Genomic DNA, 144,173 nt, shown 5'->3' with positions numbered 1-144,173 from the left:
CTAACAAAACTTTTTGGAACACTTTGAGGCCTTCCTCTTTTGAGTGCTTTTGATAAGAAATATCTTATTGAATTTTCCATTTATCAACAAAAGCGATATAGAGTCAGTGCCCCCAAGCAAACAACACAGAGACATTAAAGGAAAAACCGAAGAAAAGAACTCATTCCTTCCCCTTCCTAGATAACTGGTGCCAACATTTTGAAGTATACTTTTTTTTTTTGATGCTCAAACATATCAAAACATGTTTATTCACATATAGTTTTGCTTTCTGTTTTGTTTTTGTTTCCTTTTTTTATCATTTAATGGTTAATTTATTTTTTCCTCTTTTTTAATTAATTATTTTTTATATTACTATATATAATACAGACCTTGTTGGTTATCTATTTTAAATATAGCAGTGTGTACATGTCAATCCCAAACTCCCAGTCTATCCCCCCCGCCCTTCCCCCCAGGTAACCATAAGTTCATTCTCTAAGCTAAAACTTTTTTTAAAAAAATTGAAGTACAGTTGATTTACAATGTTGTGTTAGTGTCTGGTGTACAGCAAAGTGATTTCAGTTATATATATTCTTTTTCATATTCTTTTCCATTATGGTTTATCACAAGATATTGAATATAGTTCCCTGTGCTGTACTGTAGGACCTTGTTGCTTATCTATTCTATATATAATAGCTTGCATCTGCTAGTCCCAAACTCTCAGTCCATGCCTCCGTGGACTTCCCTCCCACTTGTCAAGCATAAGTCTGTTCTCTATGTCTGTGAGTCTGTTTCTGTTGCATAGATAAAGTAGATAGGTTCATTTGTACCATATTTTAGATTCCACATATAAGTGATATCATATGGTATTTGTCTTTCTCTTTCTGACTTACTTCACTTAGTATGGTAATCTCTAGGTCCATCCATGTAGCTGCCAATGGCATTATTTCATTCTTTTATATGGCTGAGTAATATTCCTTCGTATATATATACCACATCTTTCTCCATTCATCTCTCAATGGACATTTAGGTTGTTTTCACGTTAAGACTTTTTTATTAACCTAACAAGGACTAGAAAAACTGTGGGGTTTTAGGAGGAAGCAAAGAAAGAACTTTCCATTGAACAAGTTTTAAAGATCAGTGGGAGAAAAAAAGTAAAATATATTACTCATTATATTTATTTAATTTCTCAGTTATGATCATAAAATTAAACAGAAAATAATATAGCACTGAAATACATAAAGCAAAATACAGGAAACTTTTGATAGAAAAAATTCATAAAGGGAAAATATTTAATCCAAAATGTTTTTAAAAATTTCTTTTATAATGAAAATTTTCAATCACTTAAAAAAGTAAACAGAAGGAGCTTCCCTGGTGGCGCAGTGGTTGAGTCTGCTTGCCGATGCAAGGGACACGGGTTCGTGCCCCGGTCCAGGAAGATCCCACATGCCGCAGAGCAGCTGGGCCTGTGAGCCATGGCCGCTGAGCCTGCGCGTCCGGAGCCTGTGCTCCACAATGGGAGAGGCCACAACAGTGAGAGGCCCACGTAAAAAAAAAAAAAAAAAAAAAAAAGTAAACAAAATTATAATGAATTCCAACATGCCTTTCACTATGCTTAAACAATTATCAGCTCAGAGCCAGTATTTTTTCACCTATACCCCAACCCACTTCTTCCCTTCCCACATTGTTTTGAAATCAAGCTCAAAGATCATATAATTTCATTCATAAACATTTCAACATGCATTTCTAAAAGATAAGAATGCTTAAAAAATATACACAATGATGGATGTTAACTAGACATTGTGGTGATCATTTTGTAATAAAAACATATAATGGGGCCTCCCTGGTGGCGCAGTGGTTGAGAGTCCGCCTGCCGATGCAGGGGATACGGGTTCGTGCCCCGGTCTGGGAGGATCCCATATGCCGCGGAGCGGCTGGGCCCGTGAGCCATGGCCGCTGGGCCTGCGCATCCGGAGCCTGTGCTCCGCAACGGGAGAGGCCACAACAGTGAGAGGCCTGCATACCGCAAAAAGAAAAAAAATATATATATATATAATGAATCATTATGTTGTACATGAAACTAATAGAATGATATATATCAATTGTATCTCAATAAAAAATTTTTAAAAATACAATACCATTAGCACATCTAAAAAAATTAACAAAAATTTCTTAAAAGTAGTTGAACATTTTAATACACCTCTGTTTAATAGATCTAGTGGTCAAAAATAAGTAAAATAAAGGAAATAGTCCTGCACTCGCCAGTACAGCAAGTAGCAGCCACAAGTACTGGGCACTTGTGCTTACTGTAACTGGGAAACTAATTTTTTTAATTTTATTTAATTTTAATTAATTTATATATAATTTTTTAAATGATACTTGATTCAGTATTAATGATTTTTAAAGAATGTTTAGATCAATTTGAATGTATGAATCTACTTTTTCAACTGTAAATTTTATGGAATCTAAATATAGAGCAATTACTGACGACAGTTTAGCATCCAAATTGAGACATGCTGTAAAACACACCTTGGATTTTAAAGACCTGGTATGAAAAAAAAAATGTAAAATATCTCAATATATTTTATACTGACTACATGTTAAAATATTTTAGATTTAGTAAGCTAAATAAAATATGCTAATTAATATTAATTTATCCTATTTTTCTTAACTTTTTTATCATAGCTACTAGAAAATTTAAATCACATATGTTGCTCACAGTATATTTCTATTAGACAGTGCTGATATAAAAAGTCTGAATGGTATGATCAATAAGATCAATTTAATAGATAAATATTGGACTTCCTTTTTCTACAAACATTAGCTCTCTATTACTCACAGATTATTTTGAAATTAATTATATATGTTCAACAAAATAAATTTTAATAAATTCCCCAAAGCACAAATTATTCAGAGCACTCTCTAACCAATATTAGTAGCACAACTAGAATCTACAGAAAGACCCAACCATAAAAAAATTTACGAATTCTCTCCTAAGTAATTCTTTTGTCAAATATGAAACCAAAATGCAACTGTAAGATATTTAGAAACCAGCAGGAATGAGCATAGTATCCAGCAACCCTATAGGACCTGACAAAGCTGTAATTAGAAGCAAATTCAAAGTAGCAAATGCTTTCATTATTAAACAGGCAAGAATGAAGCAGTAAATTCAAAAAGTTAGAAAGCAAAGTAGCTTGAAGGAAACCCAGAGAAAGGAAATACAAAGATAAAACAGAAAGAAATTGAATTAGAAAAAAGAAAGGATAAGTAAATAGTCTTAGATTTTAAAAAACAACAATAAAATAGATAACATTTCATATAAGGCTTATTAAAAAGGCCTTATAGTAAAGAAAAGAGTGAAAACTCAAATACCCAATATTAGATGCATAAAATAGCTCACATTTACCAACTATTTCCCATGTACCAGGCACTAGCTAAGCACTTTACCTTCTCCAGCTCACCTCCCAGCATCCTTATGAAAGACAGAATACTAATAGCTCTATTTTTCATTTTCTACATTTCAAGAGCCAGGATCAAAGAAGTCAAAGTAACTTATCTAACTAAGCTCATCATAGGAATAAGAAATAGAATGGGCACTTAAAACCAGGACCTCTAAACCTTAGGTCCTGCCATTTAAATCTCTACACGGTACTGAGTAGTGGATAAAATTTCAGATACAGAAAATTTTATATTCTGCATGCAACTCAGTGCTAATACATTTGAAAATCCTTATGAAGGGTATGATTCCTGAGTAAAATGTAAATTACCAAACTTGACTCAAGAAATAGATAACCTAAACAAAGCAATAACCATGAAAGAAAAGTTGATTGTCTCCACAAAAAAATACTGGGCTAAATAATTATAAAAGAACTTTCTTTTAAAAAAAGACATTTGAGGAATAAATAATTCCCACGATAAAGAAATTTTTCTAGGACAAGGAACAGAGGAAACTATGGGTTGTGTCATAATTCAGTTTTAAAGAAATTCAGACAAAAAGTTTTTAAAAAATAGATGTTTTCTTATATAGAGACAAAAATTTTAAACAAAACTCCAGTAAATAAGCCAAGCAGTATAAAAAATGCCAAATGATGTTATGTCAGAAAGGTAAGGAAGGTTTAATATAAAACTTCTCATAAAATTCACATCAATATCTGTCCTCTCGACAGACAGTTTTGAAAAAATTTAATAAACTCCAATATCCATTTCTGATTTCTTAAAAATAAAGTTTGATTTAGAAAACATACTTTCTTTTCATGATATAGAACATCTGTCTCAACATCCAACATCTAACAGGTATAAATAAGAATTAATATCATGCTTAAAAGTTAAACACCAAAAGCATTCCCATTAAAATCAGAAACAAGACAAAGATTCAGGTTACCACCACAATTATTTACCATGATTCCAAAAGTTTTAGCCATTTCTAAATAAAGTGCAAAGAAATATCATTCACAATAGCAACAATGACATTAGCTATGCAGAAATAAGCCTAGAAAGATATGTGGAAAAATGGGGAATCAAAATTATATGCAATGTAACCTTTATTAAAGAAAAAAGTGCATAGGTAACAGGCAACTTTTTTATTATAGCTTCCTAAACTTTCCATTTAGCATAAGCATAAACTGTATGGTCATAAAAAGATAAACCACAACAAGAAAATTTAAAAATCCCTAGAATTGGAGTTGAAAATATGATGAGTTTGCAATGTCAGGAGAGAGAGGCAAGTTGGGAAAGGAATAGAGTGGGAACCAAGGTGCATACCCTCCTCTCCCCAAGACTCTTTAGGAAATACTACTTCCTGGAATATGTCTCTGTTCATCCAGACCTGAGTGTGACATTCAGAGCTGCATGATTGGGGTTCAAATTCCTGTGAGTCAAGCTGAAACTTGATGGCAATTAGATGGCCGTAAAAGACACCAGAGGGCAAGCAGGCTGTGTGATAAAATTTTTCCACCTGGTTAAAGTCCTCTAATCCCAGATAGTGTGCAGACTGGGCTTCTGGGGCCCTAGGGCTTCTAATGGCCCAACTATTCTCAGTGAGTGCCTGGCCCCAGCCTAGGGCAGGAATGAGTCTTTGCTGGCCAACTTTACTTTTCACCTCTTTCCTAGGGCCCACCTGGAGAGAGGGAGAAGTAAGGGGTGTGTGTGTGTCTGTGTGTGTGTGTGTGTGTGTTTTGGGGATGTGTGTGTTGATACACAGGTGTCACTATATTCTCCAGACATTTCCTTTAAAATTCACCCTCAGGGCCTCCCTGGTGGCGCAGTGGTTGAGAGTCCGCCTGCCGATGCAGGGGATACGGGTTCGTGCCCCAGTCCGGGAAGATCCCATATGCCGCAGAGCGGCTGGGCCCGTGAGCCATGGCCGCTGAGCCTGCGCATCCGGAGCCTGTGCTCCACAACGGGAGAGGCCACAACAGTGAGAGGCCCGCGTACCGCAAAAAAAATAATAAAATAAAATAAAAATAAAATAAAATTCACCCTCAGTCCAGGATAACAGGAATTCTGGTTCATTCCTGTTAAGTTCTATGGATCGCCAGCAATGCTTATACCTTTGGTTGTGACTGGTCACCTTTCCTTCCAAATTGCACCTTCTGTCTCCTGCCCATAGCCCCAGGTCATGCTACTACTTCCTTACTTGGTGTCAACTTTACCCTTTCCTTCCTGCTCCCAAAGCACCAAGACTGTGTTAAAGTCACAGGCTTTCCTAAAACCTTGAAAATGTCACAGTGCACACAACGCAAAAAGGAAAACTTTCATCTCAACTCAGTCTGTGAGCCTCATTTGGTCACCTGTCTGGCTTGTTCCCTGGCCTAGCTCCCTGGTGCTCTTCAAGCTCTTTGCTCAGATCGCAGCCTCCTTTCAATTTCCCCTCCTCTGTCCAGGCCCAGGGACCTCCAAACTCCCTGCATCTCAGGTGTCCACAGAGGAAGCCCCAAATCAATGAGCATCCAGGCAAGCCAAGGCAGGCACAGTGACCCTGGGCTCTGCAGGACGGTGGGGCTCTTCCTTCAAAAATGCAGATGTCCAGGCCAGGCCCTGGCGTGAGCACTGGAGAGGTTCTCCTCCACTAAAGCAGCCCCTCCATCATTCCGTCTCCAGGATGACTTCTGTGGACCACTTGTTCCTGGAGTGCTCGCAACTTCACAGAACCTGTTAAAATGAAGAACCCCAGGCCCCATCCAAGACACTGCAGCTCAGGAGATGGGGGGCCAGGAGTCTGCATTTCGAGAAAATATCCCAAGTGATTCTGATGCTGGTAATTCTCAAATCATACTTGGAGGGACTCTGCCCTCAGCAAAGGGCAAAAATGAAGATGTTTTTTCCTTTTTGGGTACGTGGCATGCGTTATTTTACTTCCCAGACGAGGGATCAAACCCTTGCCCCCTGCAGTGGAAGCATGGATTCTTAACCACTGGGCCGCCAGGGAAGTCCCAAGATGCTTTTTTTTTTTTTTTTTTTTTGCGGTACGCGGGCCTCTCGCTGTTGTGACCTCTCCCCTTGCGGAGCACAGGCTCCGGACGCGCAGGCCCAACAGCCATGGCCCACGGACCCAGCCACTCTGTGGCATGTGGGATCCTCCCGGACCGGGGCACGAACCTGTGTCCCCCGCATCGGCAGGCGGACTCCCAACCACTGTGCCACCAGGGAAGCCCCCAAGACGCTTTTTCATATAGTTTGTCAAGCCTTCTCTTTTTCTCTCCCTCCCTCCCTCCCTTCTTCCTTCCTTCCTTTCTCCTACACTCACAGAAATGCTAACAGTCATTTCTGGGTTGTAAGAAACATTTATAAAGAAAATTATATATATTATATATTTATTTATAGTTATATATATTCATTATATATGAATATATAAGAAAACAGAAATGCCTGTATTTATATTTTTTGGCCTTCTCCCAATTTTTTGAACTTATTTTGTGACTAGGAAAAATATATAATAAAGAAAAGAAAAACTTGAATGACTCTTAGGAAGTGTGTCAACTAGGAAACTGGATATGACCCTGGTGTCTCTCCTTGCTCAAGAACAAGTCTTCATCTCCTAATACCTAAGTAACCAGGGGGCTGTTCCTGGGACTCCAAAGAAACCTCCCAAGTGACTGTGTACCGCCAGGGCAGGAAGTTCCTGTGGCTTGGGCCTGCTGACCTCCGAGCCTGGAAAGGAAAAATGTGCTGGGGGTTAAATGTCACCTGCCTTAGGTCTGCAGGGTACCACCCCTCTCCACCTCCCACCTCCCGCCTCACGAGACTGTCCCCTGCGGCTCTGCGGCAGCTTGGTGAGTTTGATCCCACTCTGCCCCTCTCTTAGCTTGAAGGCAAGACTCTGATCATCAGCACTCTCGCCTGTGAAGCCGGCAAAGGGAGCAATCACCTTTTCTTTGCGAGAGGGTTGGGAGAATTAAATGCAAATGCTTGTGAAAATGCTTTGTGCATGGTGCCCAGCAGTCACTCCTGCAGCCTTCGGTGCTTTCCACAGAACCTTAGTAACTTCTGCTGTGCATCGGGATGCCCTGGGCGTGGTCCATATACACAGTGAAGGCACATTCCTGCTTTCAAGGCACTTCAGCTGCCCAGGGAGAGAAACTGACACTTAGACAAAGCCAGCATGTGAGTTTTGCTAGGACAGGAGGAATCAAGCCAATCTCAGAGCAAATTCTAACCTTCCTTAAGACCTGTGACCTGAGGCAAGTTATTTGGCCTCTGTGGGCTGCTATCTCAGAAATTTGAAGACATCTGTTTCACAGGGTGGTTCTAAGGATTAAAATGCGATCGCTGCAAGCCTCAGGAATTAGCATCTCTCCTTTAGAACGCTTGCTCCATCTCCCTGCAACTTCTACATTGATTTCATTAACGTTGCCACCCACTTTTTCTTCCTAAGCATCAGTATTTGTGAAATCATGGTTTTGATGTGTGAGTCTTATTTTTTCTTCTAATGAACATTAAAACAAATGCATAGCTGTAAAAATTCAAGTCCACCTAGCAAATTTCCATGTGCCTGCTGGGGCATAAATACCACATTTAGGTAGGGAAATACAGATATTCTTAATTATATTGCTTCTCGAGAGGCTTAAATACACGCAATTTTGTTGATTCTGAGAAGCATAGAGTAGATGAGAGGACCCGATGCCTTAGGGCTGGGGCAGGGGGAGGCGGAAGGCTCCCCAGAGGGGTGACATCTGAACACTACAAGGAAGCTGGAGCTACCTGTCATCAGACAGGTGAAAGGACTTGAGGAAGGGAGAAGGGGCTAAAGGAGGTGCTTTCTAAGAAAAGGGAGACAAAGGCTAGGAGCAGAACAGGACATTAGAACGTTTTCGAGGAATTGCCTGCAGGGTAGCAGGTTGGGCTATAAGTGGAAGCGTGTGAGAGATGAGCTTGGAAGCATAGATAAGCTGGCTCAGATACAGATAAAGAAGGGCATGCATGCTCTCTGAGGAATTTGGACTTGATCCTGGTGGATAGGGTGAAACCCTGAGGAGTCACATGTTTCCATTTACAGCCTAAGGAGATCTCAGAATTATTTAGAGTAGCTCAAGATGGAAGGTCCACAAGGCTGCCTGATAAATCTGTAGAAACACCTCTCACACCTCCCGGTTCTCATCCCTTCATTCGCTAACTGAGGCTTCCACCTAAATCATATGGAACTATTTATTTCAGCAGAAATGAGCACTTTGTTTCTGATGTCAGGTTCTACTGTCCCCAAAAGCCATAGCTGTTAGAACTGTCGTGCACTCACCTAGTAGTGAAAGCCACAAACCTGGGAGCTGTCTTCAGTTCCCTCCTCTGCTTCACCTTCCACAGCAAGGCTCAGCAGCCTGTCAATTTCCCTTTTGCGATACTGATCAAATCCTGTGCCCCCTCTGCCTCCCACTGCCCCTGAAGTTCATACCTTCTTCATCTCTCACTTCAATGCTTTGTAATGGTCTCCAAACCATTTCACTGCTGGTTACATCTGGATTCCTCCATGTAGGTAGCGACGAGATCTTAAGCAAATTCCTTAATCTTATAGGTCTCTGTTTCTTCATCTGTCACATGGGGATGATGTATTCATATACCTATCTGTCTCACAGGGTTGCTGTGAGGATTATGTAAGCTACTGAGTGTCAAGCATTTCCTATACTGCATGGTACACAGAAGTTCAATACGGATTTAGAATTATTCTTATATCCCTCTCCCATTCTGTAATCTATAGCTGCCTTAAAAACCCAAACGCTATACATGAATAAATTGGCCTTCTGGTGTTAGTCACCAGCCTCCTGGACAGGGTCCATGGAGTCCCTGAGACTCATAGCTGCTCTCTGTGTGCAGATGACCAAGCCCTGCAAAGATCAACTGGGACGAGGCTGGGGTGAGGCGAGAGAAGCACCTGGGGTGCAAAATTGAAGGAGACGCTAACTCTCAGGGTCGTGCAAATGCTCCCTTAAATTCTGTGCCCGGGCTTCCCTGGTGACACAGTTGTTGAGAGTCCGCCTGCCGATGCAGGGGACACGGGTTCGTGCCCCGGTCCGGGAAGATCCTACATGCCGCGGAGCGGCTGGGCCCGTGAGCCATGGCCGCTGAGCCTGCGCGTCCGGAGCCTGTGTTCCGCAACGGGAGAGGCCACAGCAGTGAGAGGCCCGCGTACCGCAAAAACAAAACAAAACAAAACAAACATGTATGGAGTATTTCCCATGCTCACGGCTCTGTTCTCAGCACTTTACAAGGACTAACTCATTAATTCCCCCACCAGCTCTGTGAAGCAGGAGCTACTGTCATCCTTATTTTATAGACCAAGAGAAATACCCTCATCCCCTAGAGAGTGAGCTCACCTATCTACTCCGGCTGGATTGTTTGTTTGATGAAGAATGGCTTTGGACTTCTCATGATTTTAAAAAAATAATAATTTATTGAGGCAAAATTCCTATAACACAAAATTAACCATTTTAAAATGAACAAATCAGTGGCATTTAGTACATTCAGAATGTTGTGCACCCACTACCTCTGTCTAGTTCCAAAACATTTCCATCACTCCAAAGTAAAACGCCTTATCCCTCGCCCAGTCCCTGGCTACCATCTATCTGTGTTCTGTCTCTGTAGATTTATCTATTCTGGATTATTTCATATAAATGGATCATATAATATGGGACTTTGTTGTTTCTGACTTCTTTTCACAAAGTATAATGCTTGCATAGTTCATCCTCATTGTAGCAGGTATCAGTACCTTTTTATGGCTGAATAATTCTCCATTTTATATACCACAATTTATATGCCACATTTTATATACCACAATTTGGTTATCCACTCATTTCTTTTTTTTTTTTAATAAATGTATTTATTTATTTTTGTCTGTGTTGGGTCTTCGTTTCTGTGCAAGGGCTTTCTCTAGTTGGGGACCACTCCTCATCGCGGTGCGCGGGCCTCTCACTGCTGCGGCCTCTCCCGTTGCGGAGCACAGGCTCCAGACGCGCAGTCTCAGTAGTTGTGGCTCACGGGTCCAGCCGCTCCGCGGCATGTGGGATCCTCCTGGACCGGGGCACGAACCCGTGTCCGCTGCGTTGGCAGGCGGACTCCCAACCACTGCGCCACCAGGGAAGACCCCTCCACTCATTTCTTGATGAACATTTGGACTGGTTCCACCTATTGATTATTGTAAGTCCTGCTGCTACGAACATGCTTGTACAATTAATCATTTGAGTCCCTGCTTTCAATTTTTCAGGATATATACTAATGGGTGGAATTGTGGGATCATACGCTGATTCTATGTTTAAATTTTGAGGAACTATCAAACTGTTCTCTACAGCAGCTGAACTATTTTACATTCCCACCAACAATGTGTGAGGGTTCCACTTCTTCCACATCCTCGTCTACATGTGTTATTTTCCATTTTTTTAAAATTCTAGTGAGTGTAAAGTGGTAACTCATTGTGCCTTCAATTTGCATTTCCGTAATGACTAAGCACATCTTTTCATGTGCTTTGTGCACTCTTTGTATATCTTCTTTGGAAAAATGTCTGTTCAAGTCCTTTGCCCATTTTTTAAATTGAGCTGTTTGTCTTTTTTCTGAGTTGTAAGTGTTCTTTATATAATCTGGATACAAAAACTTATCAGATGTATGATTTGCAAATATTTTTTCCCATTCATATACTGTCTTTTCACTTTCTGATGATGGCCTTGGATGCACAAAAGTTTTTAATTTTGATATAGTCCAATTTATCTATTTTTGTTGTTGTTTTTGCTCTTGGCTTGGCATCACATCTAAAAATCTATTGCCAAATCTATATTTATGAAGATTTACTCCAGTTTTCTACTCAGAGTTTTACAGTTTTAGCTGTTACATTTAGGTCATGTACCCATTTTGAGTTAGATTTTCCATATAATGTGAGGTAAGAGTTGAGCTTAATTCCTTTGTGTGTAGAAATTCAGTTGCTCCAGTACCAACTGTTGAAGAGACTATTCTTTCCCCATTGAATGGTTTTCCCCTTGTGATTTTAATCTCTGTGGAACAGGCATGAAGACAGTTAAAGAAGAGCAGGCATCTCAAGCCCTGGTCTGGGAACAAGGGGAGCTATTGGGACAGGTTGCTTAGCATGTCAAACAAAGGATTGGGAAGAACCTTTCTAGAACTATAGCCTTGCATGTAAGTAGGGGGACTTCTCACTGTTTATGATTTCATCAAACATGAGTTGACTGACTTTTCAAATTGATTTGATTTATCCAATGCAATGGAAAGAAAAAATGATGCAAACCATTGAGGTTACATCCAAACCCCCAATTCAGAACTCAGTGCAGCTGACATACCAACACACCAGGCTAACCTTTGTATGGGGAGGCCATGTGATTTCCATCACTTGAGTAATTTACTCCCTCCGCTCGCTTTTCTAATACTCCTGAATGTGAAGGACATTATCCAAGCTGGTAATTACAGTACAGTATTTTACAGTTTTCAAAATGTATTCATATTCTATTTCAGTGAATTATTAACTGAAATAAGATCTCACTGTAATCTGAGAGAGTCAGTGAACTTGAAATTGTAAATAAAACACTTAGGACGGACTCCACATTTATAATACAGAAACCACAACAGACTTGCTGTTGAACTAAGAGAACGGGAAAAGAGGATTAATGTCTTCTAAGTTTTTACTATATGTTAGACACTCAGACAGATGCACAGTCTTTTTTTTCTCATTTAATCCTTGCCACAGCCTGAGAAGCAGATATTCTGATTCTCATTTTACAGATGTGAAAACTGAGGCACAAAGAAGTTAAGTCTCTTGCCCCAGGCAGATCTCTAAGAAGCGTAAAAGTTAGATTTTAGCTCAGATCACATGGTCTCAACATCCACCCACTCTCTTTTAAAGACTGAAAAATCATTGGGAACAAAGTTTAGTTCAATTGTAATAAAAAAAATAAAAAATAAAAAGCCAAAAAAGACCCAAGTAATCCAACTGAAGCTTCTCTTGTTTATGTACATTTAAGATGATCGAACTGGGATATCACATTGGCCTCCCATACACTTGACCAGAAGTTTCTAGGAAGCCAGCACCTGTTGGAGAATCATTTGACTCCTTTATTTAAAATCGACAATTTCAAGGAGCAGTTTCGTCTTTCTCTTTCCCTCAAACAGTTCCCCAAGAGATCTTCTGAGCTGGTTCTAACCTGGACTTGTCAGTTCTTCCTGAAGGTTCTAGCAGTTCTAGATTTTAGATAGTTCTGGGTTCTGAACCTCTAGAGGTCACAGGGCAAGAGAAACATGTACAGGAGTGTCTGGTTACCTAGAGTTACAGAACCGCAGGCCAGCAGGGCAAGCCAGCTGCTGAGCCCTCAAATGTAGCTTTGCTCCTGGAGGCCACAGTTGCTGAGAATCCTGCTGGAAACCCAAGCACCTTAAGCTGAATGGTCAAGCCAGCCCCAACCTGAGGTGCCGAAAACAGCCAGCCACATACAAGTCTTAAACTGTAATTCTTTATTTATTTATTTATTTTGGCTGTATGCGGACCTCTCACCGTTGTGGCCTCTCCCGTTGAGGAGCACAGGCTCCGGACGCGCAGGCTCAGCGGCCATGGCTTACGGGCCCAGCCGCTCCATGGTATGTGGGATCTTCCCAGACCGGGGCACAAACCCATGTCCCCTGCATTGGCAGGCGGACTCTCAACTACTGCGCCACCAGGGAAGCCCTGTAATTCTTTTTGATCCCACAACTCCACTTCTGTTGATTTATCCCAAGGGAATTAATATGAAAACTACAGATTTGGCTACAAGGTATTTTTCTCCCCTCAGCATTTATTGTAATAAATCAAATATAATATAAATATCTTGCATGTGGGGATTTGATAAACCAAACAAATATATCCATTTAATGAAATACAGTTCAGCTATTTAAAGTATGACAAAGAAAAACTAATTTTTTGACATAGAAAGTTGTTAAGTGAAAACAAGAGCTAAGTCAAAAAGATTACAAAGCAGTATCGTCTGTCGATCTATTAGCTCTAGCTCCAAAACCTGAAAATATAAACCCTACTAGCAACAGGAGAACTCAGCTATAGGAATTATGGACATTTTTGTGCTTTTCCATATTCTCCAGATTTTTCTGTGATTTACTTGTTACTTTTGTAATTGGTAAAAAATATTATTTAGGCAAAAATTAAAACAGAGCCTGAATCTTGTAGCTCTGTTTGGAGAAGAACATAAAATTTCAGCACTTCAATAGAATTTGCTTTCCAAAGGATGAGATTTGCAATTTTAAACACATATTTAGTCCATCTCACTGACCAACCTGGATAGCTGAGAGCAGATTATGTCATGGTTGTCATAGTCTGGGGATTGTCTTTCCCTTTTACCTAGGACCACTGAATCCCATGGGATCAGACCCTTGTGATTGGCACATCCCTGAGTAGCTACAGAGCAGGTACTAACCAGCCTAAAAAGTATGGGAAGGACCTAATGCCTTGCACACTATTTCTATTCGTTATGTGTTTGTTAGTTGATTGACAGAGCTCCTTGACTCCCTTCAGAGGTCCCTGCAAGAGCCAGGAGGGAATTCTAACTATAATCTCCACACTCTTTATTAACTTCCTCAAATAATGCATTTCAATAGGTGCAAGAAAAGCATTTGACAAAATTCGACATCCATTTGTGATAAAAAAAAAATCTCAACAAAGTTGGTATGGTGGGAACATACCTCAACATAATAAAGACAATATATGACAAGCCCAGAGCTAGCATTCATACTGAATGGTGAAAAGCTAAAAACTTTTCCTCTAAGGTCAGAAACAAGACAAGGATGCCCACTCTTGCCATTTTTATTCAACCTAGTATTGAAAAGCCTAGCCACAGCAGTCAGACAAGAAAAAAGAAATAAAAGGCATGCAAATTGGAAAGGAAGAAGTAAAACTGTCACTATTTGCAAGTGACATGATATTATATATAGAAAACCCTAATGACTTCATAAAAAAACTCTTAGAACTAATAAACATTCAGTAAAGTTTAAGAATACAAAATCAATATACAAAAATCTGTTTTGTTTCTATACACTAATAATAAACTATTAGAAAGAACAATTAAGAAAAACCATTTACAATTGCTTCAAAAATAATAAAATACCTAGGAGTACATTTAACCAAGGAGGTGAAAGATCTGTACTCTGAAAACTATAAAACATTGCTAAAAGAAATTGAAGACAACACAAATAACTGGAAAGATATTCCATACTCATGTTAAAATGTTTATACTACCCAAAGCAATCTACAGATTCAGTGCAATCCCTATCAAAATACCCATGGCATTTCCACAGAAATAAAGTCTCTTCAATAAATGGTGCTGGAAAAACTGGACAGCCATATGTAAAAGAATACCATATACAAAAATAATTCTTATACCATAAACAAAAATAAACTCAAAATAGACTAAAGACTTAATGTAAGACCTGAAACCAAGAAATGTTTAGTAGGAAACATAGGCAGTAAGCTCTTTGACATTGGTCTCAGCAATATGTTTTTGGAGCTGTCTCCTCAGGCAAATACTTTTTCTTGTGAAAACTGTAACACATTGATAAAAGAAATTGAAGACGACACAAACATAAATGGAAAGATATTCCATGCTCAGCGATTGGAAGAATTAATATTGTTAAAATGTCTATACTACCCAAAGCAATCTACAGAGTCAATGCAATTCCATCAAAATTCCAATGGCATTTTTCACAGAAATAGAATAGTCCTAAAATGCATATGGAACTACAGTAGACCCTCAATAGCCAAAGCAATCTTGAGAACAAAGAACAAAGGTGGAGACATCAAACTCCCTGATTTCAATTGATGCAGAGAAGAAATTGTGGTATATATTGATATATACAATGGAATGCTATTCATCCATAAAAAAGAATGAAATCTGGTCACTTACAACAACATGGATCGACCTTGAGGGCATTGTGCTGAAATAAGTGAAATAAGTCAGGTGGAGAAAGACAAATACCATGTGATCTCACTTACATGTGGAACCTAAGAAACAAACAAAAACCAAGGTCATAGATAAAGAGAACAGATTGATGGTTTCCAGAATCAGGAAATAGGAGTTATGTGAAATGGGTTAAGGAGGTCAAAAAGTACAAAATTACAATTGTAAAATAAGTAAGTCAAAGGGATGTAATGTGCAGCATGGTGACAATAGTTAATAAGACTGTACTGTATTTTTGAAAGTTGCTGAGAGAGTAGATCTTAAAAGTGCTTGTCACAAGAAAAAACATTTTAATTTAGTTTTAATTATGCATGGAGATGATTGTTAATTAGACTCATTGCGGTGATCATTTTGCAATATACACCAATATCAAATCATGAAAAAAATTTAGAAGAGAATTAAGTACAAATGCAGTTTAAAAAAAATAAAGATGAGGCATTTCCTTTTTGATGCTATTTGTATTCATACTTGGCATTCTAGGGCTGGTGGTGTTGGTTTGGGGTTACTAAGCCTCATACTCCTGAAAAGTCATGCAAGAGAGTGACTCTACTAGCTCTGGAGTATGTGAGAACAGCAACCACACAACACGGGGTTTGGAGGTGGGCGGGCACACACTCACATCACACTCCACATCCAGCCTGCAAAGTAATCTTGGGCAAATTACTCATCTATCCGAGTCTTGGTTTTCTGCATTTTAAAAACAGGAATAATAATCCTCACTTGGCAGGATTGCTGTGAGCCCTAAATCAGATTGAAAATACATGACCCAATCTGTGTCACAAAGCATGTGTTCTGTAAGTGTCTCCTTCCCTCCTGGCCTTTATTTGAGTTTTCAGCATAAATAAGTGTGTGGTATTTTAAGATTTTTAAAATTCATTCTCCAAAGCTAGACTGAAGGGGTGTGAATCCCAGCTCTGCCGTCTACCAACTGGATGACGTTGGGCAAGTTAATTTCTCAGTGCCTCTGTTTCTTTGTCTATAAAATGGGAATAGGGACTTCCCTGGCGGTCCAGTGGTTAAGACTTCGCCTTCCAATGCAAGGGCTGCAGGTTTGATCCCTGGTCAGGGAACTAAGATCCCACATGCCTCGCAGCCAAAAAACCAAAATACAAAACAGAAACAATATTGTAACAAATTCAATAAAGACTTTAAAAATAGTCCACATCGGGCTTCGCTGGTGGCGCAGTGGTTGAGAGTCCGCCTGCCGATGCAGGGGACACAGCTTCGTGCCCCTGTCCGGGAAGATCCCACATTCTGCGGAGCGGCTGGGCCCGTGGACCATGGCCTCTGAGCCCGCGCGTCCGGAGCCTGTGTTCCGCAACGGGAGAGGCCACAGCAGTGAGAGGCCTGCGTACCACAAAAAAAAAAAAAAAAAAAAATCTTTAGGAAAAAAATGGGAATAAACCAACCTAATAGGGCTTTTCTGACAAGCAAATGAGTTGAAATATGTAACATCCTTAGAATAGAGCTTAGCTATTTAACTGGTAACTATAAGCTTGGCCAAAAAGTTCATTTGGGATTTTCTGTAAGATGGTACAGAAAAACTGGAATGAACTTTTTGGCCAACCCAATATTATTACATTATCATTACTGTTATTATTATTTTTATCATTTATGTTCTCCTCACTCTTTATGCAAGAGAAAAAAGGCACAGTTTACACACAATATCCACAAAACAATAATATGTCAAAGAAAAGATGTAACAAAAGATTTGTTAAACCTTTAGGATAAAAATGATAAAACTTCATTGAGAGCCTTAAAAGAAGATGATGATGAATAAATGATGTATACCACGTTCGTGGATTGGAAGACTCAATATCATAAATACCTCAAGTCTCCAATAATTAATCTGTACATAAACCTGACTTTAAAATTCTTTTGGAAGAGCAAAGGGACAAAAAGGAGTTAAGGCAATTTTGAAGAAAAACAAAGAGGAGTGACTTGCCTTACCAGTTAAACACCAAGATTTATTATTGAGTATAGAAATAAAGCAGTTTGGTATTAAGGCAAATAGACGTGATTCTCTTCCATTGTGTTAAAAAAAAATGCACTGAGATATTTATCCTGTCAGTTCTTGGGGTGGTTAGGTGAGGCCTGGGGCAGCCTTTTCCAACTACTCCAATGTGCTGTATGAAGATCATCATTTTCTTTGTGTTCATGATGTGAAAAGGTTACAAAGCACTGGAATAGACCAGTGGACTAGAAAAGAGAACTCAAAGAGATTCTCATATACATGGAAATTTTATCATGTCCAAAAGTAGTGTCATTACTAATCTCTTAGGACTGAAAGGATTATTCAAGAAATGGTACAGCTAGTTTTATATATATATTTCATATATATGTATATATATGAAAAATTTTTTAATTGTTTTTCTACCTTCACACCATAAGCAATAACCAATTTCACATGAACTGAAGATTAAAATATAAAAAAGAAAAATACTACAAAGTTTTGGAAGAAAATTTAGGGGAATATTTTGATACCATGAGATCAGAGAAGAACTTAGCAAAAGCAGAGAGAGCTCAAACTATAAAATAAAGTACTAATAAATTTGACTATAGACATGACCAGAACCACCAGGAGTATAATCAGATGACCAATGAACCATCTGGAAAAAAATTTACAACTTACATCACAAAGAGCTAACGTCACTAATAAATAAAAAACCCTCTTGCAAATTAATAAAGTAACAATAATTTCATATGAACAGACAGATCACAGAAAAGTATACGTAAGTGGTCTTTTAAAAACCTAAAAATACTTTATTTCTGTGCCAGAAGTTCAACTTCACTAATAGTAGCAGAAATGCAAATTAAATCCACATTGAGATACTACTTTTTACCTGTTAGGATGGTAAAAGTCCAGAAGTCTGATTTATGGTAACATCCATGGTGTAGGAAACACACCCTCTTACAACACTGTGGGGTATAAATTTTTACAACTCCTAAGGAGGGAATTTGGCACTATCTATTAATTACAGTCTCATTTATCCTTTGATCATGCATTTCCATATCTAGGAATTTGTCCCTTAGACATTTGCACATATGTGTGTAATGATAAAAGAACAAGGTTACTCAGGGCAACATTGTTTGGAAGAGCAAAAGATGGGAAACAACCCAATATTAATCAGTAACTGGTTAAGTGTAAATTACAGTACATTCATACTACTGAATATTATGGAGCTGTAGAATGAGAAAAATCTATAGTATAGTACTAATACGGAATAATCTCCAAGATATACAGTAAAGGAGAAAAACCCCTCAAGATGTGTAATAGTATATACAGTATGTTAATATTTGGGTTGGGGACTTCCCTGGTGATCCAGTGGTTAAGACTCCAGGCTTCCACTACAGGGAGCGTGGGTTCGATCCCTGGTTGGAGAACCAAGATCCCCACTTGCCACATGGTGCAGCCAAAAAAACCCCAGAAAAACAATATTTGGGTTAAAAGGTAAAAGAGACAATTTATCTTTTGCTTTTTTACGTACATAAAATAATTTTGTAAGTATATTGAAGAAAATTGGGTGACTAAGAAAGGAAGAGCCAGAGAAGAGAGACATCACTATATGTTCTTCTGTACCTCTTAAATTTTGAGCAATGTGCATGAAATGAAAGGTTTGTTTATTTATTTGTTTGCTTGTTTATTTATTTACTTACTTATTTAGGCCATACTGAACGACTTGCAGGATCTTAGTTCCCTGACCAGGGCTTGAACCCAGGCTATCGCAGTGAAAGCACTGTCCTAACCACTGGACCACCAGGGAATTCCCATATTTAAATTTAGCAAATTAACTATTAATACATTGAAATTTAAAATTTTTATACAATTAAAGACATCATAAATATATGAAGAGGTAAATCACATACTAGGAGGCTGTATTTTCAACAGATGTTACTAACAAAAGATTAGTACCCAGAGTTCCAGTTCAATAAGAAAAAGACAAACAAGTCAATATTAAAATGGACAGAAAATAAGATGACAACATTCACAGAAAAAGAAACATGACTGGTCAATTAACATCTTTAAAAGACATGTATTCTAACAATTAGAAAACTGTAAATTAAAATAAATTGCCATTTACTGCCATGAGATTGGAAAATATTAAAAATTCCGACCATCCCAAATGTTGGTGAGGATACAGGATATGTATAACTCTCAGGCCTGCTGGTGGGAGTGTAAATGGGTGTTAACACATTAGACAGCTACACAGCTATAAAGTAGAAAATATGCATACCGTTTGACACAGTAATTGCACTTTTTGGTACGTATCATAGAAAACTTCTAGCACTTGTGCATGAAGAGACACATGCAGAAAATAGTCATTGACATACTGTTGGTACTAAAAAAACAACAGGACAATGGATAACTAATGGTATAGTTACAAAATGAAATATTACATACCAATATTCCAGTTCTAATATTCCTATATATATATGTATATATGTACATATTTAGATATACATACATATATATCAACATGGATAAATCTCAAACACATGAGGTGGAATGAAAAGCCAATTTTAGAAGGATACTATTTAAATAAAATTTTAAAACATTCCAAATGATTCTATATGTTTGTCCTTATTTACATATACAGCAAGTCTTAAAAGTACACTGGAATTAGAAACTCTAAATTCAAATAGTGGTTGCCCCTGGGCATAGGGGGAGGGCAGAGGGGGAGGGAGGGGGGTACCTGTGGGACGGTTTCCATGTCTGCCATATTTTGGTTTTTGTTTAAAGTCTATCACTGAAAGAAAAAAAAGAAAAAGGTAACACTTTATAAAACTGGTTGGTTGTACCTGACTATTATTTTCTGTACATTTTAATGTCTGAAATAGTTCATTAAAATAAAAAAGAACACAGACTTAGCATAGAGCACTAAAGAGCACAGATTTTTCTGGTTAGGGTTGATGTCCCATCTCTATCATTTGTAAGCACTGTGACCCTGGAAAGTTTCATAATCTCTTTAAATCTCATTTTCTCCAGCTGCAAAATGGGGATAATTATAACAGTTATAAGATGGGGTAAGATAAAGATTGAACAAGGTTATGAATGAATAATCCTGGTACATAGTAGGTGCTTAGTAAATATTAACCAGTATTACCATCGTCTCTGTTTGACCAGGGGAAGGGCATTCTTGAATCACTCTGACTCTTCATTTCTTAACTCTAGAAAGTGAGATTTTGTGCATTAGATCCCCAGAACTTATTCCTCTTCTAACTGCCAGTTTGTACCCTTTGACCCGCATCCCCCCAATTCCCATACCTGCAGCCCCTGGTAACCACACCTCTACTCTCTGTTTCTATGAGTTTGGCTTTTTTAGATTCCACATGTAAGTGAGATCATACAGTATTTGTTTTTCTCTGTCCGACTTATTTAGCATAATGCCCTCAAGTTCCATCCAATAAAAATGGCCAGATTTCCTTCTTTCTCATGGCTGAATAATATTCCATTATATATTTATACCATGTCTTCTTTAATTCATCCATTGATGGAAACTTAGGTTGTTTCCATATCTTGGCTATTGTAAATAAAGTGACAATAAACATGAGAGTGCAGACATCTTTTCGAGATCTTGCTTTCATTTCCTTTGGATGAATATCCAGAAATGGGATTTCTGGATCACATGGTAGTTCTATTTTAAATTTTTAACAGTACTGTATTATACACTTGAAAGTGACTTAAATGTTCACACACAAAAAAGAAATGATAATTATGTGATGTGATGGAAGTGTTAGCTAACTCTGTGGTAGTAATCATATAGCAACATATAACTGTATCAAATCAACATGCTGTACACCTTAAACTTCACAATGTTATATATGTCAATTATAGCTCAACTTAAAAGAAAAAAAGAAGTGAGATTTTGGTCTCTTGTCTGGATGAAACATAACTGAAAATAAGGAGATAAGCTTGGAACAATTTTTTTTTTAATTCTGCTTTTAACAGAAAGCTTAAGTTTTGACAAAAGCTGCTAATTAAGTCTGCAAGGAGGATACAGTACTGATTAAATCAGCTATACCTGCTAGTGGAAGATCCTCTAAAATAAATGAAGAGATATCAAATTCTTCCAGCACTGTGGGGCTGCAGTTATATGATCAGCTCTTTTGGGCTCATTCTCATGTAATCTGCCAGGATACCCATAGTGGCACTTACTGCAGACTTCTTGGTAGGAAAATAGGGAAAAAATACCTGAGCAGTCCTTCTATGATTATTCACTGCTCCTTCTCAGTACCATCATTGTACAGGGGCTAGGAGTGACCCTGAAGTGCCCCTGCTTTAATAACTGAATCATCTCACTGGGGAAACAAAGCAAATACCAAAGCACAAACACCTGAACAATGTGACAAAAGTATGTGATTAATTGCTTCATTGAGTGGTAAACACAACAAGCCTGGGGAATTCACAGAAGGGGGCAGTGGATGAAAGCTGCAAGAAACAGCTCCAGCTTTGGAGTCAGACAAATGGAAGTTGAAAGCAAGCCCCGTCCCACCTCCGCAGGAGGCGTACTCTTCCTTACCTTCATGGTTACCCATATGACTTGCATTAGCTAATGGGATGTTAGCAGAGGTGATGTGAATGAAGGCTTCAAAATGCTTGCCCAGTTGGGTTTTGAGCCTCTTGTCATGAGACTGTTGGGGAGGATAAACTTCTCCTCTACCCTCTTCAGTTCAGTGTATGGGGACCTGCAGGTTAAAGCAATAAAAGACAAAAAGAGAAAAGGCACACACTTTTTTATTAATATTTTACGCATTCGAGAATTTACAGAAAAAGAGAAACACAAAGAAGTGGTTAGACTCAGAAGCTCATATACCATTTTAACAAGGGAAAGGGGGTTTGAGATTTGAGGGATGATGTTTTATGGGAAGTAACTAAGAAATATATGGGGAAACTAATGGAACATAAGGGTTATTTTAGAAAGATTTTTTAATGCAGACTCATCTCAGTGCTGACTCTCCATCTCCAGTGAAAAGAGTTGCTCTCCTCTTCCTGGTATGAGAGAGGAGAGGACACCTTCACAAAGGGAAATTTATGCCCTAATTTTGGGCAGAAAACAAAAGGGCAGAGAACTCTTCCTGCATCTTCTGATTCTCAATAACACTTATGCCAAAGTGGTATATTTTGGGGTTGCATATCCTGATCTCATTCAACATGCCCAGTTACCTACTTACCCCAGATGAATAAGAGACACATGGAGCATGGTTGGACCCACCCTACAGCCTGGAACCAAGCCCAGACTAGATCAGCTGAACCACAGCCAACCTACAGGTGCCTGAACGAGAAATAAATGCTTATGGCTATGTGCCACTGAGATTTTACAGTTACTCATTCCTCAGTATGATTGCAACAGTAGTTTATTCATCTGTAAAATGGGGGAAATGTGTATCTTATTTGCAGTGGTATCATGAGAATTAAGTGAAATACGAACCTAGTATCTCACCCTGAGGATACAAATGAGGTCATGTTAATATTGATACCTGACCTGCTCATGAGGACATTCCCTTCCTGGAAGTGGGTCCATAAGTAGACCTTATGTTTCTCAATGTTGGGGTGTGCCCCTTCACTCATCAGCCCCTGGTCCCCAAAATTCTACCAGGGTACCACTCTAAGCTCGGGTTCTTCATTATTTATTGGTTTGGGCTGGTCATTTGGTGGAAATGCTGTGGAGACTCACCAACAGAGGATTTGAACTTCATGATGCAGGATGGCTTGGTTCATTTACTTACTTAACAAACGTCTATAGAATACTGAGCAACATATTTCAGCAGCATGCTAAGCCGGATTCATGACTTAGGGTAATGGTGCTGATGAGAAGAATGAGGATAGAAAATACTCTCTCCCTCATACTGGGATTGACATATATACACTATTGATACTATGCATAAAATAGAGAACTCATGAGAACCTACAGTATAGCTCAGGGAAATCTACTGAATGCTCTGTGGTGACCTAAATGGGAAGGAAATCTAAAAAAGAGGGGATATATGTATATGTATAGCTGATCCATCTTGCTGTACAGTAGAAACTAACACAACATTGTAAATCAACTATATTCCAAAAAAAATTAATTAAAAAAAAAAAGAAAAGAAAATACTCTCTCCCTCACTTAGTATAAGTCCATTAGTGGACTCCACAGCCTGCTAGGGCCCCAGAGAGTCAGAACTGAAACAGCTCTTTCAAATGTGAAATATTTCCATAATGGCAGAGTTGAGAAGAGATTATTTGTAAACCCAATCTAGTTCTCCCCAGTAGCCCTGAGGGTCTGTTACCCAGTCTGGGTCCCTAGGGTCAATTTCCTCCCTGGCTTCTATAAGGACTTTCCAAGCCATGGCCCTCAATTCTGTTAGGCATGTCTGAGCCCCAGACATGAACCGCAAATCAAAACATATTCCTAGAAGACATTCCAGGCTCCATGCAAATCTGAGTTTGCAAATGGTTTCTTGAGAGAGTGGATATCCTTTGACTACTCCCAGTGGATAGATGGGATCCTACTTGGACCTCTGCTTATAGAAATAATGTCTGGAAAATACTAGGTGAATGGTAGGTAGACAAGAAGTGTTGGTTCTCTTCTACTTCCTGGAAGAGAGGAAATTCGAGCTGGATTATGGAGCAGCTGGAATGAAAAAGAGAGGGGCCAGAAGTCTCCAGGCCCACTGTGAGGAAAAAAGTCCAATCATTGTATATCAGACCCTGAAGATAGCTCAGAGATGACAGCTAGACCAGTAAAGTGGGCCCAAATGGCCTGCTGTTTGCTCAGGGCTACATAGCAAGTAGTTCAAGCCAGTTGTCCCTGCTCTGGGCGATTGCAGACCTGTGGACCCAGAAGACATCCTTTTGGGGATGAAACTATTTTAAGGTCTCCCAGAATCCCCAAATTTCCTAAAGTCCTAATGAGTACTACTTTTCTTACATTTGTGACTCTTCTTCAAATGTTAACATTATTCATTTAAAACTATTACTGATCTCTGTTAGCTTTAAAAAAAATTATTGAGACTATTGTTTTAGATCAGTTTCAGGTTCATGGCAAAATTGCAGGGAAGATACAGAGATTTCCCATAACTCCCAGCACCCCACACATGCACAGCTTTTCCTATCATCAACATCCCACACCAGAGTGGTATATTTGTTATAATTGATGAACCTACATTGACACATCATAATCACCCAAAGTCCAGAGTTTACATTACAGATTTTTTTTTTTTTTTTGAGGTATGCGGGCCTCTCACTGCTGTGGCCTCTCCCGTTGCGGAGCACAGGCTCCGGACGCACAGCCTCAGTGGCCATGGCTCACGGGCCCAGCCGCTCTGCGGCATGTGGGATCTTCCCGGACCGGGGCACAAACCCGTGTCCCCTGCATCGGCAGGCGGACTCTCAAACACTGTGCCACTAGGGAAGCCCTACATTACAGTTTAATCCTAGTGTTGTACATTTGACGAGTTTGGGCAAATGTATAATGATATGTGTCCATCATTATGGTATCATACAGAGGATTTTCACTACCCTAAAAGCCTCTGTGCTCCTCTTATTCATCCCTCCCCACCCCTCTCTGATCTTTTTTACTGTCTCCATAGTTTTGCCTTCTCCAGAATGCCATATAGTTGGAATCATACAATACGTAGCCTTTTCAGATTGGCTTCTTTCACTTAGTAATATGCATTTAAGTTTCTTCCACATCTGTTTATGGCTTTCTAGCTTGTTTATTTTTAGCTCTGAATAATATTCTATTATCTGGATGGACCACAGTTTATTTATACATTCACCTGCTGAGGGGCATCTTGGTTGTTTCCCAGTTTGGGCAGTTATGAAAAAAGTTGCTATAAATATCTGTATGCAAGTTTTTGTATGGACCAAAGTTTTCAGTTCATTTGGGTGGATACCAAGGAGTGTCATTGCTGTATTATAAGTTAAGAGTATGTTCCATTTTGTAAGAAACCACCACACTGTCTTCCAAAGTGGTGAACCCTTTTGCATTCCCACCAGCAATGAATGAGAGTGACTGCTTCTCCCATAGAACCAGCACCCTTTCCTGTTCCGTGACCTCTCGGCAAGGAGTTCTGCCTGGCTGAATGACTTGGCCACAGGAGGTGGCAAGAAAGGTGAGCCAGGCCATTTTGAACAGACTGACCCAGTACATTTTCTTCCTGGAGTGAATAGAAACTAGAAAATAAGAGCTCTCCTTGCAGTGTACCAGCTAGCCTTTGTTCCGAGTCCCCGGTTTCTTTAAGATGACCTACTAGGAGAACGACCCTTGGTGTTTCTAGTGCCTTAGACATACCCTCTAAAGAATCATCTCAATCTGTCTCAGTGACATGTCGAAGATGTCTGCTACCCTGCAGCTTCTTGGTCTATTGAGGGGCCAGCTAACATTCTCTGGCTTTCTTTTTGAAAAGTCTCTAGAAAGCATGTCCAGGTCTGTTCAGAGCCTACCTTTTCTGAGCTTATTCACTGCTGAATTCCCAGGTTGCGTTCACCAACAGGGGCACCACAGCCCAGCAGGAGCTCTCTGTTCCATGTGCCCACCCTCACTTCCAGGCCCTTGCTCACGACGTTCTCCTCACCTGACATGTCCCCTTCCATCTGCTTGGCCCCAATTCTGCCCATCCCGCAAGAGTCAACCCTACCTCTGAGACTACCTGGCATTTACTGGCTACCACTATTGCCCTTGAGCATCGAATGCCTTGAAACATCCCTTGTCTTGTCTTGGTAATGGTTTACAAATTTATTACGCTCATGTGTGTTTTGAAATATATTTTTTTATTTTGTCTATAATCTAGCCTTCCTTCTGAGTGTGTGTCCTCTGGGTATTGGTGGGTGGCGGGGTAGAGGAGTAGAATCAGGAAACTATTTATTCCAATGTAATAAACTAATGCTGTGCCATTGGGTAGTTTAGTTTCTTTAGGTAAAATGCCTGCTCTCTCAGAATCCCCCTCCCCCTACACATAGACACTCTATTCCTCTGTAAGATGGTATCAATGTTGGAATTTGTGGTGTCAAAAAAATAACTCAGGAGGCTGCAAATAGGAAGAGTTTATTTAGGGTCTTAAGAATTACAATTCAGGAGGCACAGATTTGGGTAACCTGAAACAGTGTTTTGAGGAAGAGAAAGAAGCACTTATAAAAACAAAAAGCCACGAAGTTTTTAGAAGTTGCCTGGTAAGAATTGTGACTGACTCTGACCCTGAGTCAGAAAATATTTGTCCTTAAGGAATCACAAAATTGATTTAGGGTAGGGGTATGAAACATATATAAACTGTCACGAGTTCTTTTAGGGTAAAGATTCAATAAGCATCTTGAGTTTCTGGCAGTTTTTCTGGGTCACTTCCTCAGGTCAAAAGTTCAGATTCCATCCAGGCTGATGTGCCTAAGTCACACTTCCTTAATGACCTCCCAGTTCCATTTTAGAGAGCTCCTTAGCAATACCGACTCCGTTTTGATTTTCCTTTCACAGTGAGATGCTTGTGGTGATGTGTACAATGTCTTCATACTGTCTAGTCATAGGGCCAGCCTCTGAAGCTAATACCTGCTTCAGGAAACTTGTGGTCGTTTCCCTCATCTTGGACATTGCTTCCAGACATCCCCTCCAGCTTCCTCTTACTGATGGGCTCCACTTCCAGCTCTCATTGGTATTTAAAGATTCCCCCCCCGCCCCAAAAAAGTTTGTAGGGCTTCCCTGGTGGCACAGTGGTTGAGAGTCCGCCTGCCGATGCAGGGGACACGGGTTCGTGCCCCGGTCCGGGAAGATCCCACATGCTGCGGAGCGGCTGGACTCGTGAGCCATGGCCGCTGAGCCTGCGCGTCCGGAGCCTGTGCTCCTCAACGGGAGAGGCCACAACAGTGAGAGGCCCGCGTACCGCAAAAAAATAAAAAATTCCCATAGCTGCAGTCCCTGCTAGAGTCCTGACAGCCAGCACCCTCAGTGACTTTCCACATCTTCCCCCTGGGGCACATAAAACTTTCTGGACACCTTTTTTTTTTTTTAATGTTACCTTTTATTTGAAAATGCTTCCTGTGTAATATAATATACCAAATATGCATCATTAAGTATCTCTCTTTGAGATGCTTCAGGACAATATCACTTCATTTTCCCTTAATAAAATCCATTTCCTTTCTTCATAACTTTGTTTACTAGAAACACGCATCTTAGTTTTCTTCTATACTGAGATGTTTCCCTTATTATTTCTAGTAGTTTAATTACATCCACATAATAATTTTTAACCCTTAGAAACCTTAATCTCTAGCAAAAACCAGGAAGGAAGTAACGGTGAACTGTTTGTCATATTAGCATTTCCTGATTGGCAAGCTTATAAACATATTCCACAACCTCTACAAATACACATTTTCTCATTGCATAATTTCTTTTCTCAATGTGGTATAAGGTGTTTGTCTGGACACTTTCTAACCACACAGAAAGCTGGCAAGACTCAGGGAAGCCAAACTCAGGCTCTTCCCCTTGGCTACAGCAAACAGAGGCACTGGTTGAGCCCCAGGTATGGTCAGGGGTCATGGCGCCTTCCAATGGAAGCAGGACAGATCTCTCTATGCCCCAGGATTCCCCTGGGTTTAAGTTTGAGGGTCAGTCCTCCTGGGGGCTTGAGAGGATATAAAAAAGGAGGACTATGGCATCTGTCTTCCTCCTCTAGACTCTGTTTTTCTCTTCTTTCTTTTCCCCACCACCCTTCAGGCTGGAAGGAGTGGATCTTTCTCTTACTTCCTTTATTATATTCTTTTAACCACAGTATCTAGTTGTCACAAATGGAAGGGATACTGTCTCTACACTATTGATAGAAAAATCTATGAACTAGTCCTCCAAACCTATCCCTTGATATACTAAAGATTGTAGGAAACTGACCTCTAGCAGGCTTAGTTTGCTAGTCGATTATCCTGTTAATCTGAAATCAAACATCTGCTTTATTCTACCCTCTAGTTGTAAGCTTCAGGGCTCTCTCTGAGGGAGAAGGCTGCAAAGGAACATGAGTTGTAGGGGAAATTAAAATATACTGGTTCAATATTTGCAAATATTAACTCAAATTTCATCTTGTTTAACACTTGTGCTTTTATTTAACTTTTTATATTTGTTGGTCTTGTCTCTACAAGTAAGTTAAATGCTTGTTTTATCCACCAGAGTTTCACACACTGTTATATATAGAGTAAAAGAAAATTAGAAATAAAATTTTACAGCTTCATTGAGATATAGTTGACATATAATATACTGCACACACTTAAAGAATACAACTTGATGAGTTTTGAAATATATATACACAAGTGAAACCATCATCACAATCAAGATAAAGAATATATCTATCACTCTGAGAAGTTCAAAAAGCATCCTTCCCCCTACTTTCATTCCAATCCTTACATGCCCTAGGCAATCAATGCTCAGCTTTCCGTCACTATAGATTAGTTGGCATTGTCTAGAATTTTATTTAAATGGATAATTTTTAAATAATTTGATATGTACTCTTTTTTTTTTTTTGGTCTGGCTTCTTTCACTAAGCATAATTACTTTGATATTCATCCATGTTTTTTTGTACCAATAGTTCATTCCTTTCTATCACTGGGCAGTAATCCATTTTATAGATATACCATAATTTGTTTATCTATTCTTTTGCTCATGGACATTTGGGTTGTTTCCAGTTTAGGGCTATTACAAAGAAAGCTATTATGAATGTTTGTGTACAAGTGGACATATATTTTCATTTTATCTTGGCTAAATACCTAGGAATGGAATGGCTGGGTTGTATGGGAAGTGGAGCTGCCAGATTTAGTAAACAAAAATACACAACACCCAATTAAAATTGAATTTTAGATAAACAACAAGTGGGCTTCCCTCGTGACGCAGTGATTAAGAATCCACCTTCCAATTCAGGGGACATGGGTTAGAGCCCTGCTCCAGGAAGATCCCACATGCTGCGGAGCAACTAAGTCCGTGTGTCACAACTACTGAGGCTGCGCAGCACAACTACTGAAGTCCGAGTGCGTAGAGCCCATTTTCTGCAACAAGAGAAGACACCGCAATGAGAAGCCCGCACACCGCAAGGAAGAGTAGCCCCCGCTCGCCGCAACTAGAGAAAGCCTGTGCGCAGCAACAAAGACCTAATACTGTCAAAAATAAAATAAATAAGTAAAAAATTTTGTAAAAGCCATATAAGTATATAACTTAAAACAGAGATGAACAACAAGTAATTTTTTTAGTATACATATGTCCCATGTGATATTTAGGACATACCTATATTAAAATTTTTTCACCATTTACGTGAAATTCAAATTTAACTTGGTGTCTTTTATTTTATCTGGCAACACTAAATTAGGAAGTGTACTACTAACTTTTTAAGGAGCTCCCAAACTTTGTTTCTGAAGTGATTGTATCATTTTACATTCCCATGAGCAGTAAATGAGAGTTTCATTTGCTTCATGTCCTTGTCAACACTTAGGATAATCAGCCTTTTGAATTTTAGCCATTCTAGTGAATATGCAGTCATATTACAATGTGGTTTTAATTTGCCTTTCTATAATGACTAATGATGTTGAGTATATCTTCAGTGTGCTTATTTGGCATCCCTATTGCCAGCTTGATGAGGAGGTTTTTTTTTTTTTTTTTGGTGGTATGCGGGCCTCTCACTGTTGTGGTCTCTCCCATTGTGGAGCACAGGCTCCGGATGCGCAAGCTCAGCGGCCATGGCTCACGGGCCCAGCTGCTCCGTGGCATGTGGGATCTTCCCAGACCGGGCACGAACCCACGTCCCCTGCCTCGGCAGGCGGACTCTCAACCACTGCGCCACCAGGGAAACCCAGGAGGTTATTTTGTTCAGTTTGTTTCCCCTTTTTTTGTATTGTGTTTCTGGTCTTCTATTATTGAGTCACAAGAGTTCATTACATATGCTATATTCAAGTCCTCTGTCATTACATTTTTTGCAGATATAGTCTCCCAGTTTGTGGCTTGCCTTTTCATTTTTGTAACAGTATCTTTTGAAGAGCAAGAATGTCTCATTTTGATCAAGTCCAATTTACTGATATTTTTAGTTTATAATTCATGATTTTGTGTCCTACATAAAAAAATCTTTGCCAAATTCAAGGATATTGGTATTTTCTTCTACAAGTCTTATAATTTTAGTCTGTACATTTGGATCTAGGACCCGTTTTGAGCTAATTTTTATATATGGTGTGAGGGAAGGATTAGGTTAATTTTTTTATTTTTTATTTTTTTGCTTTTGTCTATCAAGTTGTTTTATGAAAAGATCTTTTTTTTCTCTAAGGCAGATACAGTTTTTGGCAAATTTGTTGAAAATCAATTGACTGTATATATGTGAGAATTTCTGGAATCTCTATTCTTTCCCATTTATTTGTCTATTTTTATGGCAATACCACACTCACTGTCTTAATAACTGTAGCTTTAAAATAAGCCTTAAGGGCCTCCCTGGTGGCGCAGTGGTTGAGAGTCCGCCTGCCGATGCAGGGGATACGGGTTCGTGCCCCGGTCTGGGAGGATCCCATATGCCGCGGAGCGGCTGGGCCCGTGAGCCATGGCCACTGGGCCTGCGCATCCGGAGCCTGTGCTCCGCAACGGGAGAGGCCACAAGAGTGAGAGGCCCGCATACCGCAAAAAGAAAAAAAAAAAAAAAAAAAAAAAAAAAAAAAAATAAGCCTTAAAATCAAGTAGTGTAATTCCTCCAGTTTTGTTCCTTTTTTTTAAAACCCTGCTTTAGCTATTTTAGGTCCTTTGCATTTCCATATAAATTTTAGAATCAGCTTGGCAATTTCTACCAAAATATCCTGCTGAGATTTTGATTGTTATTGCATTAAATCTGTAAGTCAATTTGAAGAGGATCAACATTTTGAAAATATTGTCTTTTGATCCATGAACATGGTATATATCTCCATTTTATTTAGGCTTTGCTTAATTTTTCTCAGTAATGCTCTTAGCTTTCAGAATACAGATCTCATGAATTTTTTGTTAAATTCACCCCTGGGTATTTTATATTATCTGAGACTGTGTGTTGTTTTTCACTCCATCCATCCACCATATCCATTCTCCAACTGATGGACATCCAGGCTGCTCCATCTCCTTGCTCTCTCAAATAATGCTGTGAGAAATATCCTCCCTCATATTGGACCTGTGCAGTTTGTGGAACCCATACTCAGGATGGCTTGCTGAGTCATAGATACTTAATTTCACCATTACTGTCATATTACTCACCAGTTCGCCCTGCCAGTGGCTAGGCATGGGAGTAACTATTTCCCCATATCCTCAGGGTATTATGTGTCTTTCTCATTTTTGCAAAAATGATGGATATGGAGTTATAACTTTTGATTTTAATTCATATTTCTTTGACTTCAAGCCAGGTTGAGCAGCTCTTTATCTATTTGTAAGTCATTAAATTTTCTCCATTCATGAATTACCTGATCATAGGTCTCTAATATTTTTTCTACTGGGTATTCTGTTTGCTGTCATGGTTGATTAGCATGCATTCCTAGTACATTTTGGATATTGACCCTTTGTGGTGTTGGATGTTGCAAATGCCTTCTTCCAGTCTGTCACCAATCCACCAAATTTGACTGTGGTAGACATTTTTTGAATAAAAATCCTTCATTTTTGAAGAGAGAAAATCTATATATTGTTTTAAAAAATCGTTTCTCATTCAAAATGTGTAAAATATTCTCCTACTATTTCCCCTACCAGCCTTGCAAGTCTACTTTTCACAGTTAAATCTTTAATTTCTTTGGGATTTTAAAAATAAAGGACATGAGGTACAGTTTCAGTCTTATTTTTCTGCATATGATTGGCCAATTTCCTAACTCTACTTATTTTTTAATTTACTTATTTATTTTTGGCTGCATTGGGTCTTTGTTGCTGCACACAGGCTTTCTCTAGTTGAGGAGAATGGGGGCTAGTCTTCATTGCAGTGCATGGGCTTCTCATTGTGGTGGCTTCTCTGGCTGTGGAGAGTGGGCTCTAAGTGCGAGGGCTTCAGTAGTTGTGGCACACAGGCTCAGTAGTTGTGGCACACGGGCTTAGTTGCTCCATGACATGTGGAATCTTCCCAGACCAGGGCTCGAACCCGTGTCCCCTGCATTGGCAGGCGGATTCTTAACCATTGCACCACCAGGGAAGTCCTCTACATACTTCAAATTAAAAATTTTCTTGGTAAAATCAAGTGAATTCATTGTTAGGTTAATTACTAGACTTTTTATAACTGTATTACTATTGTAAATGAAATAATTTAATTTACAATATTTACTATTTTATTAAATATTTGTTTTTTTAACAAATATAATTCCTTAATATTTTATCTTTTAGTTACTTGTTGGTGTAGGAAAATACTATTTTTTCCCTTTTTTTTTTTGGCTGTGCCACGTGGCTTGCAGGATCCTAGTTCCCTGAACAGGGATCAATCCCGTGCCCTTGGCAGTGAAAGCACGGAGTCCTAACCACTGAACCACCAGGGAATTCCTGAAAATACTATTTTTTTTTTTTTTTTTTTTTTTTTTTTTTTTTTTTTTTTGCGGTACACGGGCCTCTCACTGTTGTGGCCTCTCCCGCTGCAGAGCACAGGCTCCGGACATGCAGACTCAGCGGCCATGGCCCACGGGCCCAGCTGCTCCGCAGCATGTGGGATCTTCCCGGACCGGGGCACAAACCTGTGTCCCCTGCATCGGCAGGCGGACTCTCAACCACTGCGCCACCAGGGAAGCCCTGAAAATACTATTTTTTAATTGACATTTTATCCTGCAACATTTTTGGGCACTTTATTGGGACTTCAAATGACTCACAACTTGGCACTTCCCTCTATCAGAGAGTGGAAAGAAAGACTACCATTTCCCTAGTTCCCAGGGGCTTTACAGTGACTAAGCAGTAGATGAATTTGGGGGTCTCTCTCAAACTTGCCAAAATAAAGTCATTATGAATGAAGACAAGCAAGTCCAAAGCATGGATAATAAATTCAATTACCTACGTGGGCTAAGTTTAAACAGCAGGGAATAGTGGAGACTGGGGCAAAGCAGAAAGCACAAGCTCTGTCTAAACGGAGCAGACCTACTCAGCTTCAGCTAATTCTTACCATGCAGCAATGAAAGCCCAGTTTTTTCACATCTGTATATTTTTCTAGGAAAAGCCTCAAATCATTGATTTTAAGATAACAACTTAATCAAATTTTTAAAAATATTGGCTGGACCAAAGAGATCACATCTGTGTGCTAGCTCTGTTTCACATTTACAGGGCTGCACCCTCTGGTCTAAGAATGTCCCAAGGGGAGGGGACAAGAGGGAAGTAACTGAATATCATCTCTGGACCCCATCCTCCCATTCCCTTTTTCCTCCCCCACCCCTTCCCCATTGTCTTCACTGTGCAGGGTTCTATTCCAGCTAGCTTGGACATCAGCCTTGTGGGAACTGAGTTTAGAACTTGAGGAGAGAAGATGGAGGTTGAGGCTGGACCCACATCATACTGCCTGAGAACTCCCAAGAGAACAGGAGCCTAAGCTGGAACAGGACTCGATAGGTGACCTACCAGCTTCACCTGAAGTGGTTTGGCACTGGAACCACACAGCTCTTTCCAGCATCAGCTGGGGTGAGCATGTTTGGGCAATTGTCTCAGATCAAGATGGCTCCCACAAGTCCACATTCTGGACATGAACCAACCTTCCCTGGGGTTTTAGGTTGGTATTATGGGCTGAGTTGTGTCCTCCCAAAAGGCATATATTTAAGTCCTAACCCCCAGTACCACAGAATGCAGAATGTGACTGTATTTGGAGGCAGGGCCTTTAAAGAGATCATTAAGGTAAAATGAGGTCACTAGGATGGGCCCTGATCCAATAGGACTGGTGTCATAAGAGGAGGAGATTAGGACCCATACACACACACAAGGAAAGATTGTATAAAGATACTGGAAGAAGACAGCCATCTACAAGCCAAGGGAGAGGCCTCAGAAGAAACCAGCCCTGCTGACACCTTGAACTTGGACTTCCATTCTCCATACTGCGTGGAAATGAATTCTGTTGTTTAAGCCACCCAGTCTGTGCTATTTTGATATGGCAGCTCTAGCAGACTAATATAGTTGTGTTCTTGTAAACAGATTCTGAGTGCAGGCCTGTGTGTGAAGGTTTACAGGAGCAATGTCAGGAAATCCCGTGTGAAAACAAGGAAGGCAGAATTGGACAGAGGGAGAAATTGAGCTATAATGAGTGCGCCGCCAAGGTGGTGTTCTGGAGCTGGGATGGCCCTTCAAGGACTGTTCCAAATCGAGGAAAGGGGCCTTTGTTATCCTGCATCAGTCATTGTCAAGGTGAAGGAGGGGTGGTTATTTTGCCCCCGCAAAGAACATTGGGTAATGTCTGGAGACATTTTTGGCTATCACACCAGGGGACTGGGTGTGTGCATGTACACTGCGGGAGCGGGTGCTTGCACTACTGGCATCTAGTGGGTAGAGACCAGTGATGCTGCTGCCATACATCCTAATGCCCAAGACAGCGCCCCCCCACCCCCATGCCGTCACCCTGCAACAAAGAGCCACCTGGCCCTGAATGTCAATAGTGCTGAGATTGAAAAAGCCTCCTGACATCAGCAAGCGCTGAGCTGCTCTGGCCAGGATTTAACCTTGGGCAGACTCCTGCCGCTGGTGGCAGTTCCCAGTGAGGGGTGCAGCTGTGAACTTTCAGCAGCCTCTGCTCCCAGCAGCTGGGGAATGGCTGTGTTTGCCATGAAGAGGATCTAGGCAGACCAAAGAGCACTTGATCTGGCCCCTCAGACTTCTCTTTCTAATAACGATAACAACCAACCACGATCAGGGCACTGTCCTGTGACTTTTATATATGTTATCCTCTTAAGCCTCACGAAAAGCCCAAGAGGTGGACTTTATGGCCCCTATTTTGTAAAACAGTAATCCAAGACTCAGAGAGGTTAATCACTCACCCAAGATTACTGAGCTAGTAAGCTACCGAACCAGAATTTGAATCCGGGGCTGTCCGACTCCAAAGTCTGGCTCTTTCGCAAGCAGGAAGGGCAACCTTTCCTAAAACAAGAGCGGTACACATAGCATACATAGGAGAAAGAGGATGGGCCACAGACTTAACCCAGAACTGATAGAAATCCAGCCTTACAACAGCCAGAACCCTGAAACAATGACTGATACTGTGCAAACATTTCAGGGGCCAGACCCTGAGCTCGGGCTTCCTGGAGAGAGGCCTCCTGCCACCTCTCCATCCAAAAACGTTAATGGTTACCAGAATTAATCCCTCTGATGAGGGGACTTTTTTTGCCTCCTTGAGGAAAATGCATGGACCTTAGGACTTTGTGTGATGACAACAGTAACTATGAAAAAGGAAACAGTAACTATGAAAAAGGAAATAAAGACACTTCCCAAGAGACAATGGTATAAAAATAATTTTTATTTGCTACTGTAAATAAAGTAGTGCAAAGAGTAGTTTGGACCCACAGTATTGCAATTTATTTACTACCTTAGCAGCATACAGCATAGACAGTCTGCTCTTCCCCTTCCTCCCTCTCTATCCGTCCCCCCCAGACACACACACACACACACACACACACACACACACACATACACACACGCCCCTATGCAGATGCAGGCAGGCATAAAGGGTGGGGAATGAGACTATGAGCTAAAGGCTTGTTTCCTGCATATTCCACTGCTGCCCGTCTATTCTAATGGGTAATTCATGGAAAAGACTAGACCTAAATACTAAGAATTTTCTAAATGTTATTTTATGGATTGCAGTTGAAAGGTAAATGATATCCCAACAGTGTCATTAAATGATTTGGAAGCACTACAACCCTAGAAAAATTCAAGGAGAAAAATGTAAACCCAATTTACAAAGCCATTGCCTTCCCTGTATTTCCAGCCTTAACCCATTTATTTCAAGGTGCCTTAGAATTGCTGGGTCTTGGATGTCACATGGAAATCTGTCCATGGGACTGCGAGGGGTAGGGCAGTGGCAAACACACACACCAAATATTATCTAACTGGTAGAGAAGTCACAATTTTCTGTTTTTTAATAAAAGGGAATGAACAAGGGGCTAAGATTCTTAAAATACATCTCAGTGTATAAGGATTCGGATACGCCACAAGGCACACTCTGACTCCCCCATACACACAGTCATTAGAAATGGACATCTGCAATGACCCACATGTCCCTGTGATCAGGAGGCTCCTTGTATTTGTTTGATAACCTTTGGTATAACCACTGTCTGCTCTGGGTATTTCTTTGATTAAAAAAAAAAAAAAAAAAGACACCAAGTGCAAAATTCACATCCAGTTGACAAGACATTTAAGGTGTATAAAGCCCCAGCCCCAGCTATCCAATACCAGCTGTTGAAAGGATTCTCTCTCAGCTGGAGAGACATGGAGTGCACAGTTCACCCACGTGGCTCCGGGTTATTGGTGATGGTGGGCTGGTCCTGAGCAGAGGCGTCTGCAGCTGGAGTCACAGCTGGACTTGCAGTGGGGGCAGTAGGGCCCGGGGGGGCCCGGGCTGGTGTCGGATGGGAACCACTGGCTGCAGAGACACATGTACAACAAGTGCTGAATATTCAAAACAGTATGTGCAGGACACACAACCACACCTAGACCCTTGCAAGCCAGGAGAGATGCTTCTAGACTAGTGGTCCTGGCACTAACTGGATGAGCAACTTTGGACCCATTATCTAGGTTCTTTGGACTTTGGTGTCCCCTCCAATAAAATGACAGGTTGAAACAGATGCGCAAAGATCTCTGGGATTCTAAGTCCTGCATTTATTCTGTAACTTTACAGGGGTGTGTAAATATTAAGAAAGAAAGAAAGAAAGAAAGAAAGAAAGAAAGAAAGAAAGAAAGAAAGAGAAAAGAAAGGCAGGGGAGAGGAAGGGAGGGAGGGAGGGAGTGAGGAAGGAAGGAAGGAAAGAAGAAGGAACTCCTTGGTCTATGTTTCCTATGGTCATATCTCTTTTTTTTTTTCACCTAGTATTGATGCAATGCAAACTCTGGATTACACCAATCAATCAGAGTGTTGGTTTTATTCACATTCTGATTCCATTTGGATGATATGCCAAATTTGATTTAAATTGAATTATTTAAGTAAATGTGTATACATGTTGGAAAACATAATTACTAGGTTTAATTGTTTTCCAACCTACCTTTAGTAAGGAGGTTGAACCACAATAAAGGTTAGGGAAGCTTATAAAGTTTTATACTTTATGTCAATAGTTTTCAAGTGGGGATAATTTTGACTCCCAGGGGACAGTTGGCAATGTCGGTAGACATTTTTGGTTGTCACAGCTGGAGGATGGGGTGCTACTGGAATTTAGTGGGTAGAAGCCAGGGATGCTACTAAGCATCCTAAAATGCCTGGGCCAGCCCCCCTCCCGAACAAAGAATGATCCAGCTCCAAATATCACTAGTGCTGAGGCCCACACACCTGCTTTATGTACTAAGGCTGCGAAGTATCCTGTCCATAAGACTGTGGGCTCTGGGACCCGGCTGCTCTGCCCTTTATCAGTTATGTGACCTTGGACAAGTTACCTAATCTCCTTCTGCCTCTAAAAAATGGAGAAAATAAGAATATCTGTACCTTATTTTGCTCTTATAAGGATTAGATGAGTTAATGTATATATGGTTCTTAGAACAGTGTCTGGCTTGCCTAGGTACTCAACAGATGTTAGCTCTTACTACTAGTGACCTGGTTTACCATGGAAATGTGTTGATTTATCAATTTCTGGGCCCTCGCTTGCAGGACTGATGAAAGAGTTGGGGCGTTTGTTTCTGGGATGCTTATAGTCCACTTTTAGACCCCGGTAGCCTATGAAAATAGCCAAAACTTTGAAGCCAGAAAGCCCAGAGTCACATGGTCCTTACAGTTACCAGCTGAGTGATCTTGAGCAAGTTACTTAACCTCTCTGAGCTTCAGTTTCTCTATCTGTAAAATGGCGGTACCAGTTTGCAGGGGTGTGTGACATACAGCTAGCACAGTGGCCATGGTTTGTGCGAACAATTGCCAGTTTGCCTTTAAGCAGTGCTCTTAAGCTCAGCAGTCCTTGAGTCTCATACAATTTTCAGTAGATGGGACTATTTTTAAAGGTTTCCAAATGTCCATCCTGAAATGTATCGACTTATAGAAGATGTCATCACTTGTTGACCATCTGACTTCTAGATAAGCTCTTCAAGATTTCCACCTGCAAGAGGCTATACTAGGAAATTCCGGAATGGGCTCCAAAGCCTCTGACCTTTTTGAATATGTAAAGGAATTCTCCAAGGAACCCCTTCCAATAGCTACAGAAAACCTTGTGAATCCAGAGACTGTTCTGAAAGAACAGGACAGTGGTAGCGGTGCACAGGGGACCCAGGTGTTGCATAATGATGTGACACTTCTAGGTCAAAGCCATCACTCTGGCAGGTGATCTAACCGTGGCAGGGACCATGAGACCCAGGGACGCGGTACAAAGACCATTTGCTGGAGTCAGGAGACCTGTTCTGGGCAAGTCTCATTTATCTACCACTAATAGGTGACTTTGGGGTAGATACAGAATGGCAGACATTTCAGTCCTAAAATGCTTGAATCTCATATGCTTTGGCTTCCTCATCTGTGAATTGAGGGGCTTGGATTAAATGGTGTCCAAGACTTCTTGGGCCCTAACAGTTATCTTTCTGATGATTCTCTGAGGAAGTTAATGAAGTACTAAGGCACATATTTTTCCTTTTCAAGCTCAGGGAAATGTTTAAATCACCATGGTAACAAGATAAATCAGCAATCAGTTTTCTGATTAAAACAAAAAAAGTGCCACTGTGTAAATGTAGAAGGAATGCATAATTAGCATCTCCACCACTGAAATCTTCTTGTCAGAGCATAACAAAAATGCTCGATGTTTTGGCAGTAAGTTTGTTATTATCCATGTGAGAACTTTCCCATTTCCAGCAGCAGTTTGCAATCACTGGACAAAACCCCCAACAGCCCGTCATAATTTTAAAGTGGCCTCTTTGTCTCCGATCACCTGGAATCTGTCCTAATCTGATTACCGGATTAGAATCAAGGTAATGAGGAAAATCAGTGTGCTGCTTAAAAAATTACAGAGTCTATTCCTGAGTCAGAAGCGATTTTTGGATTATTTGCTGCTTGAGGGACCATTTTCTGTACATTAGTGAGAATAATAAAGAGCTGGCCCTGAGCTGGCAGACTACAGCTCATGGGCCTCAGGTGGCTCGCTGCCTGTTTCTGTATGGCTTGCAATCTAAGCATGGTTTTTGCATTTTGAAATGGTTGAATAAAAACCAAGAGAAGAGTACTATTTCGTGACATGTGAGAAACATATGAGATTCAAATCTTCACGTCCACGGTAACGTTTTATTGGAGACCGGCCATATCATTTGTTTTCCTGTATTGTCAATGGCTGCTTTTGCACTATAATGAAAGTAGTTGTGACAGAGATGGCCCTCAAAGCCCCAAATGTCTATTATCTGGCCCTTTACAGAAAAAATTGGCCAACCTCTGTTGTGGACCACTGCAGGAGAAATATCTGCTTGTCAGTTGACCAGATGGGAGCATAAAGCAAAGGCGAAGAGGAGAGAATATATTGGGTGAATCCAGAGATAATAGACTGTTTACAAAGATGAAGGGGGGGGGTGGGTAAGGAGGGAAGCTCTGGAAATCATATACTATGAATAAGATCTAATCTACTTCATTTGGGCCTCTGGATCCAGCAGGGACCAGTCCATGTATAAGATCCATGTCATTTAAACATTTCTTATGAGTAAAGATACCGGGAGGGCAGCAAGGGTAATGAGATAGGAGAAAAGTAAAATCTCACCATTAAATCACTCTGACTTTAAGGCTGCTGCTTTTTGCATGAGTACCACTTTGTGACATTTTACTGTAATTTTAGTACCTCATTAACTGGAAATGTAGAGGACAGGAAAAGAGTAGGAAAAGGTTTAATTGATCTTGTTCATATCATCTTACTCTTTTTAAAAGACCACTTGGCTAACCACTTAGGCAAAAAGGATGAGTTGGCTTAAATTATGAATGTTTTGAATAGGCTGACATTGGTTTAAAAGGTGACACGTCATGCCCAGAGCTGGTAGCTCTGCAGATCTTGTTCTATACTCTGTATTCTATTTAGACATAAAGTTTACACTAACACGAGGAAGGCAGGACTCTCTCTCTGAAGCGGTCTTTTACATTTTCTCCCTCTATTCTTCCCTTTACCTTCCGCCAGCCAGCCAGGCTCCATGCCTTTTCAGTCTCAGGGGAGATTTATGGCGGGGACAGAAATGGAGATGGTTCTAGACATACTTTACTTTGGGATTTTTTGTTTTTCCAAAAGCCTGGGTCCATTAAAGCAATTATGCTTGGCATCCTTGACAGGGAGGGGGAGAGGAAAGTGCTTTAGAGATGCAATGAGGCAGGGAAAGGAGGTTTCTGGAGTGTGGGAAAGTGGCTGAGCCTGGCTGTGGGTGTACCCCAGCGGAGCCCTCACCTTGCCCTTCAGCAATCTGAGAAAGGAAGACCTGGCAGAAAAAAAAAGGCTAAGGTGCTCAGCTTTGGCAAAGACAATGGGACTTGTAGGTGACCCAGAAGCTGTGAAGCCAATGGACCTGAAAGGATGGCGTAGGCCCAGGGCAATGTGTATTCTGCTATCAGACTGGTGACCATCTGAGTGGTTAGTGCTACCAGAAACCCAGGGACCTTTGCACGTCCCTGGGAGGCATCAGCTTCAAGAAAGACTGAGCTGCTTGGTAGTATGCAAGCTAGGAATCAAAAACAAGTTCCCTCAAAGGAAATAAAAGAGATTTTTTTGCGTACGTAACATTTTTTGTGGACTTGTTTTGGGACGCTAGCTAGACTAGTCACTATTTTTGTTTAGCTGTTTTTTAAAAAAGAGTTTTATGTTTTAGAAAGAGTCTAATAGCATAGCAAAGCATGCTAGGCTCTGATAGTGGTGTCTGCTACTTACTGAGGTAAACCAAGCTCTTTAAGCGTAGGCGCTACCTGGTGTCAGCGTGCTTTAATTGCAAGTAAAATGCCCTAGAGGGCATTACTCCTTAGGAGCTACCAGGCTAACGTTTCTTGAGTTCTAAATACTTTACTCAGTGTTCTCTCATTGGGTTCTCTCAACTACAATACAACATTATTCTACTAATTCTGCTGTTTTAGAGAACAGGAAACTAAGGCACAGAGAAGGTCTCTCCCTCGCCCAAGGTCACACAGCTAGTGACAGGCCAGCATCTTAGCGGTCTGTGCTGTTAGCTACTGTTCCACACCACTAGCCTTCTGAACGCAGGACAGTTTACTGTGGCAAGTGTGGTGAATTGTTGACTATATATCACAAAGCATATAAACTCAGGAGGAAAATGAAGGTAGTTGGAGCTGAACGCAAAATGGATGGACAGCTCAATTTAAAGGTTTGGCCATAAATCATTAGTTTTTAAAAACAACTGACTGGAAAAAATGCAAATCACAAAATGACAGAGATCCCTAGCTTAGAGCACACTCCTCCTACCCAGCACCTTAAGGGAGGCTCTTAACTCTCAAATCCTGTCCCTCTCTACTCTGGCAGTCAGCACCTAAGCTGCGTTCCTGTGCTGGCTTAACCAAGGCCAGGGATGCCACCAACATCTACGACATCTGTCACCTTCCCACGGGGTGGCTCATGGACCTCAGGCACCAGCTCCTCAGAGAGACGCCCGTGGTAGAAACTCTGCCTGCTGAGGGACCCCTGCAGTGCTTCTCTCCTGCTTTTCTATGCTTCCATCCCCCTTGCCCCATTGTCCAATCACTGATGGAGTACCCTCTTATTTCAAAGTCATTGACAAATTTGCACTTATATGGAGGACTTTAAAAATGCGAAAATAATTTACTACATATTTTAATTCAACACTAGTCCTAACAGGGCTGGTATGTACCACTGTAGGGGCACGTTTTGGAAATATGTGGAGACTCCTTTTTTTTTTTTAACTTCTATGCCCTTACGACTCTAAGTGTGTGGAAAAGCATCGTGAATGTAACCTGAAACCTTGTGAGAAATGCAGGGTCTCAGAGGCTGCCCACAGACTGACTGACTTAGAATCTGCATTTAACCAGATCCCTGTGTGATTCCTGTGCACACTGAAATTAAGAAGTGCGGGGCTAGAATTTATATATTGAAATACATATTATTTTATTATAATTACTTTCTTTTTATTTCTCCTTTATATTGCTGTTTAGGGCATTATTTTTAAAACTAAGTGTGTAGGCAGATTACTTGTCATTCATTTCAAGGTACCAAAAAATGTGTTAAAAAATACATCTTATGTAAGGTGACAGAGGCAGATGGTAGCCACTGTTTTAGAGCATCAGAAGTGTGAAAAAGTTCAGAAGTCTGCTGCCCTACATCCTTTCACGGACTCTATTTTGTGATTTTGGGCAGACCACGGCATTCCTTTAGCCCCATTTCTTCATCTGTAAGATGAAGGGCGTAGAATTAAATTATTTTTAAGATCCTATCCAGACTTCTCCAATGCTCACTGAAGGGAAGAGGTATGTACAGGAAGAAGCAAGTGAAAGGGTTTGAAAAAAATGAAAAACAAATGAGTGAAAGAGCAAAGGATACATAGGAAGGGGAAAGTATATCAAAAGGCAGGAGGGGGGCTTCCCTGGTGGCGCAGTGGTTGAGAGTCCGCCTGCCGATGCAGGGGACACGGGTTCGTGCCCCAGTCCGGGAGGATCCCACATGGTGTGGAGCAGCTGGGCCCGTGAGCCACGGCCGCTGAGCCTGCGCGTCCGGAGCCTGCGCTCCACAATGGGAGAGGCCACAACAGTGAGAGGCCTGTGTACCGCAAAAAAAAAAAAAAAAAAAAAAGGCAGGAGGGACAGGGACATGGGAATGTGGAAGGACTGATAATGAAGCTATGGAAAAAGGAAAAAAAGACGACTTCTGATAAAAGCCATTCCACCAGCCCATGAATTTTCATGGTTACCAGCTGGCATAAAATCATAAAGACAATTTTCAGCTCCTCTAATGCATTTGTAATAATCATAACAATATTTCTACAGAGGAAAAAAGACAAAGGTAATTTGAAATGGAAAACACTGACAAGATGCAAAATAAATACGCTATACCTAGGAACAAATTTAGGAATGGGACAGAATTTGCAATGAGGAAAACTGATCAGCCAGCGTGCTACAGGGCATCAACCCAGGAAGGGCTTTTTTTTTTTTTTTTTTGCGGTACGCGGGCCTCTCACTGTTGTGGCCTCTCCCGTTGCGGAGCACAGGCTCCGGACGCGCAGGCTCAGCGGCCATGGCTCCCGGGCCCAGCCTCTCCGCAGCATGTGGGATCTTCCCGGACCGGGGCACGAACCCGTGTCCCCTGCATCGGCAGGCGGACTCTCAACCACTGCGCCACCAGGGAAGCCCTGGAATGGTTTTTGATGGGTCCTTGTTAACCTCCTCAGGTAAGTGGGGGAAAATGACTCCGTATTAGCATCTCAGAACAGTGGCTTCTGTCTCACCATCAAATCTCTGCTGAAATGCACTTCTTTTGCTTTTCATTAACTGCTACACAAATAACGGCTGTGCCAATGCTCAAATGCCATGTCCAGCCCTAATGTATCCATTTGTAAATGTCCCTGTTGGTCTTCGTGAGTGATTCTGTCCTTTTGTAGCTTCCAAGATGGTTGGGAATTGGAATTCTCCCCTGAGAGATGTTTGCAAATTTGAGTACCTACTAAGTGTGAGATCATAAATGATGGGACCAAGGCCTTCCTCTCACTCAGCTTATGGTCTCATAGGGAAGATAAACATGACAGTTAACATTATTGAGAGGGTTATATATGCCAAATAAATACAACAGCTAACACTGAACTACAGTAGTCATTTTCCTGTCATGTGTATTTTTTTCACTGAACCCTCCTAACAGCCCTGAGAAGTAGCTACTATTATAACTTTATTTTACTGATGAGAAATTGGGGGATCAGGAAAGTGAAGTAACTGGCCATAAGTCACACAGCTAATGAAGAGCTAAGCCTGGACTCTAAACCTAGCTAGAAAGGACTGGGGTGCCTATCTCCTTAACTACTGCCCTACACTAGCTCAGAAAAGAAATAGTGACTAGTGGAATCCTCACTAGACTAACTGCTGGCTCTATTGTCGCCCTCGGCCCCTCCCTCTGAATCTAATTGGTTGGGTATTTTTACTCATCACAAGTGCTTGTTTATCATCCTACACATTTGATTCCTCGACTGGGATAAATAGGAAGACTTCGTGCTGGAGGGGGTCTCAGAACTGGGTTTTAAGACACACAAGGTATAGTTTTGATAGCAGATGTATTTTGAATTGGAGAAGACATTTTTGTTCAATTTCTTAAGCACCTTATTTTTAAAAATCCTTGCTTACTTTGAAAAATGTAACAATAATTGGATCCTTCCATCAGCCAGAGATTATGAGACAGCCCTAGGGGTAAACACCATGTGAATGATCCTCCTAACGAAAGGAAGTAGAATGGCTAAGGAGGGAGAGTGTCATTTTTCTAGTAAGGAAAAAGAATCCCTATATATTTTTTTTAAGATTTTTAAAAATTTATTTATTTATTTATTTATTTTTGGCTGCATTGGTTGTTCATTGCTGCACGCGGGCTTTCTCTAGTTATGAAGAGCAGGGGCTACTCTGTTTTGTGGTGTGTGGGCTTCTCACTGCAGTGGCTTCTCTTGCTGCAGAGCACGGGCTCTAGGCGCATGGGCTTCGGCAGTTGCAGCATGCGGACTCAGTAGTTGTGGTGCACGGGCTTAGTTGCTATGTAGCATGTAGGATCTTCCCAGACCAGGGCTCGAACCCGTATCCCCTGCATTGGCAGGTGGATTCTTAACCACTACGCCACCAGGGAAGTCCCTCCTACATTTTTTATATTGCCCTGGCTTTTTATAAATCTTTACCTGAGACAGACTGGCAATACTGCACGGTCCAGGCGATCAATGCAGACAGCAGGAAGGTTCCCAGAAAGTAGATCTGCAAACATCCAAAGCACGTGTCAGATGACTGACAAAGGGTAGGGACCATGAGGACAGGGCTGAGGGGAGACAGTTCCTACCAGGGCAGAGTGCAGGGCAGCACCCCAGATAAGCCGGAGGTTAAGGTAAAGCCAGGCCAGGGAGCAGGGGCTGAAGGACTCCTCACTGCTGTGGCTCCAGCACCTGCAGACAAAAAGCACAGTGTTGCCAAACTTTGGTAGCACTACTTACGACCGATATTTGCAGATCCTCAAACCCACATCCTTCTGCTTTGGGTCAAATGTAAAATGACAGAAAAAAGAAATAAAACCAGTTCTGAGGGGTGTGAGCCTGCGCTGAAATTCTGGGATCCTGGCAAAAATCTCAGAAAAAGGTCAGTCTTGTCCTTCATAAAAAGACAGGTCAAGGAGGACCTTGTAGCATAGGAGCTGCCAAGTAACACTTTTATCTGAGTGTCTGTGTCCAAAGTCCAGACACTGGGATGCCTCCCTATCTTGCAGAAAAGCATCATCTTATTGGACACTTTATTTTTTCCACTCTCGTGGAAAAACTTAGTCAGCATTTTAACTTCAAATCAAGCACATTCTATATCTTAATCCTCAGATACTAGAAAAGGGAATTAAGTTTGGGTCCAGCTGAGTGTTCTCTAATCAAAACAAATCCTGAGCCCTTTATAACCACTGACATTAGAAAATAAGACCAAGGCTAACTTTAACCAAGAAGCAAACACCACCCACTTGGGTTCCTCCAGCTGCTACAGTATTAAGGAGGCTCTGAACTCACCTTTCGTACAGTTCTTGGAGGATGGAGATGTTATTAGAATGGATAGTTGGGTCAATTTCCAAGAAATCCAAAATATGATGTGGAATTATAGCACCTTCCTCAATTAGCAGGGCCAGGTTAAAAAATCCCTGAAAACAAGCCACAAACCAAGCTCATTCACTCCTTATAATAAAGCCTAGATGGACACCCTTCATCAGAAAGTAAACTTTTACAACCTCTAGATTTTTTTTTTCAGTCCCTAGAGCCAGATGGTTTTGTCATCTTCACTGATGAATTGTTTCCCTAAATATATGCATCTGAGAAACTTATTTGCAGGAGAACCAGGAGGCTTTCAGAGGATGCTGTGTCCCATCTGCTCTGAAGCCAGTCAACCGGGGGAATCTGTCCTTTCCTGCTCATTCTCTCAAAACAGAACTCACTGGAAAACGTGCCCTTGTATCATCAACAAACCCAGAATATCAACTCAAAGGCAGTGTCCGTCACTTACAGACTATACCCTGGGTCACCATCGGTATGTCAGAATTCTAACAAATGTGGCTGTGGGTGTGCTCGGGGCTGACATTCTAAGAGGAGAGGGCCTCTGATGTGCACAGTAACGTGCAGGTGTGTGTCCGGTCTTTCCTAGGGCAGCGAGGAAAACGTCCTCACCTGATTCCTCTTGGTACAGACCCTCCACTCTGGTATGCTTCCCCACCTCCTGCTCATTATATATCTTGTTCTTGACCCACAGAGGTAGGAGCTGCCTTACTGGGCTGTGCAGGTCCAGTAAAATAACACAGTTAAGAGGCTGATGGTTGAAGTGCTTCATAGAGAATGGAAACTATTATAGGACCTGGAGGAGATGTACTGGGCATCATGAGCTGAGCATGTGGCCAGACCAAGAAATAAACAAAACATGATGTGTCACTTCTTATTACGGCTTTACAAATTCCACTGAATTGTTGCCCTTCAAAGAATTCATAGTCATGCTTTAATGACTTATATCCTCCCTTTCCTTTCATTTAGTTGATTCTAAATAAAAATCACCATCCCCCAGGTTGTAAAATTGCAGGAGTCTCACAAGCAGGCTATGTGATGATCATGATAAAAATAACAGCAGCTGGCATTTTCTGAGTGATGCTATATATGAGGCTTTGTTCTGTTTTATACATATATTCACTTAATCCTCACAACAACAAATTGAGATAGATTCTGTTATCCTCTATACTATTATTGCTAGGAAGTTGAGGCACAGAGAAGGTAAGGAATTTGCCCTAGGTCATACAGTTGGAAAGGGGATTCAAATGTAAGCAGACAGGATTCAGAGCCTCAAATCTTAAGTTCCACCTTGCTGCTAAATAACCTCTAAATAGATACAAGTATTAGTTGTCTTAAAATTTCACACACACACACAAGCAGAAAATAGACTGTTTCTCCACTTTTTGAAAGAAAGGTTCTCTTAAAACTCGAGGTATTGGAAGAAAAGAATAGGACTTTATAAAATTTTAAAGTCTCTGAACAATGGAAAAATAACAAGATTAAAATAAATGGGAAAATGGACTAGGGGAATATTTGTATGCAATGTAATAGCTTAAGGTTCATTATCTACTGGGCAAATGTATAAAAAACTAATTATAATCTAAATTTTAAAATATCAAAACTCCAATAGATAAGCAGACAAAGAGTAAGAATAGAGAATTCACGTCAGAAAATATAAAGGGTAAATTATCATAGATGAGTATATGTAAAAGTGTCCATCCCCAGTAGTAGTCAAATACATACAATTTGAAACAATAAGGAAGGATCAACTTATAATCATTCAATTAGCAAAATTAAGTCACGAAAACATCCAGTGCTGACAAGATTTCAGCGATCCTTTTATACTAAGCACTGCTTGGTGATACATTAATTGGGAAACAGTTTCAGAAGGCAAATCAGCAATATACTATTATTATGTAACCATGAAACCATTTAGACTGTTTGACTTAGCAATGCCATCCCTCAGATTATAAAGAGATTATTCAAACGGAGGTAAAAGATGGAAATATGAGAATGTTCACTGTAGCACTTGCTATAATTGCAACACAATGGGAAATGACCTTCACGTCTTCCTTAACGGACTATAAATCCCATGAAGGCAAAAATATTGTCTATCTTTTAATCTTGTGTCCCCACCACTAAGCAGTGTCTAAGACATGGCAGGACTACATAAACATGCGTCAAATCAATCAATACATTAGCAAACAAGACAATAAATGTCCATCAAAAGATAAAACTTAAGAAATTACAGTCTATCAGCTCAGCAGGATATGGGGCAGCAGTTAAGAGTAATAATTACAGAGACCATGCAATAGAATGCACCCATTCCTACAATGCGTGAGAAGAAGATTTTTCAAGTGGCCCGTGTGCTCTAGTTACCATTAAAGAGACCCACTGGCCTGTGGCTGGGACTAGAAAGGGACATGAAGACTGAAGGAATTAAAAAAAAAAAAAAAAAGAAAACACAAAGGAATAAAGCCCCTGACATGGAATTGTGGGTGCATTCTTTGATTTGTTTTCTCTTGAAAAATTATTCTTGGGCTTCCCTGGTGGTGCAGTGGTTAAGAATCCACCTGTCAATGCAGGGGACATGGGTTCGAGCCCTGGTCTGGGAAGATCCCACATGCCGCAGAGCAACTAAGCCTGTGCGTCACAACTACTGAGCCTGTGCTCTAGAGCCCGCGAGGCACAACTACTGAGCCCGCGTGCTGCAACTACTGAAGCCTGCGTGCCTAGAGCCTGTGCTCCGCAACAAGAGAAGCCACCACAATGAGAAGCCCGCACACCACAATGAAGAGTAGCCCCCGCTTGTCGCAATTAGAGAAAGCCCATGCACAGCAACAAAGACCCAACACAGTCAAAAATAAATAAATAAAATAAATAAGTTTATTAAAAAAAATTATTCTTTAACGTTTTTATAACATCGTCTTGTGAAAAAATAAAAAATCAGAACTGAAAAAAAAAAATTAGGTCCAGGCCTAATTTTGAGTAACAACATATATCATCTAGGGGAGTTTGGCTCACCAGCAAATCCTTTTAGTACCAACTCCTATTTCATTCCAGGAGAAATAATAATAAAAGGATAGATCATATCCACTAAGCATACTCAGTCCTGGGCTTGGTGGTTTACGTCCAGCATCTCACTGAATCCTTGTAACCTATGAGGTGGATGTTATTATTATCCCCAGTTCACAAATGAGAAAACAAAAGAGTCAGTGATTGAGTGACTTGCCATATACAAATAGCTGTGAAGGCACAAAGACGTGGGGTAAAAGTAAAAGTAGTACCTCCTTTAAAAAAAAGACTAAGATAGGGATGAGTTTCCAACTTTTGCTTTGTGATCAGATCACGAATCACACAAGAAACCTGTGGCATAAGAGGGTAACAACTATTCCAGCTTCCATCATGAAATAGCCCTGAGATCCTCACAAGAGAAGTCCAATTAGCAAATGTAGAAGGAAGGAGAGAAACAGAAAATCATTATTGGCACACTACAGTTAGTTGTTGCAGGCAAGATTTACTGAAGGATACTGAAATCAGTGGGCAGAAGTTGGAGGAGAAATCAAATATTTGCATCATTGTAAATTATCTCCCCAAGATATCTATAAATTAGAAAGAGAAAAATATTAACCTTACATGGGAGAAACCTAGTAGAAACCTCCTTCACCGAGTGATTGAGGTCAGCCTCACCAGTAATAAGACATACTGACACTATGTATGCCACATATGATACACTGAGAAGGACATATAACATCTGGGCTATCCTTGCCCCAAATGCATAATCTCAGTCTATTCATGAGAAAACAGAAGACAGACCGAAATCGAGGGACATTCTACAAAATATCTGACCAGTATTCTTCAAAGGTATCAACGTCATGAAAGACAAGCAAAGACAGAAACTGTCCCAGATTGAAGAGGACTAAAGAAATACGACAACTAAATGCAATGTGGGATCCTGGAACAGAAAAATAATGTTAGTGGAAAAACTAGTGAAATCCAAATAAAGTCTGAAATGTAGTTAACGGTACTGAACCAACACTGATTTCTTAGTTTGATAATGATACTGTGGCTATGCAACTTTTCTATAACTCTACAAATATTCCAAAATAAGAAGTCTCCCCCACTCCCCCAAAAAAAGGTCACTGAGAGCGAAGTCCTATCACTAAAGTATTGGCTCCGCTATGCAAGCAAACTACTTCCCATTTTGACCACTTCCAATTTCTTGAGTTCCTACCTGGTGAGCTAGTTTGATGGAATCTGGTAGAAAGACTCCTGGGTTTGAAGCCAGGAGACCTGGGTTTAGGCTCTGGCTGCTTCACCTACTACTTGCTTGTTTGGCCTTGAGCAACTTATCACCTTGTCACAATCTTGATATTCTTTACTATAAAATAGGTCTAATTATCCCCACTCCCACGAGATTGCTGTGAGAATGGCAGGGGAAACGTAGTAAGTGCTCAATAAAGGTTCGCCATTCTGGTTAGTGTCTTCAGAGAGGTTTTGTGAGGGGCTCGTGAACACGGGTGAGAAGTGACTTTGCAACCTCACAAAGAAGCATCACCAGGGGCTCATTTCTGTTGCCGTTTACCTGTGAGTCTCCATCCAGCGCTGCTTGGGCATACATCTGCACAGACAACTCAAGGTCTTGTGATTGGTTTTGGTGGCCATAGTAGTAAAGGTCTCCCATTTTTAAATACGCTGCAGGACAAGAAGGACAAGTAGTTTTATTTCAGACGGACCTTCTAAATGATTGGCCCATTTGCATGACTGCGAGTTTTTCCCACCAGAATCTGGATACGGATACATCTTTAGGCTTCCTTGACGTGGGGAGGGAAAAAAATATTTTTGCACTGAGCACTCCCATTTCTAGACACATTTTCTTGCTTCGCTGGGTAGTTCTCCTAAATGGGTCTGTTTGTGAGAATCATAGTCTGCAACATCACAGCCCCAACAGCCAAGGTTGTTTGGGGCACCGAGATTTTGCTGCCCGGGTTTGATGACTGATGCGTATTTCTTTACTCTGTTTAAGCCATATATGTTATCTTTCCTCTGAGGAAAAAGTTTTGTTTGAGTGTATGTATCACTCAATGTCCAATCAGAAGAATAGAATCCTCTTCAGGTAGTTCAAAAAAGGGATTTTAACACTGGGAACTGGTTACCAGGGTGTTGGAAGAGTTGAAAGGGCAAATGGGGAACAGTAGGCAACCCAGAGATTAGCAATGCAGGAAGCCACTACCTTCCTAGGCCTGGGGGCCAGCTGAGACCACAGAGGATGGACGGCCAGGCAGGAGTTGGAACCATGGAAATGCAGCCATTGCCAGAGACACAGCCCAAAGCAGAAAGAGAAGGGGAGAAGTACTTCTCACCTCCTCCCACCGTGCGATTTCCTGCCAGCGCCTCCCATTGGCTGAAAATAATCAGATGTCACTGGGCAAAGGAGTCTGGGAACTGTAGTTACTGAGGGTCAGCCCTCTATCACACAGGGCAGAGCCAGGAAGACAGGGAATCCATCTGAGGGCAAAAAGGCAAAAGGCTGGCCCAGAGAATCTCTCCCGAATAGCTTCTTTTGAATTCTCTCTGATTCCTTAGAAATGGTGGGTCCAAGCATTTGATAGACAATGGATGAAGAGAAATGTATTGCTTGAGATTGAGAGCAGAGTTTAGGGAAGATCTTAATAGCCGAGATTTTTCACTCTGTTTCTTAATTGTTTAGACATGCTACACTTCACACAAAGCTGTTAGATGTTCCCTGTTATTAAAGATTAAAAGCCTCCAATGCTTCAAGTTAGCACCCATTTCTCTATACATACCAAATGAAGGAGCATCGATTTGGAAAACAGAGAAATTATAGTATCTCCAAACACAATTAACATCCAAGTACCTCTTGGCCAGGTCCTAAGGGGATGAAGGGGGAGAAAGTTAACTCATTAATATTTCCGCCAAGTGATTAATTTTGCCTCCATAAAACCCAATTCATTATCCTTAACCTTAGAGCTTCTAGTCTGAGGAGAATACATTTACTTACTGGCCTCTCCTCACAGATGTGAGCTAAATTTGTCTGTGACACTTCAATTCCAGTTTCTGCTGCTAAAACATAATACAGCAAAGCTTCGTGCCTAAAAATAGATGATTAATAATAAATTTCATAGAGTGGCTCTTACTAATACTCACAGAGAGCTTTATATTCACACGTAAGAGGGCACAAAATAAGCAGTTTTTTTAAAACCACAAAATCATGAGGTTTTTTTTTTTTAAATAAATACTGTTGTTAAAAATACTGCATGCACTGATTTATTTTCTCTCTTAAAAGGCTGAACTCACAGATAAGGTTGGGGAGCTAGTTGATACAACAGCTACCTCTACTGGCCGAATGGTACGTCGCGTGCTGGCTGGGGAGCTGTCTATTAGCTTTGGGTCCTTGAAATCCTTCCATCCTCCATCCTCGCTTAGAGGAGATAAGCGGTATTAAGAAAAAGCTCTGCACTTTTGGGTCCTGTTTTGTGAAGGGCTTTATGGGGCTTATGACTCTGAACAAGCTTAATTAAAGCTGAGCTTCTGTGGTACATTAGAAGTTTGGCAAAGGAGAGGCAGTTTGCAAGGGGCTTGATACCAATGGCCAAAAACACATCTGAAAAAAGTAGATATTCGACACCCCTGGTAATTGAATAACTGCGAAACAATGAGACCACTTGTCATTTGTTGAGACTGGCACCTGCTTCATAATACAGATAACGGCAAGAGCTTGGGGAAAAATGGACCTATTCCTACAACCACTGTTAGTGGGAAGCCAATTAATGTGATAGTTAAATGTGAGGACTCTCACAAATGTACATACCACCTGGCCCAACAGTTCTGCCTCATGAGGGTTTATTCTAAGAAACAATCAGAAACATGTGCAAAGATTCTGTGGCAACAGAGGTCATGGCAGAGCTGTTTCTATGAATTGGGGAAAAAAAAGAAACAAATATCTGAAAATCAGTGACTAGTTCAATTAACCCATGGTACAGCCACTTTCAGATGAGGCCATTAAAAATGATGTTGAAGAAGAGTATTCAAAGATGTAGAAAAATGTCTATGCCAAAGTTTCCACTGTGCACAAAAAAAAAAAGGATAAAAAACAGTGCAATTTCATTTTCGTAAAACAAAAATAAAACTGAATCCACTCACGTACACACACACGCGAATACATATATGCAGGAGAAAAAAAAAAGATCTACCAAAATGCTAACGGTACTTATCTCTAGGTGGTGAGAATGCAAGTGATTTTTATTTTCTTTTTACTTATCTGATTTCCTCCATTTTAACCATAAATTGTTGTTTCTAAAGCTTATTTTCATTTTCCGTAGCTAATATTAAGAGCTACTTCTTAATTTTAGCTCCATCTAGGAAATGGTTTAAGAAAGGGTGGGGGGAGGTTGGGTCGGGGGAATAAGTAAGCAGACGCAGAAGTCATCTTTTCTACATGGCTGAAGCATCTCCTGGCAGGCCATCCCGTGGGGACAGAGGGAGGTGACTGGGGGGTCAAATTAGGACAGGCAGACCTTCCATCAGACATACTGCAGGTCACGGCCATGTGGCTGCTGAGCGTGCTGCTTCCTGGCCTCCGAGATACCCAAGGCAGCCGACCAATTAGGCATGACTCATGCTAAAGAGACAAGGCTGGCTAAGCAGCTTCCCCTGCGAGGACAAGCCACACGAGAGAACCACAACTGTAACTGCAACAACACAAAAGACCCCCAGGCATTTTCTTACATAGCTTGCAAGTGTCATGTTTGGTGACAAGAATCCTCGGAGTGGACCCCAAATGGGGGAACTAAATTTGAGGGAAGTTCAGCAGAAAGACGCCATCATTCTACAATTAGGTCCCGTTCCAAAGGTCTTATAATCTCAAACACTCAGGTTTGCCCCAGTGCCTCAGTTTCCCCCACTGGATGGATGAGGGAAGGAGATGGTGAAGACTTGCCGGCCCAAGGTCAAATATCAGGTCAGCTCTCTCTGCTGCCATAACTGGATGAAATGGGGTTCATATAAGTGCAATGTAATAAAATGAGGTTTTCTTAGATAGCAGCTGGGCAGACTTAGAATTTTGGAGTGGAGGACACAAGGTTGACACTTCCTGTAAGAACAGTCGCTACGATAAATTTTATAAAGGCAATACCTTGCCTCTAAAGTTACTTGGAAGATGGGGGAGGGAAGGGAGGAACACATTTTATAGGAAGACTTCAATTGACCAATTATTGTATAACCTGGGAGGAAATTTCACAGAATTCTCAAGTATTTCCTTTGAGGAAGCACTGAAATCACCAAAGAGATGTCTAAAAATATTGATGTCAATAGAAGCACTGAACAGAAATCCACCTTTGTCTTCCATCTTGCAGAAGCCATCAGCAAAGGCCGTAGACTCCAAAACCACCACCATCTGTTTTCATATATTTAAGTGTGAACTCTAGGCAAGGGTCAGAACACTGAAGAACAGACTTTCTCACCTTAAGACTTCGGAGACATGACACTTCTGCAGAAACCCTATCTGCACTTAGCCTCCTAGCACTTTGCTCTTACTTGTGTCTCAACTGAGTCTGCCTGAAAATATTAATTACAGATATTTCTATCCTTATATTCATGGAATAAACATTTGCTCAGTATGTGCTCTGCGCAGGAGGACCAAAGCCACAAAGCTGTACTGTCCTTCTGTGAATTTCCTCAAGGTTTAGGAAGCGACCAGAGGTTAGCTTTATTTCTGATGCACTGAAGTGAAATAGTCCCCAGTCAGTCATTCTGATGGGGGGTGGGGGGCTGGGCAGGGATGCAGAGAGGAGGGGATTTAGAATAAAGGATGTGTGTAGGGGCACACTTGCTACTCTCCCACTTCAGACTCAGCACATCCATTTATAGAACTTTTATAATGATACTTCTTAATAATCAATCCTTTGGCTACTTTCTGTGAATTGTGAATTTGAGTAACTCTGAGCAGTTTCTCAAACAATTCTATTGTTTTCTCTGGGTTCTTTTCTGCCAACGTCTAAAGCAGCCCAAACTGGAAGGATAAAAAAAGAATCCTGGGGTCTCAGTGGAATTTAGGACCCTGCTCTAAGGCAAAAAGATGAATCTCTTTCAAGTGGAATCTTGCATGCCTGCTTGTCTTGCCTCAAACTTACTAGAGTCTGGCTAGCCTCCTGGGTTAATTAAGTATTTGGGGTATATCTAAGACAAAGGACAGTAAAACACTTAGCTCACAGATGAAACACACAGAGGGGTAAGACAGAGAGAAATGAAACACGACAGGCACCTCTCCTTATCGGACTTCTCCTGGTGTCCGAGGATAGCCTCGGGCATGACAACATTGTCTTCAGTATTTTGCCTAAACAGCAAAATGCCCTTTTTTTCATTCACGCTCCTCTTTCAAACTATCCCATATAAATCTTGGGACAACACAGAAAAACACAAGCTCATCAAACTGACACATGTAATTTGAAAATAACGTCCAGAATAAATTCACTCACAGACAATGAAAAAAGGGGATGGACTTGGGACATTGATGGATGACTTAGTTCTGTTATAACAAAATAGATGGGACCCAAAAAATTCCACGTAGCGGTGTGGGGAAGCCAACGCTCATATATTTCCAATTTAACCCCTGAGGCATTTGGAGGCACCGAGAGAAGGCAGAGAGAAAAGCACTTTGTCTCAAATATATTTTGACAAAGATAGTCCCACTATAATGGATACTAAGTGTTTCTTCCTGTTGATAGGAAATGGTCTCAATTCCAGATTAAGACATATCTTTAACAATACTTAGCATCAGCATCAAAATTGGCAAGGATATGAAGAAACAGATATTTATATGTGGTTGATAGGACCGTAATTTGGTAAAACATTTTGGAAAACAGTTGGCATTATCTTGTAAAGTTGAACATATGGTTAGCCTGTGACCCCACTCCTAAGTTCATATTTTATAGAAACTTTTCCTATTTGTGGCAGGATATGCATAAAAAATGTTCATGGCCACATTGTTCTTAAAAAAAGATGGGAAACAACCCAAATGCAAGTTAATATGAGAATTGGTAAATAAATTGTGGTATATGACAGCAGTGAAAATGAATGACCTACAGGTACATGTATCAAAAGATATGAATCTCAGAAACATCAGGCGAAGTAAACAATAACAAAAAAAAGCAGTGAGGAATTATGTATAATAGGATTCTAATGATATGAAGCTCAGAAACAAGTCAAATCTATTGCTTAGGAATATATCCATATGTAGCAAAGCTATAAAGAAAGCAAGGGGCAGAGCAAAGATAAGATTCAGGACAGTGGTTAGTTCTGGATATTGGGGCCACGGGTGGGTTTAATATGGGAGGAACATGCAGGGGGCTTCAACAGTTCATTTTCTTAAATAGGGTGGTAGGGCTATAGGTGTTCATTTTATTGTTCATTTATGCTCTGGAACTTACATACATATCACCTACTATTTGGTATGTATCAATTACTGTGTGATAAAAGAAGCGAAAACAACTTACCTGGCTCAGGTCACAGCTCCCGCTCAAAAGCTCAGCTCCTTTAACCTGGATTCTGAACTAGCTCCCCCTTTCAGGTTCTCCCTTCTCTTCACCATCATTCACAGATGTTTGGTTAGGAATCTCAGAACCCAGCTCTGTCATGTCACTACCCTCTCCCCAAACCATCAAGGGCTCCCCACTGCTCCACAAGCTGAGTAAAAAGTATATGACCTGCTATTTAAATTTCCATAATGCAGCACTTCTTTGGTCTTGTCATATAGCACTCCCTTTTACGAATTTTACCCTCCAGGTAAACCGGTGGCTTAAAAATTTCTAGACATACCCTGAATTTTCCTATTTCTTTGTTTTTGTTCCTGCGATTCCCTTCACTAGAAGTGTTGTTCTCTGCATGACTGAGTGGAAATTCCACCCATCCCCCAAGGCCATATCATCTATTACCTCCATTGTAAAGGCTGACCTAAGTTCCCCAAACCAGGTAGCATCTTTCCTTCCTCCAAATCCCTGATGCTCTTTACATACTGCTCATGGCGCTTGAGTTACAGTTGTTCCATCTATTTGCCTTAATTCATTCTCTCAGTAGTTTTTGAGTACTTCCCAGTTGCCATTAAGTGCTGGGCACTGGGATACACATCACAGGGCAATCAACAAGTAAACAGCCATCATGACCCATCCAAGGACAAAAGGGAGTAAGGAGTTAAGCAGGATTTCTGGGCAGAGGGAACAGCAAGTGCAAAGGCCCAGAGGTCAGAGAGACTATCAGCCATCTGAGAAACGGCAGGTAGTTTAGTACCAGGAAGAGATGAGGCAGCAGGCTTCCCCAGCCCTGCTTGTGGCATCCCCTGCAGCTCTGGCAAGGCACCCTGCATGTAAATGTACCCACTAAAATCTGCCGAACTCAACCCAGACTCACCAGCAGTGTAGAACACATGTAATCCCTAGCCCCCCTCCCCCAAAATCAGTCATGTGATGTGGCTGAATATTCTAAGAAAGATAGCAGGCCATGAAATCTTAATTCCTCTTGACCTTCACAGCAAATGTTTAAATGCACTCCCTGAAGTGCTTTGTGATGTTAAATTCAAAAGTCGGCAAGAAAGATAAGCTATTAGCAGATACTCTCTTTGTGGGAAAGTGTCAGACATCTTGGGGTGTGTGTGTGTGTGTGTGTGTGTGTGTGTGTGTGTGTGTGTTGGGGGGTGTTTACAGATATGCTCTCCCTTTGGGAAAACCCCACATATAAACATTTTGATATTTGAATGCTTAGTTTCCCCTAAGAAGTTGTGGGGAGTAAAGGGTGGGAAATTTGGAGGGTGAAAAGTAGAAACGGGCAAAAGTCAAATTTGGGAGTTTCATGAACTGAAGCTTCCTTGGGAAACAAATAAAACAGCCCACAAATTGTAAGGTGTATCAACTGGAAAATGATCATTTCATTAAAAAATTTCTTTCTGATTATGCAAAGTAAGGCTACAGATGATAAACTTTTAAAGGATGATAATAATAAACATTGTTATTCAGTGCTGTTTTCCCTGGGCTCATTTTCCCTGAATTCCCTAATTTGAGATTCTCATTCACTGAGGTGCTATCTGTTGATTACGTGGACACCCATGGACCAAAGAAGAAAATGGCACTCTCTTGGACTTATATTTTAATTTTTAATTAAGGTTCAGATCCGAGTATGATCAGTGGTAGATCTGCTCTAATGTCTTTGAGGCAGTGGACCGATGGGATATGTGCTGATTTGCATAGCCTTTTTAGTTATTATGGAAATACCCAGATCATTTAGGCAATAAACGGGCCAAGAAAATATGGCCCAAGGAAAAGTAAGACAGAATTCGAGGGCTGACAGAAGAAAACAGAAAGACGGACTCAGGTAGAGCTTGGAGAAGTGTGCCCTTATTTGTAAAATCAAGTAACTGCAAATAGGGGGCATTTACAAGTCCTCATGTGCGGGGTCTCATCCCATTCAGCACAGGATGAAATTTGCTAACTCCATCAGAAGAAGCTTAGAAAGAGTGAGTCTGTTTGGCTGTGACACTGGAGGTCTGGTGAGTGACTTCCAGAAATCCTAGGGAAGATGCGATAAAATATCTACCGGAAGATGTAGCCTGAGCCCTAAACACACTGCTTTCGCTCTTTCCCACAAACAAGGTGGAAATCCTGGACTTTCTGTGGCCTGCCAGTGAGAGGCAGAGGGTCAGCTAGGATCCCCTGTGCTGTCTCCAGACTCTGAGAGCAAGAAGAGCAAGCTTGAAGGGAAGAGAAGTCAACGTATTCATGTGTCTCTCAATTTGATGAATGCGGATGCTCCCTCTAGAGAACTAATTTTTGTGTATAATTAAACATGGAAATGCTGTGTTTTCTAATCAACAGCCAATCATTCGGTGATACTCTGAATATCATTACCGGGAGGCTGTGATTTCCCTGAAAATTGCTTTTTCGGTTTCATTTTAAGACTCCATCTCATAAGACTACACTGACAGATTGAAAGGTAAGGACTAAGAAAGTTTAATCTAACTTACCACGAGCCCTCCAGGTAGGCGTTGAGGCCTTTGCGAATGACGTGGCCCAAGTAGCCATTTTTCTCGGCTACATGCTTTGTCCATCTGAAAAGGAAACAGAAGAGAAAATATACAAACTATGGCAAATTAAATAATTGCTTTTTACTTCGTATGATTTCAATAAATCCCACTTGGGGAATATTTTGCTTCTTAGAATTTTTATGGAGCAACAAACCAGAACTGAATGTTAAGAACATAAAGAAAGATACACTTTGAGAGCCTTGCATTCAATGCCCTTTCTAATGAATGCTTAGGAGTTGTCATTTTGGGGGAAAAAAGATGTGAAAAGTACCTAATGAAAAATGTCTACGAACATGGAAAAAGATAATCTTTATTAAGAGTTCTAGCAAGTTGATTTCAGAAGGACAGCTCTTCCTAAACAAAGACTCCAACAGAGACATTGCCAAAAAGATTAAATCAGTAGAGTACCTGATGGGTGTAGACATACCAAGAGGAGATTTAGACGATGGAAGGAGAATGTGGAGATTGAGTACATAGAAATGATAAATACATAGAGAGAGCTAAGCAGATAAATAACAATAAAAAATAATTATTATTCCATAGAAAACAAAAAGTTATGCAAGAAAGAAAGAGTAGTCACAGTATACTACATGGCTCAGCTGTGAATAGCGTTAAATTGTCATAATAATGTAAACCCTGATACCAATCCAACCAAACCAGCGATATATTTATGGGGAAGATGGGAGAGGGCAGGAAGCATGAACATGCAGGGTAGCAAGAGGTGGCAGAGTGAGAAAACTATATCTCTTTATCTTTCCCAGTGAGACTTCATTAGACAATGCCTATAATGAGTATAACAAGAAATAGTGGTTTAAGCATGTTATTTAGACATAGAGGCAAATAAAAAAGAAATAATTAAAAGATGAAAAGTGATTTATTCCAGGGAGCAGGAAATGGAGTGTGTGGGAGGGAGGCAGAGATTTCCTGTTTTTTCTTGTCAAAGTAATAATTTGATTTAATAATTTAATTAATTAATTAATTATTTTCAGTACACGGGCCTCTCACTGTTGTGGCCTCTCCCGTTGTGGAGCACAGGCTCCGGACGCGCAGGCTCAGCAGCCATGGCTCATGGGCCCAGCCGCTCTATGGCATGTGGGATCTTCCCGGACCGGGGCACGAACCAGTGTCCCCTGCATCGGCAGGCGGACTCTCAACCACTGCACCACTAGGGAAGCCCCTAAATTTTTGTTTTTAATTTTTGTCTTTTCAAATGACTTGGCTTTTTATGTGCATGTGTAACTGATTAAAATAAAGATGAATTTTTAAAAATGCAAGAAAGGGCTTCCCTGCTGGTGCAGTGGTTAAGAATCCGCCTGCCAATGCAGGGGTCACGGGTTCGAGCCCTGGTCAAGGAAGATCCCACATGCCGCGGAGCAACTAAGCCCGTGCGCCACAACTGCTGAGCCCACGTGCCACAACTACTGAAGCCCACCCACTCTAGGGCTTGCATGCTGCAACTACTGAGCCCGCACGCCACAACTAGTGAGCCCGCGTGCCGCAACTACTGAAGCCCGTGCGCCTAGAGCTCGTGCTCCGCAATAAGAGAAGCCACCGCAATGAGAAGCCTGCGCACCGCAACGAAGAGTAGCCCTCGCTTGCTGCAAATAGAGAAAGCCCGCGCACAGCAATGAAAACAGCGCAGCCTAAAATTAAAAAAATGTTTTTTTAATGTGGAAAAAAAGAATAAAAGAAAACTTTATTTTCTCAGGCATGGTGAATATAGTATTGAATATATGGCTTTCCCTTCATACGCAATATCTGGCAGGTTCTTACACAACAGCCTTCTCGGGATCTCGAGGGAATGTCTCCAGGTTGCCTGTGATATAGTAGAGAGAACACCACAAGGTTCCTTCTATGTGTCCGCCTTGTGCAGCCTTATGGAAATATTCACCAGCTAACGTCTGTAAAGAGATGAGCAAACGTCAGTCTCATTAGTGAGAAGTCCTTCTGGGCTGGTTTCATCAGAGCTAAGGTCCTGAGGCACTTAACGTCTGATATCATCACAGGTTTATAACTTCTAACATCTTTAAGAAAACCAAGTCAAGTTCCAGGAAGACAGCCAATCACAGAAGCTGGCCCCACTACATGATAACCTTGACCGCAGCTATTCTGTTAAGTTTACCCAATAAATAAGATAACAAGACACTACGAATATCATTATCACCTTATCAGATCCTCACATAACCCCTGCCAGCCAGACAGAAGACAGCATCGAAAGTCACACCAGGTGAAACTTCAGGCATTTGCTTCCCTAACCTTGTTTAATACCTTTTTTCAAACTCAGACACAAAAACTTCATTTCCAGTAGGAAGGTGAGAATTAGAATATGACAATAAAAAAATCCATTCTGGCAGATGTGTGGGAGGGCTAAAAGACATTTGCAATGCATAAAAATATACAGCTTCCTAGTAGTTAGAGAGAGGTGGAGGGAAAAAAGAAAACAAACGCTTAGACAGGTATACTTTCCACTGATTCCTATTATTTTTCCCAGGCAGTTAACTGCCATTTTTTTTTTTTTTTTTTTTTTTTTTTTTTTTGCGGTACGCGGGCCTCTCACTGTTGTGGCCTCTCCCGTTGCGGGGCACAGGCTCCGGATGCGCAGGCTCAGCGGCCATGGCTCACGGGCCCAGCCGCTCCGCGGCATATGGGATCCTCCCAGACCGGGGCACGAACCCGTATCCCCTGCATCGGCAGGCGGACTCTCAACCACTGCGCCACCAGGGAGGCCCAACTGCCATTTTTAAGTATGGGCTTTGGAGTCAGACAGGCCTGGGTTCAAATCCCAACTCTGCTCCTTACTAGCTGCGTGACCTTGGGCATGTTAGTTAATCTCTCCAGCTAAGAGAATGACTCAATTTCTGCAACTGAAAAATGTGGCTTCTGATAGTAGCTAGCATGAAAGTATGGTGTGAGGATTAAATGAGATAACATGTATTGGAGGCTTGGCATGGCGCTTCACAAAAAATATTTTTTTTCTGATGCCCGACCCTCAACTCTGCTGCTAGAGCTAGCCCATCCCATTAAATGCTACCTTTTCTTCCAATCTCAATAAATGCCAAACACTCAGGAGTCATCCTGACTCCTCTCCCTGACTCACACCTCACATCCAATCATCGTCAAATCCTGATGCCTTGACCTTCAAAATATACCCAGAATCTAGTCACATCTCAGCACCTCTTCTGATATTGCCCATCCTTTCTCACTTGGATTCAATGCATTAACCCCCTTGCTCTTGCTCTGGTCTCCTTCAAGCCCAGTCTCCACCAGGATCCAGGAGGAACCTGTGAAAACACAGCGTCTCCCCGCCCTGTTCAAAGCCGTCCGATCTTGCTCAGCGTAGCTGCCTCCTTGACCTGATTTTCCACCTCCTCGCGCCTTCCTTGCTCTCTGATCCTGACAGTTTAGCCTCCCTGCTATCCCTCAAGCACACCAAACCTGCTTTCCTCTCTGGGCTTTTGCCCTGGCTGTTCCCTCTTTCTGGGCTGTTCTCCCAGACATTCACAAGACTCCTTTAGGAGTCTGTACAGTGTCACATTATCAGAGAGACCTTCTCTGATCTCCCTTATAAAATAGCATCCCCCAATCTCTACCCTCTCGGTCCTCCTTATCCTGCTTTATTTCTCACTATAACACTTATCCCACCTGCCCTCATACTATATATTTGTTTGTTTATTACCTTTCTGCTCCACTGGAATGTAAACTTCCCCAAAGCAGGGACTGTTTTGTCTGCTGCTGTATCTCCACTGCCTGGGAAGAGTGCCTGGCACAGGGTGGGCATTCAATTAATGTGTTGAATGTAATGGTGCTCAGATTATTATTACCATCATCAATATTATTATTAATAATAACAAGGGGTTTCCATTTCACATGGGACCAGGTCTTGACTCCACTTAAGTATATGACTCTAAGTTATGAAACCTTTCAGAGCCTCGGTTGCTTACTCTGTTAAATGGTTGTAATAACAGTAACTATTCCAGAGGGTAGTTAGGATGACATGGGATGGCACACAGAAAGTGTCTGTGAGTGTCTGGCCTAGAGGAAGTGTTCGGCAAACACTGAAGATTGTTATTGTTATTTACATTACCATTAAATCTGGTCTCATACCAGGCAACCCTATTTGGACCCAGTTTTCTTTGCTTCCAGTAAGATCAGTCATCAGTCTCTGCACCATCTCTCTCTCATTGTCACCTTGCATCATCTCCCTCTCCTCTCCCCAGCTTAGGCTTCCTCCTCCATGAAGCCTTTCTGACTGCTTTGGCCTTCACTATTTCCCCTTTCCAGAACTGTTTGGGTCACAGCAATTAGCACACACTTGGCGTTTGGCTAACGCCAGCCTTTGCTCTTCACCATCTTGTCTTCCTAACTGTGCACCTGAGTTCCTCAAGATCACGGTCTGCGTCTTGGGTGGTGTCTGCACCACCCATGGGGCCTTGTCTGGGCTGGGCATACAGTACACCTGCTTCATGACTAAGTGACTGACCAGCTGCACAGCTGGTCTCAAGTCTTACTCACTTGATTCCTTCCAGGAACTCCTGGGAAAATGCCATCCAAGTACAGGACTCCAAGATTGTATGATGCATCTGGGTTCCCCATTTCTTCTGCTTTTAACCAGTACTTAGCCGCTTTGGCATAATTTTTCTTGAACTTGTGGTAATACCATCCCAGGCCATTGACTGCCTGATGCAATCCCTGGATTTTAGAATGACAAGAAAGGAATTCCTTTTTTAAAAAAAAAACAGAAACAAAACCAAAACCAAACCCAGAGAGAATCAACTGTTGTGAAAGTATTCTGCCTGAGTCTGAAAAAAACCTTTCCTGTCTCTTTTTTGGGGGCAGATGGCATTAAAGAAAAGTTAAGTGCTGGAAAACATGAGGCTGCCTCAGCGTCTTCCCAGGAGGATTTCACCGAGCTGCTGCTGGGATTTCTGCCTTCCAGCTCAGCAGTGATGCCGGCCCCCAAATCATCTCTCAGCCCCTATGGGCTCTTATGCAATGCCCTCATCTACAGAAGGCCTCTTACTGCCCTGCAGTATCAACAATGCCCTTGAAATTCATGACCGCTCAACTGTGACAGGAGGCCGGAAACCTGCCCTGGCTGGGATGATTTCTAGGTGACCTGCCTGCCTATCTTTTGATTACTCTGCCCTGAACACCAACAAACCCTCTGTGGGAAGCAGCTGCAATGGCCTACTTGTAAAGCACAGGTGCTGTGGGACTGCTTGGCATCCCAGCTCCGACAGGTAGGGTCTGGTTGGGGCTGAAGCAGAGGGGAGGGGGGTGGTCTCAGAGCTGTGTCTAAATTGGGACTGTACCACAGAAGGCCTGGTTCATGTGAGTCTAGTCTTAAGCCTCCTTGTTCTTGCTGATTCATGCTCTCAGGGGCCTGCCTCTGCTCTCCCCAGATGCTCCCACCTGCTCCAGTCTGGTTGACGAAGGCTCAGGAGCCCTGCAGGGGTGTAAGTGTGCAAACCTGGGCATTCGGTGCTCTCATTCCCCCTTTCCTGCCAGATCCACAAGGCCATGGACAAGCAGGGGAGAAAAGGACTGGAGAAGCAAACAGTGAGTGCCCTTGCATCTGTGAGACAGGTTAAGTTAGGGTCCAAGTGTGGAACCACATCTCTTTTGCCTCCCCTTTCAGAAGTGAAGGACAGGTATCCCTCAATAATGGATGCCAAGATACCAGCCTGAAGCCTTTTCAATCTGCAACGACTCCTAAAATGCTCTACCTCCTACTTTTCACGTTGGACTCCAGGTGCCAGGAAGACCAGGAGAAAGAAACTGACAAGGCCCATTAGAACAGATGCTCCACGAGGGCAGGGATCTTTGTTTTGTATTCCAAGCACCTATGTTAGTACTTGGCGTAGAGTAAGTGCTCAATAAATACTTGACCAATGAATGAAAGCCATCTTTTGAATGCCTATGACACACAAAACAGAATCCAAATCCTACACCCTGAGGATCAAGAGTAGGGTTCAGATTCGTAGGCCCTCAAGATAGTCAACACTTGGGATGGTGTCAGGGCCGAGGATCAGTCATAGAGGCATTCTTCTTGAGCCTTGCACGGTACCAGATGCAAGGTGGCCTCCTGAGAATTTGCAGGATGAATGCATTTCCGTGAAGTAATAGACCACATCATATATAGTGGCAATAACCAGCTTTGGAATAAGTGTACGGAATACATATCAAAATGGCTTGTGCAATGCTCACCACCAGACACACTGGTTTATTCAAAGGTACCTGTCATCACTCAAAACATTCCCAGAATGTCCTTTAGAAATTGTATTTGGACCCAGATCAGGAGCACCACAAGAAATCTTGTTTTATTTCTTAACGCTTACACCTTATTCCGGACATTTCCAGCTGTATCCAAGTGACTTTTAGCTAATTCCAAAAATCAAACTCTGTGCTTCACCAAGTGCCTGACAAAGAGGAAGGGCTTAATAACTCCCTGCAGAATGAATGGGTGAGAATCATGTAATGCTTTTAAGAATGCGAGTATTCCAGGCCATAAAACTGCATTTCCTCCAATATTCATCTCAGCTCTGCCAAAACTACATTCAGAATAAAGCACCTTAGAAAACAATTCACCACTAGCATGCTAAAGAGATGCAAATTTCACACCTGCCAGGAACCCCCATTACTTCCCCATTTTAGGATGCTCTGGAACCATGCCCTCAATGACCACCATTACGCTGCTTTTCTATTTCTGCTCTATAGTCTGTGTCAGGGTCAGGAGCTGGCATGAGCTTCAGTGGTTCCCTTCTCCTGGGTCACGTGTCCTCTAGAAACCACACAGGTGGAGAAAAAGCCTCTTGGCATTCTTACTCCATGCTCCAACTTCCTGTTCTACAGAAAAAAAAGACACTCTGAGCTCCCTAAAGAAAGGGAATTGAGGAAGAAAAAACGTCATGGTTACTTCAGGAGTCTTTGTTGATAGGGCAAATATTATCAGCCTTGGGGAGGGAGGCACATTCAAGAGCCTGAAGGGCTATAAAGGGCCCTGTCAAGGTTGTAAAATTACGGTTTCTACCAATCCGTTTATTTGCAAATCTGTATGCAAGCACATGTGAGTGTGCACGTGTGGATGTGCATGCATTGGGGGTTTGCACGCAGGGATATGTATGCATGCATGCCTGTGTGCATGCGTGTGCGTGTGTGTGTGTGTGTCCCCTCACAGGTGATATTATAACCTCCATTCTGTAGTGCAATATTTAAACTAGTTGGCTTGAAGACAACTTTGAAGAGTAAATAGTGACAAAAGGAAAATAATTCCTAAACTCGGCAATAAACTTGATAAACAGCCCCTTTGTTAAAGCACGGAGAAGCAAATGAGCATTGGACACAACAGGGTTAAACTTAGAGGATTCAGGCTTTAGGTTTTCCTAATTCAATGGCATTTATACCCATTCAGTTTCAAAGAGCCCCCCTGCTGCTGCTTGTTATTAGGGCAGCCCTTGATTATAATTTTAGCCTTCAAACAAAATCGGTCTGAATTCTATTGACTGGAAAGTGAGTTTGGCTTTCGAATTTTGCCATCCTCACTGTGCAGGTTTCTGTATATGTTGTAGCTCAAAAATGACTAATCACTGCAATGCCAGCGACCCCTCCCTCCCCACTGCATTTCTACCTTCTTCAGAAGGCTGGCCATTCACTCTCCTCGACTTAAGAGTATGGGTGTGTGTGGCGGAAATGTTTCCCTCTGACAATATGCACAAGTGTTACCTTGGAAGCTGCTTTCTTCATCAGCTGTAAGGCAAGCCGTCTGTTCTTTTTTACTCCTTGACCCTAAACAATGATAAACAGCAATGATCACGAAGAAAATAAACGCAGAGTTGCACGCAAAACCATCACACCCATCTGTCAGTGTTCAATAGAAGATACTAAAGCCCAAGCCTTCTCAATTAAAAATCTAATCTTGATTTCTATATACAGAGCTGTTACATCATCATCATCATCATCATTATTTTGCATAGATTTGTAGAAGAGAGGCAATAAACCTCACCCTCCCAGCTTAGCATCCATAAAAATCCCCCATTGATGGTCCAGGGAATCACATTCCTGTCAATCCGCAGGTGCTGTTGGGAGAAGCCATGAATAAGGTTAAATGAGTCTGGTCATCCTGGTTGTGTTTCTCTGGGGATTGCCTAATATGCGAGCAGACAGACAACTTTATCTGCATCGGACAGTCAAGAGTTATTAGCCTGTCATTTGCAACCTTCCAGCGTCCTCGTGGGAGTCCCCAAGGTGGAGCACTGTGGCTTCAGAAACAGCTCGAGAGCCAGTGGTGAGGGAGACAGGACCCCTTAGAATCTGTTCCCTCAGATGCTACCAAACTGACAAGCGTCCCCTAGCAAAATCAAGTTTTTCCAGCAGAGGTGGTTTGTGCATCACAGAGAGAGATGTGGCCTTGGAGTTCTTGTTACAAGAGCAGAACTCCGTGGGACCATGCTGGGGTGTCTGCAGGACCACATGGGAAAATGGTGGGTGTGAGGGTGGAGCGGGGTGGGGGGGCGGTGTGACCCTGAGGGCTCTCTCAACATAGCGCTGACCGTGCACATGGCAAGTGAGAAGAGCCGGATGAAAACCCTGATGCTTCCAAGCTCACTTAGAGTCTGTTATTGACCTACACAGCCCATGGAGTCCTCCTGGTCTCAGACTCAGCGCTTGACAGGGTCACATGTGATATAATGTTAGAGGGCTTTGCAATGAATACAGCTATTAACTCTATTTAAATTCTTAGCTCTACAGTAAATGAAGAGAGCACTAGCAAACATTCCTGTGTTAATTAACATGGGCCAAGAACTCTCCTGCCATATCAAATCCTCCCAACCCCAGCCGGGGTGCTGCTATCTTTCTCATCAGAGAAACTTGCCCAGAATCACACAGTGAGCAAGGAGTAGAGGCAGGATGTGAACCCAGGCTCCAGAGTCCAAGTTTATAACTGCCATGCTGTAGTTTCTCCTATGTATTTTAATTCCCATGCTGAGAAAGTATAATGATCCGTAACCTCCTTACAGGATACAGAAAACATGCTGCAGAATCTGTCTTTGTAGTTTTCCAGGACCCAAAATAAAACTGTGAATCCAAATAAAGGTTAAATTACATACAATGAGTTTCTACTCGATTTTAACTTACCTATTTCATAAAACCGATGAGCTGAAGCAAAGTGGAAGATGAAAATATTTTTCAGAAGTGCACCATTACTTCGTTTAATTACAGAGGGAGAGGAAAGACAAAAGGACATGAAGGCTGTTTGTAGTAACTGGATGGAAGCAATGAGACAAGCTTTTTGGATTTCGGGGAAAGCAACAGAACGACCAGGATGACGAAATGTCAGAACCTGGTTGCACTCAAAGTTTTTCTCCAGCTTCTTTGTTTTCAAGGAATAAAACTGGGGCCCAGAGGGGTTGACTTACCCAAAACCTCACAGTTAGATCTGCAACCAGAACTCAGATACTCTGAGTTCTAGGCCAGGGATTTTCCAGTGTAATTATATAATCAGAAGTGGGGTGAGTTCTTGCACAAAGACTACACACTATGCACAAGTCTGAGTAGTATTGGAAGTTGTAAAGTGAGAGAAGTGTAAAGTCGTGATGCATAGCAAGTACTCAATAACTTCATCCACTGAATGAATCCATGGAGGACAGTTGCTACAGTAAAAGTCCAAGCTCCATCCTCATGTGGATGTGAAATGGGATGTATCTGACCATCTTGGACAAACTATAGCTGTCATCATGGCGCCATCTTTGAATACAATAAGCCGAATATCCACACAAGACAACAAGCCGAGAGCATGTTGCCGTTCTGCATGTTTGGAAAGTTCATTTTTTGTATGGGTTTTTTTTACATTGAAAATACTTAAAGACACCTTTGGCCAGAGGTAAAAATCTGCCTTGAGATGTAGATAAAGGGCTTCCTTCCTCCCACTCAGAGATAACTTAGAATGCAGGAAAACCAAAAAAGCTTTAAGGTTTGGGAAATCAGACCCTGAAGAAACATCCTGTCACCTCCCGTATCATTTATTTATGTCTTTTGCTTTCCCTCTAGATTTCAAGCTCCTGGTGGGCAGAAGTAATGTCTGAGTCATGCCTTTTCTTCTCTGTACTTTGGGCAGTGGCCAGCCCCAACTCTGGTGGACTGGTGCCTCTCCTCTGTGCCTGTCTCAGTCCTCTGTCTTGCCCACGAGTATCTGAGACCCCTGAGGTCAGGGATGAGGCTCATGCATCCATATGTCCCTCCATCTAGCACAGAGTCTGGCATTTTGTCAACCCAGAATGGGTGTTTATTATATAAATATACGAATGCATTGGCATATAGCTAAGAGTCAAACCATCTCTATGTTGATTTAACGACTACAAAGAAAAAGTCTGGGCTCTAAACTTGGAAACCATAACAACCAATAGGTTTTTAAGACTTGGAGGGCCAGAAAGGTAGCAAGAGTCATGGTTGTTAATTAGTGAGCGGCCACAGCTGTGGTTCTGGAGATGAGCCCAGCCACGTGTATCCACGTCCTTGTTTGAAGACACTCGCTCTTTGTGGGCAGCTGCCTCCATTGGGTCTGGACATAGGGACCAAGGGTTTCCTTACTAGAGCCAACAGCTTTCCCAAGATTGGTGAATTGATGTCTCTGCATTCAGGGATGAAGAGCATTCCAGTCCCAGGTCTGAAACACATCAGTTGTTCAACCTTGGGCAAGTTACAAACCCTTTCTGAGCCTCTGTCTCCACACATATAAACAGCTATCATAATACACCGTGATACCTACCTTGCAAAGTTGTCTCGAGGATTGAATGTGTTAATACATGTACATCAAGTAATAAGCACTGCATCAATCAATGTGAAATATTATTATTTTGTAAAGCATTTTACAGCTCTTGGAGCCCCTTCCTTAGGTTATTTCACTCCATCTGTGGTCATTACCAGTGTCTCATGAGATCGGATAAGTCCAAGGATGCAGCTAACCGTTGCAGAGGAGAGATTTGAACTCCATCCTCTATCTCCTGGGCTAATGCACTTCCCATCCGTCCCACTGCTCTCCTGTTGGCTTAAAACCAAGATCTTTGTATCGATCAATGGGACTGTTGGGATCCAGCCCAAACATGCACTTGGTCTTAGCTATAATTCAATGATAACTCTGCCTGATAGAGAACTTGCAGCACCTTTGGGGCTGCTGGCCGTGTACCAATCTGTAAAATATGGGTGCCTGCTCCAGAATGTCAGTTCTTGCAAAAGCAGAGAGAATCCAGGTGTCAAACCTAAGACAAATGATTAAAAACGAGACCAGGGAACTGCTTCTGACTTTGCCTTTTCAGCAAATACCCCTTTCCATCCAGACTGACAGAAGCATGTCCTAAGGTTCTTCAGTTACAGGCTCCCTGATTGCCTGCATGCCTACAGGAAACCACTTGGGAAGTCTGATAGAAATTGTGCAATTTTGGCACAAATTGAGTGATTCTTACCTTAAATAACACGATGGCGTAGTCGTATATTAACGCGGGGTCCTCAGTCTCCAGGGCACCCTTGGCGTACCACTCAATAGCCGCTTCTGGGTTCTTGGCCACGCCTTGCTGGCCCCAGAACAGCATCTGGGCCAACCGTTGCTTCAAGACAATAGCAATTTAGAATAATGACTTTCCTGTGTTATGCTTAATAAACAAGACTTTAAAAAGGGGGGAAGGCAAACCTAGTTTAAAATGTTTTTATATTGAGAACCAAGATTTAAGTAGACACATGTTATCTTCCTCCTGGGTACAAGAGCACTGAAGATGAACTGGTGTAAATACAAGTCATTAACACAAGTTGGAAATTGTGTGTGTATGTGGACAGGGTGTGTGTGGGTGTGGGTGTGGGTGTGTGTGTGGGGTGTGTGTGGTGTATGTGTGTGGGGTGTGTGTGTGTGTATGTGTGTGTATGTGTATGTGTGTGGGGTGTGTTTGTGTATGTGTATGTGTGTGGGGTGTGTGTGCATGGTGTGTGGGGGTGTGTGTGTGGGGGGGCATGTGTGTGTATGTGTGTGGGGTGTGTGTGTGTGGGGGTGTATGTGTGTGTGTATGTGTGTGGGGTATGTGTGTGGGGGGGTGTGGGTGGTGTCTGTGTGTGTATGTGGGTGGTGTGTGCATGTGTGTATGTGTGTGGGGTATGTGTGTGTGTATGTGTGTGGGGGTGTGTGTGTGGGGGTAGGGGTGGGTGGTGTGTGTGGGGTGCATATGTATGTGTGTGGTGTGTGTGTGTGTGTGTTTATGTGGGTGGGTGGGTGTATCTGTGTGGGGTGTGTATGTGTGTGGCGTGTACATGTGTGGGGGGTGGTGTGTGCATGTGTGTATGTGTGTGGGGGTGGGGGTGTGTATGTGTGTGGGGTGTGTGTGTATGTGTGTGTGGGGTGTGTGTGTGTGTGTGTGTATGTGAAGGAATCTATTGCGCCCAGGCCAGAGCTGATGGATCAACAACCACACTGTTTCCTCTCGTGAAATGCCCTCTCCTTGGGAGGTACTGTGCGTCCTCTTGGCCCAGTGAACAGCATGGAGGCCTGTGCACATCCATATCAGGGCCTCTCCCTACAGCACTATCCCAGCATCTGTCTACATGGCTGGCTCCACCATTAGACTCAATCGAAGCTGGGGGTCTTTGGTGTAGGAATCTCAAGACATTATTTGTCTGCCCTTGTGCCCCCAGCTCCTACCCAGCAGAACTCAACAGAAACTCATAGAAGCAACGCAACAAAGATTTGCTGAATGAAGGAGGGAAGAAGTGTCTTTGTTAGGAATGTTCACACAAGCTCTGGAGCACCCATGAAATCTGGCAGCAGCATTTCCTGAACTATGCACTGGAATTCCTTCCTGAACTAGAAAGACTGCAGGCTGGGACAGAGCCCAAGACGGAGGCACAGGCAACATTGCTATCATTCTGGCCCCTTGTGGGCCCTGATTTTCTTTCCTTCTTTCTACTTCTCCTCTCATCTCCTTCTCTTCCATCCTCCACCCCCCAAAAGAAAACCTTATAACTTCCAGGAAAGCATCTTCTGAGATGCTAGGAAGACCTCTAAGGAGGGATGGGAGACCCGTTACTACAGGGTCTCTGAAGTGTTTGTTTGTCAATGCGTTCTTTGGTTTTCTTTCTCTTTCCCATCTCTGGTCTTCTGCCTGCTTGGCAGACCCAGAGCAGAGGCTTTTCCTGACACTGTGCTCACTGGGAACACAAAGCAAAAGCTAAATCCATCCTTAGGGAAGGAGGTTTCCTTCCTCCAGTGCAATCAGACTTAGCTGGCTCCCACAAGGACTTTTCTTCATAGTGAAATCAGGGCAAGAAGTCAGATGGGGTCGGAGGTGGGGGGTCCTCCCAGCCCTCTGCCCTTTCTTGTACCTCTTACAGGTCTATCGAAAAGACAAAACATGTTCAAGAGACAAGGTCGATCCTTTTGGTCTTACATGCAACACAGAGTTTCTATTATTCTCCTAGCTGATTCTGTGGCCTTCTTGATGCCCACCTAATCTCTCCTGCACTCCAAGATGCTTCTTTTTATTTCTATCTGATGCATTAAAATGTCTGATGGTAGTCTTAGGACTGATCATAAATATCATGGCTCTCTCTCTCCTCTGGGTCCGGTTGGACTACATTTCCGGCTCACTCAAGTCAAGAGTGACCAGCTGACTTCCTTTGGCCAATGAAATGTGAGAAATGACTCGTGCCCCTTCTGAGCAGAAGCGTTAAGACTCAGCCTGTGATGTGTCGCAGCGTCATCCTGCGGCAATGGCTTTGGAAGCATGTTTTGGTGAAGCCTCTGTTAGCTTGGGTTCCTAGGGGACTATGAGAGCACAGCCCATGCCACCCCCATTGGACATGTAGTGAGAACAGCAGAGAACAACAGTACACTGGTGTTGTGTTAAGCCACTAGGTTTGGGATACTTTACTATCATGGTGTAACCTGGTCTGTCGTGGCTGAGAGACTTTCCAAAACTGTGGAATGCATTTTTACCTGAGCCGCCGCATTGCCTCGAGTAGCTTCATGCTTCAGCCACATGAAGACGTCTCCATCTTCTTTGGTTTGTACCTTGAGAACTTCATCATCTTTTAGTCTAATTGTCTCAACGTATGCCTAAAAGGGAAGGAAGGAAGAAAAGAAGGAGGGAAGGAAGGGAGGGAGGGAAGGAGGGGAGAAGAAGGGAGAATGAAAATATCTAAATGATATGGGCATGCAAAAGGCATGACATTGTTCTTAAAGCAGCAACTGCTCAAGTAAAAACCATATGAATAATTGAAATATGAGGTGTGTCCACAGAGCCACGAGATCAAATTCTTTTTTAAATGAATGGATCACATGTCCTATATCTAAATGGGTATTTTTGTTCCTATCAAAGTGTTTTCCTTCGGAGGACAAAATTTATTCCACTTCCTCTTCCATCTCTCAAGCTGGTTCAGAAGTCCACCTCTGTGCTGCTGATTGCAGAGTCAGATTACACGGCATCAAAAAAAAGTAAATCAATATTTTCTAAGTATAACCTTATTATTTTTTTATCCCAAAGTGTCAGTATCCTGCATGACTCAACCCTTTTTATTTAGCAGGCTCGGCCTCCGATATCTTTCGGCTATTTCAAAATGAAATCTACACTGAAAAGAGGAGGGCATATTAACTCTGAGGATGTGAGCAAGAATGTGCCAGAGGCTCTAAAGAGGAATCCAAGGGAAAGTTCACAAAATGTTTTGAATTTGCACACAGCCTCCCAGGTATCTGCCTCCTTTGAAGAAAATAAGACTCTTTTTTTTTTTTTTTTTTTTTTTTTTTTTTTTTTTTGCGCTACGCAGGCCTCTCACTGTTGTGGCCTCTCCCGTTGCGGAGCACAGCCTCCGGACACGCAGGCCCAGCGGCCATGGCTCACGGGCCCAGCTGCTCCGCGGCATGTGGGATCCTCCCGGAACGGGGCACGAACCCGTCCGTGTACCCTGCATCGGCAGGCGGACTCTCAACCACTGCGCCACCAGGGAAGCCCCAAGACTCATTTTTATGTATAAATTTTGGCTGTTTATCCAAAAAATGGCCTTGTTGTTTGACAGTCTCCCCTTATACATGATGAACGGTATCTAACAGTACCAGGAGCGCCTGGGAAGGGCTTCAAGGCCACAAGCAGATGGTGAAAAAATTGAATCTGCATGCATTTGGGAAGAAGCCTTAGAGAACAAGGAGCCAGGCCTGATTTCCCTTCTGACCCTTTCTGTTTGTCAGTGAAGAAAATGACTTGGATTCACAAGCACTAGCCTGTAGCCCATTCCTGAGAGGGTCACCCAGCTGTGGCCATGTGGAGCCAAAGGTCCCTCTCAGGGGCAGTAGCGGACAGACTTGGGGACAGAGCTAGGAACCCAGTGGTATCAATTCCTGCTGGATGTCTAACCTTGAGACGCCCCCCAGCAAACAGCAACAATTGGAATAATGATGCCCACCACCTTTGACTGAAACCAAGTATGTGCGGGGTGTTTAACAAATGTTTTTCTCATTTAATCCTCACAGCAGGGCTGTGGCCCAAATATCAGTGTCCTCAATTTATATGTAAAGAAACTGAAGCTCAGAAGGTGAAACCATGAACTCAAGGTCACACTGTAGAGCTGGCCCTGGAAGCCAGGTTGGTCTGACTACAAAGACAGGCTCTGATGGGCTCCCCCATGATGTCGCCCTCTAGCGGGAAGGCTCTGGAATCCCGGGCTGAAGCTCAGGCTGCTAGAACAATAGAATTCTCAGCTAGAAGTTTTTTGTTCAACTGGAGAGTTTGGGTGTTTTGATTTGGGGTTAATTTCCTTCTTTTCCTTATTTTGTTTCTTCTTCCTTAACTTTGTCATGGGACTTGAATGAAACACAGAACACGTGAAACCAGAGTTTCTATCCTGCAAGGATTTATACTCTTAGGTGTTTCTGCTACTCTCTGGCAGTGGTAAGATCATAATCACCAGCGAGAACTGTGTGCGGCGACCAACGGCTTGGCCCAGAATGACTCACTGCATCTTTGCAACCTTACAAGACATTCACCATCAATATCCCCATTTCACAGATGTGGAAACTGAGGCCCAGAAAGGTTAAGTAACTTACCTATGTTCTTCAAACTTTGGAATCAAACCCAGGCTGGCTGGCTGTGGGGTCCATAGTCCTCACCTAGCTGCACCACCCTGTGAATGACTCATACATCTGGGAGAAGCAGATGGGGGCTGTTTCATTGTCTCCCCTTATACATAATGAACTCCATAACAGTGTCGTGAGAGGGGTCTTGGCAAAGGCCACGTTTGCAGGGCACCTGGGCAACCAGTCTTTTATCTCACTGTCTCCTGACCCAGCCCCTTCCTGCTTCCCTGGGTAGTACCATTGAGCTTTGCAGCAGGGCAGGGCCATTAAGAGCACAACTTTTCGCATCAGACCCCGTGGACATGAATTCTAACTCACCACTAACTACCTGTGGGCCTTGGGCCACTGACTTTATTTATTTGAGCCTTAGTTTCTATATCCATAAAAATGAAGCTTAGAATGGTATCTGCTACATCAAAAGCACTCCACCTATTAGCCATTATTTTTTATAGTGTGAAGAGTTAGTAACATCCAGGTTCAAATCTAGGCTGCATTACTCATCTGCCGTGCGACTTTGGGCAAGTTCTTTGGCTACCCTGAGTCTCAGTTGCCCCATCTGTACAATGGGAACAGTACTTGTGCTGACCTCACAGAGTTGCATGAGCATTAAATGAGATTGTTTGTGAAGATCTTAGCAGAGCACCTGGCATATGGGAAGCTCTCAGGACTGACTGGTAACTCATCATCTTCTAGGTCTTTAGTTCATTCTATCATGTAAAGAGCTGATAGCGGTTTAGAACGTTAGCCCTCTTCCTGGTATTTGCAGTTTTGTGCAGCTCAAAGCCGTACACTGGGGGGACGAAGATCTATCTAAGAGAATTCGGTGCTTTTGAAGATGGAAGGGACAGATTTGAGGAGGGAGCGCTGGGGCTGGAAACATTTGAGAGCATCCACATTGTGTGCTGAGGTCCACTCAACACACATCATACGATTAATTTATACATGCTATAAGCTATGTGAGGTGCAGACAGTCATGGCAGTGTTTACAGGTGAAAAAGCTGTGCAGAGACAGAAAAGTGAGTGCGATTATCCAAGATTTTACACCCGGTGAATGCAGACCTGGGACCTGAGCCAGGCAAACTGGCCCTGGAGCCACACCACAGCTGCCTGCCACACCTGGGCCGGTGGTTGTGTCTTCACAGCTCTGGGGTCCCCAGAGTGGCATCCAGCACCAGTCAGAGCCACATGTCCAAGGCCTTCCGTGAAAGCCAACATCTACGAAGACATCTGATGAAGGAACAACCCCTAAAAGGGAGCGGTGTTGGGTTGTTCATCATCAAACATTTTGAGACCAGGGAATGATGCCTCAGATGGGAAAGGGACCAATCCCAGAAGAAGCTTTAGTGTGGAGAAGGAACGGTGGGGACCATGGTGGGGGGCAGAGCTGGGGAGAAGCTGACAGGGACCCAGAGTCCCAGACTGACCAGTTCTGGAATCTTCTGTGCCTTCCCGGGGAGGTGGATTGCTTTTGTTGCTGTGTTGTAAAATCAACGTCTCTAGAATGAGCAGTTTCATAGCCTATACTGTAGGGTTAAAACCGGCTGACCAGGTTAGAGGAGGTCCAATGTCCAGAGACTCTACAGTCCTCAGATGCCCCTGGACCCAGTGTCAGAGAAGGCATCACACTGTCCCACAGACACTGACTCTTCATACGCTTTACTTCCTTTCTCTCTGCTCAGCCTATAGGCTGCAAGGGCAGTGTTCACATCATATCAGCTGTCTGCAATGAATCACAGGAAAGGCAGGACGGAGCGCAGAGCTGGGAGGGAGTAGGGAGGGCGAAGGATGTGTTGGAATTTGGACCTGGAGAGAAAAACCTCTCAGCGGCCCCCCATTTTCTGGAGCATCTGCATCCTCTCAAGTCGTGAACTATAACGCTCCAGCCAGTGCTCCTGGGAACTCAGGAGCAGGGCAATTTCAGAGCCTACACTTAAACCACTCCTTCCTTCAGGGCCTGTAGACACCACCATGAGGAACCTGCCTCTTAGGGTGTTTAAAATCAGCTATAGGGCTTCCCTGGTGGCGCAGTGGTTGAGAGTCCACCTGTCGATGCAGGGGACACGGGTTCGTGCCCCGGTCCGGGAAGATCCCACATGCCGCAGAGCGGCTGGGCCCGTGAGCCATGGCCACTGAGCTTGCACGTCCGGAGCCTGTGCTCCGCAATGGGAGAAGCCACAACAGTGAGAGGCCCGGGTACAACAACAACAACAACAAAAATCAGCTATAATGTTTGGCTTCCAATGGGGGGGGGTAAGTTTTCTTTGTTGAAATTTAACATTTTAGGGATTTTAAAGTAAGAATGGAGGAATATCAGGTGTAATGATGGAGAGACAGAGAAGCAAGTACCCAAGATTCCCCAAACGGGGTGTTCCTCATACAAAGGTGGTGCTGAATGCAAGAGGGGCAGAGTTGAAAGCCAAGTGCCTGGGAGCTTGCCCTCAACAATGAACACTGGTTGCATCAAAAAGCAGCAGAGAATCAAGGAGACGTGATCACTTTGTGTTCATCACTGGATACTCAGTACTCTCATGCTGTCCACCATCCCATCAGTAAACAGTGAGTGCCAACTACATGTCAAACACAGGGCTGGGCACTGGGGTCACCGACGTGAACCCAGACAAGGTGCCTGTCTCAGGGAGCTCACAGTCTACTGGGAGAGCTGGCTCCGAGACCTGTACACAGCACCCATCATAGAGCAATGGCGGGGATGTGCCCGGGTGCCATGGCGGCGCAGCAAAGGGAAGATCCAAGGAGGTGGTGGTGTCTGAGCCCAGCATCCTAGTAGGAGCGGGGGTCAGGAGGCAGGAAAAGGAAGGGGGTGGGAGTGGAGAAAGCAAACCAGGCAGAGGAGACTGAGCAGGGCCAGGAATTGTGGACAGCATGGTGTGACCAAAAGCTTGGCATTGCCAGGGTGGGCAGGCCAAACATGGAATCGCTGAGAGCTGAGGTTGGGGAAGCAGAGAGAAACCAGATCAAGGAACATCTCCCATGCCAAGTGATGAGCTGGACCTAGTGCTTCCGGCTCAGTACTTCTCAACGCTGACTGCACATTACGCCCATCTGAAGAGCTATTTAAATACACACATGCACATAGGCATATATACGCCTATTGCATGCCTGGACCCTCCCTCTGTCACTTCAATAAGACTGTGGGGTGGAGCCTGTGCAGAGGTATTCTTTGAGTCCCCACGTGATTCTGATGTGCAGTCAGGTTGAGAACCTCCACTGTTGACTGCCCTCTTTGGCCTCCGTGGGAAGAAAATGGGAAGGGACAAGACTGGCAACAGAAAGGCCAGTTAGGAGGTGAATTCATTTGCCAGGACTGCCATAACAAAACGCCACAGACTGCGTGGCTTAAACCACAGAAATTAATTTTCTCACGCTTCTGGAGGCTGGGAGTCCAAGATCAAGATGGTGGCAGGTTTAGTTTCTTCTGAGGCCCCTCTCCTTAGCTGTGTCCTCACATGGCTGTCCCCCTGTTTCATCTACGTCCCAATCTCCTCTTCTTGTAAGAACACCAGTCATACTGGAGTAGGGCCACTAATGACTCCATTTAACTTAATCCTCTCTTCAAAGGTCCTAGCTCCAAATGCAGTGTCCCATTCTGAGGTACTGGGGGTGAGGACTTCAACATATGAATTTAGGGTCAATTCATTCCATAACTCAGAGTAGAACAGGAGGCTGTCAGAGTCACTCAGGGGGGAGATGATGAAGGAGAGCTGCATGTAACGCTGTTGGGGATTAGAGCTGGTAGGCTGATGGGGGGATCAAAGGTGACTCCCCCGTTGCTGGCATGGACAATGGTGCCATTGGTTGAGGTGTCTGTGGGGAATAGAGAGGAGGAGGTGGTGTGTTCCCTTTGTGGTATGTTACGATTGCAGACGGGGGTTTTAAGAAAGACCTCAGCCTGAGAATAAGATGTGCATGTCATCCGTATGTGGAGGGCAGTTGAAACCAGGGATGTTGATGAGACCACCTGCCCTCTAGAAGGTGTAGACAGAGAAGGCTGAGGACCAAACCTTTCAGAAGAGCAAATTCTGAGGTGTGAAGAGAATGAAAGGAATCCATTTGTGATTAAGCCACAAAAACAAACCAAAAATCAAAAAAAACCCTACCATCTTCTTTCTCTTTAACCTGAAGCAGAGTCCCCCTGAATCATAAAGAAGTGACATGAAGCAAGATTATGAATAAAGAAGATGAAGTTGATGGGAACCACGAGTTACATAAAAGAGAAAATGAAACAAGAATCAAGAAAGAAGTTACTGACGGATCCTTGGTTTGTTAATTAGGGGTCTGGCTTTCCATATCTCCTCATTTGTTATGTGCTGCTGGTGAATTAATAGATCTCTCAACAAAAGGACATTTAAATCAATGTATGCCACCTGCTTAAATTCTCAAGAAACCATTAATTACACATTCTTAAGAAAATGAGCTATGATACAACTCTTTTAACTGTATAATTCCTATCTATGACTCTTAATCACACGACTTTCCAGCTGCAAGATGGATCTTCTCTATTCATCTTCTCTGGTTCTGACCAATTAAACATTTTCTTTCATAATCATAACACTTCATGGGCCAAATCTTCAAAAGAAAAGGAGCTTGTTAGCAACAAACCGTCTCCCCTTGCTAAATTATGCTGAATTAGAATTCCTAAAAGTATAATATATACATACAGGGCTTTATTAACACATTCAGGCTTAGCAGAACAATGGAAATATTATTTTGTGGCTTGATTTTGTTTGAATGTGTTTTCAGAAGAATTCTTTAAAAAAAAACTTTATCGATTAATAAATAAATTCCTGTCAAACTGAGGTCAGATTTTGCACATAGCCTATATACTCTGAGAGAATACAGATGACCATGATAAGAGTGTGTAAGTTTATTCAGAAGAAATCATTATTTTCTAAAAGAATTAGAATGTCTATACAGACAGCCTTTGGGCATTTTATAGCTTGATTCATGTTTAATGTTCACTGACAACATGTATCATAACTGTACAGTGGCCACTGTAGATTTCTTTTCCAGAAACCATTCATTTCCAATGATCAAAGCACAAGTTTCCTCCACTGGGGTTTTCTGAGTGCAATACAGGAGCAGCACGAGGAAGAGTGAATGGTCTGGTTCCCAGTTAGCTGCTCTGCCTAAGATTCCACAATCCTGCTATCAATCCAGACTCACCAAGCATAAGGGGGAAAATTAAGGGTTTATGGCCTAAACCAGGGCCAGATCTGACCATGCAGTAACCTCCTGTCTATGGCTGCACAAACCCAGGCACCCCATTGGTTTATATATTGTCTTTGGCAGAGTTGAGTAGTTGCAATAGTGACTGTAAAAGCAGAGCCTAAAATATTTACTATCTGGTCTTTTGCAGAAAAAAATTGCCATCTCCTGGTACAGACTACTTGCACTTAACTCAACTACCTCAAGTGCTGTGACCATCAAAACATCTTAAAACCATTCTGAAGAAAGAGATACAGAAAAATACATGCCAAGAAGCCAACCACGTCATAATCTACTCCTGCTCGATGCAAATCTACATCATCTAAAGGTAGCTTTCTTTTTATTCTTACACTATCACCTTTATACACCCTTTTATTCATGGTCCCCCAAACAAACCATCAGTTGGTCCAATGTAACATGCTGTTTTTTGGGCAGATGTGAACCACTGATTTCTTTGCCTAATGAGTCAATAAGACATGGGAACCTGCAAAATTAGGGGCTGGAGTTAGTGCCCTTCATCCAGTCCTTAATCCAGGATGGGGCAGGGTCTTCAAACATCGCCTGTTGTCCATCACTTGTGAGCACTGAGGCTCATGCGACGGGCAGACACTTCTCAAGGTGTCCGGCAGCGGGAACACAGCTAGGGATGGAGCTTCTTCGTTATGTAGACCTCGCTTGCTTGTGACGTATTGAGGAGCCCTTGGCTTACTGCCCTCGCTTAATTTGACTAATATCGCCAGACCCCACCACTTTCACATGGTTTTGGAACAAAGACAAAATGCCTATGTTTCTGGTACACATTTTTTTCAAAATCAAAATCTGTCCAGGGCCGTTATCTACCCTCCCCATACCGGTCCTCTCACTCATGAAAAGCTTTTCACGCTTTTCACGCATAGATGTAGGATGGTCCTTGCATTCGGCCTGAGAACACACTGAGAAAATATGAATTGGAGAATGCAAGAAAGCTTTTCTCTCCATTGGATTATGCCTGTACTCTAAAGGCCAGCAAATAAACCAGCCACAGGTGCAGACGCTTAATAAAACCATTCAGGAAGCTCTAGTAAGCAGGGCCATAACCGTTTCCACCCACTTCTGTCTCGTACCTGATCTCCTTGTAGCGTGTGCTGGTCAAGAGGTGTCTTGGTGGCAATGTTGCTGTAGTAGGCGTAGGACAACTCCCAGTCCAGGGGGTAGTGATCAATACCCTGGTAGTGTTTGTACCCAAGGTTCATCGAAGACAGCCTCTCACTGCCCTGGCCTCCAACCAAACTATACAACATGCCCTGTTAAGAAGAAATGGACAGTGTTCACAAGATTATAGAAAAGGGTCATAAAATCCTAAACATAGAAAGGTCATCTGGCCTCACCTCTACATATGAGCCTAGTCATTCCAGAAACAAGTTAACATGCCTTTTTTAAAAACGTTAGAAAAGAAGACACAAGAGCTTTCTAATGGCTATCTGTCCTTCTCAATGTCTAACAGCTGAAAATTCCTTTGTCCTTTTCTCAGTGAAGATTGGGAGTCCTCCCCTGACTTACCTCATAGCATCTCTTTGTATATCTGACGACTGTTCTAAGGATCTTGGTCCTCTTCAGCTATGTCACCTACGGTCAGATGATCTGAATAGTGGGCCACGTCCCAACCTCACACTCTCAGAACGTTAGTGTTGGGAAGGGTCTTTAGAGATCAACTGGTCCAACCATCTCATTTCAGAGTCGAGGAAATAGAGGCTCAGAAAGTTGAAGTCCTATGTCCTTGGTCAACCAGCCATTTTGTGACAGAGACGGGGCTAGAATCTTCTACCCTATTCCACCTTGGTGGGGACTGCCTCAGGGACTTGGGAAAGCATGCCATCAGTCATGAGCTTCTACAGCCAGAGACACACACAAAGAAGTCAAGTGAAAGGAACACAGAGCCACCTGGGAAGGTCTAAACAGTCTGAGCCTCTTCAAATCCAGGATGAACAATCCCATGTACACAAACAAAAACTAAAAGTGATCAGGGACCATTTAGCAGCACTTATAAAAATGCGATTCCAAATGTTAGGCAAGTTGCATAATAAATTTGGATTCAATACCACAAAACCATCTAGTATGACATTTATTTTAATGACAGGAGGCTGGATGTGACAATACTTTGCTTAGAGATCCAAATGATTTCACTTAGCTAAAATGTCATATGGGATGCTGGACCCACAGCCAGAATAGTTACGGGCCCAGCCGCTCCGCGGCATGTGGGATCTTCCCGGACCGGGGCACGAACCCGTGTCTCCTGCATCGGCAGGCGGACTCTCAACCACTGCGCCACCAGGGAAGCGCGAGTGTAAAGTTTTTAAAGGACTCCAGGGAAAATGAACATGTCCAGTTCCACCCGGGGCATGAGAGCCTTACTCTGCAAATATAAGGCAGGTAACTGATGTTCCTGGAGCCTGTGAAATACTCTACCTGCAGCTGATCCCGAGGTACATTTAATCCAGTTTCATAAAAGACTGCGAGGTAGTAGGATGCTTTATGGTATCCACAGCAGCTGGCATCCATCAGAAAGGGGATGACAGAGCTAATTTGGTGAAGACCATCAACAAAGGAAAGTCTCTTTACAGCCTTCTCGAATATCCGCCCACCAATTTCTAATACAGATTCACTTTGGTTCCTCAGCACTGTAAATAACACAATTCACAGAACACACAATTAACTACCATGGGTCGACAAAATAAGTGGGAACAGCCAACTAAATCACCTGAGTTATTAACATGGTTGGTCCTGCAGTGACTTGATATATACCAGCTTCTGGGGAGGTAAATCAAACCCGTTGGGGGTGTCATTCTGTAAACAGCTTTTCCTTTGGCACTAAATGACAGCCTAGTATCCTGGAGAAAAGGATGTGCCTTCTATAGCTGAGAGAGCGCCTCAAGAGAGTAATTTACTCAGTGTAACTCACCACCAAGTCAGGACCACTAAAACTGCCAGAGAGATTTTTTTTTTCCCTCTAAGACTCTGAAGGAGGGTGTGTTTTATCTCAGAAATAGTTCCTAGGTGCTGCTGTAAAAAGTTGAGCACAAGAATCTTATTTTGAGATGCTTTCTTATCATCTTTTGCTTCCGGTTTTCCTTGTGGGTTTCTAAATACAATAAAAAGAATGAGTCAACTTTTATTGAGGGCCTATAAAGTGCTAAATACTGGGTTGAGTGTCTTATGCAAATTATGTCATGTAATCCAAACATATTTTAAGAGGTAAGTACTATTATTAGCGTCCTCATTTTTCAGATGAGGAGACTGAAGCCTGGAGAAGTCGACTAACTTGTCCAAAGTTACCAAAGCTGGCAAATGGCTGAGCCAAGCTTAGAATCCAGCTTGGTAGGTCACAAAAGCAAGATTCCTACTCACTCTGCTTCACCTACCTCCTGATTAATGGGCAGCCAGTTGTCTTAATAGGTACCTTGCCACCATGAGTAGAGACCTCTTTACGCAACTGCTTTAAGCTATGATACTTCCTTTTACCTAATTCTCCCATAAATTGTTAAACTCTTAAGTCCAAATGGGCAAGTTATATGGCCCTATAATCTGCTACAGTCTTTTAAAGTCCATCTACATTATTCATCTCTCGTTTTATTAATTCAGCCAATGAACGTTTACAATTCTATTCTGTGCATCTACTAGATGCTATGTTACAAACAGCTATATAGGATTGCATAGGTACAATTTCCATTTAAAGAGATGTGGTCAATTTATTTAAAACTAAAATTTTCTCCCCCAAAGAATTATACCCAACATTTTTCTTTGATTTTCTTCATTCCATCCCAAATTAAAATGTTACTAACAACTTCCAGGAGGCAACAAGAGACTCACTCTATCAGCGCTCCATCAAGGAATGAACAGAGATGAGTCTCCAATGCGGGAAAACTCTCAGTGAGAGGATTTGAGATTGGATTTAAGGGCAATTCCTCGGCAGAGGTTGATACCTCTTCCAAGGCATCAACACAGAAGCCAGTAGGATCCACGGATGAAACTGTGAAACCCAAACCATGGATTATGAGCTAATGCCTATCTCTTTGGGCACACAGGCAGGCTGGCTGCCCCTGGTAGGGGGGCACATGCCTTCACTTGCTGAGCTGTGGAAAAGGAGCCCACCTACCCCCTCACCCAGCGCTAAGGCAGTCTCATCTCCTGGCTCCTGGAACCCCTCACCTCCGCCCTCTCCAGGTTTCTGAGAGGCAGCAGCTTGGATCTGCTTTTACTTACTCTCCATCCCAAGAGGTACGTGCTAAAAACAACACCTTAACTAAACACATGGAGTTTGCTCCTCTGTTTTGTTTTTAATCCCTAAAGAAATAGCTGCCTGTTGTTAAAAAAAAAAATCAAATAATATAGATTTGTATAAAACAAAAACAGAAGTCCTCTCTCTCCCAAATCTTCTTTAATAGTGAAGATAAACTGTTGAAAGCTTGGTGTATATACTTCCAGACTTTTCCTTGGCATAGACAATAATTCATTACACATCTATCTGCCTATATACATATACATTTTCTTTCCAAAAAGCCCCTATAGGTTTGGACTCTCAACTTTTTTTCCCTTATGAGTGTAATTTTTTATCAAACTATATTTGATTTACAGTACTGTGTTAGTTTCAGGTGTAGAGCAAAATGACTCATATATACAGATTCTTTTTCAGATTCTTTTCCTTTATAGGTTATTACAAGATATTGAGTATAGTTCCCTATGCTAGACAGTAAATCGTTGTTTATCTGTCAACTTTCTTTTTTAAATTAACCACATACCACGAATACCTGTCACAGCAGTCAGAAGCTCATTCTTCCTAAAGTTTCAATAGTATTGCATTCTATAGCAGTGCCGTTCTTCCAACCGGTTCTCTATTTTTAGACTCTTGGGTTGCTTCCACTGCTTTTGCTATAACCAGCAACACAGCAATGAACATCCTCGAGCATTTCCCTCTGCTCATCTGTTGGGATGTATCTGAATAATAACCCTCTTTTCCACCAGGAGGCCGGGGATCTCCTTTTGGATTCTCCCTTTGTATAGCTGAGAGGAAAATTCCATCCTACCCAACCATTAGACAGGATAAGAACTTTCTCCGCTAGATTTGGTATGTACTGCAGTACTCAGATGGAGTTGCAAAGTAAATCCTACTCCTACTTATTCATATATTTACTTTAAAATATATACTCATCTCCGATACCCCTCTGTGCACACTCTGAGCAAAGCAACATTAACAATTTGTTAACGATTCATTCCAGCCTTACCTGCTCTGCCAGATTCATCTTGCTGTGCAGTAGAAGCTAACACAACATTGTAAAGCAACTATACTACAATAAAAATTAATTAAAAAAAAAGCCATTTCACACAAAAAATATAATAAAATAGGCATTTAAAAATATCTAATAAGATGAGTTTTGCCTGAGTACCCACAGACGTGGGCTTTGGGGGCTCAGAGGAGAAAAGAGACTCCAAGCCAAATGCACGTCCAAATGAAACACTTGCCCTGCTGACCTCTGGCACAGAATCCAAGCAATCATTACTGTGATCGCCCAGATAGCTGGGACTGCAGGAGAATAAGGATCAGGAGGGCGATCCTTCACAAAGTTCAAATCCTTAGCAAACACACAAAAAAACTTTGCAGACTGAAACGGAGGCAGGTTGAAAAACCTTCATTATTTCTTTTACCTATTAAAATTCTTAACTCCCCCCAGACATTACCAATCAGTATTTTCTCTGCAAAATAATCTAGACAATTTTCTGCACTTGTGAGTATAATAATAAAATAATAATACTTCTAAAGGAAAACCACTCGTTTTGCACATTCTTTAAAGTTTGAATTCCAAATGTGGCACAAAATCAAAGCTCTGATGTCACTGGTGGTATTGTAAAACTGGCAATTGAAAAATCCATTTAATGAAACTGTTAATTTCACCCAACAGGTTTAGCATATGCATTTTTTCTAGTAGATCTATAACTAAAAAACATGTCTTATTTATGGAGATTAATGGAGTAATGAAAAACAAACAAACAAAATAGAAGTAGGAGCCATTTTCCCATTTTTCTTTCTTCCTACACCAGAAGCTAAGGAAACAAAGGCATCACCACCATTAACTCTTAATCTCCCTGAGTAGCACAGCATCGTTTATTTTGCTCTTTTTTCCTTTTTCCAGCAATACCACAAGGTCACCATTTGTGCGCTCATCATTGGTTTTTTTTGTTTTGTTTTGTTTTGTTTAATTTTTGGCTGCATTGGGTTTTCGTTGCTGAGAGCGGGCTTTCTCTAGTTGCGGCGAGCAGTGGCTACTCTTCGTTGTGGTGTGAGAACTTCTCATTGTGGTGGCTTCTTTTGTTGTGGAGCACAGGCTCTAGGCACACTGGCTTCAGTATTTGTGGCATGCAGGCTCAGTAGTTGTGGTGCACGGGCTTAGTTGCTCTGCCGCATGTGGGATCTTCCCGGACCAGGGCTCAAACCTGTGTCCCCTGCATTGGCAGGCGGATTCTTAACCACTGCGCCACCAGGGAAGCCCACACTCATCATTAAAAGAGGCAAAAAGCAGAAAATGAGAAGGTAGTCACCTACTGAAGGAACCAGAGCTGCCTCTGATGGAGAATTTGGGAGAAGAAAGGCAGACTTATTCCTTATGAGGGGAATGAGACAACAACAGGAAAGTTATTTTTAGTTTCAAGCTTCCAAAAGGTGTAATGCATCCAGGGAAGAAGTTTGAAAAGGGAAAAAAATGTGAAAGGAGAAAATATCATTTACCCAGAAAAGGAAAGATCTTCACCAAGTTTACTGATTTAAAAAAACACAGCACATCCTTCATTTGCATTCTCATTTGATGAGCTCCACTGGGCTCCCGAGACTCAAAGAAGTGGCCTATTTCTCTCTCAAAAGTAAACTACTTGTACTTTTCTGTCCTGTGCACATTGTCTGGTTTTATACATGTAACTTCTCTCCCTCCCTCCTCCTCGCCCCCTCCCTCCTTCCCTTTCCCTCTTTCTCTCTCTCCGTGGATTTTTTTTTTAACTATAAAGATGCTTTCTTAAATTAAAAAAAAATAAGATAAAGGTCCTTTAATGAACAACAGTGAACATGGCTCTTAAAGGACACAGGATCCTGGCGTTACTAAATAACCCCATTGTGTTTCTACCATTTTCATGCTCTGCGTTTTAGTCTCCAAATAAACATTGCAATTGTTGGCAAAAATAAGAAGAGTTAGAAACAAGCTAGAGGGACGATAGTGCAGCCAGCACCTGTCTGCATACTGTGTAGAGGAACCTTGTCCCCTGCACTCTGCTCTCTGAAGCCTGGGGCAGGAGTCAGGCTGTGGCCCTGAAGGAACAATGCAGATGGTGTCAGCCCTGGGAGGGGAGCCCAGCCTCAGACCTGGCTTCCTCCCGAGAACCATTTGCTGGCAGACCTTGGACTTTCTGTAGCCACAGTCATCAGCTACCATGGGCTCAGAGGTGCCCAGTGCAGCATGAAAGGAAGAAAGGAAATAAACAGTTCTGGCCTCAGGGCAAATGTCTGGAGGGTGTGCTGGTCCACTCACCTGTCACGCTTCCCTGGGGCTCCCTACCTTCGAGACCCCCTGCACGTGGGCCATTGTGTCCTTCCTTGCTCCTTCCTGCCATACCAGCTCTCTGGCCTGGAGCCCCACCTAGCTCTGCCATTCCTGCCACCTCTTACCAGCTGGTTCTCACCGTTTCTCTTCCCTGATGCCAGAGCCCCATTCAGAGGGTTTTTGAATTCAAAGCGTTCCATTTTGTCAAGAAAGGTGTGAGAGGAGAGTAAAAAGAAACAGCCAGTATACTTCTTAAAGGATGAAAAGGCGTGCATACTAAAATACTACCAGCCTAGCATTAGAAAAAGCCCCAATGCAAATAGGGCAATCTCTATGCTCTGACAAGAGCCATTTTCCTAAAGAACTAGAGTTTCCCCAGGAAACAACACAGAGGTTGACCAAGCAGAATGGTCCCCCTGAAGTCATTTTTTTTTTTTTACATCCTTATTGGAGTATAATTGCTTAGCAATGGTGTGTTAGTTTCTGCTTTATAACATAATGAATCAGTTATACATATGTTTCCATATCCCCTCCCTCTTGCGTCTCCCTCCCACCCTCCCCCCCCTGAAGTCTTGAACATGGGGTCTTGTGTCAGATGCCCCCCAGAGCCTGGACAGCGGTGAACTTCAGGACAGAGCATCACAGGAGCATTCCTGGGCCACTCGAGGAAACCAGGATGCAGAGCCGTGGCAGGAAGGGTTGGCTGCTACATCTGTGTGCGCTGCAGTTGGGTGCCCCAAGAGCACTGATGTCTTTACTTATTTATTTATTTTTATAAATTTATTTATCTTATTTATTTATTTTTGGCTGAGTTTGGGTCTTTGTTGGTGCACGCGGGCTTTCTCTAGTTGCGACGAGCTGGGGCTACTCTTCGTTGCCGTTACAGTGCGTGGGCTTCTCATTGTGGTGGCTTCTCTTGTTGCGGAGCACGGGCTCTAGGCACGCGGGCTCAGTAGTTGTGGCTCGCGGGCTCTAGAGCTCAGGCTCAGTAGTTGTGGCACACGGGTTTAGTTGCTCCGCGGCATGTGGGATCTTCCCAGGCCAGGGCTCGAACCCATGTCCCTTGCATTGGCAGGCAGATTCTTAACCACTGCGCCACCAGGGAAGCCCCTGGCCTACTTTTGTTGTCAGGGGAGAGTTGAGAGACAGCATCCTGGCTGACCTGGCAAACAGGACTGTACTTGCAAAGGTGTCTTCAGAGCCAGGACAGCAGCTTCTGAGGGAGAAGCAGGCTAAGGAAGCGTGAGAGAAGTGAAAAAAATGTGGAGGAAAGGCAAATAAGCCCACAGACTCCATCGGTCTGGATTGGTGCTATGGCTTAGCTAGCGCAGACCTTGAATTTGTATCTCCTGGAAGTTAAACTCCTTGTTCCTTCACTGATTCACAGACCCAAAAAGATGTTTTGAGTATTTCCAATGAGATAACTTATTCATCTGGAGCGTGTTCAGTGGCTCAACAAATACTTATTTCAGGTCTTCAAAGAAAACCTAGATTCTGTTGCTGTCTTTGAAGACGTCTGAGCTCCACTGTGGAATCAGACAGGCAAATCAATATTGTAATGTGGTAAGATAGGTACTGATAAGGGGACACCTACAAAATGGCAAGGGGGGCAGGGGAGATGGAGCTGACTGCTTGGGGGGACAGGAAAGACGATGTGAGCAGGCAGTGTTTGAGCTGGGACTTGAAGGCTGCTTGCAAGGCAGGCAAATTGAAGAGCATGGGTGGCTGAGGTGTGTTCTTTGAGGGGAGGGGGGCATAAATGCACTGTATAGGGTCATATGGAAGAAGGATTGATAACTAAGCAGCTAACGTATGCCCAGCACCGTTGCAGACACTGTGAAGGAATAGGAAGCATAGTGGGATACTTATACCTCTCGCATTACCCTCAACAAGCTTGCAGTCAAGCGAGTAATGGACACACCCATAGGATCAAAGCGCTGTAAGTCAAGGCAGATGAGACGAGCCCTATCCGGGTGACTCTATCTCTCATATCCATAGGGTATCTTTCTGTCTGTGAAGCTCTTTCGTAGACACTGTCACTTTATGAGAGCATTACATTCTTCATTCCTATGAAACCAGACTTTCCCCGGTATATAAGTTACAAACATAAATTACCCGTCATACCCATAAGGATAGCTATTATCAAAAACCCAGAAAATCACAAGTGTTGGTGAGAATGTGGAGAAATTGGAACACTTGTATGCTGTTGACGGGAATGTAAGATGGTGCAGCCCCTATGGAAAACAGGCTAATGGTTCCTCAAAAGATTAAACATAGAATTACTGTATGATCCAGCAAGCCCACCTCTGAGTATACAGCCAAAAGAACTGAAAGCCGAGTCCTAAAGAGATACTTGTACACCACGTTCAAACCAGCACTATTCACAATAGCCAAGAGGGGGAAGCAACCTAAGTGTCCATCAACAGATGAATGAATAAACAAAATGTGGTATGGACACACAATGGAATATTATTCAGCCTTAAAGCGGAAGGAGATTCTGACAGATGCTATAACATGGATGAACCTTGAGGACCTTATGCTAAGCGAGATAAGCCAGTCATGCAAAGACAAATACTGTATGATTGCACTCATATCAGGTATCTAGAAGAGTCAAGTTCATAGACACAGAAAGTAGAATGGTGGTCACTAGGGACTGGGGGTGGGGGCAGGGGCAGGGCGGGGAGTTGTGGTTTAATGAGTACAGAGTTTCAGTTTTGCAAGATAAGAAAGTTCTAGAATCTGTCGTGCAACAATGTGAACGTACTTAATGCTACTGAAGGGTACACCTAAAAATGGTGATGATGGAGAATTTTAAATTATGTGCATTTTACCACAAATTTTTTAAAAAATTACAGTCCTTAAAGAGGGAGGGTGTAAATATTTGGGGATTCTCTTTTGCAGTAGAAAAATAGAGCTCAATCTTTTGGCAACAACTAGAAGGTGGTGACCACTCCTGACCTCACTGGGCGGAATGCAGAGGACACTCCTACTGGTTGAAAGCTTCCGACTCTGCACTCCCTGCACCGTTCTCATGGCTCCTTTGAAGTACATCGTTGGCTCAGAGGGAGAGCAGATGATCCATCTAAAATCACACAGTGTCGGGGGAAAACGCTGCCGTCTGAAGCGTGCACGTGCAGCAGCCTGGCAGTAGAGTTGGCTGTATATGTGAGGAGAGGCTGCCAAGAAAAGGGTGAGTCTGTCGCAAAGAACCCGAAATTACAGGCCATTGTCTCATGCTGTCGTATATATTTTTTTAATGCCAGGAAAAAAATAATTCCACCAATTAATTCCCTTTGTGGGAGCTATGGGAGCATTTTTCCTAATGCTTTGCATTTAACCTAAGTCACTCTCATTCAAAACATGGCCTCATCTTTGTCCTATCCTGGGCCACTTGGTCAATACTTGTCTAGTGAATGAATGAATGGAAGGTTGTGATACGAGTGACTTAAGCTACTCACACGGTTTCATTCCTTATCTTTGTTACTGCACCTACTCAGTTCCTACAGCAAGAATTCTAAGCAGCCAACATCTGATCCTTGAGTCTGTTCTTGTAGCTTATCTCAGATACAAGAAATGTAACATGATGAGGATGTTCTAGTAAAGTCTACTGGTCAACAGGACCAAACAGCTCAGGCCAGCAGCAGAAAACATGATGCAAACATAGTTCCTATTGACTAGAGTTGTCCAAAGCACTGCAAAGCCAGCTAGACACTCACAGCAGGATAAACTTGGATCAAAAGTTATGTGAGGAACCAGGAATAGATACATAGTCACACCAGTCAGACTACTCTTCTTTTTATAGGAGACCAGAGTAAAGATATGTAAATAATGTAATTTTTTTCCCCTCAATTTACAAAATCAAATTTTCTGCACTTCCCTCAGGATTGTTAGAAACTGGGCACAACGTCTGACACCAATCTCTCTCCAGGGTTAACCACAGAGATTATCTAGTTAACTATGATGGCCCCAAGCAAGGGCAGTGTGCCAGGTAGAGATGAATTTAAATGGGTGTAAGCCCTACCCCTGCAGGAGGCCCCCAGTCCCTATGGATGGGACAACGTGAACTAGAAAAATAGGGGGTGAAGGCAGAATGGGAGCCTGAGGTTGGTTCTGGAGATTTGCCTACCCTGACTACCCTCCCTCCCCACCTGCTTCTGGGCCCCAGGAAATGGCAGGGAGAGGCGGGATGCAGGTGGCTGCATTCCCGGGCAGATAGGGGCCCCTCCGTGTATGCTCCCTGGCGCTGATCTAAGCCGACTTGGCACCAGAAGGACCTGACCGGCTCCTTGGGCACCAGCAGTGGGCCCTAAAGTGGCAAATCCGGCTTTGTGTCCCCCTCCCCCCAGGCATGGGGCCCCGGAAGCCTGACCGAGGGCAGCTGGACGCGTGTCTATGCTGCAGTGTGACAACTCCCCAGCACTGCAGCCCATCAAGTCTCAAGGTTTGGGGGTTCATGATCTGGGTTAATTAGCTCCCTTTCTAGGCCTCCACAGAGAATAAAATCATTCTGCATTTTTTTTTTGCGGTACGTGGGCCTCTCACTGCCGCGCCCCGCCCCGCCGCGGAGCACAGGCTCCGGACGCGCAGGCCCAGCGGCCATGGCCCACAGGCCCAGGTGCTCCGTGGCATGCGGGATCCTGCCGGACCGGGGCACAAACCCGTGTCCCCTGCATCGGCAGGCGGACTCCCAACCACTGCGCCACCAGGGAAGCCCCATTCTGCATTCTTTAAAAGAAACTCCTGAGCAGTAAAAATAACACAAAAACATTCTTTATTGAGAGTATTTGCTTGAAAAATAATGTTTTGTGAAAATGATTCACTCCTGTTCCTAATCAGTAAAACTATATTTAAATATATCTGAAATCTCATAAAGCCAGTTTTGAGGTGATGTGGTCTTTGCCCGTTTAGCCTACACTTTCCAACATGCATCACCCTCTTCCGTTCACCTGTCTCAGGGGGCAGTTCAACCACCTCCCAGAAGGCCCACGAAAACCCAGCAATTGTCTCTGCCTGGTAGTAATAGTGTAACACTTACACAGCAGGGATTCTCCACCGGGGGCGATTTGACCTCCCTGGGGACACTTGACAATATCTGGAGACATTTTTAGTTGTCACCCTTGGGTGGAGGTTTATGGGAGGGGACAGAGTCCTGCTGGTATCTAGTGGGTAGAGACCAGAAATGCAGCTAAACATCCTACGATACACAGGACAGATCCTTCACAACAACGAATTATCCAAAATATCAGTAGTGCTAAGATTGAGAAACGCTGTTTACATAGAGTTTACTAAGTGCCCATACTCTTCTAAGTGTCAATTCCTTAACCCAACACTAGAAGAGAGGGACTATTGTCATCCCCATTTTGCAGATGAGGAAACTGAGGCTCAGTGAAATGAAGTGGCTTGCCCAAGATCACACAGCTAGTAAGTGCTAAGTTAATATCAGAATCAGGTCACTTGGCTGCAGAGGCTATGCTGACACCTGACTCCACATGGTCTCCCTTTCCCAGATCCAGGCAGTGATGAAGTCCCTCAGAGCCAACCCCTTATATCCTTTGGCTCCATCTACAACACTCTGTCCCATTCAGGCCTCCATCCTCTCCTCCCCGGGCCATGCAGTGGCCCCCCTGCTTCCAGCTCCACAGCACTCTAGTTTACCTCCCTCAGTCTCCCACTGCTGACAAGAGTGACCTCAAAAACCCAGATCTGATCACGCCTCTAGCCCCTGCTTGAAACCCTTCAACAGGTCCCCGTCACCTACAAGGTAAAGCTCCAACTTGTTAGGATGGAGTCTAAGCTCTAGTAAGGAGCCCTCCCATGTTGTTGGTGGGAATGTAAATTGGTGCAGCCACTATGAGAACAGTATGGAGGGTCCTTAAGAACTAAAAATAGAACTACCATATGGTCCTGCAACCCCACTCCTGGGCATATATCTGGAGAAAACCATAATTCAAAAAGATACATGCACCCCAATGTTCACTGCAGCACTATTTACAATAGCCAAGACATGGAAGCAACCTAAATGTCCATCGACAGATGAATGGATAAAGAAGATGTGGTATCTATACACACTGGAATACTACTCAGCCATAAAAAAAGAAAAAAAATAATGCCGTTTGCAGCAACATGGATGGACCTAGAGATTATCATACTAAGTGAAGTAAGCCAGACAGAGAAAGACAAATATATGATATCGCTTATATGTGGAATCTTAAAAAAAAAGATAGAAATGAACTTATTTACAAAACAGAAATAGACCCACAGACACAGAAAATAAACTTAGGGTTATCAAAGGGGAAAGAAAGGGGTGGGATAAATTAGGAGTTTGGGATTAACATATACACACTACTATAAGTAAAATAGATAACCAACAAGGACCTACTATATAGCACAGGAAACTATATTCAATATCTTGAAATAACCTATAACAGAAAAGAACCTGAAATATATATATATATATATATATATATATATATAACTGAATCACTGTGCTGTATACCTGAAACTAACACAACATTGTAGATCAATTTTACTTCAATAAACAAATAATTTTAAAAAAAAGAATAATCACTCTCCAGGCCTTCTCCTGCTTCCCAAATTCCTTGCACGTCATTAAAAGTGACATGCTGTTCCCATCTCTCTGCCTCTACTCTGCCTGCAATACCTACCCCCACCTTGCTTATCTGGCAAACATCAATTGACCCTTCAAGAATCAATCCCAGTGTCACCTCCTCCAGGAAGCCTTCCTGGAGCACCCTAGACTTCCAAGTAGAACTGACCACTCCCTTCTTTGTGCCTTTGCCAATTACTCCCATAGCTTTTATTTTTAAAAATACATTACCATTTTTCTTTGCTTTCAAGTCGGTCCCTCAAGGGCAGAGAGAGACCTTGTACTATTTTACTTACCTCTGAAGTCCAGCCAAGTAACTGAGCAGTCACTCAGCAAATATCAAATGAACCAAAGAGGAAATATCTTGTATGGTTTGAATTCTTTCAAGATGGGGTGAGGGTGAATCACTATCTGCAAAGAGAGTCTATCCCACTGGACACTGCCATTTTTAGGAAGTTCTTATATGCAGCAGCAGTCAGTTTCTGCATTGCCTTGACCCAAGGGTTTGGTCATATGCCCAGGAATACCATGGGCTGCTGCTGACCGCTAAGATAGTTCTCATTACCCTCCTTCTCATTCCCTTCCCCAGGCTGAACACCTCCAGCTTCTCTTCTCTTCCTAACAGACACTGTTTCAAGATTCCTTGTAGTCTTACAGTATGTACTTCATTACTACGCAAACGTAAATCACAATGGACTTAAGCTGGACACATTTGCAAAATATACACAGATTCCTGAGATGCTGCTTAAAATGTACTTCAAATCAAAGGTCTCAAGTTCAAGGGCCCGAGGGCCCGGGCAGGTAAGATCCATGACTGAAGTCAGCAGCAGGTGCTCAACCAGAGGCAGGAAGGGCTGTGGATGGACAGAGCCTGCCTGTCCCAACCACACACCTCTGGGATTGCTGCCACTCAGGAACGGAGGCCTGGCGTTGCCAGATCTTTGGATCTTCTGAGAAAAGCTAGAAATTTGCATTTTCATGGAAGTTTTTAGATCCCTGTAACTAATTTTTTTTTAATTGACAACAATGTGTATGCCAAAGCAATCACATTTGGGGGTCAGCTCTGGTTGTCAGCTGCTTGTTTGTGGCCTTGGCTTTAAATAAAGAATTGCTCAAGTGATTCCTAAATTTAAGTTTTTGTATTTAGGGTTGAAAATGTGCACAGATACATTGAGTGGTGGACACATTAAGGGCAGAATTTAAATTTGAAATTAAGCTAGAACACTAGGGTTAAAAATAACTTCAAGGCATAAATCACTAAAGAGGGTGAGGGAAAGCAGAAAAACAGGGACCTTCCTAACCAGCGTCCAAAGGCGAGCGAGGCACAGACTCAATTACCTGTCACCAGACCCATCTCCAGCAAGGCCTGGAACAAGCTTTGGTGCTTGGCTTTCAGCTCCTTCTCCCAGAGGAGGGCTCTGCACATCGAGGGCCGCCCGTACCTGAGCTTCAAGTCCAGGTAGGAATTCTGGAGGTCGCCTACAGGAAGGGGAAGCACAGGATACCATTAGAGGGAAGCCTTGCCTCTCTAACTCCCTTCCTCTATGGGGAACTAGAAATAAGAGGTCAAACTTAGCATTACTGGATGTTGGTTTGGGTGCATCCGGGATTTGAAATTGGCTACAATGCCTCTGCCTCGAGGTCACAAATTCAAAGCCAAGTCCAAGGGAAATGTGCCAAAGTTGCTGAAGGCTGTTGAATAATTCTACAGAATGAGCAGATGGCCTCGGACTGGTCCCCAGGAGGACAATATCTGGGCCATTTTGTTGGCAGTGTGAGTCAACAAAGCACAGGGACCTCCCCAGGGAGGAAAGGCAGTAGAAGATGTTAGGAGAATCTTCCCAATTCCCCCAAACAGATCAGCATGCAAGACCGGCCTTCTGACTCTGGGTATCTCTCCTGAAATTACATCAGCTTTCAAAATCAGTTTCTTTCCTGTTTGGGACATTACTATTCCTATATATCTTCCCCTCTTCTGACTGCATCATATTTTCTGGATGATTCAGTGATGAGAGCAGCAGCTGGGAGACTAGTATAGCCTATTCTTAAATTAAATTGCGGAAGTGCTGCCTTTCTACACATACCTATCACCATCTCTAATCACTTCCTATGACCACTTTATGTGAACCCTATCAGAATGGGGTATGTTCAACATGCATCCATTCCTCCATGGTCTGAAATGGGAAGCTCAGCTCTGGAGATGTTGAGATTACTTAGGCAGGACTGAAATACTCAATTTACTTTTGCTGATGGCAAAGGCCCCACAGGAATTTCTCTTCCAGAAAGAACATATGTGACTAACTCTAGTGCCACCATATCATGCAAGAAGATCTATAGCTAGAGAAATTTATAAGTGCTGGAACATTGGAAGACAAGACGGGATGAGTTTTATAACAGATACACACTCCGTATGAATGAAAGGATGTCTGCAAATACGGGCAGGCACGGAAGCAGTCTATTTGAAATTCATTCCTTCTGTTGAAAAGTTACCAATGTCTTCCAGAATGAGTCAATTTCAAAGATTTGAAAAATAAAACCCAGCCCCAAACAACAAAGCCATTGTTCAACATTTCTGAAGGCTAATATTCAGATATTAATGGTCCAAGACAAAAGTGCACCGACGGGGAAACATTTTTAATGATTAATTTATTTTCCAATTCATTTTTATTTTCTTAGACTGGCCTAAGATCCCATTATGGATGGGAATAATGCAATTTGAGGCTCAAAACACTCTCATTTATGTTCTTAAACTAAATTACAGCTAGTTGAAGCCACGAGGCAGGTTTGGGTTTTGCTGGCTATTGGTCTTGGTGGGATCTAGGTGGAAGGCACACTATCATTTGCATCCATCTGGGGAGGCCATACTTGCCCCCATTGGTCAAGTCACATATGTTCTATTCCAACCCCTTAGTGAAAGAAGCCAAGCATGCTGCTACAAATGCCTGGAGCTAAAAATCACTCTCCTGAAGTTCAATACTTACATGCTTCTTGTCTCCTGTCCCCCTGCTGTACCATGGATGTGTACACAGATACTATTTCTTGAACCTCTGCACACCTTTCATAATATAACTTGATATGTTCAGCAAGTTGCTTCTCAAGTAGGGGATTGAAAATCTACAAGAGGGCAAGAAAACGGAATGAACAACAATTGTCATCAAACACCCATGGGTACCCATGAGGCTACGTTCAGGTGGATTTCCTTCTCCCACTGATAGCACCAGGTGGCTTGTCTGTACACAGATCATCTGCTTTGGATTCTCAAAGGAAGGGTGTTACTAGTAATTCAAGGACACGCCAGCTCTGACTGCTTCCCTCTAGTTTCTTTTTGTGGCATCTTCTCCTCTGCAGAGCTTCTTAAGTGTTAGGATTTCCCAGAGACCAGGCCTTCATCCTCTTCCCTTCCCCGCCGCTATGTGCTATCCCCAGAAAATGACATTTATCTCCCCTGAGTTCCCAAAGGACCCCAAGTCTACCAGTGCTGCACCTGCTGCCTGGAAGCCTCCTCTCCTTTTCTTCTGTTTAGAAGGCTCCTACTCAACCTCCAAGAGCCAGATCCAAGGTCATCCCTTCAGGGCGGCCTCCCTAACAGCCTATCCCACCCTCATACATGTACCGATGCAGAGGACCGCACCTCGGCACTGCCAGACACAGTGCTCACATCTTTATTAAAGCATGTACCCCATTCTTTCATGACTTATCTGTTTAAGACCCAGGCAAGGAGCTCCTCAAGATCAGAGACCTGATCTCAATTCAGTGGTTTTCAAAATACGGGTTATGACCCATTGGAGGGTTGTGAAATTATTTCAGTGGTTTGTAACCAGCAGTGATTTTGTTTTTTATAGAGCAGAACACAGAACATCAGAGTACACTGAACATAGCAAGGATCTATATCGTTAGTAAAATTCTTATTTCAGTTTTGTGTTTTATATATATATATATGTGTGTATATATTATGTGTGTATGTATGTATATGTGTATTATATATGCTTATGTACGTACTGCTCATGCTATTAAATAGAGTTCTTACTGTGGACCACCTTCAAAAAAAAGTTTGAAAGCCACCACCTTAATTCATCTTGGACACCTCAGCATCTTGCACAGAGCCTGGCACATAGTAGGTGCTTAATAAGTATTGGCTGCACACATGAATAAAAGAATTTCATTTTTTTCCTCTTATAGAGGTATCTCAACAGGGGTTCTAAGATGACCTATGGGTGATAAGGTGCCCCATTTTTCCGAATTGACTTTGCCTAGTGACTCCTGCTTTTCCCAGAACAAATCCCACAAGGTCACAGGAATGAAAGAACGTTCCTTTTTTAGGTGTCCGGTGATCTCCTTACCAAGGCACGAAAAGCAACCAGGGTGAAGGTTCCCTCATGGGGCAGCCCCCCTCTAATACCCGCCAGCTCTGCTGGAGCTGGCCTGGAGACTCCGACAATTCCATTCATTTGTGGGTGGGTTTTGGAGTTGAGAATTCAGTGCTGACTACAAAGCCCTCTGTGATCTCCACCACTGCAGCCCACCCACCCAGTGTGAGCCAAAGGCCCACGTTTCTGGAGAGAGCAGTAAGCAGAACCAAGAGTCCTATTTGCTGGACTGTCTCCTCTCTGATACTTTAAATAATAGCATATAAAAGGAGCTTTACCAAATAGCTAAGACTCTCTCCTTTCATTAGCTTAATCACTGGATAGGCAACAGCCTGATAAAAATCGACTCTATAATTAAGCTACTAGTTATTAAAACGGAGGAAGTAAACGGTTTCCATTTTATGAGCACTAAATGAACCAAACCTTAACAAAAATCTATTATCACGTTTGCAGGGTGGAGGGGGAAGCCTCAATATTACTTATGTTTGGTGACAGAGCCGATGCGAGGTCCGGCTTAGATAAATCTTTTGTTTACACTGGACTGGTTCCACAGTCCTGACCCACATGCCCATTACCCGTAAGCATTCGAAAACTCCTTGGTCCCCTGGGCTCACCTGTGCAGGGTGCAGGGCATGGAGGCGATAGTACTTCAGGGGTCCAAAAAACCCTTCAATGCCGGCCACATACCTGCTCCCTCCAATAATGAAGTACCCAGCAGTGTCATTATAATGGAAATCCTCTCGGAAGCTAGAGAAGAACAAAGGGTTAAAAGAGTTCTGGGTTTGAACAGGGTTTTTTTTTAAAGACTCTTTCTCCTTGACTTAGAACTCCAAATTTCCGCAAACCCTTCACTCTAGTTCTAGAAGATGAGACCATGGTGGGGTCAGGCAGACTTGGGCTAGGATCCCAACCCTGCTATTTACCAGCTGTGTGACTTTGGACCAGTTGCTTAACCTCTCTGAGACTGAGTCTTCTTATTAGTAAAATGAGAATTCCTCTCTTACTGGATTGATAAGAGGATGAAGTAAAGAAGTACAGCATCTAGCAGCACCTGGCCCACCATAAGTACCTTTTTTTCCTTTTTATTTATTTTTTATTTGACTTTTTATTTTATATTGGAGTATAGTTGATTAACAATATTGTGTTCGTTTCAGGTGTACAACAAAGTGATTCAGTTATACATATACATGTATCTATTCTTTTTCAAATTCTTCTCCCGGTTGTTACAGAATATTGAGCAGAGGTCCCTGTGTTACATAGTAGGTCCTTGTTGGTTATCCATTTTAAGGATAGCAGTGTGTACATGTCAATCCCAAACTCCCTAACTACCTTCCTACCCTTCCCCTCTGGTAATCCTAAATTCCACCGTAAGTACTTAATACGTGCCGCCTATTGATATTGGTGAAATTGTTTAGCATCATTGGAATTATTTGGAATTGCTGATCTTAATTGGAAGTATTTTGCTCTAAAAGGAAAAAAAGAAAACTTGTTGAGTAGATAGAAGGTGGATGTGGAGGAAAATAAAAACATACCCTATTAGATAAGAACTGAGGTCAAATTCAGAGTTAGGAGAAGGAGGCCACAGCAAGGTCAAAGGGCTTGGCCAAAGATAAGCGGTCAGCACAGGTGATTTGTTGGAAGTCCACTTTGTCCTGAAAGACTTAAAGGATCAGGAAGGAAAATGGAGGGAAACAATGGGTCAGCATGAATAAAATGCACAAGTTGTTCCTGGCAGCATTATTTACATCCACCAAAGACTGAAAAAGTTTAGGTGTCTGTCAGTGAGGACTGGTACCCACATCCATCCAATGGGCCCTGGACATCTACACAGCTTAAAAAAGGACAAAGGGCTCTGTGTACTGACCTGGAATAATCTCTAAAATACATTGTTCAGTGAAAAAATAAAAATGAACGAGCAGAACAATAAATATATTTTTATCCAAGAAAGAGGAGAATGGATTTTTTTTGTATTTGCATTAAAAAAGACTCTGGAGGTATATATAAGAAACTAATAAAAGTCTTTCCACGTGGCATGGAGGTTAGGGGATTGAGTGGATGGAGGCAGAGCTGGAAGCAAGACATCTAACTGTAGACCTTTTCACATTGTTTTGGTTGTTTATACCATGTGCATTTATTACCTATTTAGAAAGTAAAATAGGAATGGGTGGACAAAGTGCCATCAGAGCATATGTGAACAGCAAGGAGGGATCAAGATAGGCATCGAGTGAGAAGCCAGGCAAAGACAAAAAGAGCCAGGGAGCACAGAGGGCAGATGGCAGCAGAAGGGAAGAACACAGCATGTCAGGCAGGCCGCCAGGAGCCCGGCAGCCTCAAGAGCCATGGACCAGGGTGACACGGACGGGACAGAGAAGCCACCAGTGGTTGGGTCAGAGAAGCCAGGCAACCGGGGGTCATCCCAGGAGAGAGGATGGGCTGTTAGGCAGAAACCCAACCCTGGGCAGGTGCTCCCAGCTGGAAGGAAGACAAAAAGGTGAAGAAATGGGCACTCTGACAACATCAACCGATGGTGGCAAGAGGGAACACTTAGAAATCAGCTTTCTACAAAGGCAACTAACATGGAAAAGAAATGCTTTATTTCCTGCTATTTCTTTCTCTGGAATCTCAGGCTTGAAGGGCACTAAGAAGTTGATGGTCTCTTCTCTTTTTTTTTAACGTGGGACCACAACGTTATTATCTCTGAGAGCTGTGAATTGATTAAATTTTTCAAGACCTTCGAAAGATTTGAACATTCCAACTACCCTCATGACGTATTACCCAGCACTCAGGGGACACAATGCAATGTTTCTGCCATAGACGCTCTCATAATAGAACTCTGCTCAATCAACTCACCGGCTCACCTCACGGCTCATCCCTACAACACGCTGGATGCTTGCCAGCTGGAGGTTCCTCTCTGGAGGCTTCTTCTCATTTTTTTTTTTTAATTTGAAAAAAATTTTTTTTTATTTTTTGGCTGCACCATATGGCTTGTGGGATCTTAGTTCCTCGACCAGGGATCGAACCCGGGCCCCTTGCAGTGGCAGCACACAGTCATAACCACTGGACCAACAGGGAATTCCCTGTCTTCTCATTTTTAAATGGAGATAAAAATAGTACCTATCTACAGGGTTGTTGGGAAAATTTATTTAATATTTAAACAAAGCATTTAGAACAGTGCCTGGCACATGGTAGGCACCATAGCTGTTAACTACAGTTATTATTATCGACCTAGTCCAACTTGGACTTTTGCTGCCACTTTTTAAAATTAAATTTATTTATTTATTTTTGGCTGCATTGGGTATTCGTTGCAGCATGCGGGCTTCTCATTGTGGTGGCTTCTCTTGTTGCTGAGCATGGGCTCTAGGCACGTGGGCTTCAGTAGTTGTGGCGCAAGGGCTTAGTTGCTGTGTGGCATGTGGGATCTTCCTGGACCAGGGATCGAACCTGTGTCCCCTGTATTGGCAGGCGGATTCTTAACCACTGCGCCACCAGAGAAGTCCCTGCTGCCATGTTTTGAGTTGCATGCTGACGGAAGATGTGTTTGCTCCCAAACCTGTCAATTGCCAACTGTATGGTCATTGTAACCATACAATGTAATTCAATCTTATGTGATCCAATAAAATAGGGATGGAGAAGAAAGAGATGTTCATTCTTTAAAAATTAAGTTGAATATTTTCGGTAGACTCAGTAAAGAATGGTTACTAAAAAAATTGTTGTGGAATTAGGACAGCTGGAAAAAGAAACTGAAGAGGGCTTCCCTGGTGGCGCAGTGGTTGAGAGTCTGCCTGCTGATGCAGGGGACACGGGTTCGTGCCCCGGTCCGGGAGGATCCCACATGCCGCGGAGCGGCTGGGCCCATGAGCCATGGCCTCTGAGCCTGCGCGTCCGGAGCCTGTGCTCCGCAACGGGAGAGGCCACAACAGTGAGAGGCCCGCGTACGGCAAAAAAAAAAAAAAAGAAAAAAAAAAAAAAAAGAAACTGAAGAAATCTAGATGGATTTTGGGCTCTGATAGTTTCACAAGTGTCTTTGTTTTCTTTTCATTTGGGAGAAACAGAAATTGGGAACCGTTTATGCAAGAAAGATCACAGGGAACTCCAGTCAGTAGACCCACACTCAAAGGCAAGGCTCTAGCTAGAAAGATTGGCAAATTAATGTACATTTCCATATTTTAAATTAAAATATTTACACACTTCTTTTTATGGATCTTTGCTTTAACTGAATTCTCAACTAATCAATAAATTACTTGGTCCCTATGGTACTAGATTGCAATTTTTTACCGTCATTATAATACAACTAACAGATCTCTCCAGCTCAGTCTCCCTCCACATTGGTGCCTCCACATTTTTCTCCTCTAAAATTCACAGTGGCTGCACCAAGACTGCAAGAGATTCCTTGCACTGTGCGTTGTTTGATGGTCATCAATTTTGCTGACATAAAAGCTGAGCTAGACAGTTCAAAAGCCCAAGCTGGTCCTTCCCGCAAGCCTCAGACAAGCTGGCAAACTATCTTTATTCTTATCTGGATGTGGGAGAGTGCCCCGGTTTATTACTGTGGAGGACCCAGCAGCGGGGAAGGATTGCCTGCCTCTGTCTTTAACTAGGCCTCACTCAGAATTGGGGAACAGTTTTGGCTCATGGGTTCTTTTTTTTTGGCCACAACACATGGCAGGGACATGTGGGATCTTAGTTCCCTGACCAGGAGCCAAACCCGGGCCCCCTGCAGTGGAAGCGCGGAGTCTTAACCCCTGGACCGCCAGGAAAGTCCCTGCTCATGGGTTCTTTAGCAGGGGAATTTAAAGCCTCAAAATAGCTGTCCCTCCCACCCCTTAAAGTAATTCTCATCTTAAGTGTCACTTCCTCAGGGCCTGGTCTAAATTCTGGCTCCTTTGGGATCCTCTCAAGCCAACCTATTTATTTCCTTCCCTGCATTCATCACAATCTGTAATTTTAAATTTATTTGTGAATGTATTTCTTTAAGATCTGTCTTCCCCCCACTAGATTTTTTAGTTCCATGAAGGCAGGGATGGACTGTATTCTTGTTTTTCATCGTTTTATTCCCAGAGTCCAGCACATTGTCAGGCATGTAGTAAATGTGTTGGGTGAATGAATATATACTGGATGGATGGATGGATGGATGGATGGACAGATGAATGAATTCGACACTAGACAAGTCTGCAGTTGTTACTGCAGGCTTTCATGCGGTGCAGCACTGAACTTCTGAGCGCTTAATCACTGATCTTCGTACACCACTTTTGCGGGATAACAGCTATCATTATGTTTACTTTACAAGAACAAATAAAAAGGAGGATTAAGAGGCTTTCCTTGAAACACCTATAACCATCTACAATATTTGATGTTTAGGGCTTCCCTGGTGGCGCAGTGGTTGCGAGTCCACCTGCCGATGCAGGGGATACGGGTTCGTGCCCCAGTCCGGGAGGATCCCACATGCCGCGGAGCGGCTGGGCCCGTGAGCCATGGCTGCTGAGCCTGGGCGTCCGGAGCCTGTGCTCCGCAATGGGAGAGGCCACAACAGTGAGAGGCCCGCGTACCGCAAAAAAAAAAAAAAAAAAAAAAAAAAATTGATGTTTAGTTTACTACCTGGCCCATTCTGAAATCTCTCTGGTGAATGAGATTCCTAATACCTAACCACTGGGATCCCAGGTGGGCCCAACATTAATTCTTTAGTTGTTCTATTGATGGAGGGGGTCCCAGGAGTAGGGGAAGGGCAGCTGAGACAGTGGTAAGGGGACGTCTTGGGCCTGGGGACTGCTCGTATTACCAGGTAAGGAATCATTTCAAAGCTTTCACCAGGATGTTGAATTGGTATGTACCTGAAAATCAGTCCTGAATTCTGGAATCTTACATGATCATACTGACTCCGTCTTTACTTAAAATTTTGTAATTTTGTTCATCATGGATTCTTTACATTAATCTTGATTTTTAAAAATACTCTATTAAATGTTATTTATCATGACTATCGTTATGAGCTGAATTGTGTCCCCCCCAAAATTCATATGTTTAAGTCTGAACCCCCAGTACAGCAGAATGTGACCTTATTTGGATATAGGGTCATTGCAGATATAATTAGTTAAGATGAGATCATACTGGAATAGGGTGGGCCCTTAATCCAATATGACTGGTATCCTTATAAAAAAGGGAAATTTGGACAAAGACAGACACTCACACAGGGAAAATGCCACGTGAAGTTTGGCATTATGCTGCCACAAGCCAAGGAGCTATTAGAAGTTGGAGAGAAGCTTAGAACAGATCTTTCCCTAGAGCCGTCAGAGGGAGCATAGCTCTGCTGACACCTTGCTCTAGGACCTCTAGCCTCTAGAACTGCGAGGCAATACATTTCTGTTGTTTAAGTCACTCAGTTTGTGGTACTGTGTTCCAGCAGCCTTGGCAAACTAATATAATTACTAAGTTTTGTTGGTGTCTCCTTACATTTTATGTGGAAGGTGCCTCCCTTGCCTCACCTATATGCCCTGGATCTTACTGTGATTCACTCCGCTTGTGTCGGCATCTACATTTCTGGGATTTAAGAGGAAAGGAAACCCTGACATGGAAAATGAAAAAAAGCTTATGAAATTCAATCGGTTGTCAAAAGTGTCTGAGGTTGCATGTGGGTGTCAGGGGAGAAAGGGCAGGTATTATTTTAGACCTCACATCCTGAAATGCAAACCCTTAATTTCTGGGGCAGAACAGGGCACTCGAAGAGATTTCTAAAGGGGCCACACATCAGCTGTTTCTCCAAAGCAAACTCTCAGGCCTTTCCTATTCTCAAACTCTTCATAGCAGATCCCATGGCCGCTGGTTATATAACAAAACACATATCTGTTGAATTCTTCCTCGCTGGTCTAAATCCACCTGGTGCACTTAAGGCTTCTGCTCTGTTCTAAGGCCTCAGTCTCTATGCTTCAATATAGCTATCAAGTCACTCCCTGACTTTCTCTTTGCAGGCTAAGGAATAACACTGCTTTAGCCTTTCTCTATAACTCTAATCCTTTAATCCAGTCATGAAAATAAGAATTGTTCTACGTGCCCAGAGCCTAAAAGAAATTGTTTGACTTAAATGTAAACAGAAATGGTGGGAAAAAAAAGTAGAGTGTATGTCCCCTACTCTGCTGTCATCACCCCTCTTTGCTTTCTTTTCTTTAATAATTGGTTTCCAAGAAAATTTGGATGGTGTGGAGACTGAGTGAATGTAGCCTGTTTGGAGAGATGGTTTTTGGCTGAGCGTAGTGAAATGACTAAAGGATGAAGGAATGAACCTCCCCCCATCCCCCAGCCAAAGTCCCCAACAGTCCTGATACATTTTTTTTTATATACTTTTTTGTTTTTGGCCGCACCGTGCAGCATGCGGGGTCTTAGTTCCCCGACCAGGAATTGACCCCGTGCCCCCTGCACTGGATGTGTGGAGTCCTAACCACTGGACTGCCAGGGAAGTTCCCTGATATATATATTTTTTAATTATACATATGAAGCTGCTAATTTTTGTTTCTGTTCTTTACTTATTCTTAAGCATTTGAATTTACACATATACATATACATTATATATATTGATATATATATAAAATCTAGCTGTGATGAGATATCCCGAGTTCCTAAAGAAGAGCTCATGCCCCACGTTTCTGACTCTATATGACCCACTCTTAAACAGGGATGTAGAAGCAAATTAAAAATATATGACAAATGAGGAGAAGGACCCAATTCTCAGTTTCTGTAACTCTTGTAGAGAATCGTTATATAAGATTGAAAAGTTATCCCAATATCAATAGTTGCATACGTTTCAAATTTACATTATAAACATAAATATGAAGGCTGTCTGCTTTTATGTTTTATACTAGGCCAAACTTACCAAACCCTCTCAATAAGCAACATTAATACTTTTATTTTTCCGAATCCTTTGTAGAAGATAATTTTCAAAGAAAACAAATTATAAAGTGTCATGAAAGGAAGAATTTACAGTGAGATCTGGAGAAAGAACTAGTTTCTCTTGCTTGGGAAAAATAAAGGTTGTGGGGAAAACATGGAGAGTTTTTGTACATTTAAAAAAGAAAAAAAATAGTACAAAGATTAGCTACAGGGCAGACTAGCCACAGTCCATGCTTGAAAAAACTGAATCAGATAGGGTGGGAATAACTTCAGGGTTGAGGGCTAACATATGAAGGTTCCTTAACCCTCATCCAGCAAATTTTGAATCAAAAGAAAAATCACACTTACCTAATGGTCTGATTATGGTAGTCTTTCAAATCCTGTCCAGTGCTGGTGGTTACTACTATCTATGTTGGGAGAGATACACAAGGATCAGTTATGCCTCAAGACCCCACATCATAAATACAGTCCTGGATATGAGTTATTCGTAAAATAGGCTTCATAGTCTTTCACCTGATCAGTTTCTGCGAACAATAAAAGGAGCAGTTTACTAGCCCTGTGTATATTTTGAGACTTAAGACACTTAATTTCTCCAAATGACTTTTTTAAAAATAAATTTATTTATTTATTTTGGGCTGAATTGGGTCTTCATTGCTGAGTAGGCTTTATCTAGTCACGGCGAACAGTGGTTTCTCTTGTTGTGGAGCACGGGCTCTAGGCGTGCGGGCTTCAATAGTTGTGGCACGGGGACTCAGTAGTTGTGGCACGTGGGCTCTAGAACGCAGGCTCAGTAGTTGTGGCACACGGGCTTAGTTGCTCTGCGGCTTGTGGGATCTTCCCGGACCAGGGCTCGAACCCGTGTCTCCAGCATTGGCAGGAGGATTCTTAACCACTGCATCACAAGGGAAGTCCTGACTTTTTTTTAAAGAAGTATTTCGGTCATTTTATTTTTATTTATTTATTAAAAAAATTTTTTTTGGTCACACTGTACGGCATGTGGAATCTTAGTTCCCGACCAGGGATCGAACCCATGCCCCCTGCAGTGGAAGCTCTGAGTCTTAACCACTGGACTGCCAGGAAAGTCCCTCCAAATGACTTAATGTGATAAAAACGTCTATAGTGCAGTTTCCCCCAGTGGGTTGTAGACACTTCCACACTACCAGCCAAAGGTTCATTTGGTGTATTCGTGCTTGAAAACTTGTTGCATAAAAAGACAAGGAAATGTGTAAGATATTACAAGGAGTTCTTGGAATTTGTCTTTGATTCCAGGAGAGCCTTGGGGGAAAAACAAGACAGGGGATGAATGTTCTTCACGCACTGTGGCTTCCCAACCTCTCTCCCTCAGCACTGAGAATTGTCGCTGTCATTTCAATGGTGACAATGTCTTCATCACAAATGTTGTTAGCTGTCGTGTATTCTTCTCGTGTCTGGGACTACAACATAAGCCTCTGGGGTTAAGGGACTCCCTTTATTCCCTCCAGTGCTAGCGCAGAACCAGTGTTCAGAAAACACATTCTGGCTTAACTAGATTGTCAAAGATGTGGCTCCAACACCATGTCTATGAAAGAAAAGCTAACCCATAAAATCCAACCCAATTCAGCCATATAGAACATGTTGGTTCAGCGAAGAAAATGACTCAGACCAGTTGTTTCTCTAAACCAACCATTTACTTTAAGCCAATGTGTCCATTTAGTCAAAGCAATGAATATAGTAGTCTCACCACAGAGCTGGATTTTGTGTAGAAAAACAATAAGTACTATTTTGGAACCTATGTGATCAGAGAGACCAGATGGGATGGAAAGACGAAAGGGCAAATGGCAAAAGTTTACTAAAAAAGATTTACTTCTTTTTTCTTTCCACTGCATCTGGTCTTCCTAATTCTTCTCTCCTGTTTTACTTGATCATGTACTCTGCCATTAAATTCGTCTCTTTAATTAAAGAACTACTTTGATTTACTCTTCTGCTCTGAAAGCTTCGATGACGTTGTGCTGCCTTGCAACTAGAAATTTAAATTCCATGATATTCAAGATTCGCACATTCTAGCCCTAAAGACATTTTTTTTTCTATTAGCATTCTATAGGCAGCGAATTTCTACTCCAAACTGGTTTAACTGCCAACCTCCAATGATGTGCTAAAGTAACTCCTCCTTGCTTCTCCATTTAAACTCTGCCCATTCGTAGGAACCTTCTTTACGAAACCTCCCCTGAGTGGTGAAGTGCTGTCTCTCTTCTGTGAATCAATACGAATCATTTGGCAATTAAGCTCGCCTTATGACACCCCTTCACCTGCTTAATGTGACTTCTATAAATAGTCTGTAAGCTCCTTGAGCATAGTGCCTTGCATACAGCTGGTGCAAAATAAGATCTGTTATTTGCTCTCATGATTTGATACCTAAGTGACACATGGTACTGAGCTGACCTTAAGAGAAAGCAGCAACCAAGCTATGCCACCAATATCCTCATGCAAATGAGAAGCTAAAACATGGACCACAGCAACGTCACCTAACAGAATTAAGGAAAAAAACATACAAAAACTGCCAGCTAACATCTTACAGACTCTCCTCAGGAAAGCTACAAGAACTGACTTGATTTCTTTTCTCTTCAGAAAAAGGAAATGTGATAGACCTAACCGCCAAGGGAAGTCTGTGTATTATCTAATACACAAGACAAGCAAAATGTCTTTTCCAGTTTTATTATCGGAAAGTTACAAATCAATAAGAAAAGCTGATGAGAAAATAAAGTAACCAGAAAGGAGTAGCATACTGACATCGTATGTTTGAAGAAATGGAATTATCTTCAATTATAGCAATGTCACTATGTCACTAATTAACAATGATCACAGAACATATGTCATACCAGAGAGTTTTTTTATCATACACAATGCATTAGTGGCTGCAGGAATCTTCCTCCAAGATTTACCGTCAGAAGGCAAGCTGACAAACATCCACACTGCTGGTGCCATAATCCATAAAATCTGTGTTATGAAAGCTTGAAACTATTATGTGCAGTGTTTTATAGTACAAAGTAGTTAAAGAACCTCCATCTCACCAGAATTATCACTTAGGTTTGTTGGTTATTTGTCGGTTTAATGCCAAGCATAAGCAATTGTTTTAACTGCCCAAAATAGTCAAACCATTTCTTGGCTGAACTAACAAATAAATTTCCTGTAAAAAAGTTGTAGATTTGATAACACTATATAAATATGGCCAAGGCTGTCTTAACATTTATCTCCCCAAAGCCTATCTCGCTAGGAGAAGAGGCTTCAATTGCTCAGATAATTGTGGTTATGTAGCTGGCTATATTATTTACTCATTCACAATAGAGTTGAAAGAAGCACTTTAAAAGTTAATTAAATGGGATAGAATTCTTATGATTTAAATTTCCAACTATAAAAATTTGATTAAAAAAGTGTTATGGTTGTAAAAGTTTATCAGATACCACAAATTTGTTTTTGCAGATTTCCTAGCTCCCTGACTTTACAGCAATGTTTAAAGCTAAGTGATGATGCTGATATGAATCACGGTGGAGCGAGCTTTCAGTACCTGGCCACCATTAAAAGAGATATCCAGGCGAAACCACTCCTTCAAGGGTATGGTGAATTTCGTTTTTACAGCAAGGTCTTCTCCTTTGACAAGATGCATTTGAATATGCAAGTGGCCTAAAAGGAAAATGAAAGCTTGTGAAAATGACAGAAAATCCTTAGGAGTGAATGAAGTGGCTATATCTTTTCGGCGACTGTCCTAAACAGCTATAAGACTAGATCACATTCTTTCTTCCTTTAAATAAAAGCAAAGCAAAGCAAAACAAACAAAACACATATGTGCATTCATCTGTATATGTTTGTTTTAAGCTTCCAGAAAAAAGTTTAACTTGAATCCCATATTTGGAAACCATCATTCTCATTGAATTGCCACGTTGACAACATTCCTTATTCTAGACAGACGTATCTGCCAGTAGACAGAGCATAAGAAAACTACACTATCATTCTAAAGGTTCTGTTTCATACTCACCCTCTTCAGTAAGAAATACAGAAGGCGTGCCGTACATCTCATTAGAATCAACAAAATACAGAATCCCACAGAGATTGGCCTTGCAATGATGGAGTAAATAAAGCCACAGTGAAACAGTAAACCTATAAGAGTGAGGAGAAAAAAAATTCTGCAGATTGATATCATCCAAGAGCAGGTAATTACAGTTAACAATGACAGAGTAAATTGCTTTCTTTCCAATGAAGGGATGAATTTGCCTTCGTGTTCATCATGGGAGATCAGCTTGCAAAGCTTGATTTTTGAGACAAAGGAGGTAGTTATAGTAACTGCAAAAGACGGGAGTTAACTAAGCGTCGCTGTACAAAACTAGCAGACATTGTACCTTGCACCAAAAACTCTTCCTGTGCCTTTTCTGAGCTTCACACAGGCCCACCATTTGAATCCTTGATTAAGGCTTATAAAGCCAGACACAGAATAAAAATCTGGATTTTAATAAGAGGTGACTTGATAAGAAGCTGTTCTAATTTCAATGATTTAAAAAAAAAAAACATAATTAGGGCTTTTTGAGCAATTTTGCTTCTTTCAAAGATAAAAGCCCTAAGGCAGAAAAAAATGCCATAATTTGCAAATGGCATCACTATATGCTAATCAGGACACACAGATACAATTTTAATGCCCATATTAGGTTATTCAGTATCACAGTTCTGGCTGACCAATGTGGAACAACTACTCTAATTGTTCCATTTCTGGGCTAGGGTTATTTTAGTTGAAAAAATATTATCCATCTGTGATTTGTGGAGTGAGGATAAAATAACAATGGTCAACTTAACTAGGACACATTTAGCCAAGCTATGTGATCCACCAATCATTCAGCAAATATTTGCTGTTAGAACATTTGCTTGATGCCACACATTGGGCTAGTGACCAGTAGTTCAAAGATAAGCTGGGAGTGGTGCATTTTGCATGTGAAACATGAATCAAGGTCAAAACCTGTACAGAGAATGTTCTCCATTACCCCAGTAACCAATTCACAGTTTGGGTTAAAGTGGCAGCGGCCCCAGGTTCTTTGGGGACTCAACCCAACAAGACCTTTAGAATATTCTGGGCTTTATAAACTGGCCTTCAAATCGGTGGTAAGATATGCAAACAGATGGTACCACACAGCTCCCTCCTGACCCACCCAGCTGAGCAAGCTCATGAAGATAAGTTATTACAAGGAAGCTTAGCAAGAACATACGCTTAGTAAAGTGACTCAAGATCTTTCTACAGCCAGCAGCATGGGAAGAATTAAATCACTCTGCTAAATCCATCCAGTCTGAGGTAAACCACGAACAATTTTCAGCATCTTCAATTCAGCAGAAGGAAAAAAATATATCTGGGTTTTGCTGAAATCAGTGGAGGAGATCAGAAGTTGTGAGATTTCAAGCAGCTCATCCAATCTTCCAAGACAGAAAAGGCAAAGTGAAGGCTGCAATCTGGCAGGGCTGTGGCTGGCTGCACCTGACACCTTGCAAAGCCTCAGGCTCCAACACCTGACTCACCTACTTGGGTCATTCCCAGGACCAATATACAAGGTCAAGCGAGGATTGATTGCTAAATGCAAGAATAATTTCAGAATTCTTTGAGGTTCTCAGGTCCACAAATTCTACCTAAGCTATGTAGATCTCACCATTTTTCCAAAGCATATTACAAAGGTAGGTCTACCTAACTGGCTCCACTAGCCTGCTCTGGTCCTCAGATAAAAAGAGCACTACCGCCCCACCGGCCCCCATCACCGGCCTCTTCTTACACTGGGTAATCTATCCGCTGGCGTCGGGTGGCCTCTAGCTCTCGATTCCGAAATCTCGGGAACTTCTTCACAATGCCTGTGTTTTCTCCACTGGAGGCAAAGAGAAAGCCCAGGAGGGTGACCACATCTGTAAACAGCAAGATGGCTGCCTTTTAATTATTTCCAGAAAAACACTGCTTCCATCATCACATTCTTCCTGGAACCCACTGCCTAGCTCCCATCAAACATTTAAATGAAGAGTCTGAAAATATTAGCAAACATTTATTGCACACTGAATATATGCCAGCCAGGTGAGAAGCACTTTACAGAGCTATCTCAATTTGTGTTCATAGCAACGCTATAAAGGAGATTCTTTCTTAGTCCCATTCTACAGATGAAAAGCCCGAGGTATAGAGAGGTAAAATAACTTGCCTAAGGTAACAGACCTAATAAGTAGTAGAGCGAAATTTCAAGTTTCCAGCTCAGGGTCTATGTGCTTAACCATTTTACATCCTGCCCTTCTAATGCAAAGAAAAGCATTTTGAATTTATGTAATAATAATAACAGTTAACACTTCAGTAGCAATCACTATGGTCCACACTACTGTATAAAAATATATGTATATATATTTATATATAAATTCATTTAATCCTCATTATTATCCCCCGTCTATAGATGAGGAAATAGATGCACAGCTGCTAAAATACTAACATTTATTTAACACTTAGAATATGCCAGGCAACATGCTAAGCACATTTCAGCAATAATCTTGCTTAATTTCACAATTTATGAGATAGATTCTATTATTGTCCCCCTTTAAACTGAGCCTTAGAGAAGGTTGAATAATAAGAGGTGGAGCTCGGATTCAAACTCGAGCAGTCTGGATTCAGAATCTATGCACTTAAAATTACAGTTTTTTTTTCATCCGTGCAGACTTTCCGCATAACCTCAACATGTTACCCTATGCAAATATTACTAACCATACTCCTTAAAACTAGGGAGGCTTCCACTTTATTTTGCAAATGTGTGAGAATTCTGTGGTTCTAGAAAAGAGGAGCATCCGTAACAAATCTGAAAGGGAAAACTGAGTTATTTCATCTATATTTAATGCCTACAAGGCTAATACGGATTTTCTTATTTCCAATACCCCACCCCCCTTCAAAGAAAAAAATTCAACAATACAACCTAGAAATAAAGATCACCTTTCTCTTTCTTAAAATGTTCCTTGGTTTAAATATCCATAATTAAATGGTGGAAATAATCTATTTTCCTGGGCTTCCTAGAGTTGACTTCTGCGCAAATTACCGAATGCCAATATTGGAAGAAATTACAGGAGCCTCAGCCTGGGATATTGGACACCCCAGCTCTCATTCCTCAATGGGGAAAAATGTTTTATTATATAAAGAGGTACCTCTGGTTCATTACAACTTGGAAATCATAAGAGCAATGTTTTCAAAGTCTCAGAGGTGCATTTGGAAATCCAAAAGGGTGGAGTTATCAATTCCAACAAAAATACTTCAAACCTTATTTCTTTGCAATTTGAGCTCAATTTGCGCACACTGGACTTGCTGGTTAGTTATGGGAGTGGAGAGAGGGGATTAGAAATGGAAATACTACAAGGGTGTCTTCAGAATCCAAGGAAAAAATTCACCAAGAGGTTGATATCAGCCAACCTTGGTTGGCTTCCACCATGTTGAGTGGAACGTAAGAGACCAGACGGTCATGTTAGCCCCCTGGGAAGCCTTCTGCTAGTGATTGCTGTTGAGTTATCTAGTGTATAGTAGAAACATTTATCAAAATGAACAGGATTTGATTCTGTCCAACCTGACTCCAGTAAAAGGAGGCTTCATAAAGGAGTTTTCCAAAGTGAAGGGAGTTAAAAGTGAATGTTGATGAGCCATTCCTTTATCCAGTGATCAAAGAAAAGCTAGCTGAATAGGAGAACTTGCAGCAAAAGACTCTGGAGGGAAAATCTAAGACACAAAGATCTAAAATAATTTTTATAAACACATATCTTTTGTATCCAACCAAACCAAAGTGATGGTGGTTCTCTTGTAAAATCAGTAGCTTTAATAGTTCTTTGATTTGGAGTTCCATTACAATTTTCCCTCAGTATAATACTGTCTTTCCTTTTCATTAGAAATAACTAATAGGAATGAAATTTTGGTGCAGGGAAGGACTTCAGAATTCATCTAGCCCAGGATAACAATTTCTAGTAACTGATTGGCTGCTTGGAGTGCTATAACTGATTAGTGATGGCTGTCATAGGCACCAGAATGGGAAGTAACAGTACCAGTGCCATGCCCCATTAAAGAACTTACAGGTAGGGGCTTCCCTGGTGGCGCAGTGGTTGAGAGCCCGCCTGTCGATGCAGGGGACACAGGTTCGTGCCCCGGTCCGGGAAGATCCCACGTGCTGTGGAGCGGCTGGGCCCGTGAGCTATGGCCGCTGAGCCTGCACGTCCGAAGCCTGTGTTCCGCAACGGGAGAGGCCACAACAGTGAGAGGCCCGCGTACCGCAAAAAAAAAAAAAAAAAAAAAAACTTAAAGAATTTACAGGTAGGAACACTTAAGTCCAGAACTTGGGCCCAAACAGGTTAAATGGCTCACTTACATAGAATGTAAGCTCCAAGAGAGCATGCACTTTACTTCATTCATTATTCCATCCTCAGCCAGAATAGTGGCCAACACTTGATAGAGGCTCCATAAATATTTAGGGAGTGAATGAATGAATGGATGAATGATCCAATGAACATAGTTGCGGCCAAGTCAGAGTTTGAACCTGTCTTTCACCCAACACGTTCCATAATTTTATAATGTGCCCCATGCTGCCCAAGCCAAAAATTAAGTCTCTCTTTTTTCAGGTCCTCCCCCCAGATCCATTTCTCTGGCTAATCTTGAACGAGGAAGTTAAGTAGGGAAAAGGCATCATTATGACATAAACACAACATGTCAGAAAAACAGTTCAGGTTTGAAACCTACCCCCTTGGTCATTTTGCTTCTTTTATTTCCTCAGATTCTAGAGCAAAAAGAGGCATTAGATATAACATGGTGCAAACTCCTTCATTTGGCGACAAGAAAAGGGTTAGTGTCTTGTTGAAGGTTGTATAACTAATAAGAGACCCAGGTATGACTCAAACCTGGTCTGCCACTGCAAAACAATGAGCTTTTTATTAAACCACATCACATCTCACAAGTCCTCACAGGGAGAGCTAGGACTGGTGTTCAGCTGGCATGCCCCTGAGCGGCTGTACTAGTTGTTAAAGCACTGAAACATGTCAGTGTATCGGTTAGATGATTGGTGTTGCCTTGAACCTCCAAAGCCCCCACCCACTACCCACCCACGCTGGCTTCTCCTTCAGAGTAGAACCTGGCTCAGCAAGGGTCTCCAGCACCATCCTGTTTCAGCACCAGGGCCAGCGCCTGGGGGAGCCTGACTGGGGCCCCCAGCTCATACTATTTGTTAAGTATTTTGAGTATCATCCTGAGTGGAGTGGTTGGTGGGGTGTGCTTACATAGCCCATTCTCCAGTTCAGCATAGTGATCAGAGCCCTGACAGGACACCTGCTCTGGGGAAGGGCCCGTTTCTACATAACAAAGCCCTATTCAGGATGAGCTTCAAATACATCACAATGATGCAGCTGAGACCCTCAGTCCCTTTGTGGAGAAGTTAGAGATAGTCTTGAGGCAAGGAATAACTGTGGCTAAAAGTTTGTAAGGGGAACCTGGAGGAAAAGAAGCTAAGATTTTCCCACCCAGAGAAGTAAAGTTAGAATGTCAATAACTCAATCTGCTTTCCAAATGCAGGACACTAAACAGGCAGCGGCGATCTGGAGTTTTATTTTCCTCAAAGCCAAAGCCTGAGAGCAAAAACTCTACCTTCTAGCAAGTATGATTTAGGTCAGAACTTCCACCCCAAAGGATACTACGCAGTGAAGTGAGTGACTAAGGAAGTCTGTAACATACTCAATACTAGGAGTCTTAAGAATAAATAAATTCCACTCCCAGTAATTTATCCTCCAAAAATATTTATTTGTGTGTACAAAGATGCATGTACAAGGATGCTTGGAGAAACCTTGTTGTTAATGGTAAAAGACTAGAAATGACCTGCATGACCATCAGCAGGGGACAGGGTAAATAAATTATGAAGCGTCAGGCAACACAATGCTAAGAAGCTATTGAAAAGAATGGGGTCGTGTAGCAAGTACTGACATAGAAAAATCTCTGCCGTATTGTTAATGAGCGCAGGGCCGAGTCTATAGTATCCTCCAACGTGTGTATGAAGAGAAGGGGCTATCAACCTAATGCTTATATGGGCAGAGAACATTTCTGGAAGGAGACACAGAAACTAGTGTTATTGAGTTTGCTTCTAGAAATAGGACCAAAATAGGGTGGGTGGGAATTTACTCTTCCCCAAAACCCTTTTATGCTCTCTGAACTTTCCTCCAGGTACATGTATTACTTTTTTGGCTACAAGGGAAGAGAACAACATCTCTGAGCATTTCCGTGCAAGTGGGTAGGAGCCAGCCACATGCAGAGGTCTCCCCGCGCTGGGCGCTGTGGTGGTTCAATCCACTTCAAAGAGGCAAAGTCCAGTGGGTGAGGAATACAGGGTGATCCATGTCAGTGAAAATTCAACTTATAAAAAAGTGTATTCCTTCCCATTTAGAAGCTGGGTTAGGACTGTATTAGCATATTTCAGAGAGGTGGCTTAGCAAAGTTGAAAGAATCAAGAACTGGGACTCCATTAACAAATTCCCTGAGCCTCAGTGTTCCCCTCTGTAAGGAGAGAATGAGAATACTGTCCTTCCCTGGGGCTACTAAGGGTTAAATGAGACATTCTGCATAGGAAAAGTGGTTCAAAAATCATAAAGGGCAATGCAGATGCTAGGTACTCATAAGCACTATTACTGAAAAATCCAGTCTACAGTGATTAACTGGGGGAAGTAAAGAACTGTGTCTTTTTTTTCCAGAAGTATCAAATGGGTAGTTCTTATAGTTACAGAAAGTATTATCATGTCATTAACTTGAATTGTCTCACTGAATAAGCTGATATTTTCACAGAGACATGTAAAGTCTGTCTCCAAAATTTGACTTAGTCTTCTATGATTTTGTTGTAAAGGAATTTTGTTATAAGAAATTCCACTTCCAATCTATTGGACCTGAAAATGAGAATGAATTGTTAGTGAAAAGAGAGTGGAGAAGAAGGAAACTTCCAGGTTCCCCAGTTTCTGACTCAAGAGGGAAGGTCAGAAAATGTTCATATAAGTAGTAGGACAGAATGCTTACTGCACCTGACCCTGGCATTTCAGCACTTCCAAAGTGTGGCCCCAACCTGCCTTCCCAGTCTTATTTCCTGAATTGCTTATCTCACACTTGAGACTCTTACCTGAACAAATAATAGCTCAAGGGCTGCTACTCCACACTTCACCTGTGGCAGACATCGGTAATCAATCCACATGGCACTCTTTCTCACTAAGCACAGACTCGGCCTCAGAATCCCTCTCAGCACTGTGCTCTAGGTAGCCACCCCCATCGCTCTGAGCTGGCGTGCAAGATGAAACTCATTTGCCATCCCTTACACCAAGGGATGTAGGCTCGTCCCCACTCCCCCATCAGTCTGCGTTGCCTCCTCTTTTTTTCTCTTCTGCCTGGATGCCTTTCCTTTATCCCTTTTCTGACAGTGAAAACTCTATTCCTCCTTCAAGTTTCTGTTCAAATGGCACTTCCTCTGTGAAGAACCCTAGCAAAGTGCCTAACACGCAGACTGCTCAGTAACTTTTTTCAATGAATAAGTGACTTAAATAAGTAAATAGCTTCATGATGTCATCTGGCAGTGTAGCTTAATGGTTAAGCATGGTGTTTGGGAACCAAACGACCTGGGTTCAAGTCCTAGCTCCATTATTAGCTGTGTGACCTTAGACAAATTACTCTGCCTCTCTGAGTCAGTTTCCTCCTCTGTAAATAACGACAGTAGAGCACTGGGTGAATTAAATTAGACACTCGCACAAAGCACTTAGCCCAGTTCCTGGCACATAGCGAGTGCTCAGTAAGGGAAAGTAGCTGTTATGATTGGTAGCTGTGTTTACTTCCTGTAAAACCACCTTGAAGAGAGGGACTGTGTCTGCATCTTTGAGGCTCCAGACTTAGTAAAGAAATTGGTATGTGATAGGTGTTCAATCAATCTTTATTGAACTGAACATGATACACATCATAAGGAGGTGGTGGGTACCCACAGAGAACTAGGGGAGGCTGGAGGGTCGAAAGTTAATTTCTGATGTAGGAATCAAAAGAAAAGAAAAGTGCTTTTGGGGAAGGAGGGGAAATTTGAGCTGGCTACTGAAATATGAGTATAATTTTGCCAGGAAGACATGAAAGATGGCACTGGGGCTGGGAGAGTGTTGGGGGGCAGCCAGGGACGGCAGCTGCCTGTAAAAGAAGCTTCTTTAGCTGAGGCATAGGGGTGGGAGATCACAGACTCAAACTAGAGGGCGTGTGCAGGGTGCAGGTGAGCTCATGTGTGGTTGCAAAGGAGAATCACTGCAGCTTTAACCAGCTCAGCCCAAATGGGCTCCCCCCGGGAAGCCTCAGAGTGTGCTGGCCCCAGGGAAGGCTCGGGGCTGCCGCCCATCGCCACATGCTCCCCACGATAGCCGTGTGAGGGTGCTGTCACAGTGTGAGGGTCACACATCCGCTCAGAGAGAAAGGGTCCTTGCCCCTTGGCTGACAGCATTCATCACTCAATCAACAAACAGTCACCGCGAGCCTGCTGTGTGCAGGGCGTCGCACTGGGCACTGGAACCAGACAAAGCGGGACTTATGGAGCCTGTGTTCTAGTATGGAGACACTCAACAGGCAAATAAGCCATTACATATATTTAATTACAAGGTCCAGCGGTGCCAAGGCTGTGAAGGAAATAAAAGGTGGATATCGATGGGACGGGAGTAGCAGGGGTGGGGCTGCCGCCTTAGATAAGGTGGTCAAGGAAGCTGTCCCGGATGAGATGACATTTGTGCAGAGGTAGGAATGAGATAAGAGAGCAAGCCATGTAGTGATCCGGGGAAGCAGCATCTTAGGCGGAGGGGACAGTAATGCAGATGTCCGAAAATGGGAGCGAACTTGGTACATCAAGGGAGAAGCAAGCAGGTCTGCGTGGCTGGGACGGGTGGGCAAGGGTGAGCGTGGCAGGAGATGAGGCCAGCAAGGGGACAGGGACAGATCCCACAGGCCAGGCTAAGGGACATGGCTGACCCTTCCTGATGTGATGGGAGGAGCCGCCTGCAGGGGGTGCGGTGAGCTGCTTTTGCACCGGCTGCCCTGTGAGGAACGAGCGCAAGTGGGGAGGCCATTTGCAGCTTCTGGACGGAGTTCAGACAGGGACAGTGGTGGCTTAGACTAGGATGACAGCAAACACTGGTGAGAAGCTACTGAATCTGCAGTGACGGGCCGAAGATAAAGGCAGCAGGGCTAGCTGACCTGTCAAACTAGGACGTCAAGTGCAGGTGCGCCCCTAGAGCTACCGGCCTGTGTGGCTGATTTCTTTCTCTGCGTGAGTCAGGCACACGTGTGGCTGGTGAGGGGCAGCAGCTAATGGCCGGTGCCCTCCCCCAAGGGAATGGACAATAAGTGGCCTCAGGCAGGGTGGACCTCGCCGCCAATGGCCCACACGCCCAGGATGCAGCAGGAACAGGTGCGTCAGAAGGGCACGTGGCCGAGCCTTGGCACGCACGTGTCCTGAAAGGCTGCCGGCTTCTGATCTGGGGTAGGCTTACTCAGCGGGGCGGGACAGAAGCCACTGCACCTCCACCGACAATCAGCCCACCGGCCCGGCCTGGCACAGTCCCAGCCCAGGAGGTAAGCGGCACAGTGTCTGGGCACACACAGCTCAGGCCCTGGGAGCCGAAGCTAAGGCTTTGATGGAGGGGCACTGCAACCACACTCACAGAACATCGGTGCGTGGGGACTGGGCTCTCTCTTTATAAAGAAAAAAAGAAAAGGCCAGCGAGTCAGGGGGTACTTAGTTCAGACGCAGACCTCTTGTATGACATCAGGCACTTGACACAGAAAATGTCTCCCTCCACCCCACACCAGGGCTGGCTGCAGACTGTGACAAGGCCAGGCCTGAAAGCTCCCCCGTGGCGCCCTGATGCCACCTTGTTGTTCCCACTAGACTCTTGTTCTTCAAGAGCCGAATAAAGAAGCCCCTGCTGGGAACAAGCCAGAGGCCTGGCCCCCTTCCATCGTGCAGACAATATCAAGAGCAAAGGTCGTGGACACTTTGACAGGGCTGCTGCAGACACTCTTTGATTTGTCTTTTTAAGAGAGGGAGGGGAAGTGCTCCCCTTCTCTTAGCCATACAAACAGTTGGTTTTGAGGGTGGATGAAGCTCCCCACGCCTATTTCCAGTGACTTTGACTCTTATAAAAGGTTTTCCTCTGCATTATTAGACTGGTTCTCACCCCAAAAGTAATGGTCTGAAGGAGGCTGGGAGAAAAAAGTCCCTCTGTGCTGTTCCTGAGCCCTGTGAATAGGGGAAGGAACAACAAAAGAAAAGAAAAGACGTTTCACAGTTTAAGGGTATATTCAGGAGCCCTAAGTACTCAACCGGTTCATAAATGACTTCATTTGAAAACTTCCAGTTTATAATTCAGTCATTCTTCAATGAGAAATATGTGATTTGCCAAACATGAAATGGAATCATTAAGCCCTGACAAAATCAATCGGAGGCAAAGCAAAACTGTGGCTGCGTGTGCCCCATGCTTCCTTCTCCTTAACAAATTAGATACCCCTGCGGAAGGCATTCCAGATGGATACTAGCATGGGGTTCTGCCTGGAAGAGGGATGCACACTGATCTTCAAAACGCATGCAGCTCGACGATTTCAGAGGCTTAACTGCCCACCCCACCCTACCCGCAATGTGCAGACACACTCACAGAAAGGGAATTTGTCTTCTTCTTCTAGATATTTCTGTATTTAAAGCACTGCACAAACATAAGCCAGACACAGAAGAGAGCTATTAAAATAAAATGTAGGATGAAATTGTCTAGAACTACGCACACACAAAAATGCACGTAAAAACCAGTGTAAGCTGAATAAGGTCTGCAGTCTAGTTAAGAGTATTAGATCAACGTCAGTTTCCTGGTTTTGACATTGTACTATAGTTATGGAAGATGTCACAATTAGGGGAAGCTGGCGGAAGGATACAGGAGACTCTCTCCCATTTTTACAACTTCTTACAAATCTCTAATTATTTCAAAATAAAGAGGTTATTTTGTTGTTGTTGTTGTGTTGTTTTGTTTTGTTGTTTTTAATGCCAAATGTGTTGGTTCTACAGCAAGTGGGCTCTGGCCCTTTCAGTTTTCATTAGATGCAGGGGTGTTTGGGGGTAGCCCCAGGAAATACTCACTGCCAGTGTTCTGTGTCCTTAAGTCGCCTTGCTCCAAACCATTCCTCTTGGAGACTAAGAGGTGTCAGGCACGTCCCTGGGTCTGCTGTCACAGGCCTGTGTATTTCCTCCACCCACCAAGCCTGCCTGGGGGTCCAGCCACTGCAACTCAAAGTCCCACCAGCTCTATCCCTGCTCTAGAGGTTCTCAAGCTTTAAGGTGCATCAGTCATGGGAATGTATTTAAAATGTGGATTCTAGGGCCCTGTGCCCCACAGATCCTGGCTGAGCAGGAAATAGATGAGGACTGGAAATCTGCATTTGCAACAAGAGCCCTGGTGATTCTGTTGCAGGTGGTCTTAGGTTCCCACTTTAGGAAACACTGCCCGACTCCAGGCGGGTGCCTGGGAGCATGCCGGGATAGGCTTTCCGTTGCAGGATATGGAGAGGAGCTGGCAGGCGCTCAGCATCCATACAGCAAGGTGCCTGTGCAACAATGGAGAGAACTTCAGCCCCCTTCTTCTAAATGCACGCAGCCAGAGAGCTCCAACCCCAGTGCTTAAAAGAGGCTGAGAAAGGGCACAGGAGCCTCTTCTATTGATCCTTCAGTGGCTGTGACCCTGTGACGTTTAGGATAAAATACAGAGTTTGCATTCTATCATCACTATGGCTACTATTTTTTACTGAGTGCTGATTATTGTGCTGAGCACATTTCATTTAATTCTCACAATACTGCCCTGAGGGAATTGTTATTTATTACCCCCATTTTACAGATGAGAAAACTGAGATTCTGTAAGTTACACTGGCAGAAAGTGGCAAAGCCAGGAGTTGAACCCAGGTAGGCTTGGCTGAAAAGCCAATGCTGCACAAAAACTGACACATGTGGGATTTTTGAGGGAGATGGGGAGGAAGATTCTCCTGATCCTCATTTCAGTGGCACTAAAGCTCCTTTCCAATGTAAAGCAGATCCAAGCCTCTCCAGGTTCCCCTTTCCATGGTTCTTTGTCCCTCTCTCAACTGCCTGTTCAATCCTATTCTCTGCTACTCTGTCTCAACACCTTTTCACTTTTCCTCTTTTGTCCCCAAAGTCCAAAATTATAGATTCCATTTGCTTTGTCCCCCACCACTAATACAAGAATTTTCCCCTGCCCTCCTCTTATGATCCAAGCCGTCTGAAAAAAAATGAGAATTAGGTTCCTAGCAAGGCAAACGACCTACCATTCTCGAGAGGACACTGGGGAATCTTGTTTGCTCGAAGGTTCCAAATATAACCCATGTTCCACTCAAGGCACACCTGATGATCTTTGAAAGGGCGTTCAAAAGGTGGGATGGTCTTCAGCAGGGTATAATTCTTTGCTACAGCATGTAGCAAGTTTTCCTCCCATTTAACATTCAGGTCTCCACCGCTATATCGGTGAGTAATCCAGGCGCGTAGTATCACCACAGATACCGAAATGGAGTGTCTGATGAAATAATCATCTCTATAAACCATGATGCTTGGAAATTTCACATGTACTATTTGTGTCCTGCTGGTGTGAAGATGTTTCTCATTCTTCCACCTTTTTTTGTACACGGGAATGCTACTTCTGAACTCAGATGAAACCACTGCTTCCAAATTGACAACACAAGGCTGAGAGCATAAATACTCCACCGAGACTTCAGAAACGTTGCGAACATTTCCTTCAAAGACAGTGAAATAAATAAAGTCTTTGTAAGCCACGCTCTGCTCAGCTCTGGGTATCACTGACGTCGTCAGGGAAGTCTGCCTACCCAAAGATGGTACAAAATTCTGAAAAGAAAAAAAAAATAGAGAAAGCTTAAAAATGATCATATTAACAGATAGGTGAATCATTATTTTCCTGGAAGAAAAAAATATCCATTTACATAATGCAATGAAAGTGGAAGATAAAGGATGTCGAAAGCACTACCGAATAATTGGAGAAAAACCAACATACACACAAATGAAGATTAGGCCACATTAAACTCTCTCTCCAGACTCAGTAGCATCTGCTCATCAAGATGGGACTTTCAAATCTACGTGGCAAACATTCCAGAGTTGGTTTCCAAATGATGGAGCTAGTTCACAACAAATCCAGGAGCAGTGAACGTGCCTTAAAGTGAAAAAGAGGCAATCCAGCTCCAGACGTTTCCAAACTATTGTCCTGACTTCAAATGGTGGTCAAATGCACCCAAATCAAAGGATGGGAGAAGAGTTCAAAGTGCACCGGAGAGAACACATATCAGGGATGCCAGCTGGGGCGCTTTTTCTCCATAAGTTCTGAGCTAGGACAAGCATGCATGATGAATGGGCCAGCAAGAGGTTTCTATTGCTCCAAATCACACACAGGCAGGCTTGGACCACAAACTGTGCTGTCTGATTCTTTCACCATGGATGCCGCCACAAGTGCCAAGAGAGATTTTAGCTGCAGGTTTATTTATCTAGTTCTTCACTTTTTAATTTTTATTTTATATTGAAGTATAGTTGATTTACAATGTTGTGTTAGTTATCTAGTTCTTTAGATGATGAAGCGCTCTCAAGTGTGGACTTTCCTTCCAGAAGAAATCTGGAAAGTTTGGTCCTGAAATTAAGGCAATGTTTTGATCATGAGGCATGGATGGATGGATGCTAAGAGCTGTTCTAAATGTGACTTTGAGATTTAGACATCCATAACACAATAGCAAAAATGTTACTTTGGACCAATTTACACCCATTAGAATGGCTACTATTTTTTTAAAAAAAGAAAACCACAAGTGTTCGAGAGGATGCAGAGAAATTTGGAACCCTTGTGTATCGCTGGTGGGAATGTAAAATGGTGCAGCCACTGTGGAAGGCAGTACTGCAGTTCCTAAAAAATTAAGCACAAAATTGTCATATGACCCAGCAATTCCACTTCTGGGTCTATATCTAAGTTGAAAGCAGGGCTTGGAAGAGATATGTTCATAGACATACACCAGGTTCACAGCAGCATTATTCATAATAGTTAAAAGGTGGAAACAACACAACTGTTCACTGATGGATGAATAGATAAACAAAATGTGGTATATACACACAATGGAGTATTATTCAGCCTTAAAAAGGAAGGAAATTCTGACACATGCTATAATATGAATGAACTTTGAGGACATTATGCTAAGTGAAATGAAAGTCACAAAAGAAAGAATACTGTCTGATTCCACATATATGAGGTTCCAAGAGTAGTCAGATTCATAGACAGAAAGTAGAATGGTGGTTACCAGGGCTTGGGGGGGAGGGGAAATGGGGAGCTGTGGTTTAATGAGAACAGTTTCAGTTCCACAAGGTGAAAAGAGTTCTGGTGATGGAGGCACAACCCTGTGAAAGTACTTACCTGCACCGAACTATAAATTTAAAAATAGCTAAAGTGGTAAATGTTATGCTATGAATATTTTAACCACAAGTTTAAAGAAAAAGGTCACTGTGGTCTTCTCCAAAGAAGGAAGAAACAGGGACCTCTTTCTTCAATTCTGGCTTAGGGCTGTAGGAGGGGCAAAGGTGAGTAACATGCGAAGTCTGGAATCAGAGAATCATGTTTACAGAGAGCAGACACATGGCAGAACATGGCCTGAACTCCAGTCAAACTAAATGCAAACCCTAAGGGAACACAGCACCAAATGACAGTAATTCTGACTGGGGGCTCTGGGAGAGGCTTTATGGAGGAAATGGCATTTCAGTTGGGCTTCGATGGATGAAGAGAAGCTCTTTAGGTAGAGAGGCAAAGGGAGGACACTGCAAGTGGTGTGAACAGCTTAAGTAGAGACATGAAAGGAGGGACAGGTGGCTGTCCTGGGGGTCTAGCAAGCAGCCGGGTTTGGCCAGAGGGCAGAAGGGGGGTAAATAAAGACACAAAAGGACATGGGAATATGAGGGTCACAAGCCCTTGGTGATAAGCCAGCCCACCCCGGTTTTCAGATGAGGACATGGCAACCCCGAGGGTGTGTTCTCCGACATCCCGCAGCTGCAGGTTTAGCAGAGGCCGGCCCGGAAGCCTGGCTCCTTTTCCTCATGCCCACTCCGACATTCTCCACCCCACAGCACACACCATGAAACCAAAGATTTGCCGTTCCATGGCTGCCTGGGAACTCCAGGCTGATTCTGCTTTCATATGAAGAGAGATACAGCCAGCATTTGTCCACAAGCAATGGTTTATTCATTTGGCCAGATGTGCCGAGACGTGGCCGCCTCCTCAAGATTCAAATCGAGCTATTAAGCCCATAGCAGCGTTTAGCCGAAGCCAGAGACTGCTGGTGCTGATGGGAGCTGGACCAGAGTGGTGCCCATGGGTGACCTGCTCTCCTCAGTCCAAAAGCCCCCAAGGCTTCCCTTTCTCAGCTCCCCGGAAGGAGACATTTGCTTATTTAGTGAGACAATAGGGAACAGAGTCCAGGATATGCTGTGGTATATTAAATATCACATTGTGTCCCTTCTCAAAGAATGACTTAAAACCTCTTCCTCGTTCTTTTCATGTATACCTTAATACCTCACCCAGGCCCTGTTCTCCTACTTCAATTTTTTTAAATCACGTTTTTTTTGCTGATGCTAGGAACTCCAGTGAAAACCTCTCTTAAACAGAGCTGTTTGATTTCCTTAAATTTCATTGGAAAGTGCAGTTAATTCATTTACATCTTATTGCTAAAAATGGCCCAGCCCACTTTCCCACGTTAATAAGCACAGCATCATGCTAAATATAGTTTCACTTTTGCTTGGTGACCCACAGATTTCCAGACTCCAGGCTCATCATTGTGGAGATGGGTGGTGACAGATGAGAATGAAGAAGGTATGGGACACCTGACAGTGTATTCTCTCCAGGACCTTCTCTTGAAATTCTGTTTTTAAGGAAATCTCCATATACTCATATGAAGATCATTTTGTTTTCACTGGCTTCAGAGTCTCAAGTGAAGTAAAAGTAAATTCCAGGTTGACAGGTCCTAGATGTATGCTATCTGATATGGTGGCCACAAGTCATACTAAGCACTTGAACCGAGATGTGCTGTGAGTGTAAAAGATACAATGGATTTCAAAGACTGAACACAAAAAAGGATAAAAAAAATCTCATTAATAATTTTTATACTGATTACATGTTGAAATGATAAGATTAAGATACAGTGAGTTCAATAAAATGCATTACTAAAATTAATTTTACCTGTTTCTGTTTACTTGTTTAGTGTGGCTACTAGAAAATGTGAAATTACATATGTGGCTCGAATTTGTGGCTCACATATTTCTATCCAATGGTGCTATTCTAGATCTGAGGTCAGATACTTTTCCTGTAAGAAAGGGCCATATGGTAATTATTTTGGGTTTTTCAGCTGCTTGATGTCCATCTACTGTGGTATCAAGAAAGCAGACATTGACAACACACAAGCCAGTGAGCATGGCTGTGGTCCAGTGCAACCTTGTTTACAGAAAAATGTAGCTGGCTGGATTGGCCCGGGGGCCATAGTTTGCAGATCACTGTTACAGACTATCAAGCTTTTATTCTAGATAGAGTTATTGTATTATTAGATATTATTTATTTTGTCATTTTTATGAAAATGTGTTCTCGTCATTATTTTGGATTACAGCCATTTGGAAAGATGACAAGATCATACAATAATCAGCTGAATTAGAAGACCACTTAAAGTGCTATAGAGTTTTAAAGAACACAGAGTGACAAAAGATATACTTTTTAAAGGAATAATCACATAGGAGAAATAAGATGAATAACCCAATCAGGCATCATTTCCTATACATGTGGTTGATGGGGCTTGATTTTCTATTTTGCCAAGGGTCCCTCATGGGTATGTTGACACCTTGCTAATGTTTCTTTCAATAAAGATCTAAGTAGGATGAGAAGTTGGAGCTAGGCTAGGAAAAGAGGTAGAATTTCATGGTCTGACGGGTCTTCCCTGGTGGTCCAGTGGTTAAGACTCTGCGCTTCCACTGCAGGGAGCACAGATTCCATCCCTGGTGGGGGAACTAAGATCCTGCAAGCCACTTGGCGCAGACAAAAACAACAGCAACAACAACGAGAATTTCATGGACTGAAATAGATGTTTAAAGAAGTGAGAGAAACATTAGTGACAGCTGGGGAACAAGAGAAGAGCAACTTCAGGGACAGGGTGATGTTCTTATATGATGGGGGTATGCCAGCCCCAAAGAGGACCTCAGAGTTACTGTATGTGATTTGAGGATCCTGGTCTAAATCCCTCAGGAAGGTTTTGCAATCTTCCTTCTCATGGGCACCTATGTAACATAGGAAGCTGGCATCTCGTGGACTGGAACAGACCCAGCGGGCAGCTGCTACACCATGAGTCGTGGCTACCTCTGTTATGTACAGAACCAACACCGATTAGAGACACATCACATTCTAAATATTGATTAAGCTGAAGCTGATTTCCTGGCTCAAGTTATGTGTGTGTTAGGAGCTATTTCCTGCCAGGAAAATAAGGCAATTAACTTGAAGAGTTTCAGCTATGGGCATGACACGTGTCCAACCTTCATAGGCATTTTCACATGCCAGGTTGCATTAACATAAGCTAAAAATTACCCAAACGTTCCTTTGTTTAGAAATTATAAAGTCAGAGTCCATGTCTTGTTCATTGTTATGTCCCCGGCTTATAAGATAGAGCTCGGCACATTGTAGAGTTTGGCTAAGGGTTTTTTGCTGAAATAAGTACCAGGTGTGGACATTTCTACCAGGTGCCTCGGTGGTCCAACTCAGATCAACTGCCCCACAGCGCTGGGGGCACCTGCATATAAACCAAAGCCCTCGATCCAATCTTAAGTCCCCACCAAACTTTCCTGACATTCACAAGTTCTTTGGGGCGGGTGGGGGGATGGGGGTTGGCACTCCTCTGTTTTTCATCCAGCCTCATTAATCTCCTTCCAAAGAACATTTCACTGGGCCCATGGGGGTCAGAGTTGACCCGGGGGACTGTGAGGTCAGAGAAGGTGGCACTCGCACCCACCTTGTCCCTTTAGGGTGGACTTCTCCCTTTCAGACAACGGCCCTACATTCTAGAACTTTTCCATTTCCCCACACCAAAAAATATAAAATAAAAAATTTAAATTTCCTGCTCCTCCACCCCGTTGGACTCGTGCTCATCTGGCGAGTTCACCCATGTTAATGTGATAATGAAAAACACTGTGGTAATGTCACATATCTGCATTTCTAGGCCAGCCTGATGGAGATAATGCCTTTAAAAAAAAGGCCAAATGTACTGCAGCTGTAAGCAAGATAGTTGCAGTGTAAAGGGCACCTCTGTGCCCCTCAAATTATGCCATTTAGGCAACCACATAGATGTTTCACCTCGGAAGCTGCTGGTCCACTCCGCACACAATGGAGCTGGGCTCTGAAAGATGCCTGAGCCCTCAAACATCTGTTTATACCAGAATGAAGCCCTAATCAAAGTCAAATTTGACAACATCCCACACAGTCACAAAACATAGATTCCTTTGCCTTTGTGTAATTATGTATGTTTTGTCATTTTTTTAAAAAAACAAGACAGAAATGGGTCATTTCGTGTGTGTTCCTGATAAAAGACCCAAAATTGGAACTCTAAATGCATTCCGTTCAGCCTGGGAATCAAGAAACAGATGAACTTAATGTATCTTCTGGATGGAAAAAATAATCTATCAAAACCACCTGAACTTTTTTTAGGATGAGTCCATCTCATTCCTTTAAAAATCAGTAAGAGGAAACGCTATTCAAATAACCTTCCCTTGTTCCAAAGATGTGAGAAAACTTGGCTCTTTTCTCTATATGATCCACTTATTTAAGGAAACAGAGACATCAGAAAATCTTAACTCACGTCACTTGTCTATGGGAAGTCCATTTACACTTACATGTGCATGTGGGTATGTCTGATTGCAAACAATAATTGACTATTTTTCTCATCCTTGTCCATTCTGCCATGCCACAGTCACCTAAGAAAACCTTGGCTTTTGAGCACCCTCTCTCCAAACTGGCTGGATCAAACTTTCCATAGGTCAAAAGGTAATTGTATTGGCTTAAGAGGCCTACGTTTCCGATTTCTGCCAACTAGAAATAAGCAAAAATTCTGTTTATGTCAACAAAGCATGCAATTAAGCAGAATGAGTGATGACATCAATATGGACTTCGAGGTCAAGATGAGCCTTGGGAAACATTTCCCAGCCGACCCGTGTGCCTTCCCAAACCTGAGAGCTGTCTAGAGAAACACCATTGCAATAATGATCAACACTCTTTGCTGTGTTGGATCCTCTCCCCCTTTTAATACTGTTTGATATGCTATTTCTTGCTAACACAAATTATGAGAGGGTAACCAAGTTTGGTGCAGTTTAATTTCATTGAGTACCTACTATGTGCTAGGCACGGGGACAAACGCAGTAAGTCTTCTCATTCACTTCTAACCTCATCCTCTCACACTGAATTTCATAGAACTTCTCCCCTCTAAACGCACAACAGCTCTCTGAGGGACACAGCATTCCAGTTAACAGCTGAGGAAATGAAATGGATTCAGAGAGGGTGAGTAACTTGCGCAAGATCAACCAGCTACTAAAAAAGCAGAACCAAAATTCAAATCCATAGCTGCTGACTCCACAGCTGGTGATGGTGTGCCTGCTGCCTTCCAGAAACACCCAAAATGATGCCCTCAACTCATCCACTTCTACACCCGTCACTACCTTCTGGTTACAGGTGGGGAAATCTTGGGACTTTGTTCACTCCTGTCTTGAAAGTGTGGGGTGAGGGGCTAAAATCACATCAGATCACCATGCATTACGTCTCGGGAGGGTAGATGTTATCTTACAAACACACACGCTGCACTGAGCCGACTCCCCAGCTTGGTTCAGCCCTTCTTCGGGTGAGGTTGGGGGGCAAATGACAAGCCACCAAAGCAGAAGCTCCTCAGCAATTCCTCACATCCCGCACGCCCTCGTGCCCCTCCGTTCCTTTCTCCGGGGAATGGGATGAGCCAATAAACAGGGTAACTGAATTCACTTCAGGCTATTTATGGTCTACTCCAGTCTATCCAACTTCTCCGTGAATTGCCTGGCCTCTTTACGCCTTCTCTTCTACCTGCCTTCCAGCTGCCCCGTTCAGCCAATTGATGGCTCCCACACTTTTGCCAACAGGCAGCTGGAAGGAAGAGAAGGCAAGAGGCAAACACCGCCAGTTGGGAGATTTTAGGGACTCTGGTTGGAATGAATGTGGAAGCTATTGGCTGATGTGAAGTTAGAGGTTGGGTCTCTGTATTTCAAATATCCATAATCATTCTTGCACAAACTGGATAATTGAATATCTCTATACCTCGTTTTGAAGTTCCTAGGTCCTGTGTTACACAAAGCAAGGAGTTAATGAACACTTCTGGATGGATAACTGATGGTCTGTGGTCGCTTACAGAGAATTCTGTACAAGACTCTGTCACAGCCACTGTCTGCCAATGAGCCCCACACACATCTGTGCCGCTAATGCCCTCTTGTTTCTTTGTCTTCTGGTTGTCTCACAAGTGCAAATGTCCACTCGGAATATTTCAGCTCTACAGCTGACACCAATACCAGCCATTGTGAGATTTATTTTCTCATTTTAGGAAAAAATTATACTTCGAGACCAGAGTTCGGAAGAGACAGAATTGCCTTCTCCAAGTGCCATTGTCACAAATGGGGCTGGGCAGTCTCAGGCTGTTCTAGCCAAGTCTGGTGGAAGGTAAGAGTTAACGATGGACGAGAATGGCTAGGGGGTCTCTGAAGCAGAGAAAGACCAGCATGGACCCCACCACTCAGCACCCATAACTTCAGTGGAAGCGGTTTGCGTGACCTTTTGCTTTCAAGGCCCCATCCTCTCTGAGGAGGCTCTCTGCATCTTGACCTTTGGTGACTTCAGAATTTGGGGGGCAGCTGCTGGAACCAGGGATCATCTTTTCAGAAATCTGCTTGGCATCGTTCCGTGACTTATCTTTCAGGCCTCGTCACAATTATTCATGCTTTGGCAGTATCCTAGCTACAGTCACAGAGCTGTTCTTGGGCTGCTACTGAAGGTTATTCTGTCCCAGCCAATGGAGCAGGAATGTGCCATCACCTCAGGACCCTGTTCTCCATCAGGGTGGCAGGGGCTTAAAGGCATCTGTCTAGAAGGCCTCTCTCAACCTCCAGCCCTTGTGAACCAGCAAATAGGTAGGGATAACACAAAACAGGAGTCAGTCCCCAAATCACAGACAATTTGGCTTTGTAATACATTCCAAGGCACACTTGGCTATACTCTTGGACACATGCTCACACAAACTCAAGTGCTAAACTCTGCCAGCTGCCTCTGGATTATACAAGGACCCCATCCTTTACCTCTCCATTGTGATGGCAAATATCTTCTGGCTTTACTTATTTTTTTTTCCCCCTCTTTAACATCCTGCTTCTACTCTGTAGCCTGGGCTTCCTGCTTTGTATATTTTAGGCTACTTTAGACATGACCTCACATCCTGGTCAATTTCACAGAAGCTGCTAATTTTGAGAACTTTGCTAATGGCCCATACATCTATGAATAAGGGGAATGGGTTACAAGCAGCAAAATCCAGAAGGCAATGAATGGCTAGAACTGGGGCTCTGGAAGGAGACAGAATTGGGTTTCAAACCTGGACTACCTGTGTGGCCTAGTACAACTAACTTAACCTCTCTGAGCCTCAGTTAACTCATGTGAATGGGGATCATACTAGCTCCTACCTCACAAGGTTATGGTTAAGATTAATATTGGGGGCTTCCCTGGTGGCGCAGTGGTTGAGAGTCCGCCTGCCGATGCAGGGGACACGGGCTCGTGCCCCGGTCCGGGAAGATCCCACATGCCGTGGAGCGGCTGGGCCCGTGAGCCATGGTCGCTGAGCCTGCGCGTCCGGAGCCTGTGCTCCGCAGCGGGAGGAGCCGCAACAGTGAGAGGCCCGCCTACCGCAAAAAAATATATATATATATTGGATAATGCATATAAATAACCTAGCACAATGCAAACTATTATTACTACTACTACTATTATTTAGGTTTCCAAATTATGGGATAGCTTTCTTCCTCTAGTGTCTACCTGTTCCTGAGGTCCTGCTTAGCTATTCTGCTTGACTTCTACCCTCCATCTGTCCACCCCCCTGCCCTGACCAAGCACTTTCTCTAGGAAGTATTCCTTGATGTACAAGACACACACTTATGCATTTTTCTCAGTAGTTTATGTTTTTCATGTGTTCATGCAGCTGTTTTACATTTTCCCCAATTTGCAACTGAATTTCTCCAAGGTCAAGAAGGCTTACCTTTCAGCAGTACTCTGGTAGCACATACCTCTCGAGCAAAATCCCTACCAATGGCTAGACCTTTAGAACAAAAGGTGAAGCCCACCTTCCAAGTCACAGTTTTGCTTCTCTGGGTTTTGCAAAACTTTCTCATTCAGTTGAAAAATGGTTTTCTTGTTTATTCAAATTGTTGTTTTTTGTTTTTTGTTTTTTTAACAGTAACATATCCGAAGCCCATCTGAAGGAAACACACATACTCAGGAAGCACTGACATTTCCCTCTCCATGGTAGTTCCAAAATCCACCCCTTCCTTGTCTGCCAAGACATTCATCCATGCTCTAGTTATTTTCCACATTACAGTATTTTCTATAATCTCTCTTTTTGGAGCCCTACCTCACCACTAACTCACCGTAGTCTGTCCATAGCATCATTTTTCTCCTCTCTGTGATCTGTTGTCTCAAATCCCCCTTGGTCCATACAGAAACTTTATAAATTTATTTTTTTTTAATTTTATTTATTTTACTTTTGACTGTGTTGGGTCCTCATTGCTGCACGCAGGCTCTCTCCAGTTGCGGTGAGCGGGAGCTACTTTTCGCTGCGGTGCACGGGCTTCTCATTGCGGTGGCTTCTCTTGTTGCGGAGCATGGGCTCTAGGCGCGCGGGCTTCAGTAGTTGTGGCACGTGGGCTCTAGAGCGCAGGCTCAGCAGCTGTGGCTCACCGGCCCAGTTGCTCCGCGGCATGTGGGACCCTCCCAGACTAGGGCTCAAATGGCAGGCGGATTCTTAACCACTGCACCACCAGGGAAACCCCATACAGCACTTTCATACTTTCTCCATCATCTGTCTTTGCTCCTGTGGACCACTTAGGCCTTTATTGCTCTTGTTTCTCTGATTTCTTGTAACTGTCAAGAAGCAGTCTCTGCTTGCCAGGTCTTGGTATTTCCACGTGGAACTTTCCTGACCACTTGCACATTAATGTTTCACACACTGCTCTACTACATCATTTCTGCCTCTGTGGGTAACCAGTGCCTTGTGGATGGGAATCATCTGTTTAAACTGCAACCCTGTCATCTGTTATGGCAGTTTTATTTATGAGCCTGTGTGTTGTAACCCTGTGGCATAAATATTAAATAATAATATCTCCTGGGTGAAAAAAAACATTCATGTTAACTGACAACTTCTTACAAAAATATGAACTAAAGCCAACCACAAAATCTGATACTGGCTTATTTTACAATATGAGGAAAAGCATGGATTGCTCAACAGGTAGATGAAAAGGCAGAATTACAATTTGCATTTTTACATCCTCTTGCTTCAAGAAATGAAACATTCAACAAGTAAAGGGTATCAAAAGAAACTTGGGCTGAGTGGCAACTTTCTTTGGAATCAAATTCTAAATCCTGCCAGTGTCTCCTAAGCAGTTTTTTGCCTCCAAGAAGAAAGTCTCCAAATAATGGCAATGCCACATAAATGAAAAGAATTCTGGACAATGACACTACTCAATTTTTTTTCTTTTTTTTTTTTTTCAGCATTCTGTGAATTTCCTATTACATCAGTTTCATGATTCAGCATTTTCCATTTCATTTATTTACAGTAATATATGGCGAGATAACCCAAGGTTTCTGCAGGATCCTGGAACATAAGGTAGGCTGGACAGAAAGGGTGTCAACTCCTGTAAATTTACTGTTGTTTAGGAGAATTCAAAGCAGAAGAGAGCAAGCCAGCAAAGGAACTGGGGAATATTCCCCCACCTTGTTCCGAGGGTCTAAATTAGTCTGGTATTTTAAATGAGTTGGTTTTGAAAAATAGGTTACTGCCATTTAGTTGATGACTAAAACAAAAGCCAGGAAGTGTGCAAATTGTAAACGGACACGCATGAGCCAAACGCGTTCTCTGAAATGACAATGTTCAAGACGCAGCTAAAGTCCCCACTCCGGCGGTAAGCGTGTTACAAAGAACTAGATTTCTTTCTGGCAGCCGCAACTTGGCTGGAGGGACCATGGAGGAGTTGAAGAGCGCTGCAAATACGAGGTTCATCGCCGGGTGCGTCCGCACAAAACGGTCCGGGCCATAAGGACCGGGTGGAAACTAAGAGGAGGGGCGAGGCGGGTGGCATTCGCAGAGAGAAAGAGGCGAAGTTGGGCACGGGAAGGAAAGGAACCTTGAGAAGATTGTGAGGGACGCCCAGGACCGGCAGGGAGGGAGCTGGAGAGCTGTGCGCAGCGGGGAGGGAGAAAACGCGGGGTGGCGAGGCTCCCAGGTGGAGTGGGGAACAGGACTGGGTGTCGAGGGGAACCTGACCCGGGTCTGGAGCGGGTCTCGGAGGGAGAGGAAGGGACCCCGGCGAGAGCGCAGCGCCGCAACTCCGGTCCACGCACCGCTCTCCGCGCCCCGGGTACCCGTCCCAGGTGCCGGGAGCGCCCAGGGTGCGGCGGCGAGGAAGAGACAAAACTAGCCGTGCCGCACCTGCCCGCGAGGTGGAGGTCCCCGGCCGCCCCCACCCGCGTCCCCGGGGCCCCGCGCGGAGGGGAGGACCCGGGCAGGGTCCGGCGCTCACCAGGTAGCAGAGCAGGAGCAGCGCGCAGGCAGGGCGCCCGCCGAGGCCCGGGGGGACGCCGCCGCTCGGGGGGGCCATGGCTGCGGCCCGGGGGCCGGCCGCGAGCGGCAGGGGTTGTTGCTGCTGCTGCCGCCGTGGACACCCGAGCCCGGCGCCTCGCCGCTGCATGGCGAGGCCGCCCGGATCCGGGCCGGAACAGGTCACCTGGTGCAGAGACCGGCCCCCGCCCAAGGCGCCACCTTCCCGCCCGCCCCCGGCCGGGCCGGCCGCTGCGCGCGGGGCCACCTGCAGCCGCCGCCGCCGCCGCCGGACCCGCCGCCGCCTCCACTGCCGCTCCCGCCGTCGCCGCCCCCGCAGCCCCAGCCGAGCGCCAGCTCCTCCCAGCCTCCCAGTCCCCGTCCCCTCCCTCCCCTCCGCTCCCGGCCCAGCCCGCCTCCCGGCCGCTCCCTCCGGCCTCCAGGCTTCCACCCCGGCGGGCAGCAGGCGCCCACGCAGGTGGGGACTGACCCGGACCCCGCCCCCTGGCCGCCGCCCCCCCCCGCTCCCGGACAGACCCCCTTTCCCTTTCTTTCCTTTCCTCTTCCTTCCCCACCCCCCTTCCGCGCTCTTTCTCTCCGCGATCCCTCTCCCCGCCCTCCGCTTCCCTTTTTTCCTTCTCTACAATTCTCTCACTCTCACCTCTCTCTTCCTAACCCCCTTTTTCTTTTTTCACTTGCTTCCTTCTCTCTCAATCCGTTTCCTCTCTCCACTCCCTCCTCTTCTCATTCTATTCCTCTCTTGCGCATCCTCTCTCTCCCACCCACTCCTTTGGCGGGTCCTACAGCCTAGTTCCCGCCCGTGCAATGGGTTTTTGTTTGGTTGCTTTTTTGGCGAGGGCGCCATTCCCGTCGGGCGCAGTGCGAGTGTGCCCCCGTGGAGTCGCGCTACGCAGTGGCCCAGCTTCCAGTCTTTAAGGGTGGATTTTGACCCCTACCGACCTCCACCTGTCCACCTGCAGGCGCGGGGCCTCCTCCCTGCGGGCACCGTTTTAGCCCGAGGTGCGCCGCACCCTGCCGGCTGGTTCGCGGCACGTTCTGGATGCTTCCCGAGGGTTTTGTGCCGGGCCGGCGCCACTGCCGCCGAGCTCTTTGTTTTAATTGTCCAGAGTATCGGCGCCCAAATCGCGTTTGTATTTGATTTGCATCCCTGTGTCCTGGCTTCCACTTTGGACCGAAAAGAAAATGAATTAATTAGGCCAATTCAGTTGTGCTCAAGCCCCAAGTGAAAGGGGTGAGGCTCTTGAAGTGTACAAACAGCTTTAAAAAAAAAAAAAGAAAGAAAGAAAGAAAAGAAAATTCAGGCACATCCTCGGCCTTGGGGACACAGGTTGGGACTGGCTGCTCTGCGACCCGGATTCTGCCGCCAGGCCGAGTGGCCCGGCTGGACAGAGGGATTCCCAGCTCGCACCAGCCCTGGCACTCTGGAAAGAGAGTGGCTGTGTCTAGCGACTCAAATAATTGCTTGGGCCCGCGGCTGCTCTGAAACAGTTAACCCACCTTCGAAAGTTCTCAGAAGCTTCCCTTTGGCACTGGTGGATTTGTGCGGATTGGAACTAATAAAAGATTGGGAGTCTGAGAGGATACAGCCCTTTCCCAGTGGAGGTGCCACCATAGTAGGTCAAGTCCCGACAGGCGTCAGGAGAGGCTGGTGGTGAAGATAGGATGCCCAGGGTGGGGTTAGAACAGCTTTGGAATCGCCCGTGCCTGGATATGCCCTCAGCCATCTCAGTACAGCCCTGGCTACACTCAGCACCTCAGCTGAGTCATCCCTTACTTTTTCTAGGTCACCTAAGGACTGTGGCCCTGGGTCAAGCTCCTGGCTGCAAATTCATGACTTATGTCAACTGTTCTCAAACTTCAGCGTGCATCCCAGTCACCAGGAGGGCTTGTTAAAACACACATTGCTGGGCTAGAATTGCAGCTTCAGTTGGTCCTGGGTGGGGCTTGAGAATCTGCCTTGCTAACAAGCTGGGAGGTGATGCTGCTGCCAGTCCAGAGACCCCATTTCCAGAACCACCGGCTGATAAGAAAGGGTCACTCTGCTCCTCTCTCATCCACAGGCCACCACATTAAAGAATTTGAGGGTTTCTTTGACAATGCCTTGTCCCACTTCCACAGACCCAAAGCTCTTAAAATTCTCCTGTGTGATGTAGAAAACCATTCCATTTATTCTACTGAGTGTCCAAGGGGATAAAAGATTTGGTGGCTTTGTCCTAGATCATGTCCATATTTTTTCTATCAGTATGGTAGACTATACTTTTTAATGTGTGTGGAAGGAAAACTGTTCCAGAGAGAACAGGACTTCACAGTGTTTCTGGGGTTTCCACCTGTCTTCCTGGGCCTTCCTCTGGATTTTCTCTCCTCCTTCACTGCACCCGGTTTGGGCTGGTCTTCAGAGAACTGAGTCCCTCAGGTTGTTTGTATTCAGGATTTACGGAATTGGAGTTTTCAAGCCTGTGAGCTTTAAGGGTTTGAATTTACCTAACTATAGTCAATGTGGAGGCACCCACTAGGGGCTTGGGCTATTTTTAACCTGGTATAGCCAATATCTCACTTATTCATCTTCTACTGTGTTCCTACTGTGCATCTGGCACCACCCCAGACCCTGAGAATCCTGAGGAGCATCAGTCATGCAGAAAACTCACCAAAACACAATTCCATCCTTTAAAAATTACTTTCATCTTGCTCTGTGGCCCAGGGCAGGGGGTGATGGGATTGACTAATTCTGTATTGCAGAAGGGTAGAGGAAGAGAAGGTCAGAATTTCTCCTCACAGTGGAGTGTGAAATTTTGATCCAGAAGACAGAATCCGTTATTGCCCTTGCCTTCTCTCTAGATGTTTGTGTCGGTAATTTGAAGGGTGTGGTCTGATTTCAGAGGGCTTTTATTTAAAAACAGCCCCCTTTTCCATTGTCCTGTGGAAGGGCTTAAAATTCCACTGTTACAATTCATTGGTTTGAGTTAAGCTTTAATACTCCACTGAAATGTGAAGGCCCCTGGGGAGAGTATATTGCTCATTACTGCTGAAGTATAAGTCAGTTCATCACGTCCCCTCTAAAGAGACAGTGAAAGGTAAATGATGCCACACCTGAACACGGGAAAGGACAAAGGCAATGGAGTCTGGAAGGAGGATGGCAGCCTCGCTTATCTAAGCTCCGTGGAGGAGCACCCAGGGACCTGGAGGGAAAGGGGCTGAGGAGAAGCTGCTTGCCTGGCTGGGCACTGAATAACATCCGAGGCCAGTAGTTCTCAGACTCTGAAATGGTTGGAGATGAGAAAAATCTCAGGGACCAATGCAGTTGGCCAACTATTAACTTGCCAAGTAAAAATATTTAAGCCAAACCAACCAACAAAAAACAACCCCCCAATACACAATCTTCTATCAACATTATTTCATTAAAAAGATAGGGCATTTTTACCAGCAAAAAGTTAGGAAAGACCTAACATCATAATAAAAGACAGTCCTTTAAATTGAATATCATTTGCTTGTGAAAAACTCCTAACTTGTCTTGGTCTTATTTTGCTGTGGACGAGTAGCAACTTACCTTCAGATCAGTGCTGCCCGTTGCTGGGCACTTGGAAACCACATTTCTAAATATTAAGGATGTGTCGGGTCAAGAGATCTGCTCTTACAGAGAGAGCTGGCCTAGGGGTTACAGAGGTGGCGGAGAGGCCCTGCAGGAGGCCTTGCACAAACCTAGGGCCCCCAGCTCCAGGGAGCTCCCCTCATGACCTCAATTACAAACTTCAATATCTTGTAATAATCTTTAATGAAAAATAATCTGAAAAAAAATATATATATACAACTGAATCACTTTGCTGTATACCTGAAATGAACACAATACTGTAAATCAACTATACTTCAATTTTAAAAAGCCACTAAATAAAACTATATACATATGAAAAAGAAAAACTCAATTGGTCATTTCTCTCCGCCCCACCAAGCATTGCCTATAGCCATCTAATCCTGCTTTATTTATTTTGTAGCTGGTTTGCTGGCCAGTTCTCCTCCTCAGATAGACTATAAGCTCCTTACAAACAGGGATTGTTTCTTAGTCAGCTCTGTGTAATGCCTTCATGCCTTGTATAGAAAGTTCCTAGACAAATTCGCTAAATAAAATTGAACCCCTCATCTTCCTTTTTCAATTTTTCTTCCATCCTCCCTCTCCTGTCCCTTTTTATCTTCCTTCCTCCTTTTCCTTTCTTATTCATTACTCTTCCCCCGATCTTCTTCCAATAGAACACAGTTTTTCCCCACAATCAGGGGTCTCTGGAATCCTGCAGCCTCTCCTCTCTTCCATCCCCAGCTTCCTTCCTGCAATTTCTGATATTCAGAATATAGACTAAACTGTGACATTTGCCTTTTACATCAAAATAGAAGAGAAGAAAATAGAAGGCGACATACTCACCGCAAGACACGTGGGATCTTAATTCCTCGACCAGGAGTTGAACCCGCACCCCCTGCATTGGAAGGTGGAGTCTTAACCACTGGACTGCCGGGGAAGTCCACTGCACATTGTTCTTAATGTTCAGTACTTCTGTTTTTCTCATAACACCTATTCTTTACCTTCCCTACATCCCTTTTCTATCTCTGTTCTTCCTGTTTTGCAATCTCCATATTGATCAATTACTTCCTACCTTAGAACATTCCACCAGATATCATCCTCACGTCTTGGTCTCCAGACCTTGTCTTTCGAGCCTCAGGTCTTTGACTCCGCAGATTCTCTTCCTATGGGCCCCAGAGCCCTCACTCTGAGAAGCTGTAGTGAAGAGGGGATGGTATTTTGTGTGTCACCTCAGAATTTTTCTGTGGGAATTTGAAGGTGTATTTCTATGGGGATGGTGAAGGTCTTGGAATCACTCGGTCTGTAGCTCTGAAATGAGCTCTATTTCTGGGCCTGTCAGATGAAATGCTGTTGCTCCTAGTTATTTTTGGCTCTTTGCCCTTCTGAATAGGTGCATATTCAGCTCAATGTTCCCCCAACCCTGAGCTAGGAAAAACAGGCAGCTTCCCTTAGCCAAGCCTCCTCCCTCCTGGGTCGGGAACACTTGTCCCCTTAAGCAGCAGCTGTCGTCTACTCTCTGGACTGCGCCCAGGATGTCTGTGCAGTGTCCAGGTGGGCAGTAGGGAAATCCACTCTCTGGCCACTGATGAAGAGCTGTGTGGGCCAAACATCCCTGGACAGGTGCAGCCAAGTGTCCAGAGCTTCCTCACTCATACATAGGTCTGCATCCTGCCCTGTGTGGCATGGCTGCAAATCCTCTCCAGCATATCCCTGGGGGGACCTGGGATGGAGGGGACATTTCAGGTTCAGTGAGCACAGAAATATTTGTACACTGGGGGTCTGAGGAAGGAAGGTGCCCTGGGATGCAGAAGGTCCATAGGTGCAAGGATGTCTTTGGCTGAGTGTGTTGAGAAGAACATGTGTGTGGAAAGCAGCAGAGTGGAGAGAAGCTGGGTGTGAATGTGCAGATCTGCTTGGGATGGAGGGTGAGAGGAGAGAGCCACTGGGCACCAAAGGAGAGAATGTCAGTGTAAATAACTGCAGAGGGAAAGTAAGTGCACACTAACGCTTGGGGAAAACAGCTTGTGTCGACAAGTCCTGACAATATTTTATAACTACATCTTGCAGCTGAAATCGTGACACTCAGTCAGGCAATAACATTGACTTAGGGCTTTTAGTCTATCTGATAATATGCGATATCCAGCAAAGTAAAATGTCAATATCAGCTGGGGCGCTTAGTATGGTCCATATAAAATCAAGAAAAGCATAAAGAAGAGAAAACTAGACCAGAGTCTTCTTAATAGCTACTTATCTCTACAGTTTTTTACTGAGAGATTTCTTCTTAAAGTTCTTATCAAGTATGACTTTGATGCATTAATTCATTTAATCCTCATGACAGCCCTGAGAGGGAATAAGCACCAGCATCATCAACAACCTCATTTTACAGATGAGGAAGCTGAGTCGTCTGAAAGATCCCAGCTCCACAGCTAGGAAGCAGCAGAGCCAGTTTGGATTCAGTTTTGCTCAGGGACTCATGCTCGCACCACTGCACTAAATTCCTGCTGGGAATGGGTGACGGAGAGGCAAGCAGGTGTTGTGCAGCGTGTTGGGGAGACACACCTGAGTTTTAGGCTTAGGGCTCTGTCTTGGCTTCACCCAGTGCTTGAGGACATAGATTGACATCTCAGACACCACTGTCCAGCTGTGCTGTCCCACCACTTCCAGCTGTGTGATGTTGGGCAAATCACTAATCCTTTTTGAAACCATCTCCACGTCTGTAAAAATAAGGATAAAGTCACTGGATCTGCCCATTTACATGGTGTCATGAAGGCCAGGTAATGTAGCACAGGTGGGTGCATTGTCAATTATCAAGCCCTAGACCAGAGTAAAGCATCATATAGATATTATTTATGCTCGCCTACTTCAAAAAAAAAAAAAAAAGGCTCACAAAGAAAGGTACATCCCTGATAAGACCATGAAAAATAATAAAAGGTTAATAAATAGCTGTGGTAACATGTCTCCAAAGATGACCCCACCCAGGGACCACATCTCCCATTATAACCTTGCAGGGGAGGAATAAATCCCCCCAGTATGACCTCTGGGGGAAGCCAGTGGCCATGTGTGAACTGCGACCACTGGCATGATGTGAGAAAGCCCAAGCTAGCCATCTGGAGGGAGAGAGACAGCCAGCCTCCAGTCAGTCCGGCCCTCTCAGCCCAAGTGACACACCTGTGAATGAGCAAACTGTCTTGCATGCTTACCCCAGTTGAGCTTTTAGATAACTCCAACTCCAGCCACCATCAGGCTGAAACTGCATAAGCATCTCCAAGCAAGAGCTGCCCAGCTGAGTCTTGTCAACTCACTGAACCATGAAAGATAAAAATAGTTTTGAGTCACTAAGTTTGGGGGTTGTTTGTTCACAGCAATAGATAACTAAAACAGTGCCCTAGGCTAATTTTAATGTTTTAACTGAACAGTATAGTTGGCTTTGGGCTTCCTGGCATTCAAAGCAAAAAGGGAGCAGGGTGGATTATACGCACTTCTTATTGTCTTGAGGTACTATGATTTACTTGAATGGATAGTTCATCTGACCCATCTCCTTGCAGTCAAATCATAATGAAAATTAAACTATCTTCCTTACATGAGAATCTCTCCTACCTGTACCAAAATTACAGTTGCGCAAATTCTATGATCTGCCTTGCTAGAGCAGACAGAAGAATTGCAGTTGTCATTAACGAAAAAATGTCCCTTGCATCTGGCCCAAATCTTTCAGAATGGAACTCAAACCCATTTTCTCCTGTTTGATTCTCAGTTCATCTTCTGCCTCCTGCCTCATCCCCATCCCAAATTCAGTCACAAACGGGCTCGGTGACTCCGGGGTCCTAAGCAGCCAAAATTAATGATTAAAATAGAAATGCTGAAAATAGTTGAAACTGAAGAAGATTAGATGATTTATTCAAACCTTCAGGAAAAATTACTATTCAGCCCAGAATTGAAATTTAGACTTGTGGTTCCTAATCAGCTAGAATGCGGTGCTTCCCTGGTGCTAACCCTCCAAAAAGGGAAGGAAAAAAAAAAAAACGTAAAATATATACATGTGCTTGTGCCTTGTGTCCTATAGAACCTGTGCTCTGGAAGGTCAGGAACCATATCTATCTTCTGAATAGTGCAATGTTTAATGCCTTACTCGTGCTTATTAGAGCTTTTCTTCATTAAGTGACCTTCCAAGTCTATGATAATAAAAGACTTGAGATGAGTGTGAATCAGTGATTTCCATTCTCTCCAGTGTGGACTTGACAAATGGGACCAGCAGGCAATCAACGCCCAGAACATTCTGGGAAGTCTGGGTTAGCAGGTGGGGTATTTGAAGTGACCTCACTCACTCGGGACCTGAACTAGGCCCAGGCAGCCCTGTAAGGTAGCGAATCTTGTCTTTTGGGCCCTTGACCTCGTTTTCTATACTCTTCCCCTTCATTTGTCTTCACAGTTGGATTTCAGTGTCCTTATGCTGAAACTCTTTGTGGATAGCCTAATGGTTGGGAGAAGGCGCCAGACTCAAATCACAGCTGAGTTCCTTATCCTACATTTGCATAAACACTTTCTAATCATTAATACATTTCATACATGTGTTTCAGTTCATTGTGTCAACAGTCCTGTGGAGTAAGTGGTTATGGGTTGAACTGTGTCCTCTGAAAAGATAGGCTGGAGTCCT

At 43.1% G+C, this 144,173-nt stretch overlaps 1 protein-coding gene across 1 annotated transcript; it reads right to left on the bottom strand.

Annotated features, from left to right (window-relative positions):
• Window positions 1-35,765: 35,765 nt before the first annotated feature.
• Window positions 35,766-136,239, bottom strand: SEL1L3 (SEL1L family member 3). Its single transcript, XM_081245986.1, has 24 exons — window positions 135,920-136,239; window positions 123,343-123,913; window positions 112,763-112,889; window positions 110,995-111,116; window positions 110,527-110,642; window positions 107,334-107,392; window positions 99,725-99,857; window positions 97,725-97,857; window positions 96,082-96,222; window positions 83,023-83,234; window positions 81,681-81,860; window positions 73,225-73,344; window positions 70,712-70,852; window positions 66,975-67,037; window positions 63,765-63,941; window positions 61,026-61,153; window positions 59,193-59,276; window positions 52,185-52,275; window positions 51,970-52,054; window positions 50,748-50,857; window positions 46,145-46,272; window positions 45,442-45,544; window positions 45,287-45,359; window positions 35,766-36,905 (listed from the first exon to the last, which is right to left on the bottom strand). The coding sequence occupies exons 1-24, from the start codon at window positions 136,085-136,087 to the stop codon at window positions 36,766-36,768; spliced, it is 3,405 nt and encodes a 1,134-aa protein (XP_081102112.1). The 5' UTR covers window positions 136,088-136,239; the 3' UTR covers window positions 35,766-36,765.
• Between the last annotated feature and the right edge of the window lie 7,934 nt (window positions 136,240-144,173).

This window comes from Mesoplodon bidens, assembly GCF_964165515.1.
Source record: "Mesoplodon bidens genome assembly, chromosome: 1".
NCBI classification, from domain to species: domain Eukaryota; kingdom Metazoa; phylum Chordata; class Mammalia; order Artiodactyla; family Ziphiidae; genus Mesoplodon; species Mesoplodon bidens.
The sequence above is the reverse complement of the archived record's forward strand: the minus strand, read 5'-3'. Positions and strand labels throughout refer to the sequence as shown.

Excerpts from the sequence above, each read along its gene's own strand:
- SEL1L3 (XM_081245986.1), bottom strand. The coding sequence starts at position 136,087 with ATGCAGCGGCGAGGCGCCGGGCTCGGGTGTCCACGGCGGCAGCAGCAG. Across the intron at positions 70,853-73,224 it reads GAGGCAATGCGGCGGCTCAG|CAACGGTTGGCCCAGATGCT; the intron begins GTAAAAATGCAT and ends ATTGTCTTGAAG. Across the intron at positions 50,858-51,969 it reads AATCGATGCTCCTTCATTTG|CGTATTTAAAAATGGGAGAC; the intron begins GTATGTATAGAG and ends CTTGTCCTGCAG.